The sequence below is a fragment of the Miscanthus floridulus genome, chromosome 17, assembly GCF_019320115.1.
Source record: "Miscanthus floridulus cultivar M001 chromosome 17, ASM1932011v1, whole genome shotgun sequence".
Lineage (NCBI taxonomy): Eukaryota > Viridiplantae > Streptophyta > Magnoliopsida > Poales > Poaceae > Miscanthus > Miscanthus floridulus.
The window spans coordinates 25,931,286-26,074,340 of NC_089596.1; the positions used below are offsets into that span (position 1 = coordinate 25,931,286).

Here is a 143,055-nt window from a genome sequence, read left to right on the forward strand (position 1 = left end):
TCCTTACTTATGATATTATTAATAGCCGTATTAATTTATTATCTATCCATTCTATATAAGCACCTGTTCTACTTTCAAGCAAGAGTTGAGCAATCAGTTTCATTTCATCATCTTCCATCTTTCAGTTCTTACTACTGTGCTAGACACGAAACAAGCCGTACCGGATTGCCCGGCGATTCACGAATCAATGCCCTCAGCTGGGTACCCCGAAAACACACGCCCCACTTGTACCCTAGGCACAAGCAGGACTAAGCCATTACCCTCTTATCCTAGGTGTCCAGGTCCCCATCCAAACTTGGACTCCAAGCCCCACTCCTGAGTCCCAGACTCAGCGCGGTGCAAGGACCTCCACCATCCCCGCCTCCAATTAGTCGGTCCGGAAAGAGCCAGATCCACGACAAGAGAGCAACGAGTCTTCCCTACACCCATACCTAAGTATGTGCTCAGGATAATAAGTCTGTGACTTGCCCACGATGCCTTATGCAACGACCGGTCCTTAATCGACACAAACAGGGAAAAAGTGTAACCGAGCTATGCCCTATTGGTCACGGGACACAACCACTCATACCCACCAATACCCAAACCACATCCCTGCCCGGTCACTATTTACCTTTACAATATTTTATCATGAGTGATCATATTTATCACCTATTTGTGGGTAATGGGAGGTTACTCATGCTACCGATCTCTTAAGCATAGCAGCTACTCGACCTGTACTAGTAGGACTCATAGGTAGATATATTTATGCATGTAGTTTCCATAAAATATTTGTAACATAAATGCACCTCATATATATATTCAGTGATCATTAAAAATAGAAGTTATGCACCGGGGCTTGCCTTGGGCAGGCGACGGGTCAGCAAAGTCAGCACCAAAATACTCTGGGGCTCCCTCCTGCACGAGGATCTCATCCTCGTACTCCTCGGTGATCTCCTCGTAATCCTGTTCGTCCACCGGCACGAACTCTACCAACTCATGATCTATATGCATGAAATGATGATGCAACACTTAGTATTACGGCAACAACAACTCTTAAAATAAGAATACATCTATCAAACTACTAAGGGAGTTCTACCAACTAAAGTGCTAAGCTACCTATTGTTATCACTAACAAGTATGAAGCATGACATACCTTACCATAGCAACTAACGGTATTCTTATCCCTAATACTGATTTACTCTATATATGATAAAACAAGGATAATAGCTACACAATTTATCAACATACTCTAGGGCTACAAAATTTACAGCAAGTACATAATAATCTAATGAACCTACTATAAAAATCTCATAGCTATATCTATCACCAATTTGCCACAAAAAATCCTATAAATATTAATCTACATAATACTAAGCTCTCTAGCTTGAATTTATGAACCTACCATTGTTACAGCTAACTGTAATCTAACTACACTAACAGATAGATGGCATTTTTATGAGCCTAACAAACTTGGTTTCACTATTTTTGGACATCTACAAGATTTACTATAATTTATCAAAGTTCAGCTAGAAACTATATTGAATAAACATTTGTAATTCATCGGAAAAATTAGAAAATGAATTCACAGCGCGGCCCGCGAGTGACGGCTCGGCCCACCCCGGCGTCCCGCCCGCACGCATGCGCAGCAACCAGCATGGCCCACGCAGCAACGCGGGACGTGGCCCACGCTACGTGGCCCACGGTGGAGCCCACGTGCGGCTGGCTCTTTTGCGAAAGAGCCCCCGTTCTCTAGCCTATTCACGAAACTCACTTGAGCACTATTTTACCGAGTCACAGAGTTTGCATCTACCACCCTCCCCTTTCCCTTCTTCACCGCGGCCACGTCCCCCGGTACCCGTGTGCGCACCGACGCGGCGGTGCTGGCACCAGGCGGCTACGTCGGCCACACCCGACCTTCACAGTCCTATCTAAGGAGTCGATGCTCACCTTAACGTCAATCGCGAAGCGGTGGGAGGCGATACGATGAATGGGGACGCTGTCCCGAGCTCCCTTCACGGCGGCGGACTTCTCCCTGCGACGGCGGGCGTGTTCCCGTGAGCCAAGGTACCGACATCGTGAACAAGCTCAAGTATGGGTAACGGAGACTCACCCCGAACCTACTGGTCATGATGGCTTGACCGAAGACTGATCGAGCGGGCCTAGCCACGCGTGCCGGACTAGCCCCACGACAACGGCGATGGCACGACTACGGTGGCAGCGACGAGTAGGCAGTAGTAGGGCGAATTGGGGTGCGCATGAATTGGATGGAGGTGGACTGGGCTACGGGAATTAGGCGGGCGCTGCCATGGAGTCTTAAAGCGACCGACGACGACAGAACCATCAAATTGAGGCTCGGCAAAGGTCTCTACTCCATTCTTAGGCGCACGCAATTGCATTGATTTGGCCGACGCTGCGTGCTTGCCTCGGTGTGGCCCGGTGACAGAGGAACAGGGATAGTAGGCACATTGGCTTGGCGCTGTCGTGGCACATTCACTAGTTGGGGAAGGACGGTAGCGTGTTGGGGGTGACTCCTCGTGCGTGTATGAGCCTGGCACTCGATGTGCGACTGTAGCTCCGTGACACGTGAGGCGAGGGCGGCATGGCACTGCGCCGCAGAGACTGGCATGTCCGGGAACACAAGAGCATGGCGTGGCACCAAACGCGGCGTGAAAGCGAAGGCAAGCGGCTGGCCCACACGCGTGCAGCCGTGATAGGTCAATGGGAGCAGTGCCGTTCGGCAGCGACAAACAGCGCGCAGCGCGACCGGGGTGCACTACGACGCGACAGTGAGCCGCGGGCACCGGCAGACACGATGGATGAGGCAGAGCAGCCAGGCCCACCGGCGCGGTGCGTGTGCGTGCGTCTGCCGGGATGCAGCAGCGTGGGGCCATGCGCATGGACATGCGCACGCAGGCACGACGGGTAGTCTAGTGCGGCGCGTCGAGAGCCAGTAGGGTGACCGCGCCCAGGCGCTGGCATTGCTCAACACGTGACTTGCATGCTTTTTAAAGCTATTTAAAACTCAAACTCGATGATTCAAAAGTCAAACCAGTTATTGTACACTCAAGAGGGTACCTAGGGCTATCAAACTAAGCCAAAACATCTTCCCACTACTTAACCCGATCGTTCTACAAAAATTGTCGAACATGGCTTCGTCGACCCATTTTCAGACTTACGAGAATTGACTAAGCTTCGAACGGTTTCGCGTCGAATTCTATTTCCAAGCTACTTGATACACTAGCTAGTGAACCCTATCCTCGACCGCACGTATTTCATCGTCGCCTACGAAGTTCATGCTCCAAACTTTACTAACGTTCCGCATATGCGTTCCATAGCATTTCCGTCCAATAAAAATTCATTTAGAACCCTAAGTAATACAACGCGACGTGAAATGTAACATGTGTTTCGTGTTTCAAATGAATGTTTCAAGTTCCATACATTGCTTTACACTCTATAACTCATATCTTTACACACAATTACACATCAATATGATGCTCATGTCGTGTTTTAGCAAAAACTAAACAGTGTAACACCGAGGGTGTTACAGCTACGCCCGACGCCAGGATCCGCGAGCTCCATCTCGCCCGATCCCTAAAACTACCTCGGCTGCGCCCGACACCACGATCCACGAGCTTCGTCTCGCTCGATCCCTAAACTGCCTCGCTGACAAAACCCCCCAGGCGATTCTGCACGAATCGCCTAGGGGCTTGGGGGCTACACCCATGGGTGCGCTCGCGCGCACCCGCCGATGAAACAAGACTTCCCCTACTGGCAACACAAAAGAACCCCCAGACGATTCTGCCCGAATCGCTCAGGGGCTACACCCGCGGGTGCGCTCGCGCGCACCCGCCGTCTAGACAAAAATCCCCCAGACGATTCTATCCGAATCGCCTGAGGGCTCGGGGGCTCATGTCGGGTTCATAAACCTAGGGTCCCTCATGGATCGGCTTTCCAACAAAGGCTCGGCCCAGCAGACGACGTTGTGAACGACGCACAACTCCTGGGCCAGCCCAAACACCTAAACGACAGGCCAGAAGGGCGATCCAATCTCCGACCAGAAGGCCTCGCTAAGGAGGAACAACGGTCGCTTCTAACTCCAGCCTGCCTCCCTGACTGGAAGGCCTGGCCAAAGAGGAACATCGCTCGCTTCTGACTCTGACCCGCCTCTCCGACCGGAAGGCTACCGCCTCCAAACTCCGACCTACGTCTCTGACCGAGGATGCGCCGAACCCCTACTTACAGCTCTTCTCCGACTGGCGCAGTCGGAGCCGATTATGACCAACCGACCGAGGACGCCCGCTCAGTGAGGACCAGTAAACAGATGGAGCAAGTAAGGCAGGGCACTCAAGTCAACCGTAATACCAAGGACCGTATCCTATACACCTACAGGACGGTACCCTATAATCTTCCTGGCATGTCAGAACCCAAGCAGTGTTGTGGGCGCCGATATTTTTCTACATGTTGTTGGCGTCATCAACTCTCATACCAGACAAACACGGTAAGGCTCCCCCACATGCCTCTGGGCATCAACAATATTACGGGCGCCGGCATTTACCATACCAGGCGAACATGGTAAAACCCCCTACATGCCTCTGGGCATCAACAATATGGCAGGCATCGACGTCTGCCATACCAGAGGAAGACGACGAAACCTCCCACATGCGTCTGACAACAACAGTGTTATGGACGCCTACCATCATCTTGTACCCAACGGCGTGAGCGACAAGACTTGGTACCATACGTACTTCTCTCTCTCTCGCCAGTAAAGGCCGTCCCCTTCATCTATAAAAGGGAATGCGCTCTCTCCCAACAGATAGCCCCCTCAGTTCACTAGGATCAATTCAACACACAACAACAGAACCACCAGGTTCAAACCTCGAGCACACGCTCGAACATTTAGCACATAGCGGAGCTCTCATCACTCTCGGCCCTTCAGACCAGAGTCCAACCGGACTTCTTGCACCCCCATCTTTCTCCTTCTCGTTTATAACCCCACTGCAAACTTCGAGGACCTAGGCTCAGGAATAAAGTCACCAACCGACTCAAACTGGACGTAGGGCACGTTGCCTGAACCAGTATAAACCCTATGTCATTGAGTGCTAGACCACATCCGATCACAACGTACGGTAAAACTATAAATATTTACGTATTGGTCACTTTCTGCACCGACATTCAGCGTACAGGATATAGTTCCGAGGTTTGCATTGCAAGCTCCTGGCTGATCTCGTTTGGAGAGCAAGGGAGGAAAATAAATGCAAAGTGCATGCCTGGATACTAATACATGACAAAATCCTCATGACCGACAACCTACAAAAGAGAGGGTGGCCACATCAAGAGCATTGCGTCTTGTGTAATGGACCTTTGGAGATAGGGTTGTATCTATCTCTGCTATGCCCCTTTGCTAGAGCCATCTGGAGCCAGGTGTTATCCTGGGAAAATTTTGATGTGCAACTGCCCCAACAAGATCCCCAATGTCTCGCCGATTGGTGGGAGGATGCGGCAACCAAGGTGCCAAAGCAAGAATGCAAAACATTAAATGGAGTGTTTATTTACATTGTGTGGAACCTGTGGAAGGAAAGGAACATGAGGATTTTTAAAAATGAGCACAAAACGTCGGCACAAGTCGCCTCATTAACCAAGGAAGATATTGTTCAAAGGTGTAGGGCCATGTGTATTGCAAGGTAAAACAACAAGAGTGTGAGCGGTGCCTATTTGTGTCTGGTCCTATGACCGGTGTGTTTGGAACCATGGGTGCTCTTATACATAAACCACTTTTCCTTAGCCTTACTGTCAGGCGACCATCAAGTAGCATCACCCTTGTTTTCTACATACATTGCCCGATATACCAGGTAGAGCAGCTGTCATTCAAAAGTAGGTGATGCAAGCAACTACACTTAATGATTTGCCATGTCAGTGGAACTGGAATCGATCCTTGCAGGGCAGACATGTCCAGAAACTAAACCATAGTGGTGGGGCGTGGCATAGATATTCAGCAGGTTCTATAATTTACAGCACTAGTTAAGACTAACCGACACCGGTCTAATACTTGATAACAATACTAACTTTGATCTCGATACCATCCTTGTCAAAGTCTTTAATACCTGAATTTGGCACCACAAACTGGAAGCAATCGTCAGGTTTAGGAAGCCCATTGGAGAGGTCCATGCGGACTACACTAAACCTTGATTCCCGGTTTTGCCAATAGTCGATTAACTGATTATTGCCACTGAGACTCCTGGCGTCCTTGTACAGTGAATAGTCCTTGTACAGCAAATGGTCCTTGTACAGACAATAGTCCTTGTACATTACTGAATAACGAAGCAGGCAATGCATTTCCTTCGAGGTCAGACCCTGATGATCACCGCTGGCCGTGGCAGCATGCGGGTCTATGCAGTGCATGCGGGCATACGGTTGCTGCACCACAAGTCAGCAGGAGCAGATGCTGGCAGTGGAACCTTGATTCTCGTTGCTGGTGGAGCAATCAGCAAGGAGGAAATTGAAGCCATCATGGAGGCCGATGGTAAATTCGTCCTTACCATCGGGCTTGACTCTGGTGATGCACGGCCATCTGTGCGCCGTGCTGCAATGGTCCAGGAGTGCAGCTGTGGAGCCTACAAAGCTGCATGCCTCACCAAGTCACCAGGGCAGTGGCATGGCGCATGCGCGCACACCGAGCGGTGGCTTTATTGATCATAGTAGACCGGCCTCAGGGCACAGCCATGGGCAGCATACGGGCATGGGACGTGGATGGACTCCACCAGTCGCTCCATGACATGGCACCGGCGGTATGTGCCGTTGACGACGCCACACAAAGGGCACTTGCCCGTGGCCTGGAGCTTTTTACGGCATAGTGGACAGACAGCGTGCCCTACATCGCACTGCATGCATGTGTCATCAGCACACATCAAAAGGTAAATCATCCATGAATGAACCAACATATACAAAATATGGTCAGAGATAAAGACAGTGGCAGAAATATTATAGCATCGATGCTGTGGATGGTGTTGATTTCTTTTACATATAGATGAATATTGCAGCAGGGTCAGAAAAGTATCAAGAGCTATTGTTAGAACAAAGACAGTTAGCCCTACTCCAGGATGCGCGAAAAGGAGAATTATATGCTTCAGCAAATACAGAAACAATATTCCGCCTGTTCGTTTCATCGTAAACGATCGTGGATTATTTACTGCTGGCTGGTTTTGTATGAGAGAAAAATACTGTTCCAGCTTATAATCCACGATCGTATACGAGCAAGCGAACAGGTTGATTATTGTAAGTTGGAAGCTGGGAAGAAAGTTGTGGAGCAGTCCAGCAGTGTTCCTCCTAATCAACTTGTGTAATTGCATTCCAGAATCAGAATAGCAAGATTGCTTTGGTTCCTTATGAATCTGGAATGTCAGTCAACAGAATCAGACAGGACAGTTCCTAACCACTACCATAGGCAGATTCTTAGAGTTAGAGGTGCCCTGTTTTGGATAGGCAATCTGATTTGAGGAGGATATGTATGTATCATTTACTTCAGCAGAAACTATGGATGGTGAGTAGCACTACAGACACAGACATTATCCTGGATGGTTGTAAGGCAAGGATCAATTGCACATATGCTGTGATGTAGTGCCTTTGTTTCATGACTTCCACAGTGGGAAATTGAATGTCTCAAGATTGAACTACGGAATTATTTGTACCCGCCAAATTGTGAAAAATGATGCTAGGATAAAACATTGTTTCAGGGATGGATAAAAATATTGATCCACTAGTCCACTGAATTGCAGTTAGAAAATCATAACTAGGGTCTCACCTCAATATTGGAATTTATCACCTGATCATAAGGTTTTTAGGAATCAAACTGGTTTCATGCAAAACAGGAAGAAATTAGGATTTAAAAGGGATAGCAATAACACATGACATCCTAAGGTGTTGTGGTTTCAGAATAATGAGATCCTGGTCAAAATAAATTTTGAACAAAATCTTGTAACTTTCAGCAGAGCCTTTTTTCTGAAAAGGACTTTGAAAGCCTTTAACAATTTTGTGGGTTAACTAGGTTTCAGACCTTGTAAGTCGAGATCCTTCTGGTAATCACGTGAGTAAGGGTTTGCAACATAGATATGAGCCGCGGCGGCTAAAACTCACCATGGCGGCAGAGACTAACGTTAACAAGCTGTATAAGTGACTTGCAGGGAGATCAGGCGGGAACCTTCACCACGACGACAACATCAGGCGAAGGTTCATGGATCAGGGCGAAGGCACCCGGCGTTGATAGGATCGTCGGCTGGGATGACGAGCCGAAGGCGAAGGCCGCCGGAAATCCCGACACAGGGTTGGCGGAAAAAGATCGTAGCAGCGAAGACTCTGATGACGGCGCGGGGCTGACGTCCGCTGGAGAAAGGCCCATGAAGGAGGTCCAAGCCAGCATCGGAAGTGGGCTGCCAGCCGGGGCGGAGTGGTCAGAGACTCAGAGGCCCGGCGCACGCAATGTCAGGCGCTGCCGCCCGAGCTACATCGCCACGAAAGCTAGCCCACGGCCAACATTCACTCACCAGTGCCTCCGCGTACTGCCTCCCAAGTCCAAACCGGAGAAGAGTGGAAGCTGCGAGAGACGCGGAGAGAGCGAGGAAGGGAGGGCTACTCATGGCGGCTTTGCAGGACTCGGGTTCCAAAGATCCTGCGGCGAAGCAAGCAGGAAGGGGAGGGGGAGGCGAACCGAAGCAAAAGCGAGCAAGATCCATCAGGATCGACACCGGCGGCGGCGGAGGATCCTCTGCTCCTGCAACAGCGCCGGCGTCAGAGCCGCGCACTCACCCAGAGAGCGCCGCGGCGTCGTTGGTGGACGTGACGGTGGAGGACGCCGACGCCCTCGACTGCGTCGTGTGCTATCTCCCACTGAAGCCCCCCATCTTCCAGGTAACTGTACACGAGCACAACCTGCCCAAAAACCCCATCTCCTGATGGTTCTTCTGAACCCAAAATGTTCTCTTTATATGCCCACAAATGACTCCCTGTGTTATTTCTCCAAAAAAAAGTGTCATTTCAATTACAAGGATACAATTAAATCGAACATGAAGATGGATAGCTACATAATGGTCTATAAAAAGATGAATTATATAAAAATTTGCTTTCTCCCCCAATTTGGAATTGAATTTAGTACTGGTCTAATCCTCTTCCTTGTGTTCATAGTAGATTCACGGCAGATGAGAGCTCAAAATGCCACATTGAAACCTTAAAAATCTCATAGTAGGTCTGCATTTTTTTGCTCCAACATTAAAACATCGGATAGAAACTAAACCATACCTCAACCAGTCATGACCGAATCTGGATTGAATCTTCATTCAAAGCTTATGGTAAACAGTATATTTGTTTAGGGTTTGCTAATTTTATTGGGATCAGCTGGCCCCATAAAAGACACGTACCTACCCTACTGCCCTCCATTGTTTGATACTTTGTGCTGAAACATCAGCAGCAGTAACGAAGATTAAAAGGAGACAGTCACCTTGCTGTGTTGCTGTTGGGAAAGCAGTTCCCAGCTAAGTGGAGCAACTGGAGTCTTCGCCTGGGCGGAGGCCCCAGGCGAAGGTTAGAGAGTAAGTGGGCCCAGACTCGATTAGGGTTTCATAAAAGCATTCACCAACCTCCTTTACATGGGACTTGGTTCCCCCTTTTATAGAGAACTATTCCCTGGGGTGCTACTTTACATCTTTACCCTTTGACAGTTAAGGTATATCCCCATGAATATTCCTATACAATTATAACCTACCTGGGGCATCTCTGGCTTTCTCTGCTTCCACCGCATTTCCGGCGGCCTTCGCCTTCGGCTCGTCATCCCAGCCGACGATCCTATCAACGCCGGGTGCCTTCGCCCTGATCCATGAACCTTCGCCTGATGTTGTCATCGTGGTGAAGGTTCCCGCCTGATCTCCCTGCAAGTCACTTATACAGCTTGTTAACGTTAGTCTCTGACGCCATGGTGAGTTTTAGCCTCCGCGGCTCATATCTATGTCCCAACAGTTGCAAACCCTTACTCACGTGATTACCAGAAGGATCTCGACTTACAAGGTCTGAAACCTAGTTAACCCACAAAATTGTTAAAGGCTTTCAAAGTCCTTTTCAGAAAAAAGGCTCTGCTGAAAGTTACAAGATTTTGTTCAAAATTTATTTTGACCAGGATCTCATTATTCTGAAACCACAACACCTTAGGATGTCGTGTTATTGCTATCGCTTTTAAATCCTGATTTCTTCCTGTTTTGCATGAAACCAGTTTGATTCCTAAAAACCTTATGATCAGGTGATAAATTCCAATATTGAGGTGTAAATTCCAATATTGAGGTGAGACCCTAGTTATGATTTTCTAACTGCAATTCAGTGGACTAGTGGATCAATATTTTTATCCATCCCTGAAACAATGTTTTATCCTAGCATCATTTTTCACAATTTGGCGGGTACAAATAATTCCGTAGTTCAATCTTGAGACATTCAATTTCCCACTGTGGAAGTCATGAAACAAAGGCACTACATCACAGCATATGTGCAATTGATCCTTGCCTTACAACCATCCAGGATAATGTCTGTGTCTGTGGTGCTACTCACCATCCATAGTTTCTGCTGAAGTAAATGATCAGACATATCCTCCTCAAATCAGATTGCCTATCCAAAACAGGGCACCTCTAACTCTAAGAATCTGCCTATGGTTGTGGGTTAGGAACTGTCCTGTCTGATTCTGTTGACTGACATTCCAGATTCATAAGGAACCAAAGCAATCTTGCTATTCTGATTCTGGAATGCAATTACACAAGTTGATTAGGAGGAACACTGCTGGACTGCTCCACAACTTTCTTCCCAGCTTCCAACTTACAATACTATTGTTTCTGTATTTGCTGAAGCATATAATTCTCCTTTTCGCGCATCCAGGAGTAGGGCTAACTGTCTTTGTTCTAACAATAGCTCTTGATACTTTTCTGACCCGCTGCAATATGCATCTATACGTAAAAGAAATCAACACCATCCACAGCATCGATGCTATAATATTTCTGCCACTGTCTTTATCTCTGACCATATTTTGTATATGTTGGTTCATTCATGGATGATTTACCATTTGATGTGTGCTGATGACACATGCATGCAGTGCGATGTAGGGCACGCTGTCTGTACACTATGCCATGAAAAGCTCCAGGCCATGGGCAAGTGCCCTTTGTGTGGCGTCGTCAACGGCACATACCGCCGGTGCCATGTCATGGAGCGACTGGTGGAGTCCATCCGCGTCCCATGCCCGTATGCTGCCCATGGCTGTGCCTTGAGGCCGGTCTACTATGATCAAGAAAGCCACCGCTCTATGTGCGTGCATGCGCCGTGCCACTGCCCTGGTGAGGAATGCAGCTTTGCAGGCTCCATGGCTGCGCTCGTGGACCATTTCAGCACGGTGCACAGATGGCCGTGCAACACCAGTGTCAAGCCCGATGATAAGGGCGGATTTACCATCGACCTCCATGACGGCTTTAATTTCCTCCTCGCTGATTGCTCCACAGGCAACAAGAATCAAGGTTCCAGTGCCAGCATCCGGTGCCTGCTCCTGATGACTGTGGCGCGGCAACCGTATGTCCGCATCATCTCTGTGCACTGTATAGACCCACACGCTGCCGCAGGCAGCGGTGGTCAGGTGCGGCAGCGGTGGTCAGGGGGCGACCTCAAAGGAAATGGTATGCGATCTTTATTATGATCTGAGCAGGACATGCAGCGTTAATAATCAGTTAATCCACCATTGGCATTGGCAACTCCAGGGATCAAGGTTTAGAGTAGTCCGCACAGACCTTTCCAATGGCGTTCCTAAACCTGACGATTGCTTCCATGTCGTTGTGGTGCCAAATTCAGTTATTGAAGACTATGACAAGGGTATCAAGGTCAAAGTTCGTATTATTATCCAGTAATAGACCGTTGTCGGTTAGTCTTAACTAGTGCTGTAAATTATAGAACTTGCTGAATATCTATGCCACCGCCACCTCTGGTTTAGTTTCTGCCATTCTGGACGTGTCTGCTCTGCAACTGGTCAATCCCAGTTCAACTGACACGACAAATGATTAAGGCCTTGTTTGGATTAATCGGATTTGCACCAATCCACCTGTGTTGGGGTGGATTGGAGTGAAACTTGAACTAAATTACACCTCAATCCACCTCAACACATGTGATCCAGTAACATCCAAACAAGCCTAAGTGTGGTTGCATGTGGAGTTGTTGGTTTCTAATAACTATGCTTGCGTCCCTAGTTTTGAATGACAGCTGCTCTACCTGGTATATTGGACAACTATGTAGAAAAAGGGTGATGCCAATTGCCGGTCGCCTGAAAGTAAAGCTAAGTTCAGTCTGTTTTCAGCCACATGATCCCTAAATGGCTTTGTATTCTGGTTTCGTAGGGTGGTTACCGCTCCTCCCCAGCTTACGAACCATTTCGAGGATCTTCTATTTGTCTTGCGGAAGAAATAAAAAATTTCTGTTGTGTCTTCAGCTCCCTTTCACATACCATTTTTGTGGAAACAGCAGCTGCGAACGGGCCAAACATGCTAGCGCCCACATGGTCGACACAATCCTTTACTTTTCGTTTGTTTTTGCTTTTAGTTCTAAACTCTATTACTAATTAATCAGGATCCTTTTATGATTTTGCACATGTATATAATTCAGAATTTTATAAACTTGAGTTATCCTTCTATAAAAATGAATCCATTTTTATTATAAATTAATTTAACCTCTATATCTGAAAATGTTTTTTTCAGAGAAAAAGTTAGATTTCAAAAGGCGCATTTAGGTGCGTGCCAGTCTGATTTAACCGGAATATTTGGACCAGAATCATGCTGAAGTCTGAAGTGAAGAGAGTCTATTTTGTCTTGATTTTAATCTATGCTACCATTTGTTAGGAAGATAAACGTGTTCGTTTATAGAGAGAAAATTAATTAGACGTAACCGCTTACACACATCGAAATGAGACAAACCCTTTTGCGATATGATTGAGTTTAGGTTTTGATATTTTCTAGATTTTGAAAAAAAATATTAAAATAGATATACAAACACAGGTGAAATTTACTTAGAGATGCCTATGCTTGGGATATGTGACCATCTATCAGCTGAACGCCAAGTTAAGAAACTCCCACTACTACCCATTATCTAAAAGGAAACAGAAACTTCCACTATCATGATGGGCATGTGCTCAACTAGAATGAGTTCATGGTAACAATGTGGATTTTATTTACTCATGACAATCGCTCAAGAGGACATAAAAGTAATCGGGCTCTTCGACTGATGATTTTTATGGCTGATAAACTGGTTGATGTTGTTTTGTTATGAGAGAAAACATTGTACTATGACTGATAAGTTCAAACAAATAGGCTAGCGACTTGCCGGTTGCCACGGTGTTGCTTATGCTGCCACAGTTTCCGCCACATTGCCAGGGATTGCAAGGGGCCTAGGTCTGCTACGACGACGGTGGCGATGGGTGGCGAACCTGCCACGAAACCCTGCTCATGGCGCCAACCCACCGGCACCCCACGCTGCTCCACCGAGCTCGGATGGGGCTGAGCGGGGTGCCACGGGGTGTGCCAGCGGAATTTGACGACGAAGCTAGCGGCGCCAAAGTAAGCCGGCAAGGGGCATCATATTGAGAGTGCCTGCCGATAGACGCCGACAACATAGTACTACACAAATGATTTTAGGAGGTGGTGCCCAACCATTAACGGAGGTGGGCAGAAAATCCAACCGCTTCCTAAAATGTCGGGCTATTAACGGAGGCGGTCATTTTCATTTACCAAGACGGTCACGTTTGCCCACCTCCAAAAATTAATTTGCGGAGGCAGTCGTTTTAAAACAATCGCCTCCGAAAATAGACTATTTATGGAGGCGGACGACTTAAGAGACCCGCCTCCATAAATCTATTTTCGGAGGCGGGCAGCTTATGAGGCCCGCCTCCGTTAATAGGCAAAGCATGTAACCATATTGTTTGCCCCATATCATCCTGATATCGGACTCCAGAGTATACATACTGACGGTAGCCGGTTAGGGTTTCATTCTCACCCTCTCTCTCTCACACCGACGACGCCCTTCCCCATGCCTTCCTCTCTCCTGCACTCCCTCTCTCTCTCAACCGTCCTCCCCCACGCCTCCCTTGCTCCCACATACCTTCCTCCCTCTCTCTTCCTCAACTGCTGGCAGCGGAGCAACAACATCGGTCGGCGGGTGGAGCAGCAGCGCCCGGTGGGCAGAGCAGCAGAACCGGTTGTTGAGCGTAGGAGCAGCGGCGACGGCCAGCAAGCGCAGGAGCAATAGCAGCGGCGGTCGGGCCGACAATGCAGGGCGCCACCTCCTCTAGACGGATCCACACCCCTTCTCGACCCCCGACGGTGGCAGATCCACGCCCCTTCCCCACCACGAAGCTCCTGGCGCGCGCGGATCATGGCGGGTTTCTGACGGCAGCGCGTCCTTCGGCCCGTCAGGGCCCGGTGGATCCGGCGTCGGGGCTCATAGATCCGACGTCGGTGCTGTCGGATCCGGCGTTAGGGCTCGTGGATCCGGCGCTGGGAACTGGCGTGCTCGAAAATGGGCTCATCGGTGGGTTCCGTCTTTTTTTATTCTTTTTAATGCATTTTCACATGCAGGCACGGTACGACGCCCGCCTTTGTTAATCGATTAACCGAGGTGGGCAATTCAACCGCCTTCGTAGGTCATGATTAACAGTGACCTTTGATTGGAGGTGGTTGCTTTGCCCGCCTCCGTTAATCGTTTTTGCCCACCTCTAATAAAATTCCTGTAGTAGTGACAATGCTGCTACCTCTGCTGCTGCACATGTCTTCCCCGAGCCAGACCCGTTGGTGTTGGAGTTGTGCGCAAGCGCGAGGCCTCCCGCGTGGGTCGACTTAATGCTGGAGGAGTTCACCGCCTCGCTCGTCGTGAGCCGACTAGCAGGAGCGCCAGCGTTGGGGTGCCCGCCTACTATGGCGGCCGCCTCTCAGGAAGTTGAAGCATCTTTGGTGCGCAATCATTCGCGGTGAAGGCTGTCCAGTGGATGATGGACTTGCCTCTGTTGTCGCCTGTGTAGGGGCAGCCACACGTCATGCCACCTCAAGGGGACAACACGGCGTTGTGGATGCCGAGGCGAGCCCAGAAAGCTCTAGCGCCATCCCTCATGGCGCGGACGCGACCACCCCTCCGCGACCAACTGAAGGTGGGAGCTCTGCCGTTAAGAGGCTAAAGCGATTCACCAACAAGATCTTGCGTAAGATGCCATTGCCGCTGCTCCCTCAGCCGGCTGTGGAGGCACAAGCAAAGTTGCCGACTTGCAGCAGGAGGATCACCTTCTGGGCGCTTTCACGCGTCCCGGCTTCTAAGCGGGAGAGGTGCTGGTGATGAAGCGGATGGGCCTGCTTGACAGACAAACGACCATGGCACCTAAGAACGCCTACCACAGTATTTTCATCGACCAGCTCAACCCCTTGCATGCTGAGGCAATACGGCAGCTCTTCCCTGACTCACAAGGAGAATGGGCGAGGCGCTGCGTAAGCAAGCGTGTCTGACCGTCGATGTTGGCTAGGTAGCACGATTAGCAAGTAATAGCCTATGATGTCCTTTTGCTAGGGAGGGCAGAGCCGATTATATAACACGGTCCCCCTAGTGTATCATGTCCATGGCGTGTCGTTGTAACTTTCACTATTTTTCGATCATAATACGAAGATGTGCAAACCTTTTGTGCATTGGAGAAAAAAGTGTGTACTTTTAATTCTATGTTTTACCGTGAAAGCTAGGAATGCCGGCTTACAAGAACTAAGAAACTTTACGAGATAGACAAGTGTGTCATGCATTAATAGTGAAAGGCTAACTACTATATAGATGTGTTAAAAGAAACCTGTAAATAACTTTATAGTTAGCAGTCGACTATATTACTAGTCTTTCTTAGTCCGTCACTAGGGTATCTTTTTTGATATGAAATCTTAGAGGATACATGAGTGGCCGAAGAAAAAAAATTCACATGGGCATCTGAAATCCAAAGTTATAGGGAAGCCAAGTTCAAATTTATAGGCAAGCAAAGGACATTATATTAGCCCCGTTCGCTTCACTGAAAAAACAGAGAAAAATACTGTTCCGACTAAAAAAACAAGCTGAAAAGTACGGATTATAAGAGAAGCGAACATGGCCATTGTCCTGTATGTTTACCACCGATCCATGCCATTAGAAAGATGCATACAATACAAACTCATGAGAGAATTAATCCACTGGCCATACAACTGAACACGACGACGATTCAAGACAGAATTTAGCTTGTCAGCTTCTCATATAGTAATATCTTACACTACTAGGGAAAAACTGCTTAACGCCAACTATGAGGACGGCAATATCATGTTGTCGTCATCGTCTCTGAGGACGTAGTTGGAGACAGTGAGCTGATAGCTCTTGTGAGGATCGGGCAAACCATCGGAGAGATCTGAGCATGCCACTTTGAACTCTATTTTCTGCTCATGGCTGAACAATTGCTCATTGACAAGGTGGTATGAGAGCACGAGCTTCACTCCCTTGGCCGCGCGGATGCGAGGACAGATACGGATCACCGACACGGCACGACAGAAGGCATGGCGGACGACGTTGAACAAGTAAAGGTACCTCCTGCCATGCTCGTCGACGACGTCGTCGTAGGACACGAAGAAGTTGAACCCGTCGCTGAGATGGACGTTGCTGGAGGGCGCGCCGTAGCGCGCAGTCGTGCAGGGCCAGCCGTGCGCAGAGACAATGTGGTCCAGGAGCGCAGGTATGGAGCCCTTGAAGCCGCACGCCGCCTCGCTGGCAGGACAGTGGCACGGCGCGTGCGCGCACGCCAGGACATGCTCCTGGAGGGCGTGGTACACAGGCCTGGCCTCGCAGCCGTAGGGCTGCGGACGGAGTGCACCACGCGCTCCATGTCGTGGCAGCGTTGGTAGCCGCCGGGCATGGCGACGCCGCACATGTGGCACTTGCCGGCATCCCTGAGCTTGTCGGCGCACGGCGAGCACAGCACATGGCCCCCGGGCGCACTGCATGTACAGAGACATGGAAGCTGTAACAGTAAGCAAAGTGGGGGGGGGGGGGGGGGGGGGGGGGGGGAGGATGGACGAATCGACGGCAGCGTGTACGGTGTACCTGGAAGAAGGGTGGCTTCAGCGGGAGGAAGCAGACACCGCACTCGAGGACATCCTCGTCCGCCACCGTCAGACGAGGGGCCGGCGACGACGACGACGCCATTATCGCCGAATCGGACGACGCTACGACGACGGCAGCAAATGCAGACTAGAAAAAAGGAAATCTAAAGAAAGGGATTTAATTTCTCCCAATAATGAATCTAAGAAGCGATAATAATCCATTAAGAAAATGGAAATGCGAGCAAACAAAAGCAGCGGAAGAGAGATCCATGGGATTAGAGGCTCAGGAGCTGCAGAATCCTACCGCCCTGGGCCCTGTTCGTTTATGCTAAAATTTAACTTATGCTCTGGAATGTTAGAAGAGAAAAACACTGTTTTATAGCTTTAGCTCAAGCGAACGGAGCCCCACACGACGAGGCAGACGAAGCCCGGAGCGACGGAGCAACTACTCCAGATAGCCTTCGTCGTCCCACGTCCCACCGCCGTGCGCCCGCGGCCTCGTTAATCCCCACGGTCGTTTCAACTGCATCCAAAATGGACACACACTCAACTCGCGCTCCCTGAGATGCAGGTTTTGAATAAACAAGAACCCGCCGGCCGGCTGTGGCTGTGGCTGTGCAGAACTGCAGATCACATAAGAGTAGTACGACGCGTGACAAGCCACTGCACAACCCAAAACAGAGAAGGAATCGGCTCTTGACTTTTGAGTCGAACTTTACGTTGGCGGGTTCATATCATTGCTGGTTCGTTTATTGGTTCATTTATGTGAGAGAGAAGTATTGTTGGCTGGTTCGTGTGAATAGTAGCTATGTGAGGGGGTGGCCAGCCAGCCCCAGCCCAGCGATCAGGCTGTAGAACATGTAGGAGTCCTGTACGTTGAAAAGGCTTTCGCTCCGTCCTTGTCCCTGACATATAGCGTGTAGTACGAGTGAAATGGCAACAAAAATTGCACCAGGACCTCTGTACAAGCAGCAGCAGCTTTGACGTCCACTGCTACGAGGCCCATCAACGTCCCTCTCTCGAGGGGCGAGCCGCAAGCACAGGCAGAGGCAGCTGCTGAGCTGCCATTGATTCGTGAAGGCTGCACTTGTTTGGAGTACATGGGCCTGTATGGTTTCCGGTATCTGCCCGGCCTGGCCGGCTGGCCTGGCCATGGCCGGCTAGAGTCCGGTTCAAATGGTAGTGCGCGTGTTTGATTCTGCAGAGCCGAGCTCAGTTGAGCCGAGTTCAGAGAGTATGATGACCCTGGATTTAGAATCTGGTAACATTACCCCCAACCATCGTCATTGGTATTTCATTGAACACATGCAGGTTTGCCCAGCGGCGCGCGCATCTCCACCAGCAGTTCGCGCTCCTCAGCATACATCTCGTCTAGCCGCACGATCACCACCATGCCGCCGCCGCCGGCAACTGCCACGGCCTGCTGCCCAGGCCCGCAGTGGATGGACTACAACGACTCCGCGGAGGCGATGGGCCTCAAGTACATCCAGTACGAGATCACACTACAAGATCGATGTCGCCGCCACGGCCTGCTGCCCAAGCTAGCCACGCCGCGCGAAGCGGCCGAGCGCTGAGCGGTGTGCGCGGCCTCCGTGGCCGCCACGGTGGCGAGGGCGACAGCCATGGAGAAGACTCGTATCCTTCTCACATGCGAGCCCCTTCCGTCGCGGCCATGGGTGAGAAGAGCTGGAGAGGAGGAAGTCGGAGGCGCGGCGACACCAACGGAGGAGGAAGGCAGCGGTCAGTGGTGGGTGAGAAACAACGAGCCACGGGAGGAGGTGACTAGAGGCATCGCGCGAGCGCTGAAGCCGGCCGGGCCGACGAGAAACGGACCTTCGTGGCGTTTCGTGGGAGACAGGAAAGAGTGTGTTTTGCATCGGGGGAGCCGGGCTCGGTGTAGGGCCACCCAGCACTCTATATCAAACAGGCCCCATATGAATGGTAGAATCTCTAGATTGTTACGCATGTTTGGATTTTTTTTAGATAATAGGCATGTTTCTTGATAAAAAATAATATATGATGTTTCTTGGATTACGTGCCTGTGCGTTAGAATCCCCTAAAATCCTATAGTGTTTGGAAGGGATTATGAGATTTTAATGTTTTTTTTATCCGGATTCTAAAAATCCCTGGGTATACAAACGGCACCTAAGGGCTCGTTTGGATCACGGGAATAACGTAGGAAAAATGGAGGATTCTGATTCCTATAGTTTTCATCACTGTAACACCGTTTGGAACAAAGGAATCAACTCTAATCATTCCATAGGAAAGGCAAAATAACATGTACTTTTGGAGGAAATAGAAAATGAGCTCCGAGCTTAGGGAAATCTTTCCTTTGTGGCTCTGTCGCTTACGAACTCACTCCTGAGAATAAACAAATACATGACATGGAAACTTTTATGCCATTAGTATTCCTGTGTTCCAAACGCTCGTTTCTACAAAATTCCTGTGTTTTCCAATCCTCTGTTTTACACCTCTATTCCTTTCCCATTCCTGTGTTTTCTCTCGTTCCTGTGTTTTGCATCCCTCCGTTCCAAACAGGCCCTAAAAGGTGGATTATAGAAGTTAGATTGCGTGACCGTTTGGATTCATAGCTCGAAAAAGCTAACTTGAGGTAGGCTGCTTTATTATAGGGAAAATTACCACGATGCCAATAGTCTCTAGCCTATTGGTAGGGATGAAAACGGTACGGATATTTTCCGACCGTATTCGAAACTGAATCCGTTTAGAGGGACTGAGATCTGTCCGAATCCAAGTCCGGATATCCAACATCCGATACCGTATCTGTATCTGAATACTCAAATCGCATATTTATGATGTCGATATCCAATCGTATCCTATCCGACATAGTTGACACTATCCGTATTCAAATCCGAATCCGGACAGAAATATAAAAATAAATATAATATCGGTGATATCCGTTCGTATCCAGTCCGTTTTCATCCCTACCTATTGGTGGAGATAGTGAGTGGCAGAGTTGTCTTTTAATTTTCAGAAGTTGGGTTCCCTCGGCTTCCTAAATTATTATACAACCTGGGGTTTTCTAGATTCTATAAGCTAAGGGGAGAGAGGGAGTACCAAATAATTGACGTAAGATTAATTTTTGTCTTTACTCTTAAACTCAACTGCTTATATTTTAATTGTTTGTATATTGGCAGAGCATACCTCCCGTCTACGATATCGTAGACGGACTATCACCTGTCGGTTGCTTTGAAACCGGCAAGTTTATCACTGCCGGACCATGCACGGAAACACGGCTGCTCTTACTTTGCTAAAGCTACAAATCAATGATATTTATATTTTTATTAATTAGAACAAAAAAAATTAATATTTAAATATTAGAATATTCTGAATTATATTTTTGAAACTAGCTTTTTGGTCACAAGAAGTATGGCGTGACAACGATATACGCATTGTGTTTTTGGAGCAATTGACGAGGACGCCACGGTGGCAGGTCCGTTCAGTTCCATCTGACTGTTTAAATACAGCGGCTAAAGTTTAGTGATGTCATATGTGGTATCACATCGAGTATTTAAATAGTAATAATAAAATAAATTACACAAATTTTTAATAATCCGTGAAACAAATTTATTAAGTCTAATTAATCCGGTAATAGCATATGTTACTGTAGCATCACATTATCAAATCATAGACTAATTAGGTTTAAAAAATTTATCTCGCAAATTGGTCTCGATATGTGCGTTTAGTTTCATAATTAGTCTATATTTAATGCTTCATACATGTGTCCAAATATCCGATATGACAGAGGCTAAAGTTTAGAATGGAGAAATAAACACGAGATAATTCGGTGACGACATGTCGTCTTAGACATGATGGCCCTGTTCGTTTGAGCTATATTCGGAACTACTTTTCAACCATAAAATAATATTTTTTTCTCATAATATTTTAGCATAAACATTAGCATAAACTAAATTTCAGCATCAGCGAATAGAGTGGATACGTCCACGACGTGCAGGTCGGTGACAACCACAGCCTTGGGCCCATGTCATTAAGCAGAGCCGGAGCTTGACCAAGAAATCAGAAGGGCCCGTACATATAACTATGCTGTAAACAACTATCAACAGTAATGGGGAAAAGAAAAAAACAGAAAAAGAAAACAGGCAACAAAAAAAAGAGTAAACACAATCGGCAGTGCTAGCGCCGTGACGTCCGTACCTGTTCCCACGCCTGCACTCTGCGAACCGTGTGACCCGATGCAGCATATACGCCCCACCTGAACCCACGCGGCGTCTGCGCCCTCGCCTGACCCCATGCGGTGTTTGCGCCCCACCCGACCTCTCGTGCCCCCTCTATATCCAGATGCAACACTTACCACGTACATATGAAGATAGATGAAACACTAAATATGAGTCTAAAACACTTGCAAAAACACATGAGAACACTTTAAAACCATTGCAAACATACGCAACATCCACATAAAACACTTGCAATATATGCGTGAAACATATGCAACATCCAGATAAACACACTTGAAATATACGTCTCAAAAACAGATGAAATAGTGGGAATAGACGTTTGCAACATGCGTGTTCAAACATTGCAACATATGCAAACATGATGATCTACAGGCTGCGGCAGAACCCGCGAGCATGGAACGCCAAGCTTGACGCCACGCTAGGCGAGCTTAGGTTCCCACGGTGCACAACCAAGCACGCGCTCTACACGCGGCTATGGGGGAAGGAGGAGTTCGTCGTCGACGTGTATGTGGACGACTTGATTGTCACCGACGTGCGTGCGGAGGACATCGACAGCTTCAAGCGTGAGATGGCGGCTCGTTTTCGAATGAGCGATCTCGGCGCACTCTCCTACTACCTCGGCATCGAGGTGAGATAGGGGAAGGAGGCACTCACGCTCGGTCAGAGTGCGTACGCCTCGAAGCTGTTGAAGCGGAGTGACATGGCTGAGTGCAAGCCATGCGTGACTCCGATGGAGGAGCGGCTAAAGCTGACGAAGGCCAGTACCACGGCGAAGATAGATGAACACTTTACCGGAGCATCGACGGCGGTCTGCGTTACCTAGTCCACACGAGGCCGTACATTGCGTTCGCCATGGGCTGCGTCAGTCGCTTCATGGAGGATCTCCGAGAGGATCACTGGGCCGTGGTGAAGCGGCTGTTGCGCTACGTTAAAGGGATGGTGGATCAGGAGATTGTCTTCCCCAAGACAGGTGGAAGCGGGCTGCAGCTCACTGTGTTCAGCGATGCAGACATGGCGGGGGACATCGACGGACGACGGAGGACCTCTGGCGTGCTCGTCATCCTCGGCTCGGCTCCAATCTCATGGTTGTAGCTGAAACAGAAGGTGGTGGCGCTGTCCACGTGCGAGGCAGAGTACGTGGCGGTGGCCACAGCAGCGTGCCAAGCTGTGTGGCTACGCCGGCTACTGGGCGAGCTGACCGGTGTGGAAGCTCACCCACCAGCACTGATGGTGGACAACCAGCCTGCCATCGTCCTAGCGAAGAATCTGGTTCTCCACGATCGGAGCTAGCACAACGATGTCAAGTTTCACTTCCTCAGGGACTGTGTCGATGGAGGACAGATCGTCATCGAGTTCGTGAAAACTGGTCGACAACTCGCGGACGTCCTCACCAAGCTGCTTGGCCGTCTTCGGTTCATGGAGCTGAAGAAGATGATCGGCGTGGTGGAAGTTCTAGGGTTAGCAGCAGGATTAGAGGAAGAATTATAAAGTAATCTGCTGCTCGCCCTCTGTACGCGCGGCAGGGACAGGCACCGAAAGGACTCCCCTGCTGCTGCATTATAGCCGCGGCTGGGGCAGACGCCGAAAGGCTCCCTAGTTGCTGCACTGTAGCCACAGCAGGGGTAGACTCCAAAGTCAGCCTTGCTGTCACATCTAGTCACTGTAACAGCATAGCAGCCTTTGCATTTTGTGTAGTAGGATTAGATGGGTAAAGTTGTATATATAGCTTCCCACTGCAACTAAGTAAAGAAAGAGTTCATTTTTACCATCTCCTCTGCAGAGCTTCGCCCAATGCTGGTGCTTGTGCAGTGTGTGTGCGTTCTGTTCTCTCTCCCTTCTTCTACTTCTAGCCATAGTGAGCGAGAACGCCGGTGACCGATCGGCTCACCCATGCGGAAGATCTCGAAACCAACAATTGGTTCATACATGGATGGCCTATGTTGATGATACATATGTTGCTGATGACCATGACATATGCACGCAGTGCGTCATAGGGCACATGTGATCCGCTCACTGTGCCACGACAAGCTCAAGTTCAAGCGCAAGTGCCATGTGTGCAACACCACAGGCATCTACCGCCGGTGCCATTGCATGGAGAATCTGGTGGAGTCCATCCGAGTCCCATGCCCGCATGCTGGACATGGCTGTGCCATGAAGCTGCCCTAACATGACCAAGAAAGCCACGGCTTGGTGTGCCCGCACGCGCCGTGCCGTTGCCCTGGTGAAGCATGTGGATTCGTCGGCTCAATGGCGGCGCTCCTGGACCACTTCTCCTGGGCGCACGGCTGGCCCTGCAAGACTGCACGCCAAGGCGTGAGGTCCTTCAGCGTTTGCCTCCATGATGGCTTCAACTTCGTCGTCTCCAGCGCCGCCGATAAGCATGGAAGGAAGTACCTCTTCCTGCTGAACGTGATTCGCCACTCCTTCTGCCGCGCCGTGTCCGTGATCTGCATTCGTCCTCACTCGGCCGCCACAAAGGAGATTAGGTTCGTGCTCTCATATCTGGCTCGGAGCAATGCTAACCAGTTGGTCAGGCATGAGCAGAAAGCAGAGTACTTCGAAGTGCCATGCTCGGATCTCTCGGGTGGTCTACCTGATCTCAGCGGGGGTTACCAGTTCTTCGTGCCTAACCACGCCGGCGGAGACGACGACGAGCATGATACCAAGGTCATGGTTGATATCATCACAGATAACACTTCTGATCAGTAGTGCATGCTTGCTCTATCGGTCCATCTTAATTACTACTGTGTCCATGAGAAACGGCACTCGAGTATCTTGTTATGTACAATGAACTTCAAAATATTACCCATATGTAGTAGTCCTGAATAGGGATTGTTTTTGGCAATGACACAATGGGATACATCTTTCGCCTTGAATCAGTTTGCACCTACTTTCTTGAGCTTTTTGTACTTACCGCTTTTATATTTATGTAAGTGCTTTGTTTGTGTTGTTTGCCTTTTTTAGACTAACTTATTAGACTAGTTGGTTGGATTAGGTCTAGGTCGCAAAACTCTTCGTGGGCTTGGATAAATCTAAGTGGGCATCTTACTAGTTAGTTGTTTTAGTTTGTCTAGCTAGTGTAGTTCAAATTAGGGACCTAGGTTAAGTTTTTAGCGATCCAATTCAACACCTTGGACTCTCGAGGCGGTCACTCAAGTTCCTTACACCTCGTTGGTGCTGTTACAGAAACGATTTGTACAGACGATGGGTAACACACGTTCCCACATGTGTATAGCCATCTGAATCATCGGATACAACATGTGTCGAACCATCTGAATAGTCAAATTCAGCAGGCATAATCTGTGTTTCTATCCATCTCAATAGAGGCCTCTGCCGACCCCAACTAAACCAGGCCAGCCACTACATTGTGAACATTGAAGGACGTGTGAAAATTTTAAATTGTGAAATTCAAAATCTAAGAACTTAATACATATTTGAGACTCTAAACAACTTTAAATCAAAAACTTTTCTACTACAAAGTTGTAGATTGTACTGAGAATATTACTTTGGTGGGACCATGCCAACATCCAAGGTTATTTGAAAATTTTTAAATTTCAAAATCTATGAACTTAGAATAACATTTTGGGACTTTAAACTGTTCCAAATGAAAAACTTTTCAACTATAAACTTGTAGATCATGTCGAGAGCTATAATTTTGAAATAAAGTTTGCCTTTATCCAACTTCAAATGGAAAAGTTATCAATTATTTTTAATACAACTATATTTAGAGACGGACACTTAGAATGGTCGACTATGTTAATAACGATTTTTCAGAGTAGGACATCCTAAGACGAGTGCCTCGGTAGTTGTCGGTGTTTCGGACCGGCGGGCCCTCAACCAACTAGTAAATTTGTACTGCGTGTTCCCAATCCCGGATGGTGATGCAAAGAGACACAAGATTTATACTGGTTCGGGCAATGGGTGCCCTACGTCCAGTCTGAGAGTTCGATCTTGTATTCCTTGCACCGAAATGCTCGTAGTAGGGGGTTACAAGCAGGGCGAGAGAGGGAGCTTGTCCCAGGTCTCCGTGTGGAGCGGCGTGGATTGCTTAAGATGTTGATCTCAAGCAGCGGGGAAGCTCATGTGTTTGTCCGTGCGTTTATGCGTGAGTTCGTCGCGTGGGCGTATGCCTAATCGTCCGTGTCTGATCCTAGAAACGGCCCTGGTCCCTCCCTTTTATAGTTGAAGGGGAGACAAGGGTGATACATGCGCTAGCTACACGGCGTCGTGCGGACGGAGTCGGCATGCCCGAGCCCTGTAGCCTGTTACTGTGGCGGCGTGGGCGACGGAGTGGTCTCGTCCTTGAAGTACTGGGGCGACGCGCCGGTCACATCCGATCCTGTGCGTCGTGGGAGCTCCAGTGTTATCTCGAAGCGGGCGTGGCGGTCGGCGTGCTGATCACTGTGTGTTGACTGCGTGAGAAGCCGAGGCTCAGTTGGTGCCGAGGCCGAGCCATCGTGGGAGGCTCGGCAGACGTGAATCCCGGGGTTGCTGAGACCCTGAAGTAGATTGCCGAGGCTTGGAGGGAGTAGTTGGTCTCATACGCTGATTCCGAGGCTATGGTGACCCGGACTTGACTCCCCATGCCGCGTTGTCTCTGGGGCGGGGGTTAGGTGGCACAGTGTAGTGCAGGTGCTGATAGTGGGCACAGCACCAGAGCACAGTGGCCGGTAATCCCCGTCGCGCCCTGTCCAGGTCGGTATGGCGTTGATGCGACTTCTTGTCTCATTGGCCACTCTGCAGTGTCGAGCCGTCGCTCGGCTAGTATCGCGGGAGTAGTTGGCGCATTAATGGGACGCGACACGCTGTCGGGGAGACTGGTCGAGGCAGAAGCGACGGGTTGTTGCCGAGCCGGCCTCGAGCGATACGGAGAATCGCTGTCTCGTTCGAGGCTTTACGCGCGGGGCCTCGGGCGAGACGGAGAATTGGTTCCTCGTCGAGGCCTCCCGTGCGAGGCGGAGAGCCGGTGGGCTCGGACAATGCCGGAGGTCAACCGATGGTTCACCTTTTGGCTTTGTCTTTGATAGGGCTTAAGTGATTCTTTCGGTAAACGTTCGGGGTACCCCATTTCATGGTACCCGCAGTAGCCCCCGAGCCTCAGGGAGAGCGTGAGCGCTCTTCTTGAGGTTTTGACGAGGCTTGACTTGCTGTAGCTCCTAGCGGAATAGTGTTTCGTACTTCGAGGCCTTGGCTGGTGCGCGCGAGCGCACCCGCCGGGTGTAGCCCCCGAGGCCCTGGGGGAGTGGATTCATTCCTCCAGGGTCTTTTTCTCACGTTGACCGAGGGATGTTATCGTATTTGCCGAGCCCACAAGTGCGAGTTCGGGTCGCGGGGTCTCAACAAAATCGCAGGAAGAACCCCCGAGCCTCTGCACGGAGCGAGAGGGCAATCAGGAGTCCTCCTAACTTTTTGTGCGACCCTCGCGCTTCCTTTTCGCTCGGAAGGAGGGGTGGAATATGCCAGGCTACCCTCGGTGGGCGCGAGCGGTGACACTTCCGGTGAGCTGTTATCGGGTAAGTCCGAGTGGAGGCCCGTGCCCCGTTCGCTAGGGGTCAGCTAGCGGTCCAGAGATGCACTCCAAGAGTACCAGAGGGTTTCTCTAGTGGGTGCCGGGGCCATTCGCTAGGCCCTAGTGGCTCGGTGCCTCCCTACAGTGGGATCCCATTCGGAGACCTCCCTACCGGTCTCGGATATGACTTAGGGCGTCCTAAGCGTTTCGAGGCCCCATACGGGCTTGCCCATAGTCGTCCCTGACTCTGTTGCCCTGGGGCGACTGTCAAAACCCTTAGGGGCCCAGCCTTCGAACCCCTGGACCGTAACAGGCTCGATGCCCTTTATCGCATTTTTTCGAGTCTTGAAGTGCGGGCTTGGGTTGCTTGTCTTTGTCTTGGGTGCAGGAGGAGCCCCTGAGCCTCCGCATGGAGCGAGAGGGCGGTCAGGGGTCCCCCTGACTTTTTTGTTCGACCCTCGCACATCCTTTTCGTTTGGACGGAGGGGTTGTTTGCCGAGCCCACTCGTGTGTGAGCCTGGGTCGCTGGGTCTCGGCAAACTTGTAGGGAGAAGCCCCGAGCCTCTACACGGAGCAAGAGGGCGATCAGGAGTTCCCCTGGCTTTTTGTACGCCCCTCGCGCGTGAGGGTTTGTTTGCTGAGCCCCCCTCGGGTGCGAGCCTGGGTCGCGGGGTCTCGGCATATCTGCAGGAAGAGCCCCCTAGCCTCTGCACGGAGCGAGAGGGCCGTCAGGAGTTCCCCTGGCTTTTTGTACGACCCTCGCGTGTCCTTTTCGCTCGGAAGGAGGGGTTGTTTTACCGAGCCCCCTCGAGTGCGAGCCTAGGTCGCTGGGTCTCGGCAAGGTTACAGGAAGAGCCCCTTAGCCTCTGCACGGAGCAAGAGGGCCATCAGGGGTTCCCCTGGCTTTTTGTACGACCCTTGCGCTTCCTTTTCGCTCGGAAGGAGGGGTGAAATATGCTAGGCTACCCTCGATGGGTGTGAGCGGTGGCACTTTCGGTGAGCTTTTATCGGGTAAGTCCGAGTGGAGGCCCATGCCCCATTCGCTAGGGGTCGGCTAGCGGTCCAGAGACACACTCCAAGAGTACCAGAGGGTTTCTCTAGTGGGTGCCGGGGCCGTTCGCTGGGCCCTGGTGGCTCGGTGCCTCCCTACGGTGGGATCCCATTTGGAGACCTCCTTGCTGGTCTCGGACACGACTTAGGGCATCCCAAGCATTTCGCTTGCTTGGGCCTCGTCCCCGTGTGGGCTCACCCGCGGTCGTCCCTAACTCTGTTGCCCTGGGGCGGCTGTCGAAACCCTTAGGGGCCCAGCCTTCGAACCCCTGGACCGTAACGGGCTCGACGCCTAGTTCCTTTGTCTAAAAGGAATAGGGTGGGGGGATATCTCCCCCATCGGCTCGACAATGGCAGGCGCGCCTTTTGAGGCGATTTTCTTAGGGAGGCGGAACGATGCCTGCCGCTGTAGCGGTTGGACGTGATGTCGTGTCAGCGGATGGAACATAACTGTTCGCGCGATTAATGAGGAAAAGGTGGGCACGTGGGCGGTAAAATCGGATCTGGATTAACTGCGCCGGATCTGAGGGGAACTTCCCCGATTTCATCGCCCGTCCGTTTCACCCTCGTCCTGCATAAATACGTGACGAGCCTCGCCCCTCCCCCCTTACCTTGCCTGCATTAGCCTTTGCCGCCCTTGAGCCGTCGCTAGAGCAGAGAGAACCAGGAAGAGGAAGGGAGAAGGGCGAGGCATAGAAGGAGAGAGGGGGAGAGACTCACCGCTGTAGTCAAATTCTCCACCGTGCTCATGGCTGGCAATGTCGTTGTCATCGAGGCGGACCCTTGGGGTCCGTCTGACGTCACCGTGGAGATGCTTCAGTCGCTCGTCGACGGCGGACTTCTTCGTTCGGTTACCGACCCTAACAGGCCAGAGTGGATCGCTCCGTCGGGTGAGACGGAGCCGAGGCCCCGCAACGGTTACATCGTGAGCTTCGTGTCTTTTCACGAGCGTGGCCTCGGCCTTCCAGCGGACCGGTTCATGCAGGCGCTCCCGCACTACTACGGCGTGGAGCTCCACAACTTCAACCCCAATTCCATCGCGCAGGCGGCCATCTTCATCGCCGTCTACAAGGGGTATCTGGGGATTGCTCCCCATTGGGAGCTGTGGATCCACCTCTTCCGGACGGGGCATACCACCAAGCCGACGGGTATGTCGGGCACGAGGAAGGTGGTGAGGGCAGGGCGGCTGCACTCTCCAAGTGCGCTAGGACCGTCAGCATCTCTACATCCCGGCCCAGCTCACGTCAACCAATCGCCGATGGTACATGAGCTGGTTCTATCTTCGCAACGACGATGGTGGACTTCCCCCCTACACCGAGCGGATCGTGGGGAGCTGCCCAGAGAGGTGGAAGTATGGCGTCCGAGGGAGGATTAGCCCAAGCTACAGCCGCTCCTAGAGGGGCTGGAGAGGCTACGGGACCACGGCCTTACTGTGGCTATGGTCGTGGCCGCCTTCCACCACCGGAGGGTGCTGCCGCTGATGGCTCGGCGACGGTGCCTATTCGAGATGAGGCCAGATGAGACGATCGAGGGCATCCGGATGTCTGCCTCCGCCCTTTCCGACGAGGAAATTCTTCATGCGGGTGAGGGAGACGGTGGTGGCAAAGCTGAGGAGCAGTGGCCTGACCCCCTTCGTGATGCGCCCGTCGCGAGGGTTCCTCTCGCTGGTAAGTCACGCGCCACTGCAGCCCCCAAGGCCTCCCCATTTCTCATTGTTTCTTATTCCCTTATCTGTGTTCGTCGTTCCTGCAGGGGATGAGGGACGTGCGAGCCTCCCTACCGCCCGTTCCCAAGGACACAAGGCAGCAGGCGGACAACCGGGCGCACGCCGAGGCACAGAAGAGGCGGAAGGACACCAAGGTGGCGAAGCGCACGAAGAAGATCCTTGTGCGCGAGGAACTGGAGAAGCGTCGCCGGTAGCAAAGGAAGGACGGTCTCCCATTGGAGGCGTCCCCATCGCCGTCGCTATCGACAGATGCCTCGGACGGAGATGACAAGGGCGAGATGGGGCGGGGTCCCCTAGACCATCTCCCTAACGTCGGGGAGACAGTGCTCAGGGCATCGGCAAGCAGCCTGACACTCCCAGGGGGAGGAGGAGGAGCTGCCCCGGGGCCGGCAATCGCCCGCCTCGGGGCCGAGGCCGACACGCCCGAGGCACGGGCGTTGGGAATGCATTCCATCAGCCCAGTGGGCTCGACGGTAGCGGTGGAGCAGGTGGCGGCGGGGGTGACGCAACTGCCCCCATAGGGGACCGAGGGGGTGCCGGGGTTCGTCGAGGACCGGCCAGTGCCGGCGGGTACAAAGGCCGTGTCTCTATCGCTGCCACCGCCTGCGCAGAGGAGGGTCGCCGTGCTGAAGCGGTTGCAGCCCCGCTCGAGGTAAGCGTCTTTTTTGGCAGAGTCACAGCATTTTCTGTTCGTCCTTCGGTCTCATGCTGACCCCGTAAGTATTTTGTCTTTAGCCGAAAGCGACCTGCGGAAGTGCCTACCTTGGCGCCCCTTAAGGTGCTCAAGGTGAACCCCGGCTCCACCGCCCACTGCGTGGCGGAGGCGCAAGCCACCATACAACGTGGCGCGGCATCGGCGAGGGCCGACCCGAAGGAGCCGGCCACCCAAGGAGGGGCTGTCGAGGCGACCCCGACACAGACGGGGGAGGGAGCACCTCCGCCCCACGAGGGCGAGGCTCATCAGTCGGATGGGGCCAAGGTGCCCTCGGTTGCCGAGGCCACCAAGGTCGAGGCCCCTAGGGTCTCCGAGGCTGAGGCGACGGAGGCCGGGGCGCCCAGGACCACCGAGGCCACAGTGGCGGGGGTCGGAGCCCCCACGGCCACCGAGGCCACGATGGCGGAGGCCGGAGCCCCCAGGACCACCGAGGCCAACGTGATCGCGGCGAGGCCACCAGCCCAAGAAGTGGAGATGAAGGCGGCGGAGGCCTCGGTGGCACCCTTGGTTCAAGGCCCGCCGTCGTTGCAGGAGAGCGCTCGGGAGGCTGAGGTCCATCCGATCTCCTCCGACGATACTTCTCAGGCGCTAGAGGTGGTCGACGCCGAGGTGGCCGACGCCGTGGAACAGCCGGTTCCAACCCCGGGCGAGGGAAGCTCGGCCCTCACGCGGTTACGACCCGAGCCCCGCGGGTGGGATCACCCACGTGTCCTATGGCAGAGCCGGGATGACCCTGAGGGGGAGCCTCTGTTCGCCCTCGAGTACACAGCCGAGGGCGGGCACTGGGACACCTTCGAGCAATTCCACCAGCTGGCGGAGTGGTCACTGCGGATGGCGCTGTCCGTGGTGGCCGACGATCTGCCCGGAGTCGCCTAGGTTTGCGCTTTCTTTTCTCATGCGGTGTCGTCTTTTTCCGAGTTTTCTTGTAGTGAATGACCCCTATTCTGCTCACCCAGGAGCTCGAGACCCGGTCCCTTGGGAAGTCGGTCTTTCTCCGGCAGGAGAGGGACGTCTGGGACCAGCTTCAGCGGCAGAAGGGCCTGCTTACCGGCGCCAACGAGCTCCTGTCGGCACGGAGTGCAAAGGTGGAGGACCTCCGCCTTCATTGTGCCGATGCGAAGGTCGAGGCAGCCGCGGCCCAGGAGCAGGTCACCCCTCTGGCGGTGCAGGTTAAGGAGTTGGAGGAGGAGCTGACCCACGTGGTCGGTGATCAAGATGCCTACAGGTCCCGGGCTAAAGAAGCCATGGCCTCTGCCTAGGCTCTTTCTGGACAGCTAGGGATGGAGCAGGGTGCGCACTAGCTGACGAAAGGTGCCTTGGATGAGGCCCTCAAGGCGGCCTAGGCTTCCCGGACCGAGGCTGTGGTCTGGAGGGGAAAGGCCGAGGGTGAGTCTCGTTCCCTTTATTTAGTTTGTTTTTCTTGTGTTTGGCCCCTAACTCCTTGGTGTGATACAGAGATAGAGGGAGAGGCTTCCAGGGCGGCCGAGGCTTCCCGTGTCGAGGCCCAACGCCTGAAGGAGAAGGCTGAGGCTTCTCGGGTCGAGGCCCAGCGCTGGAAGGAGAAAGTCGAGGCCTCTCAGGTCGAGGCCCAATGCTGGGAGCAGAAGGCCGAGGGTGAGTCCCGTAGGCTTCCGCCCCTGTTCTGGCTTGTATTGCTTTGCGCTCAACCCCATTCTGTTGCGTTTGGCGCAGAGCTGGAGAAGGTCACCCGGGCAGCCGAGGCCTCGGTCATGGTGCAAGCGGTGCTCGAGACCAAGATCGGGGAGCACGACGCGCTGAAGAGTGTCGCCCGTACCGCCTGCGAGGCCCTGGAAGTCGAGGGGGTCCAGTCGGGCAGCTCCCTTGGGAGCCGCCTGATTGCGTTGAGCGGCCAAGTGCGCGAGCGGCTCAGAGGGGCGCTGCACACGGGTGTCAAGCGCACGCTGGCCGTCATCGCCTCGCACTACATCGACGTTGACCTCCAAGCCATCAGCAATGGCTATGTCCTGCCCGACGATGACGAGGAGGCCGACGAGGCGGTCGCGAAGCTGATGGAGGCAGCGGAGGGCCCCGGCACGGCGCTAGCCAAGCTGTTTGAAGAGGAGGTGGTCCCTCCCTCGTCGTCCGCTGATGCTGGAGGCCCTGAGCCTTGACCTGGGCCTTAGAGGCCATGTAAATAGAATAGGGATTAACTTTATATCATAACGCTTGTGGCCGTCGAGGCCTTTTTTTAAAGTATTCGTGCTTCTTAATTATTTTTCTTGTATTTCCGAGCCTCTGCCCTCTGTTGTCTCTGATCAGATTTCTTTTTGCAAAAAACCTCCTTGGAACCTAAGCTGCCCCTTGGGCGAAAGGTGGTGAGGGAGTGTCGTAGCTCGGAGGCGTAGGTCATCTCGTGACTCTACCGGCCTTTTGGCCCTGAGACAGACTTTCGGTCCTTGGGTTTTTCACAACCGATTTGTCAGAGCGTGCTAGAGAGTTTGGCGTAGGAATTTTTTTTGAAAAATGACTAAAAAATGGTGCGTGGGACTTAGGGGGGAGTCCCCCATCTAGCCCCCGAGGGAGGCTCGGTTCTACAGAAGCAGAGCCGTGTCTCCCTTGTGATGTTATCGTAATGCCGAGGCCCGCGATGGGCTCGGGGGGTTTCTCGAAGAATTAGAACAACTGAAGAACGCTTCTTACTTGTATTTTGAGAAAGAATGTATACAATGCTTGGAAATTTAAGGGTAAAAGCGACGTAGTTGTTCTATGTTCCAAGCATTGGTGAGGATTTCGCCCTTCTCATTGGCTAGCTTGTAGGTCCCGGGCTTCAGCACTTGGGCGACAATGTATGGTCCTTCCCACGGTAGGGTGAGCTTGTGGCGGCCCTTGTTGCTCTGCCTTAGGCTCAACACCAGGTCGCCTACCTTCAGGTCTTGGCTTCGAATGCGCCGGGCCTGATAGCGCCGTAGGGCTTGCTGGTACTTGGCCGAATGTAGTAGCGCCACATCTCAGGCTTCCTCCAGTTGGTCGAGGGCATCTTCGTGGGTGGTGCGGTTGCTTTGCTCGTTGTAGGCCTGTAGCCTCGGGGAACCATATTCCAAGTCAATGGGGAGGATAGCCTCGGCTCCATAGACCAGAAAGAAAGGTGTGAACCCCGTGGCTCAGCTTGGAGTGTTTCTCAGGCTCCAGATGACCGACGGGAGTTCGGCGAGCCATTTCTTGCCAAACTTCTTCAACCGGTTGTAAATTCTTGGCTTGAGGCCATGTAGGATCATGTCGTTGGCACATTCTACTTGGCCGTTTGTCCTTGGGTGTCCTACGGCCGACCAGGCCACACAGATGTGATGGTCATCGTAGAATGTCAGGAATTTTTGGCCGGTGAACTGTGTCCCGTTGTCAGTGATGATGGTGTTCGGAACCCTGAACCTGTGGATGATGTCCATGAAGAACAGCACCGCTTGCTCAGATTTGATTTGATTGATCGGGCGAGCCTCGATCCATTTGGAGAATTTATCAATTGCTACCAGCAGATGGGTGTAGCCCCCGGGGGCCTTCTGCAGAGGCCCGACCATGTCGAGCCCCCACATGGCAAACGGCCATGTAATGGGGATGGTTTGGAGGGCCTAGGCCGGGAGGTGCATCTGCCGCACGTAGTACTGGCATCCCTCGCTGGAGCGTACTAACTTGGTGGCGTCAGCAACCGCCATCGGCCAGTAGAACCCTTGGCGGAATGTGTTTCCGACGAGCATCCTCGGCGCTGCATGGTGCCCGCAGGCGCCCGTGTGCGAGTCCCAAAGTAGGGCCTGGCCTGCCTCGGTGGTGATGCATCGTTGGAGAACACTAGATGGACTTTGCATGTACAACTCGCCGTTGCAGAGGACGTAGGTTTTGGCTTGTCACGCAAGCCGCCAGGCTTTGGTCCTGTCACTAGGAAGCTCTCCCTGAGCGAGCCATTCAAGGAATGGGACTCGCCAGTCCGTGTCCTGGTCGGTCTGGGGAGGCTCCGTGTCGACTTCCATGACCTCGGGCTCGGCCAAAGGAGTCTCGGCGGTAGAGGGGGCGTCGAGCCCTGCGGTGGGTTCGGCCGGTGGGCCCTCTTCCGCTGTCGAGGCGTAGTCGATGGAAGGCTTGTGGAGGTCTCTAGCGAAGACGTTTGGGGGGACCGGAGCCCGTGCAGACGCCATCTTTGCTAGTTCGTCCGCGGCCTCGTTGTATTTCCGCGCGATGTGGTTGAGTTTGAGACCGTTGAACTTATCTTCTAGGCGACGTACCAGCTTTTAGTACGCCTCCATTTTGGGGTCGAGGTAGTTTGACTCCTTCATGACTTGATCGACGATGAGCTGCGAGTCGCCCCAGACGTTGAGACACCGTACCCCAAGTTCGATGGCGATTTGCAAGCCGTCAACGAGGGCTTCGTACTCGGCTGTGTTGTTGGAGGCAGCAAAGTGGAGCCAAACCATGTAGCGCATATGTACCTTGAGGGGCGAGATGAAGAGTAGACCTGCACCTACCGCGGTCTTCATCAGGGACCCGTCGAAGTACATGGTCCAGCACTCTGTCTGAATTTGAGCAGGTGGCAGTTGGGTGTCGGTCCACTTAGCCTCAAAATCGGCCAAGACCTGAGACTTAATCGCTTTCCAAGGCGCAAAAGTCAAGGCTTCCCGCATGAGTTCGACGGCCCACTTGGCTATCCTACCTGAGGCCTCCCGGTTATGGATTATCTCTCCCAAGGGGAAAGATGACACCACGGTTACTGGGTGGGACTCGAAGTAGTGATGCAGCTTACGCCGAGCCAAGACTACAGTGTAGATCAGCTTCTGGATGTGGGGGTAGCATGTTTTGGTTTTGAAGAGCACTTCACTGATGAAGTAAACAGGTCGTTGGATGGGTAGAGTGTGCCCCTCTTCCTTCCTCTCCACTACCACGCCCGCGCTGACCACTTGGGTCGTTGCGGCGACATAGAGTAAGAGGGCCTCATCCCTGGCTGGTGGTACTAGGACAGGAGGATTGGTGAGCAGTGCCTTGGGCTTGGCGAGGGCTTCTTCGGCCTCGGGGGTCCAAGAAAAGCGTTCGGCTTTTCTCAAGAGACGGTATAGAGGCAAGCCTTTTTCGCCAAGGCGTGACATGAAGCGGCTCAGGGCCGCAAGGCATCCCATGACCCTCTGCACTCTCTTGAGGTCTCGGATTGGTCCCATGCTGGTCACGGTCGAGACCTTCTCCGGGTTGGCCTCGATGCCGCGTTCCGAGACTATGAATCCCAAGAGCATGCCTCGGGGGAGCCCGAACACACACTTCTCGGGGTTGAGCTTGATGCCCTTCTCTCTAAGGCATTTGAAGGCTATCTCTAGGTCATCGACGAGATCCCCGGCCTTTCTAGACTTGACCACGATGTCGTCCACATAGGCCTCGACGGTTCGCCCGATGTACTCGCCAAAGACCTGGGTCATGCACCGCTGGTATGTGGCCCCTGCGTTTCTAAGGCCGAAAGGCATAGTCACATAGCAGTACATGCCGAATGGTGTGATAAAAGAAGTCGCGAGCTGGTCGGACTCTTTCATCTTGATTTGATGGTAACCGGAATACGTATCAAGGAAAGACAGGGTCTCGCATCCCGCAGTGGAGTCAACGATTTGATCGATTTGAGGTAATGGGAAGGGGACTTTTGGACAGGCTTTATCCAAACCGGTGTAATCTACACACATCCTCCACTTTCCATTTTTCTTCTTGACTAACACAGGGTTAGCTAACCACTCTGGATGGATACTTCCTTGATGAATCCAGCCGCCATAAGTTTCCGCACCTCTTCGCCGATGGTCCTGCGCTTTTCCTCATCGAATCGGCGCAGGCGCTGCTTCACCGGTCTGGAGCTGGCCCAGATGTCCAAGGCATGCTCGGCGACCTCCCTCGGTATGCTCGGCATGTCCGAGGGACTCCACGCGAACATGTCGGCATTCACGCGGAGAAAGTCGACGAGCACGGCTTCCTATTTGATGTCGAGAGTGGCGCTGATCCTCAGCGCCTAGTCGTCGGGGTAGGCAGGGTCGACTAGGATGAGTTTGATGGCCTCTGCGGGCTCAAAAGTCCCGGCTCGACGCTTGGGCTCGGGCAGCTGGCTGCCAAGTCGGTCGAGGTCGACGATGAGGGTCTTGGCCTCCACGAGAGCCTCGACGTACTCGATGCACTCAACGTCGTAGTCGTATGCATGCTCGTACGTGGACTCAATCGTGATGACGCCATTGGGACCCGGCATCTTGAGCTTGAGGTAGGTGTAGTTGGGGACCGCCATGAACTTGGTGTAGCACGGCCGCCCTAGGACGGCATGGTAGGTTCCCTTGAACCCAACCACCTCGAAGGTAAGGACCTCCATGCGGTAGTTGGAGGGGGTGCCGAAGCAAACGGGTAGGTCGATGCGCCCGAGGGGTCGTGTGCGTTTCCTCGGCACGATGCCGTGGAAAGGCGCGGCGTCACCCCAGAGCCACGACCGGTCGATCTCCAGGAGCTCTAGGGTGTTGGCATAGAGGATGTTGAGGCCGCTGCCTCCGTCCATCAACACCTTGGTGAGTCGGGTGCTGCCGATGATCGGGTCGACAACGAGTGGGTACTGCCTGGGATTCGGGACATGGTCGAGGTGGTCATCCCGATCAAAGGTGATCGCTTCCCGAGACCAGTCGAGGTATCGAGGAGTGGCCACCTTAACCGAGAAGACCTCTCGGCGCTCCCTCTTTCGCTGGCGCACCGTAAGGCATGCCGAGGGTCCGCCAAAGATCATGAAGGCATTGTGCACCTCGGGGAACCCTTCGTCCTTGTCGTCGTCCCGGTCGCCGGTGCCCCTCTTCTTGGCATCGTCGTCGGGGAGCCCAAGCTTGGCGTAATAACGCCGGAGCATGGTGCAATCCTCGAGGGCATGCCTCACCGGGCCCTGGTGATAAGGGCAGGGCTTCTTCAGCATGTCGTCAAAGAGCCCGGGGCCCCTGGGGCCTCGGGGATTCTTGCGCTCCGCAGCCACGACCAGATCGGCCTCGAGGATCTCCTGCTTCCCCTGGCGACCCTTTTTCTTTTTCTTGGGGAGGCGGGGAGCCGAGGTCTCGGTGGCCTCGTCCCTCCGCTTTCCCTTGGCATCGTCGTCGGGGAAGATGGCCCCAACTGTCTCTTCGCCCGAGGCAAAGTTGGTGGCGATGACGAGGAGCGTGGCAGCCGAGCGCGGCACGTTTCGGCCTAACTCTCGGACCAAGTCTCGGCAGGTGGTGCCGAAGAGGAAAGCCTAGATGATTTTCGAGTCGCCGATGCTGGGCAGCTCGGTGCACTGTTTGGAGAAGCGCCGGATGAAGTCTCGGAGAGACTCGTCCGGTTTCTGGCGATAGCTCTTAAGGTCCCAGGAGTTTCCAGGGCGCACGTATGTGCCCTGGAAATTCCCGACGAAGATCCTAACCAAGTCGCGCCAGTCGTGGATCTGTGAGGGAGGAAGGTGTTCGAGCCAGGCTCGTACCGAGTCTGACAAGAGCAAGGGGAGGTTGCGGATGATGAGCAAGTCATCGTCCGCGCCGCCTAGCTGACAGGCCAGGCGGTAATTGGCCAGCCAAAGCTCGGGGTTGGTTTCGCCGCTGTATTTCATGAGGTTGGCCGGTTGGCGAAACTGGGCTAGGAACTGAGCGCCGCGGATGGCCCTGCTAAAGACTCGGGGGCCAGGCGGTTCAGGAGAGGGGCTGCGGTCCTCCCCACTGTCGTAGCAGCCGTCTCGGTGTGGATGGTAGCCGCAGGCGGGCCCCTCATTGTCATGGCGTCGTCGCCTACTGACCACCTCATGGTCGTCCCGTGCCTCACGTCGGTTGTCAAGGCGGTCATGCAGCAAGGGGACCCTGTTGATTGTCAGCGCCCGAGCAGGCTCGGGATGAACCGAGGCCTCCTTATCCTGCCGATGCGGTGCCGAGGGGAGGTCCGAGGCGGCTCCACGCCGTCGGGAGGTGGAACTCTCGGCCTGCTGCACCGTGGCGGTCTCGAGGAGATCTCGGAGCTCGCCGCGGACCCGTCGCCCCTCCATGGTAGAGGGCTCGGGCATCGTGCGGACTAGCATCGCCGCAGCCGCAACATTCTAGCTAGCGCGATTGAAGATTAGGGGATGCTCGCCCCCTTTGTCGTCGTTGATGCGGTGGTGGACGTCGCGGGCCCGCCGCTGGGCTCCTCCGCCGTCACCGCGACCCTGCTGCTCCTGCTTGAGAGTGCCTCGGAGCTGTTGTAGAAGGAGTCGATCTTGCTCGACCTTGGCCTGAAGCTCATGGAGCTGCTCTAGGTCCAGGCGTCGAAGTTTTCTAAGGGCAAGGTTCTCATTCCGCGCTGCTAGTGGGACAATGCGTGAGGGCGTGGCATTGCCCGTTCCCTAGCGAAGCGGAGTATGGTTGCCTACCCCCTTGTCCTCATCGCCCGTGCTTGGCATCTCGAGTCTGACGTGGAAGCACTCATGAGTGGGATCATAAGTACCTTTGTCGTCAGAGTCGGAGTAGCCGAAGCAATAGTCACTCGTGGCCAGGAAGCGGCGCATGGCTTCAGGGTCGCGAAGCTCGGAGAAATCCGCTCCGGCCCACGCCTCGTCCTCCTCCGAGGAGTCTGCGTGGGAGTGAGTCGAAGTCGCGGTACCGAAGTCGAGGGCGAAGCGTTGGTGACGTCCTGAGGGCTCTGTGTGAGCAGAAGCATAGGTGGCGGCGGCATTTCTCAACCCAAAGGGGTACGGGGATGGTGCCATCGCCGAGCCTTGCTCCACCGAAGTTGACTCCTCAGGACGTGGCAGGGCAGAACTTGATGCCGAGGCGTCGTCGTGTGCCACCAGCGTCTTTCCCATGTCTAGGCTCAGGCTAGTCAGGTCCCCAACCAGGGACCTTGTGCCAACAGCTGGGCGTGGGATACCGGTGGCGAGCGGCGTGTCGCCCTGAGTTCGTGTGGTGTCGGGGTGGCCCCGCTCGCATCGTGCCTGGCAAGCGCGATGAGAGCGGTCGCCCGGGCGCCGCCTGCGCCTGGGCTGTGGGTGCGTGACGTCGTCGTCGGTCGGTGGAGCTCAAGGTGTGAGGAGTACCATGTCGTACTCATGCCCTAGAGACATAAACTCTAGGCTCCCAAACCAGATCACTGTGCCGAGACGCAGTGGTCGTACGGGGTCTGCCATCCGGAACTTGTTAGGGAGATGAAGCTGACACATAGAACCCCTACCTAGCGCGCCAACTGTCGGTGTTTCGGACCGGCGGGCCCTCAACCAACTAGTAAATTTGTACTGCGTGTTCCCAATCCCGGATGGTGATGCAAAGAGACACAAGGTTTATACTGGTTCGGGCAATGGGTGCCCTACGTCCAGTCTGAGAGTTCGATCTTGTATTCCTTGCACCAAAATGCTCATAGTAGGGGGTTACGAGCAGGGCGAGAGAGGGAGCTTGTCCTAGGTCTCCGTGTGGAGCGGCGTGGATTGCTTGAGATGTTGATCTCAAGCAGCGGGGAAGCTCGTGTGTTCGTCCGTGCGTTTATGCGTGAGTTCGTCGCGTGGGCGTATGCCTAATCGTCCGTGTCCGATCCTAGAAACGGCCCTGGTCCCTCCCTTTTATAGCTGAAGGGGAGACAAGGGTGATACATGCGCTAGCTACACGGCGTCGTGCGGACGGAGGCGGCATGTCCGAGCCCTATAGCCTGTTACTATGGCGGCATGGGCGACGGAGTGGTCTCGCCCTTGAAGTACTGGGGCGACGCGCCGGTCACATCCGATCCTGTGCGTCGTGGGAGCTCCAGTGTTATCTCGAAGCGGGCGTGGCGGTCGGCGTGCTGGTCACTGTGTGTTGACTGCGTGAGAAGCCGAGGCTCAGTTGGTGCCGAGGCCGAGCCATCGTGGGAGGCTCGGCAGACGTGAATCCCGGGGTTGCCGAGACCCTGAAGTAGATTGCCGAGGCTTGGAGGGAGTAGTTGGTCTCATACGCTGATTCCGAGGCTATGGTGACCCGGACGTGACTCCGATGGAGGAGCGGATAAAGCTGACGAAGGCCAGTACCGCGGCGAAGATAGATGAACACTCTACCGGAGCATCGACGGTGGTCTGCGTTACCTAGTCCACACGAGGCCGTACATTGCGTTCGTCGTGGGCTGCGTCAGCCGCTTCATGGAGGATCTCTGAGAGGATCACTGGGCCGTGGTGAAGAGGTTGTTGTGCTACGTCATAGGGACAGTGGATCAGGAGATCGTCTTCCCCAAGACAGGTGGAAGCGGGCTGCAGCTCACTGTGTTCAGCGATGCAGACATGGCGGGGGACATTGACGGACGACGGAGGACCTCTGGCGTGCTCGTCATCCTCGACTCGGCTCCAATCTCATGGCTATCGCTGAAACAGAAGGTGGTGGCGCTGTCCACGTGCGAGGCAGAGTACGTGGCGGTGGCCACAGCAGCGTGCCAAGTTGTGTGGCTACGCCGGCTGCTGGGCGAGCTGACCGGTGTGGAAGCTCACCCACCAGCACTGATGGTGGACAACTAGCCCGCCATCGTCCTAGCGAAGAATCTGGTTCTCCACGATCGGAGCCAGCACAACGATGTCAAGTTTCACTTCCTTAGGGACTGTGTCGATGGAGGACAGATCGTCATCGAGTTCGTGGAAACTGGTCGACAACTCGCGGACGTCCTCACCAAGCTGCTTGGCCGTCTTCAGTTCACGGAGCTGAAGAAGATGATCGGCGTGGTGGAGGTTCTAGGGTTAGCAGCAGGATTAGAGAAAGAATTATAAAGTAATCTGCTGCTCGCCCTCTGTACGCGCGGCAGGGACAGGCACCGAAAGGACTCCCCTGCTGCTGCATTGTAGCCGTGGCTGGGGCAGACGCCGAAAGGCTCCCTAGTTGCTGCACTGTAGCCACAGCAGGGGCAGACTCCAAAGTCAGCCCTGCTGTCACATCTAGTCACTGTAACAGCATGGCAGCCTTTGCATGTTTGTGTAGTAGGATTAGATGGGTAAAGTTGTATATATAGCTTCCCACTGCAACTAAGTAATGAGAGAGTTCAGTTTTACCATCTCCTCTGCAGAGCTTCGCCCAATACTAGTGCTTGTGCAATGTGTGTGCGTTCTGTTCTCTCTTCCTTCTTCTACCTCTAGTCATAGTGAGCGAGAACGCCGGTGACCGATCGGCTCACCCGTGCGGAAGATCTCGAAACCAACAATTGGTTCATACATGGATGGCCTATGTTGATGATACATATGTCGCTGATGACCATGACATATGCACGCAGTGCGTCATAGGGCACATGTGATCCGCTCACTGTGCCACGACAAGCTCAAGTTCAAGCGCAAGTGCCATGTGTGCAACACCACAGGCATCTACCGCCGGTGCCATGGCATGGAGAATCTGGTGGAGTCCATCCGAGTCCCATGCCCGCATGCTGGACATGGCTGTGCCATGAAGCTGCCCTAACATGACCAAGAAAGCCACGGCTTGGTGTGCCCGCACGCGCCGTGCCGTTGCCCTGGTGAAGCATGTGGATTCGTCGGCTCAATGGCGGCGCTCCTGGACCACTTCTCCTGGGCGCACGGCTGGCCCTGCAAGACTGCACGCCAAGGCGTGAGGTCCTTCAGCGTTTGCCTCCATGATGGCTTCAACTTCGTCGTCTCCAGCGCCGCCGATAAGCATGGAAGGAAGTACCTCTTCCTGCTGAACGTGATTCGCCACTCCTTCTGCCGCGCCGTGTCCGTGATCTGCATTCGTCCTCACTCGGCCGCCACAAAGGAGATTAGGTTCGTGCTCTCATATCTGGCTCGGAGCAATGCTAACCAGTTGGTCAGGCATGAGCAGAAAGCAGAGTACTTCGAAGTGCCATGCTCGGATCTCTCGGGTGGTCTACCTGATCTCAGCGGGGGTTACCAGTTCTTCGTGCCTAACCACGCCGGCGGAGACGACGACGAGCATGATACCAAGGTCATGGTTGATATCATCACAGATAACACTTCTGATCAGTAGTGCATGCTTGCTCTATCGGTCCATCTTAATTACTACTGTGTCCATGAGAAACGGCACTCGAGTATCTTGTTATGTACAATGAACTTCAAAATATTACCCATATGTAGTAGTCCTGAATAGGGATTGTTTTTGGCAATGACACAATGGGATACATCTTTCGCCTTGAATCAGTTTGCACCTACTTTCTTGAGCTTTTTGTACTTACCGCTTTTATATTTATGTAAGTGCTTTGTTTGTGTTGTTTGCCTTTTTTAGACTAACTTATTAGACTAGTTGGTTGGATTAGGTCTAGGTCGCAAAACTCTTCGTGGGCTTGGATAAATCTAAGTGGGCATCTTACTAGTTAGTTGTTTTAGTTTGTCTAGCTAGTGTAGTTCAAATTAGGGACCTAGGTTAAGTTTTTAGCGATCCAATTCAACACCTTGGACTCTCGAGGCGGTCACTCAAGTTCCTTACACCTCGTTGGTGCTGTTACAGAAACGATTTGTACAGACGATGGGTAACACACGTTCCCACATGTGTATAGCCATCTGAATCATCGGATACAACATGTGTCGAACCATCTGAATAGTCAAATTCAGCAGGCATAATCTGTGTTTCTATCCATCTCAATAGAGGCCTCTGCCGACCCCCACTAAACCAGGCCAGCCACTACATTGTGAACATTGAAGGACGTGTGAAAATTTTAAATTGTGAAATTCAAAATCTAAGAACTTAATACATATTTGAGACTCTAAACAACTTTAAATCAAAAACTTTTCTACTACAAAGTTGTAGATTGTACTGAGAATATTACTTTGGTGGGACCATGCCAACATCCAAGGTTATTTGAAAATTTTTAAATTTCAAAATCTATGAACTTAAAATAACATTTTGGGACTCTAAACTGTTCCAAATAAAAAGCTTTTCAACTATAAACTTGTAGATCATGTCGAGAGCTATAATTTTGAAATAAAGTTTGCCTTTATCCAACTTCAAATGGAAACGTTATCAATTATTTTTAATACAACTATATTTAGAGACGAACACTTAGAATGGTCGACTCTGATAATAACGATTTTCAGAGTCAGACATCCTTCAATGATTAACATAGGATATCTTATTTAAGATGTCCGTCTCTATAAATGATTAACAAAGGTATATATGTTTGCCTGGATGTTGCCTGACCATTTATGGACATGGTTTCCAATGCAAGTGTACAAATGAGAAAGAAAGAAAGTACAAAATGATCAGAGTGATTTGGAAGTAGTCTGGAATTCCTGAAACAAAATTATCTTCTTTTTTAAGAGCAAGATTTTGGAAATACTTGGAAGAACATAACAAATATGCTCTTAACTTGTCTAGCACTTGATAAATTTATTGATTTACCAATTATTTTTGTTAAAACTGTTTGAGATGCTCAAACTCTAGAAATGATGGCACTTGATTAGGAGAACCTACTAATCTTGGTTGTACTAGCTTGACGACGATCAGTCAGCTTGCATTGTCATCCTACTGCTTGATGATGGTGTGGCTTGGGAAATCGAAGCGGACCACTACTAGCTTTCACATTCAAGTAGTGCATATACTACTACATTCAGAGATGGAATTGAAAAGATTCCATGCATGCATTCAGCTGGGTCCCACTCGATGGCTGGTCAGCTCCCCCTAGAGGGGCGAAACGAATTGCAATGGCTGGAGATCGCATTTAAATTTATCTAAAAAATGCCCGGTACAGGGCAGCTAGATAGGCCGCTTCCCTTGCGATGTCGACTGTCCCGACTCCCGATGAGTTCCATGTTGGGTCAATGCTGCTGCTGCCTCGGGTTCCCGATCTCCATCTGGCCGGGCACGCGTGCAAATGACTGCGAGAATTGAGTTCAACTGCGGCGCTTGGTCTCTAGTCAATATAAATTCGACCGGCGAGGTTAGCAATACGCACACAACACACACAACAAGTCACAGCGGAGCAGAGGGAGTTGAGACGTGCACCGGATCAAGGATGTCTGGGCGGCGGCGCCAGAGCGCCACGCCGGCTTCGGCAGGAGGACAAGACCCAAAGCGGATGCGATCGGAGGTTCTTCCATGCAGTGGCGCCGAGAAGAAGGGCTCTTCTTCAGCTCCGGCGATGGTCCGTGATCTCACGGTGGACGAGCGCGTGCTGGTGTGCAGCGTCTGCTTCCTCCCGCTGAAACCACCCATCTTCCAGGTATATCCACGTCTGGTCCTGGTCAGGTCATGAGTGAACGTGTGACTCGCCGTTGATTTCCTCTGCTTACACAGTGTGGTATGACTTTGTGCAGTGCGGCGTGGGCCATGTGCGTCATGCTCCGAGAAGCTCAAGGATGCCCACAAGTGTCACCTGTGTGGTGTCGCCATGCCCAGAGGCTACAAACGGTGTAAAGTAACCTGCTGCTCTCCCATCGATACGAACGCACGGCAGAGACAGGCGCCGAAATGGCTCACTGCTGCTGTACTATAGCCGTAGCAGGGGTAGACGTCGAAAGGCTCCCCTGTCGCACTATAGCCATAGCAGCACAGGCGCCAAAGTCAGTCCTGCTGTCACATCTAGTTACTGTAGCAGCATGGCAGCTTGGTATGTCTGTGTACTAGGATTAGATGGGTAGAGTTGTATATATAACTTTCCACTATAACTCAGTAAAGAGACCGAGTTCAGTTTTGCCATCTTTTCTGCAGAGCTCCGCCAACGCTGGTGCTTGTACTGTGTGTGTGCACGCTCTGTTCTCTCTCCCTTCTTCTACCTCTAGTCATAGTGTGTGGTCGATAACACCAGTGAGCGGTCGGTTCACCTGTGCCGGAGATCCCGGGGCCAACAAGTTTCTTGCCATGGTAAAGAGGTCCTGGAACCGGCTGTACCTGCTCAACTTGAAGGTGGAGCAACCGGTGTGTCTGGCAGCACGGCACACCGAGGAGCCGTGGTTGTGGCATGCCCGGTTCGGCCATCTCAGTTTCGACGCGCTCGGTCGGCTGGAAAAGATGATCCGAGGGCTACCCCACATCAAGCACGCAGGTGAGCTGTGTGACAGCTGCCTGGCCGGGAAGCAGAAGAGACTGCCGTTCCCAAAGGCAACCAAGTATCACGCGGCGGACGCTCTTGAGCTCGTCCATGACGATCTCTGCGGGCCAATCACGCCAGCCACAAACGGTGGTCGGCGATACTTCCTCCTACTCGTGGATGATTGCAGTCGCTATATGTGGCTGCAACTCCTGACGAGCACGGACGAGCCGGCGGAGGCGATCAAGAAGTTCAAAGCGCGCGGAGGCGGGGAGCGGCAAGAAGTTGCGCGTGCTGCAGACTGATCGTGGCGACGAATTCACTTCGATGGAGTTCGCTGCGTATTGCGTGGATCAGGGTGTGGTGCGACACCACACCGCGCCGTACTCACCACAGCGGATTGGCATGGTGGAGCGACGGAACCAGACGGTGGTCGGTATGCCTCGATCCATGATAAAGGCCATATGCATGCCGGCACGGTTCTGGGGTGACACGGTGACCACGGCGGTGTTCATCCTCAACCGCGTGCCCACATAGGCCCTGAAGGGCGTGACGCCTTTCGAAACTTGATATGGGCGCAAGCCGAGCGTGTCCTTCCTTTAGACATTCGGCTGCATCGGCCACATCTAGAAGACGTAGCTGGTCCACACCAAGATGGAGGACAGGAGCACACCGATGGTGCTCCTGGGCTACGAGGAAGGTACCAAGGCGTACCGGCTCTACGACCCACATGGAGACAAGGTGGTTGTCTCGCGCGACGTCGTGTTTGACGAGAATTTGGCCTGGGACTAGGACAGTCCGGGCATGGGGGAAGCTGGCGGCTTCACCAGCACCTTCGTCGTCGAGCACTTGGTCATCCACAGTGGTGGAGACACTGGAGAGGAGGTGCCGACCACTCCAGCAACAGAGCCGAACACTCCTGGGGCGATGCCGAGCACTCCGGGAAGGGTGCCGAGCACTCCAGGAGTGGTGCCGAGCAGTCCTGCAGTGGTGCCGACTACTCTAGGACGGGTGCCGAACGCTCCCGTAGTGGAGCCGAGAGATTTTGCAGTGGTGCCGACCGCTCCAAGACTGGTGCTGAGCACTCCTGTAGTGGTACCAACCACTTCAGGAGTGGTGGCGAGCGGTCCAGGAGTAGTGCCGAGCACTGTAGCCAGGGTGCTGAGCATTTCAGGTGCTGTGCCAACCACTCTGGCGGAACAGGGGACTCCATTGACGCCAATCGAGTTCGCCTCATCTCCAAGCGACATCACAGAGTTCGTGGATGCTTTCCACGACGGTGAGGAGGTGCGGTTCCGCAGAATGAACGACATCATCGGCGACACAGGGTCCTCAGGCCTAGCGGGGCGGCAGCTCAATGACCTAGAGCTGCTTCTCGTCAGTGCAGAGGAACCACTCGTGTTCGCGCTGGCCGAGCACGATGCAAATTGGCAACGGGCGATGCTAGAGGAGATGAAGGCGATCAAGGAAAACGAGGCTTGGAAGCTCGTCGATCCACCTCCATGATGTCGTCCGATCGGCCTGAAGTGGGTGTACAAGTTCAAGCAAGACGTGCGCGGCGCTATTGTCAAGCACAAGGTGCGCCTCATCGCCCAAGGCTTTGTCCAGCGCGAGGGCATCAACTTCGAGGAAGTCTTTGCAGTCTTTGCGCCGGTAGCGCGCATGGAGTCTATCAGACTACTGCTGGCTTTGGCAGCAGCGAAGGACTGGCGCGTTCATTACCTACACATAAAATTGGCCTTCCTCAACGACGAGCTGGTGGAGACGGTCTTCGTCAGGCAACCTCCAGATTTCGCCGTCAAGGGAGTGGAGCACATGGTGCTCTGACTGCCCAAGGCGCTTTATGGGCTATGGCAGGCCACGTGAGCGTGAAACTCCAAGCTTGATGCCACGCTGGGCGAGCTTGGATTCACACGGTGCGCAACCGAGCACGCGCTCTACATGTGGCGACAGGAAAAGGAGGAGCTCGTCGTCGGTGTGTATATGGACGACTTGATCATCACCGACACGCGCACAGAGGACATCGACAGCTTCAAACGCGAGATGACAGCTCATTTTCGAATGAGCAATCTCGGTGTGCTCTCCTACTACCTCGGCATCGAGGTGAGACAGGGGAAGGAGGCGCTCATACTTGGTCAGAGCGCTTACGCCTTGAAGTTGTTGGAGCTGAGTGGCATGGCTGAGTGCAAGTCGTGCGTGACTTTGATGGAGGAGCGGCTGAAGCTGATGAAGGCCAGTACCGCGGCGAAGGTAGATGCAATACTTTACTAGAGCATCGTCGATGGTCTGCGCTACCTAGTTCACTTGAGGCCGTACATTGCGTTCGCCGTGGGCTACGTCAGTCGTTTAACGGAGGATCCCCGAGAGGATCACTGGGACACGGTAAAGTGACTGCTGCGCTATGTCAAGGAGATGGTGAATCAGGGGATCGTCTTTTCCAATACCAACGGAAGCGGGCTGTAGCCAATGGGAACAAGGATCCCGATCTTCCGTCAGGTGATGGTAACTATCGTTGTGGCGGAGAATGACACACTGATCCGGCTTCAGATCGAAAGATCGAACCCTGCAATCTTAGCACCACAGCTCCTCTGGTTATCAACCGAGTCACGGACTAGGTTGACCTCGCCAAGAAGGCTAATCCCTGCCTGCGCAACGAAGAACATAAGCAAGAACAAGAAAGATCGCAACCAAATTGCAGATGTATGATTAATCTCACGAGTTGGGATCTCACAAACCGATGAACGGCAAAACTGTTCTTGACAGAATAATCTAAGCAAAACCCGAACCCTAATGAAGGGGCGGCGGCTGTTTATGAAGACTCTAGGGTCATGCAAGACCCCTGGACGCGCCCCTAATGGGCCCAAACTCGATACATGGTCCAACGGACCAAAAGACGATGTCGCAGCACCCTGGCAGATTATGGACACTGACTTGTTTCAACGATTCCTGTTGATTCCGAATAGATTTTGATGTGAAACCACTTGGATTGGCTTCCTTATCAAATTAGCTTTCCATCCATATGTGGATCATCGAAAATGGAGTCCGGATGCGTCCTGGGTGACCAGTTTAAGACAGACTGGTCCTGGAGGCCGAGGCAGACTCGAATTCTTGTTGGACTAGGCCTCCGGCTTGTGTTGGACGTCCTTGCTGGTCATCATCACCTCCTCCACGTCCTCTTAGTCCCTCTTGACCCTCTCCAATGTTCCTAAGCTAGATAACATCATTAGGTAGTAGTCTATTCTCAAAAGTATAAAAAGGATCGCTTAAGAACGAGCTCACCTGTAAATTGAGTTGACACATTCGAGCCCGGGTCATTGGACCTTGCATGACGATTGGAGGATCAGCTGGTACATCCAAAGGAGTGATGTCCTCATCATCCTCCCCCTCTTGAATTGGAGTCGTTCTCGACTCAAGCTCATCTTCTTCTCCCAAATAAGGTTTCAAATCTATAATGTTAAATGTGGGACTAACCCCGAACTCGGGTGGCAACTCAAGTTTGTATGCATTATCATTTATTTTCTCAATAATCTTATAAGGACCAGCTGCTCTTGGCATTAATTTAGACTTACGTAGATTAGGAAATCTATCTTTTCTTAAATGTAACCAAACCAAATCACCCGGTTCAAATTTAATTTCTTTTCTACCTTTACTACCAGCAATTCTATACTTTTCATTTATGCTTTCAATATTTGCTTTAGTTGTTTCATGCAACTTACGAATAAAATCAGCACGCTCTCTAGCATCACTATGTATTCTCTCAGTGGTAGGTAAAGGCAAAAGATCAATAGGAGCACAGGGGTTAAAACCATACACTACCTGAAAAGGACTTACCTTGGTGGTGGAATGTTCCGCCCTGTTATATGCAAACTCCACATGCGGCAAACACTCTTCTCACATCTTCAAATTGCGCTTCAAAATGGCTCTCAACATGGTGGACAATGTTCGATTCACAACCTCAGTTTGCCCATCAGTTTGGGGATGACATGTTGTAGAAAACAGCAGCTTGGTCTGCAATTTATTCCACAATGTGCGCCAAAAATAACTCAAGAATTTTGCATCGCGATCTGAAACAATTGTAGAAGGCATACCATGCAAGCGAACAATTTCTTGAAAGAAAAGGTCAGCAATATGAACAGCATTGTCGCTCTTATGACAAGGAATAAAATGTGCCATCTTAGAAAAACAATCAACCACCACAAAAATACTATCCCTCCCCCTCTTAGTCCTTGGCAATCCCAACACAAAATCCATAGATATATCTGTCCAAGGAGTAGAAGGAACAGGAAGAGGCATATACAAACCATGTGGGTTCAACCGCGACTTAGCTTTTTGACATGTGGCACACCGAGCCACATATCGCTCTACATCTCGCCTCATCCTTGGCCCAAAGAAGTGTGTGGACAACACCTCCTCCGTCTTCTTGGCACCAGAATGTCCCATCAATCCACCTCCATGTGCCTCCTGCAACAACAAAAGACAAACGAAACCAACTGGAATGCATAGGCGGTTAGCTCTAAACAAAAACCCATCGTTGATCATAAACTTATTCCATGTGCGTCCCTCTCTACAATTAAGCAACACATCCTTAAAATCAAGATCAAGCGCATATTGTTCTTTAATGGATTGAAGACCAAAAATTCGGCAATCAAGTTGGGACAACAATGTATATCTTCTAGACAAAGCATCAGCAATCACATTATCCTTCCCTTTCTTGTGTTTGATAATATAAGGAAAAGATTCAATAAATTCAACCCATTTAGCATGCCTACGATTCAGATTATTTTGAGAGCGAAGATACTTAAGCGATTCATGATCAGAATAAATAACAAATTCTTTAGGCCACAAATAATGACGCCACGTCTCTAAAGAACGAACAAGTGCATACAATTCTTTATCATACGTGGAATAATTAAGAACAGGACCATGCAATTTTTCACTAAAGTAAGCAACAGGTTTACCATCTTGCATCAAAACACCACCAATGCCAACTCCACTAGCATCACATTCTAGCTCAAAAGTCTTACCAAAATTTGAAAGTTGCAGCAATGGTGCGTGTGTAAGATTGTCCTTCAAAATGTCAAAGGACTCCTCATGTGCCTCTCCCTAATGAAACACCACTCCTTTCTTCATCAACTCATGCAATGGGGCAGCAATGGTGCTAAAATCTTTGATGAAACGGCGGTAGAATCCTGCAAGACCAAGAAAACTCCTCACCTGTGTGACGGTTTGAGGAACCAGCCAGCTCTTTATGGCTTCAATTTTCATCTCATCCACCTCAATTCCCTGTGGAGTTACAACATAGCCAAGAAAAGAAACTCGATCCGTGCAAAAGATGCACTTCTCAAGGTTACCAAATAAACGTGCATCACGTAAGGCATTAAAAACAGCACGTAAGTGATCCATATGTTCATCAAAAGACTTGCTGTAAATCAATATATCATCAAAGTAAACTACCACAAAATGACCAATAAAAACTCTTAAAACCTCATTCATTAAGCGCATGAAAGTGCTAGGTGCATTTGTCAAACCAAAAGGCATAACTAACCACTTATACAACCTAAATTTGGTTTTAAATGCAGTTTTCTATTCATCTCTAAGTTTCATTCTAATCTAGTGGTAGCCACTTCGCAAGTCAATCTTAGTGAAAATTATAGAACCACACAACTCATCAAGCATGTCGTCTAGCCTAGGAATAGGATGACGATACCGAATAGTAATATTATTGATGGCTCTACAATCAACACATATACGCCAACTTCCATCTTTCTTAGGAACCAAAAGTATAGGAACGGCACAAGGACTAAGGCTTTCACGTACATACCCACGGTCCAAAAGGTCTTGGACTTGCCGCTAAATTTTCTTAGTCTCCTCAGGATTGGTTCGATATGCAGCTCGGTTGGGCAAGGTCGCTCCTGGAATCAAATCGATTTGATGCTCTATCCCTCTCATAGGTGGCAGCCCCAGGGGTATCTCAGCTGGAAAAATGTCCTTATACTCCTACAAAAGGTTAGTGACAGCAGGAGGTACCGAGCTAACAATATCATCAAGTGAAAACATAGCTCGTTTGCGTACCAAAGCATAGCAAATATCATCATCAGAAATTTCAGCAAAGTCATATTTTGTTGTAAGCATAACACCACCCTTCAATTTAATCCCCTCAGCCTTAGAAATAGATGTAGACTTATCCTTTTTAGGTGGGAAAATAGAATTAGCAACTTGCTGATTTTCAGATTGAACATCGTTCAAACTAGCAACACGTTCTCTATCAGCTTGTACAATTTGAGCAGGGGTCAAAGGTACCAAAGTAATTTTCTTTCCTTTATGCACAAAAGTGTATTTATTACTTCTACCATGGTGTGTAGCATCATTATCATGTTCCCAAGGACGACCCAATAAGAGTGAACAAGCTTACATAGGTACCACATCACAATCAACAGAATCAGCATAAGAACCAATGGAAAATGAAACTCTACAAGTTTGTGTTACCTTTGCTTTACCAGAATCATTTAGTCACTGAATATGATATGGACGTGGGTGTGGGCGTGTGGTCAAGCTAAGCTTCTTGACCAAATCAGAACTCACCAAATTATTGCAGCTACCTCTATCAATAATGACACGTGCTCGACGGTCGCTGATGATGAAGAAAATCTAGAACAAGTTATGGCATTGTAGCTTCTCAGGTTGCTGGACTTGTGAGCTGAGCACCCGCTGTACAATGATGCTCCTATAGGACGCCGTGGCCTCGTCACCAAGGACTTCGCCATCGTCCTCATCTGCATCTTGGTCTTCTTCATCCTCAATGTCAGAGGTGCTGATGTAACCATCTTCTGTAGCAATATATGCCCGCTGACTTGGGCAGTCCTTCTGCACATGGCCAATGCCATGGCAGCGGTGGCACTGAATACCCGAAGTGCGTCCCGTCGATGCAACGGATGAGGCACTCTTGGTAGGCACCTACAAAGAATTTTTACCTGAATTTGAAGGTCGTGCGGGAGGTGCCTTAGGTGTAGCAGAAACTCCAGAGGCTGTTGGTCGCTTGCTCGCTGGTGGAGGCGTCCGAAAAGTGGTTGGTTTGGTCAGCCCCGAAGATGGTGCCGAGCATGGCGTGTAGGTGCTGGTGCTGACCTTGCTCTTGCCCTGCTGTTCACGCCTCTGCAATTCCTTTTCTGCAAGCATAGCAAACTGAAACAACTGGTTGACAGTGTTAAATTCTTTATAATCAACAATGTCCTGAATGTCACGCCTCAAACCCGAATAAAAATGACAAATGGCATCTTCGTTTCCCTCCACAACACTACAGCGCATCAATAACTTTTGGAGCTCACCATAGTAATCATGTACAGATTTATCTCCTTGTTCTAAACGCATCAATTTCTTACGCAAATCTCTATGATAAGAAGGAGGAACAAAACGATCACGCATAGCTACCTTAAGTTCTTCCCATATACCAGGTAAAGCATCCTGTGCAGCTAGCCCATTCCACCAAATAATGGCAAAATCCTTAAACTCACTAGTAGCTTATCTAACTCTATGCTGCTCAGGTACAAGGTGGGCACTAAACTTTTGTTCTACCGTCATCTCCCAATCAAGATATCCCTCAGCATCATAATGACTCAAAAAAGATGGTATTATGAACTTAATTTTAGCATAAGGATCATCGGGCACACGGTGATTATTACCTTGACGGTAGTGGTGGACACCACCCATACCTGTCGTGTTGCGGCGAAGACGTTGTCGTAATCTCTCTTGTCGGACAGCTTCTCGACCTATGTTTCTAGTGGAATCATGCACCGTGTCTTGACCATCGGTGTTGCTGCCGGAAACGTCATTGTTGCCCGCCACAAAGGTTTCCAACTCAGTAACCTTGTCGGTTAGCGTGGAAATTCGCTTGTCCAATCTCTCCATGCTATTGCCAATGTTGAGTTCAATGAGTGCGTCAGTGACGGCCTTCCTGACGGCCTCATTCATCCTTTTCTGGGCATCCACTACAACAGCTTGTAGATGCTATTGGCTGACACACTCGTTGAAACCCTTAGGATTGTTATCTTCAGTCTGATCACCTCCTGCCATTGTAAACACAAAAACAGGAACAAACGGTGAAAGTTATCCCTACCAAATGACTACATGGTTGTAGTGGTGTCATTTTTCACAGCAAGTGGAAGCGTCTTACCAAGCTCTTACCAAGTTCTTACCAACGCAAGCAGTGGGCGGTACAACCGGCGGCTGGTTCGTGATACCTGTGAGATAGTGGTACCGAGATTGCAAGGCCCTTTGTCTGTACTGATCTGAAGAATTTGTGGAGCTTGGAAGGCAAACAAAGAGTAATATGTATATCTGTCACATAAGTCAGTAACAGAAAGTAATGCTGAATTATAGTCCAAAGTACTTGTTCTCGTTGCTGGTCTAAAGTGTTGCAAGTACCAGGTTGTGACAAAAGTATGGTGGATAGCAAGTTGATAGGTATGAGAAAAACAAGTATGGTGGATGGAAACAGCAACACAAACAAGGAACCAGACAGCACACGCAAACACAGCTCACTTTGGACTTCTCTATGTGCTCCTCTAGATATTGTTCCTCTTTTGCTCCTCTTTTTTTTTTATTTTTTGGGTTGTCGTTGTTTTTTTGGGAAATTTTAACTTTTTTATTTTATTTTTTTGATATTTTTCCTTTACTTAGGAGCATAAAAGAAGTAACCACAGAAAATATGAGCTCAAACAAGTGTAAGACGTGACCTATGGAATTTTTAGAAAACTGAATGAAAATCGACAAAAATCTTGTGACCACGAAACGAGGATCTTGTGACCACTTTTTGACCAATCTAAAAATTCCAAAGCCCGCCAAAGTCGGGGATGGACGGATCCAAAAAAAATTTCTGATCGATTTGCATATATGGAACGTCGAAAACGGAGTTCGTATGCGAAAACTGGACCAGTTTTAAGAATTGGCTCCGAATTAGAGGACAAAACGGGAACAATGTGTGCAAAATTGGTCACAACAGCCAAGATTTGATGGAAACGATGGGGGAAAACACACGAACTAGACTCTAACACGACCTAACCAACAACAAGACCTCGACTAGGACACAACCTCAACACGACGGACTCTGAAACTGAAATATGCAAAGGCTATGGCGCGAAAGGTTCTAGAATAGGAAAAACGAGTATGGCACTGGACTATAGAACGAATACGAAACACTCAAACTAGGGAATAAAAGTGAACTTGACGGTATACCTTAGCTCTGATTACCACTTAATGGGAACGAGGATCCCGATCTTCCGTCAGGTGATGGTAACTATCGTTGTGGCGGAGAATGACACACCGATCCGGCTTCAGATCGAAAGATCGAACCCTGCAATCTTAGCACCACAGCTCCTCTGGTTATCAACCGAGTCACGGACCAGGTTGACCTCGCCAAGAAGGCTAATCCCTGCCTGCGCAACGAAGAACACAAGCAAGAACAAGAAAGATCACAACCAAATTACAGATGTATGATTAATCTCATGAGTTGGGGTCTCACAAACCGATGAACGGCGAAACTGTTCTTGACAGAATAATCTAAGTAAAATCCGAACCCTAATGGAGGGGCGGCGGCTGTTTATGAAGACTCTAGGGTCGTGCAAGACCCCTGGACGCGCCCCTAATGGGCCCAAACTCGATACATGGTCCAACAGACCAAAAGACGGTGTCGCAGCACCCTCGCAGATTCTAGATGCTGACTTGTTTCGACGATTCCCGTTGATTCCGAACAGATTTTGACGTGAAATCACTTGGATTGGCTTCCTTATCAAATTAGCTTTCCATCTATATGTGGATCATCGAAAACGGAGTCCGGATACGTCCTGGGCGACCAGTTTAAGGCAGACTGGTCCTGAAGGCCGAGGCAGACTCGAATTCTTGTTGGACTGGGCCTCCGGCTTGTGTTGGACGTCCTTGCTGGTCATCATCACCTCCTCCACGTCCTCTTAGTCCCTCTTGACCCTCTCCAATGTTCCTAAGCAAGATAACATCATTAGGTAGTAGTCTATTCTCAAAAGTATGAAAAGGATCGTTTAAGAACGAGCTCACCTGTAAATTGAGTTGACGCATTCGAGCTTGGGTCATTGGACCTTGCATGACGGTTGAAGGATCAGCTGGTACATCCAAAGGAGTGATGTCCTCATCAGCAGCTTACTGTGTTCAGCGATGCAGACATGGTGGGAGACATCGACGGACGGCAGAGCACCTCTGACGTGCTCGTCTTCCTCGGCTCAGCTCCAATCCCATGGCTGTCGCTGAAACAGAAGGTGGTGGCGTTGTCCACGTGTGAGGCTGAGTACGTGGCGGCGGCCACAGCTGCGTGTCAAGCTGTGTGGCTGCGCCGGCTACTGGGCGAGCTGACCGGTGTGGAAGCTCACCCACCCGCACTGATGATAGACAGCCAGCCCGCCATCGTCCTCGCGAAGAATCCGGTTCTCCACGACTGGAGCAAGCACATCGACGTGAAGTTCCACTTCCTCAGAGACTGTGTCGATGGAGGACAGATCGTCATCGAGTTCGTCGAAATTGGTCGGCAACTCGCGGACGTGCTCACCAAGCCATTCAGCTGTCTTCGGTTCACGGAGCTGAAGAAGATGATCGACATGATGGAGGTTCTAGGGTTAGTAGCAGGATTTGAGAAAGAATTATAAAGTAATCTGCTGCTCTTCCATCGATGTGAACGCGCGGCAGGGGCAGACGCCGAAAGGACTCCCTGATGCTGCATTGTAGCCGCAACAGGGGCAGGCGCCGAAAGGCTCCCCTGGCACACTGTAGGGATATACGCTAAAGTCAGTTCTACTGTCACACTAATCACTGTAGCAGCATGTCAGTCTGGTATGTCTGTTTACTAGGATTAGATGGATAAAGTTGTATATATAGCTTACCACTACAACTCAGTAAAGAGAGCGGGTTCAGTTTTACTATCTCCTCTGCAGAGCTCCGGCCAACGCTGGTGCTTGTGCTATATGTGTGCGCGTTCTGTTCTTCCTTCCTTCATCTACCTCTAGTCATAATATGTGATCGGCAACGCTGGTGAGCGGTCGACTCACCCGTGCCAGAGATCCTGGGGCCAACAAATGGTGCCACGTCATGGAGGATGTGATGGACTCTATCCGTTGTCCGTGTCCGCACGAGCCCTACGGCTGCGATACCAGGCCTGTGTGTATCACGCCCGCGAGGAGCACATCCTGCAGTGTCCACATGCGCCGTCGTGCCACTGCCCCGGCGGTTTCGTCGGCTCTGTAACAACGCTCGTTGAGCACCTTGCGGCGGCTCACAGCTGGCCGTGCACTGCCGAGCCCAGTGATGATGGCTCCTTTGGCGTCGACCTCCGCGATGGATTCAACTTCCTCACCGCCGTCAGCGGCGCCGCCAAGTACCTGCTCCTGCTGGACATGGCGAGTACACCGTTCGTCCACATCATTTCGGCGGGCTGGATACGCTCTGTCCCCGCCATGGCCAGCAACTCCTCGGCACCGGCGACAGTGGACACGACATGTGACCTCGAGCTCCGCTTTAGGGATATGAGATCTCAGTTCCAACTGCAGTGCACGTCTCCCTCGAATCGCTTGCCAGATCCCAACGCCTCCTTCCACCGGTTCTTCTTTCCAAAGTATCCTGGTGGATCTGACAAGGCTACTCTTCATGTCACGGCTGTGATTTCCATAGATTCATCAAAAACAAGCATATGAATCATCCATGTAAGGCTAGGCTCTGTTTAGATATGCTAATTTTAGCATGCTAGAAGTTTAATTAGATGTGCTGCTGGTCATTTTACTGATAGCTTTTGTGTTGAAGTGGTGAACTAGTAGCTTTTTGTAATGAAGTGGTGTGAACTAATCGGTCCATCCTAAATTATACTGAGTCCTTCTCCATTCTAGATTATAAGTCGTTTTGTTTTTTAAAGATTCATAGCATTTTCTATGAACCTATATACACGTTATGTTTATATATATAATAAAAACTACATATTAAAAAAAAAGCTAGACCAACTTATATTTAGGACGGATGGAGTACTAGCCTAAGCCGAAAAACTTCCATTTAGCTGCACCCATTCGATGGCTAGTGAGCCACGGAACAGAAAATGCACTTTTTTTATGATGGCATTTTTTTTATTAAGGAAAATTTTATTAAATTTTCAAGTGCATTATATCGAGTTTATACAAAGTCTTAAAAATAATTCTTTCGGTCTCTGCTTGACAAAAGCACACAACCAATTAAAATAGAGAACCACACACACACTCTAATGACTATCAATCCGCATACTAGAATGTCACCCATGTGCTTAGGAGAAGATAGTTAACCTTGGCCACCTGTGGCAAGTACCGCAAAGTCCCCAAATCCTGTATATCCAGCTTCTAGTGGATAACTCACGTACAGAGCCAATGAATGACCAAGAAGATAACATGCAAAGGAGATGAATAATTTTTCTTTTCGAAAACTATATCATTCCTACATAACCAAATCGACCAACAGGTGGAGGCAGCTCCTAGTAGAACTAAAGGCTTCAAATCTTCTAATCCCTTCAATTCAATTGCCGAACATATTTAACACGATACAAGGTTTAGCTAGACCTGAGGCCACATGAGTTATTGACCAAACTGCCACTATAAGAGATTGGGCCTTCTATGACAATTTTGATATGACAAAGAACTTTTTAGTCATAGAAACGATGCGTTTATGACAATTTTTCAATGGATGACAAGCGTTTGTGACAAAGTTGTGCTTTGGTCATAAACAACCATCACCATGTGCACTTCCCAATCTTTGTGACAATAGCTCATGACGAAAGTGATCGAATGTAATCGTCATTAATTAAAAGACCTAATCCTACAATTCAAATATTTTGCAATTCAAATATTTTTGAACTATTCAAATGAACTCGGATGGATAAATGACCAAAATAAAAGTTGTAGACCGTGATGAGACCTACAACTTTGTAGTTGACAACCTTTCCATTTGAGATCATTTCGATACCTAAAATTTGATATAATGTTAAAATTTAGGGACCTACAAATATAGATCTGAGCACTATATCATTTTTTTACATACCGTAACAATGTCAAATGAAAAAGTCATAACCTACAAAGTTGTAGATCTCTTTTTTCTACACAATTTATATATAAACTTTATCTTCATTCGAGTTTATATACAAAAGTTATGGTTTTTTAAAGATCAGCTAGTAGATAAGAAAAAAATAGTGAAAGGCTAATTTACATATTTCATCAATCTATGGTATAGTTTGTGCATCACAAATTAATTTATTGATTTGTTTAAACATTGTTGTCCATGTTGGCATGTTCCACAACCACGTGATCACAGGTGGGTCCATATACTTTTCTATTTTCGTTGTTTCCCTAACATATTTCAGCCCATGTTATCTTTATTTCATGCCCCGTGTTGTTAAATGTGGCGCTTTATTTTATTTACGCCTAATCACTGCAGCAAGAAAATAAAACATGCAGCCGTGGGTGTGAACCTATGACCTGATACAGTAGTGGAGGGATAAAAATTAATAGAGATATAGATTGATATATATATATATATATTTAATTTGAAACGAAATAAAATAAAATAAAAAAGAAAACAAATTAAAAACACACACATGCCATCCAACCCACGCACGCACATAGGACCCCGGACTCCCTCTCGCGCACACAGGCTCGCTCTGTATGGGCCAGAAATTTGGGCAAAATAATTGAGGGTAATGAGGTTTCGAACCTATGAGCACACGTACTAGGAGAAGCAGCCATGACCATTGAAATTTACACTATGTTCGCTTGTTGGTTTCAGCCAGTCCAAACCAGTCAGCCAACAGTATTTTTTTCTCACAACAAACTAGCACCAGCCAGCCCAAACCAATCCAGAAAGCAACCAGCTAACAGGCCGTTAGCAGCTAAGTCGGCAGCACCAGCATCCTCGCTCGGCCCAGCGCAACTCCGAAGTCGGCAGCGCAGCAAGCGCTCCCGGCCTAGCCCAGCACGTGCTCCCTCCCAGCCCATCAGTAGCAGGAATTATTAACAAAAAAATTTATGCATTGAAGGGGGCTCGAACCTAGGAGGCTGCACACGAGGAGACAAAGATATATGAACCGCAAAGGCATTTGTGTTATAGTTGCTGCAGTTTCCTTTTTATATTGAAATTTACCTGCTGAAAGGTCGGCTAGCACTCGCCTCTCCAAATCCGTAGTGCATATTAGCATTCATATTTGTTAATATCTAGAGCTAAGTAAGCTTGGTTATTTATTTTTTCAATATTATTTTAGTATACTTCCAGACTAAGTAACATTGTTCATTCATATTTGTATACTTCGGTATCCATCCAGTTGTATTAGTTAACCATTCATATATTTGTATACTTTTATAAAATCAAGAACGGCATTGACGGACCCCAGTCGCGCCTCGGAACAGTGGATAGCCGTCCAAATTTCAATCAACGGTCAAGTCAACGCCGTCGGTCAACTGCAGAAGAGTTAGTCAAACAAGCTTGAATGAAGAAACGACCAAAACAAAAGTTGTAGACCTCGATCAGGTCTAAAATTTTGTAGTTGATGACTTTTTCATTTGAATTTATTTATGGTCCTAAAATCATGTCTAAAGTTCTAATATATTGAAATTCAAATGTAATAATATCTAAACTTGGTTAAGAAAATCTACAAACTTGCATGACAACATAATTTTGGTGTATAATCATTGCATAAAAAATTCAAATCATTGTAACAAAGCGGTACTGCACATCGTTCACAAATGTATACATCTCTCACATAGTTATATGACTTAGTGAGAGATGTTTGTATTTGTGAAGGATGTATAATCCCACCTTATTGAAATTGCTTGAATTTTTTATGGAATGCTCATAGACCCAAACTATGTTGTTGTGTTAATTTGTAGAATTATCTGACCAAATTCAGTTATTATTACAATTATTCATTGAATTGCCATAGAATAAATGTAATAATATCTAAACTTGGTTACAAAAATCTAAAAACTTGCATGACAACACAATTTTGGTGTATAATCATTGCATAAAAATTTCAACTGATTTCAAAAGGCGATACTCAACATCCTTTAGAAATGGATACATCTCAAAGCGGTATTGCACATCCTTCACAAAATGAATACATTTCAAACATAGTTATATGACTATGTGATAGATGTTTCCATTTCATGAACAATGTATATTCTGATTCTGTCAAAATGGCTTGAAATTGTTTTTGCAAGCATGCATACCCAAAGTATGGTCCCACACAAGATCTTAGATTTCTGATCAATTTTGGTCATTACTATATTTATTTTATGCTAAATCAGAGATTAAACATGGCCCAACAAAGAGCCTAATTGCGCTAAATAGGGAGATTACAAGTACTAAAAATAAATGCCTAAAAATTACAAACTTAAATTTGGAGACGACTTAAAAAAATATTGGGCTTAAAATGAACTTAAGTAAACAGAAAATTATAAGCACTTCAAAATTAAACAAAACTTAATTTGTGTCTTAATTCAGCCCAAGGAAAAGAAACTGTGTGGCCCTAAAGGCCCTTTCGGCCTGCTTAGCAACCCGCGTGGGTTTTTCAGACTCTCAACCTGGGCTTGGGCCTCATTTTCGCTTTTGGGCCACTGACACCCGCAGGCCTGTTAAGGCTGTGGATGATCAGAGCCCTTGATCTGAATCCAACGACCGAATTTGGTGCCACTCGAAAGAAAACCAGCTCCACGGACGGCCTCCCCAAACCCTAACTCCCTTCCCTTCCCTTCCAGACGCGCGGCCGCCGCAAGGAGAGAGAGAGCAGGCGGGCGACGACGACTCGGCGGCGGCGGTGGCGGACACGGACGTCGAGCTGCTTAATCGGGCCTGGCGCAACGAGAAGGCTGCGCCGGAGATCCTCCGCTTCGACTCGCCCCTCGAGTCGCGCGCCCACGAGCAGATCCAGCTCCATGTACGCTTGTCCTTATCCATCTTCTCGATCGCGTTTCGCCGCTCCACCTCCTCCTGCCTCGATCTCTTCGTCGCGAGCGCTCGGGTTACTTGCGGCTCTGGATCTGACCGGTGTTCCCTCTCCACGTGTCGTTTACAGGAGGAGACGCTCGACGACTTCGCCGACAGTGGCGACTGGCGTCGACGATCTGGTGGTGTGGCATATCTCCAGGTCCGACGACCTCCTCAGCCGCCTGTCGCTGCAGGAGCGCCGCTTCGCCAAGAGGTACCTTCTGACTGCGCTCGTGCGTCTGCGGCAGTTGCCACATTCGTTTATGTTGGCAGTGTTGCCTTATGAAAATAACCGTGGTTCTGATGGGGATGGATTTCTCGTGTCTGCTCTGTCAGAAGTTGCGTGGAGATCATGGAGAAGCATCTGGAGGAGTAGTTGTTGTCCAAGCTCCTGTGCGGTTATGGTTCGGTTACCAGGCAGTCGTTGTCCAGCACTGAGGATGACATGGGTATATTCCCTCCACTTCATCTCCCAAATTAGCCCAAATTACCGTGTTCCTTGTTCCTTCCTACTGTTACTGCTATACCGTTCTTGTCGAGTTCTTGTTGTACGCAGCTTCAGTCAAGGGTGTGTATGGTCGGTAGAAATTTTTGCCGTTTCAATTTCAAGTGGGCAGCCTGGCATGTATCCTTGGGGACTCTGATCGTCAGTTGTGCTCAAAAGTCTGAGTTACTACATAATAAAATTTAGTTGTCAAATTAATCAGGTTGTCAAATTATAAAGAACATATTTGTGGCCATATGTGCAAGTGTAATTTTATCTGTGCAAGTTGTCATTTTGTCTGTGTAAGTTACTAGCGAATTATCTGCAGAGTTGTATCAATTAAAATCGTACATATGGTTGTCAATTATCTGCAGAACTAATAAATAAATGCATTGTGCCTCAACTAGCTAATTATTACCAGTAGTGAAGTACTGACTGATAGCAAGGACACACATTGCTGTTAAATTATTGTTTCAACTGCTGTTAACTTTCTTTTTCAAATGTTTAAACTGTTGTTTACATGTCCAGAAGTCTAAATTTAAGGATGACCCACCCACTACGATTGACTTCTTCAAGGCCACACATATTGCATCAGCAAGACATGTTATAGTGAGGATGCACAAAAAGCTATTGTGAGTACATCTTCCTATCTTTTGTACTGTGATGGACAAAAATTGGAATGCGAGAATCCTGACTTCTTTTTTTTTCCATGCTAGGCTGAAATGGAGGCCATCGCTGCTCAAGCACCACAAGAAGGGCAAGTGAACCTGTGGGTGATCTGTTGGTGATCTGTTGTGTATTTTGATGATGTAATTCCTGAATTCATTTGTATGGCCGGTGAATGGTTATAACTGTTGTAATGAACAATCAATTCTGGATTAAATGATATGTATGGATGTCTAATTATTATTGTTATTAAATTGTATGTGGTTTAATATATGGGCTTGGGTCGTAATATCATATGCAAACTGGGCTGGAATACTACTGGGCCAGTACGGCAAAAAAACTAAAAAGGCTGACAACAATTGGGCCAAAAAATGGCCGGCCAGCACATGGGCCAGTTGGGCTCAGTTGAATTAGAATTGTAAAAACCAGCCCATGGGTCAACTGGACCAAATTCATTTTTATGACAATTATTTTCGTCATACTACCTGTGCCACGTCACACGCCACATCAGATCCCTGGACACTTGTTATCATCTCGTCTAATATATAATGACAAATATAGTGACAAATACCGTGGTCATAACCTGGTGACAATACGTGCAATTGTCACTAAGATAATGACAATTGGGTCTGTTAGTCACAGAAGGGGGATTATGACCCACCTTCTATGACCACAGCTATATCGTCATTGTTGTGTCATAGAAGGGGTACAATGACAAGAAAAAGAATGTAATTGTCACAATCAGTTAGTCATAGAAGGCCTAAGCTCTTGTAGTGTGCTTGGGCAAAACGACAATCAAAGAAGTGTCTAATGGTCTCTTCTTTGTGCAAAAGCAACATGTTTTGTTACCTTACCAGTTAGATTTCGCTAAGTTATGTTTTGTAAGCACTACTCCTCTACGTAGATACCACAAAAACATGTTGACCTTCAAAGGGGCTTTTATTTTCCATAAGTGTTTATTTAACTTGGGCACCTCTAAATGGAATTGGGCCTAATAATGCCATTTCAACGAGAATTGACCATTTGGAGTTAGGTTCCAGTAAAATACATCACGCTCATGTCCTAAAGTGATGTTAGCAATATGTGGTAACATATTGTTCCATGATACTAACTTGGGACAGATTAAATCCCTGTGCCAAGAAATATTAGGTGGAGATGTGCCTAGGACTTCTACTATGGTAACATGTTTAGGTCTAGTTATGTTGTAGAGGCAAGGATACTGATCCCGTAAAGTTGTGTTACACAACCATTGGTCCTTCCAAAATGGAACCTATGATCCATCTTTCACAATGAACACACAAAGCGAAGGAAATCATGCTTAACCTTCGTAAGACCAGCTGACTAGAAATGTGAGTCTCCTAATTTGCAATATGATCAACCTGTGCTAAAGGCTTAGAGCCCACGTACTTATTTCGAACCAATTGCTGCCATGCGCCATCTGCTGAGATTGAACAACCATTTGCTAAGCAATGCCGCATTTTTTATATCTAGATTGTGTATACCCGGACCGCCTTGGTCTTTTGGTTGCAATCAGTGGCGGATGCACGATGCGGGATAAGGGGGGCTAAAACAATAGAGATGTTGATTTGCATGAAGATTTAATGGTGAAATCAAGCATTTGCTACAGTGATTAGTGGTGAAATCAAGCCATTAGGGGGGGCTGGAGCCCCCCCAGCCCCCCCTTTGGATCCGCCCCTGGTTGCAATAAGACACTCCATTTAGCGAGGCAATATTTCTTTCTTTGTTGATCACCTTGCCAATGAAATCTGGACAAAAAATAATCTATTTTTCAGCACGCGTCGTGGTATGGGATAGAACCATATCATATACATTGGAAGGCTACTCAGCACTGAGTTTATCAGTGTCAGTCGACCTCCTATAGAGAGATGTTTACCTTTCCAACTATTAAGTCACTTCTCAAAGCGCTCCTCCATTCGCTTCCCGTTAGTATTTCTTAATTTTTTATAATGAACGGGGATGCCGAGATACTGGATTGAGAATTCCCCACACTGACAACCAAAAACCTCCTTGTATATTGATATAAGGCATATTGGTCATCGCCAAAGCAGTAAAACTCACTTTTATGGAAATTAATTTTAAGGTCTGATGCTTGCTCAAATGCAAAAAGCAATAGCTTTTGTAACACCACTGGTGTTACGGACTTAGTTAGCACTGAGGTTAAGGCCTAATAAACCCTAGCGTATGTGTTTTCCAGGATTTTAAAATAAATTCTGACATGAAATGGTAAGGTGAACCTGGTGTGACTTACTTTTGTGAATAAAAGAATCAAATAGGTGTTGCTAATCAATTTTTCTTTGGTACTTAAAAGCTTTTAAATGATTTTGGGAACAAAAGTTGTTTAGGGTTTGTTTTGGAAAAGTATGAAGAAAGTGCTTAAAATGCCTAATAGCAATTCTAGCAAATAAATAGTGAGTGGCTTGTCCTATTTGATTAAGCATGAAAATCAATTTTTATAAACAAACATAAAATATAACTTGTATTTAGTACTTAAATAAAATTTGAAGTACAAGTTTAGTAGATGAAAATGCAACTTTTGTTTTGGTGAATAGATGTTGTTCAATAGTATTTTTGATAGCTCGAAAATTGAATGTGGAATTCAATTTCAGCTTCTAGAACTAAAATGACATGTCTGAAAACCTAATGACGATACCGTTTCAGCATTTAAATTTTGATTAAATTTCTTAAACACTAGATACATGTGTTTTGTACTGTTGGTTGCACCATAACGAGTACCTTGACATGGTGTAGTTCATGGACTAGTTTGATTTTGTGTTGGCGTTGCAAAAATTACCCGAACTTCGTTGAAACGAGCTGTAGACCATGTTGTTAGCGCTCTGTTAGCGAACCGGCATTCAGCGTGACGACCTCATGTTGGCATCCTTTTATCTCCCTCTCTGGTTGCTTTCTGGTCCTGACAATTTCTTTGCTAGGTCTCTGTTAGTATCGAATTAGGGTTAGCGGAATTGATTGAACCCCAGTCGTGTTGATCAGCAGCCTTGGCTTCGCTTCAAAATTCATGTGCAACACGTTTCTAGGTGCTCGGCCTGGAGTGCATGGTGGCCACGTTCCGGTGCTCGCTATGGCCATTCTCGGCCAAGCCACGCACGCGCGTGGGCACGCGCTGGTGGGCCAGGAATGTCCTCGGCTTCACCGTGGCCTGGCCGCCTCTGGCCGTAGCGCCCGCTGTTGGCCGTGGGCTGCCTGCACAGCCAGCTGCTGGCCCTGCGCCCCTCGACCGTTGCCGCCCTACCACGCGGCTGCCCCATCCATCGCCGCAATGTTGCTGCCGCTGTCCTCCCTACCTCACGCTGCAACGTTGCTGCTATCCTGCTCGCCACCACGCGTGTGGCCTTGCCCCCACTGCCAATTCCGTCGCCTCAACATTTATGACATTGTGGCCACACATGCTGTGCCCCGCCGTGGACACGCACATTTTGTCCGTAGCTGCTGCACTCGTGCCACATTGATGGCTCCGCCCGCGTTCCGCCAAGGCAAGGACGAGCCGAGCTCTGACCTACCCCCTCCCTTCTCTGCCATCCCGACCGACGGACCTCGCTCACCAATTTGGCTTGGAGAGGTCACCTCGACTCAATTTGTTGCGTCTCATGCTCCGCCATTAAGTCGCCTATTCGCCCGTCCCCACCCCGCCTTGAATCGTGCCTGGCCAAGCTCGAATTTGGGTGTTTCCTCTTCGTCGAGCCGATGAGGCCGTGATCGGCCGGTGCCGATGGCAGCCCTCCAGCCAACAATATAGAGCCAATCGGCTGCACTACTAACTTAGCCTAAAACTCCTCTTTCATCTTTGCCCCTTAGCCTTACCGCTACCGCCACCCCGGTGCCGTTGATGCGGCTGTGTCCGCCGCGGTACGCCGCTGCACCGTTCGGTCGCAAGCGGCCAGCCCTGCTCAGATAGTCTTCAACCGAACCATCACCTCGGCCAGGTCTGCGGTAAGCCCTGATACATCTCCGCTACCTCTACTGCTCTGTTAGCATCGTAGCTCTCCGGAACGGCTGCGCAGCCATCGCGGACGACTGTGCACCATGGTCGACCGCTCATGTGCGTCCTGCTGCATCTCACCGCCGCTTAGTATAGGTGCTAAGGCCGTAGGTGGAGGTCAGCCCGTCAACTGGGCCTGTGCGAGCCTCTAGTGGCCGGCGTAACCGCCCCGTGCCACCGCCCGCCGCGCCGCCGTGGACAGAGTCATCGGGGCGTGCACGAGGAAATTCGAGTTATGCCAGGGGATTAAATGAATTCGTTAGAGAGACATAGGAATAGTGTTGCGGGATTAGGTGTAATTCAGGATAAGCTCGATGTCTCTTTTGCAAAAGCACCATCGCGCGCGGGCTTCCCCCGCCGCGGGTTGTCTCACACGTGGGCCATGTCCGTGCGGGCCAAACGTAAATGGGCCACACGGCTAAAATCATTTTTCTTTTTCTTAGGAATTAGTTAATGCTTTTCTAATTTAATTTCTGAGCTAAACTTGTAGACTTAATATAAAATCGTATCGGTGTCCAAAAATTATGAACTAATTTTATTAGGTTCCTAAAATTATGATCTACCTATTAATATATCTTGTTCACATAGTTTTATAGTATTTTCAGGAGTTATCTAATTGAATTGAGATGCTTAATATTGTTAAGATATAAACTTGTAGGAATTTTTGTAATAAATTGGTAATAGTGTTGGCTCTAAAAATTTTACAGTAAATTCTTAATATTATTAGGTGCTCACTGGAATTTTTGTAGCTCCATAATAAGTGGCTTGCTAAGATAGTTAAGGAGCCCTAGTTCGAATATATATATATATATATATATATATATATATATATATATATATATATATATATATATATATATATAAATGAAATAAAGAAACACCTTGAAAGTCTAAAGCTAAAATGCTTGTTGGGAAATAACGCCTTATTCGACAACATGGATACGTGGACTAGTACGTTAGTCATTAGAGCTAACTCGTTAGCGTGAGAGGCGTAAACGTATTTTAAGAGTTGCAGTTGCCATTGATTAATTACATCTCTGCGTTGCATCCACGTATATCATAATAGGAATAATGATGGATCATGGAGTCGACCGGAGAAGCAGAAAAGATGGTGTCTTGATGATCGTGCCACCACGATGGAGTGCTAACTTTTGGTTATATCTTATCCAGGCAAGCCCCGGTGCATAACCCCTATTATTCTGTACTTTATTTTATGCTTGTGCATTAAGTTTTAAGGAATTGAATGAAACCCACTTGCATACATATATCCTTATCCTATGAGTCTTAATAGTATGGTAGGATCGTGTAGCTGCTATGCTATAGGACCCTGGTAGAAGTCGAGTGATTACCTGTCACTCGCGAGAGATAAAAAATATATTATTGTTGTTATTATAATATTACTATCACATGTAATATATATGGATGATAATTAGAGACTAGGTAGGATTGTGCATTGGATTTGGACTTGGTTAGGCATATGAGCGAGACTCCGGTTGTATTTGTCCCGCTTGAGTCAATTGAGAACCGTCCATTGATGTGGATGGTAGTCAGGTCACAGACTTATTATCCTGAGCACATACTTGCTTATGGGAGTGTGAAGACTTGTTACTCTCTTGTCATGTGTTCTGGCTCTTTCTGGACCGGCTTTTAGGGGTGGGTACTAGGTGGAGGTCTAAGCACCATATTGAGACCGGATCTCAAGTGTTGGGGGCTTGGAGTCCAAGTTTGGACGGGACCTGGACCCCGAGACATGAGTGGAACAGATTGGTCTTGTTTGTGCCTAGAGCACAAGTGAGGCATGTGTTTCGGGGTACCCAACTAGTATATATTGATTCATGAATCGCCGTTTCTTTTGAGATGGTACCGACTTGGCTATGGTCTAGCACCGTAGTAAGAACTAGAATATGAAAGATGGTAAAATGGTTCTGATTGCTTACCACATGCTTGAAAGTAGCTTAGGTGCTTACTTAGAATAATTAGCTACTTAACTAAAAATAACTGCTAAAAACTTTGAACATAAGGATGCACCATTAGTAATGCTTTCTGCAAATGAAATAAATCAGCAAGCCAAATAAGCCTTGCATATCCTTAGAGTTTTTATTTTTCTCCTGTTGGGTAAGTCTTGCTGAGTACAATCGAGTACTCAGGGTTTTATTCCCCCTGTTGCAGGTGACAGGTGAATACTAGTGCTGAATCTTGTGTGTGAAAACCTTCTGGTGGGCTCAGAGAGGATTCCTTTCACGCTGCGATCGTAGTGTTTATTTATAACACTCACTAAAGGTTTTTTATAAGAAAAGGTGAAAAATATGCTAACATATCTTGTATAGAAATGTCCACTACATTAATGCTTCACCATGTCATTAGATAAATCTTTGTTTCTGCTGTAACTCTAATCATATGCTTAATTCCCGCTGTTGCATTCAACTTGTTTAAGTATTCTAATGTTGTAATAAAGTGATGTAAGAAATGGCTAAGAATGTTGTAAGCTTTATCCTCTCGTTTATGATCCTGATAAAAGATGTGGATTTTTCGAGTTCTCCTATTGAATGTGCTCGACGGAACAATCTGAATTAGTGCGCTCCCCTGGATACTTGGTGTCTAATGATAGACAGGTATTAGCTCACGCGAATCTGCCACAGCTTTGTTGCGAGCTTTCGCCAGATCATGTTTCACAAAAAGGATAGTGCCCATCTGCATATTATAGGATACAGAGGTGGATCTAGCAATCTGGCAAGGTCTGGCAGCCGCTGGACCTCACCAGTGGCCAGACCTATGCTCCTGTGGAGATAGTCGATTCGCCACATCCATTCATGCATGTGGCCAACTGCCACTAGGGACGCGTGGTATACGCGCGCATTGTATTTTCATGGCTTCATGCAATCATGCTGAGCGGGCCGCAACAGGAACGGTGCGCCTTGCAAGTAGCCAAGTATAATATGATTTTATTTTACCATGAGCATGAGCATGCGAAGGGATCCGAGCCGCTGTGCACTTCTATATCTCAACCAATCGATGGCAGCTATCGCGCTAATTGGTCTTTTTATTTGTTCTTGGCCTCTACTAATCTATTCGAATGCATGAAACAACGAGGCAATGTTGTCATGTACTTTCTCTGTTTCAAATTATAAGATATTGACACCTACTAATCCATTCGAATGTGAGCCAACGAGCCAATGTTGTCATCTACTCCCTCTGTTTCAAATTATAAAATATTTTAGATTTTTAATACATTGCTTTTTATTTAGATATAGTGTGTATCTAAATCATACTAAATACTACTCCCTCCCACCATTCCAAATTATAAGTTTATGAAGAGTCAAGACATCTCAAATTTAATCAAATTTATATATATTAAAATGATAATATTCATGATATCAATTATTATTAAATTCTTCATTGTTTATATTTTTATAGTATACCTATTTGATGTCATAAATCTTTGTAATTTAATTGGTAATTTTCCGAATGACCTATTTCATGTCATAAAACCCAGACGACTTTTCCAAACATGGAGATACAACCTACACCAAAGTAGTAGAGCTCGAAGAGATATAAAAAATTCTAGTTGAAAACTTTTTTATTTGAAATTATTTATAATCTAAAAGTTATGTTTTATGTTACCAGAGTTTTAAAATTTATTTTTTCTTAATCTTTTTCCAAATAACCTCGGATGTAGATGTACTAAACCAAAGCTGTAGTACTCGACGAGATATAAAACTTTTTAGTTCAGAATTTTTTTATTTAAAATTGTTTAGAATCTCATATATCCATTACAAGATGTATTAAAGTGAATACAAAAAGAAGAAAAAACATGCACTAAGTTACAAATGAAATTGTGGTGTAGTAGTAAGTGACAATTCACGCAAGAAAGCTCGAGTCACAATTAAGTTCCTCGATGTGTTTTGACCCTCTAAGGATATTCTGTTTTATGGTAATGGAAGAGTGTCCAGAAAATGTACTTTCCCTGTGCCGACCTTGTACACAACATATGATAGACAACTACTACAAAATACACTCTTGTATATAATCCAAGTTTGTATCGACGTGGTCACGTGGACCTACGGGACTTCCATATGGTCTTTCGATGATTTACCGTTATCGCCACCGTCCCGTGCGTCCTCAGGTGTGGTTTTTTTCCTCCCGTGGCCGTGTTTTTTTTTCCACACATGGACCCTTTTTTTGGTTTTGTTTTGCGTTGACTGAGTTTCCGTTCCTTATTTGCATTGACTTTTTACTTTTTTGTCGTGAACTTTTCACATTCTTTTTTTTGCATCTCTTTTGCGTGGACTTTTCATGTTCTTTTTTGCATCTTTTTTTTGCATTTTTCTTGGCAGTGCTCATGCTATATCGCTGTCAAGAACAATGAATTTTTGTTATCAGTATAAAATTGAGATATGCTTTTAATTGTTAATCCCCGTCAAGAATGACTTTTTATAGTTAAATATAAAATTGTTAACAATAAAATTGTCAAATCAAAGTATGTGCAACATTTTTTATGCTCGTCTAGGATCAAAGCATAAAAGTAAGTTGGTGACAAACATTATTTGTTAACCAAAGTGACTTGGAAATTTGTAAATTTAATACAATTCTAGTGGCTACTTGACTGCTCTTTGTAACATGCCATGTATGAAGAATATACAGCTGCAAGAACCATTATCGGTATCTAGAAGCACCGTGAGGAGGACATGCTGCAGCAGTAGCACTGTATAGGGAGCAGAAGCAGAGCAGGGCACGAAACAGGAAGAACCACCCTACTGAAAGCACAGGTTAGACAACCCCGAATGTATCCTGCTTGATCAAAACCATTATAAGCAATAATACAATTAGTTAAGTACAAAAATAGCAAACAAAATATAAACTATTCATTGTAGAGCAATCTCCCCCTCATATCTGCTTAAGATTGTGAAAACTACAAATATTTATATTTTTTTCTTTTAGATGAATATGGTAAAAAAAGTGTGCTATCCATGGAGAATGTCTTGTCTTTTACAGAGAGAAGAATATATATATAAAATATCTCTTTCAATTGAGTATATCTTAAATGTGTCATACATGCTATCTCAAATAATCTTCCCTCGGACCTGCAACATGTGTCCCAGCAGCATGCTTGTTTGTACACGTCATGCATATCAATCGGCAAAAGATGGTAAATATCTGAATTGTATAACTGTATATGAGAAGAAGTAACATATTTTTATTAGCGAAGTATGGTGATTGTAGCGTGAGCATAAAAAACTATCAGTACCTTCTGATTCAGATTCCAAAAGACACCCACTTCACAATTCATGACAAGGCTACTTACAATCACTGCTACCTTTGTGCTACAATTAACAGCAACCAACTAAAGATCTCTACTGGACAAACTACAATGCTTATAAGCAGCACCAAACGGACCAAGCAATTATCTTTGTCAAATAAATATGAGCAAACAGATTTGGTACACATATAAGCAAACTAAAACTCTTGTTTCTTAGAAAGATCAATTTCTGCAAGGAATGAGTACCAAATCAAATCGTTGTAAACATTTGACTATGGTGCAGAAATCAATGACTCTATCGTGTATAATGAAAATATAGTCCTAGTCCTAGCTAATGCCTATTGAGTAATGAAAGGAACAACATATCTGGTACATGGGGCAAAATACAACATCAACAACTTGAGATATGCATATTTAAATAGAGTGGGAATATTTGTGATCTAGAGGTAGCGTGAGCATAAAAAACTATCAGAACAATAACGTGTAAGATTTTACCATGGGATGCAAGGAGCTGAAGAAAATGAGTTTATGAAGTTGTTCGATGAAGGTTTTAAAATGCGGTAAAGAGATATGCACATTTTCCATGCAACACATACCTTGCAGAATGACTAAATTAATAGGAATAGTTTCAGTGAAACAAAATCACAAACCAATTTGAGAAAACTGTACCAGCAAAAGGTCAAGTGATGTGATGCAGAAATCAATTTTAGTTATGCGAGTTAAAACCAACAAATACAAGATCCAAGCCGAGTAAAGAACTAGAACACCCAGGCAAATTCGGTAGTACTGGGCACGTACTACTCCATATTCTCCAAGGAGAAAAAGTTGGACCAAACACCACCATAGGCCACCATGCCAAATAGGCAATCATGCTTCCCCAACAATAACAAAAACATCACTGCTTTGCCTAACAAGCGGTCCCATTGCTGAGCATTGAACAATTTCAAAATAGCTGAAATCAAAATTAGCTAATGCATTTGATGCTTTCATCTCAAAGAGCTATAGGCTATATTGAATTACCTATGTGCTGAACACAATAAAATTAATTTCTCTTGTCAAATCAACAAAAAAAATTAATGAGTATGAATTGCTTTTTCCTGACTTCTAATCCATTGTTGAATACATAGTAAATGAAGGGTACAACATCCACTAACCATTCAAATATGATACGATTATAGGACCTTCAAGCTGACATAAATGGGAAATAAGTATGCAAAAATAATTCAGTAAGCACAGGATACATTTTACATACTATAGAAAAAGGTGAAAGATAAACATAGTCACCGAATTAAAGTATTATACTTATACTCATATAAATGGATCAACTGGAAGTCTGGAACCATCGTTAGTGACATGCAAAAACTTGAAAAACACATGTTTAAAAAGATACTTTACATTTGTTGAAGTGCAGTGGAACTGACCTCTGCAGTGCACTTAGTCTTCCCTTGTTAGAGTTCTCTGCTTGCTGATTTCTTGCCATGCTGAATAAAGTATTAGCTATCATGCTAAATCATAGTACAATTTTACAAGCACAAAAATCATGTTTAAAGTTAGTGCCAAAGCATAAAAATCAGGTTTAAAAAGTGATTTGCTAGTGTCAAGGTACCAGGCAAGGTTACTCTAATGGCCTTGCTTTGTTTTCTACTCCATAAGCTCTGTTTTTCTCAGGCATATGTGCCTTAGATGAGTTACTACCGCAAGCACACTGCCCATGTATTAGTGATGGGCGAAATCTCATCAGTTTATATTAATGGCTTGCCAAATCTGGACTGAACTATTTATTCATGTGACCTACAAACATACATACTAATATTTATTCATGTCGCCATGGAGTGAAAGCTGGAACTGCAGCCCGCTGACGGATGAAATTTACTAATGCAAAACTGGACCTATGCTCTCTAATACTCACATTGACCTAGGTAACTGTGATAACCAGAGACACATAATCTGTATGCACTATTGTGTTTCTAAATAATAATTTTTATTATTATTTAGTTGGCTAGGATTTCTATGACCACCTGTTTTCTGGAACAATCCTAAATTTCTAATATCTGTTTCTAGAAATGAATATTTATGGTGATAGCTAATTGGTTAACCATCAATTGTTTATTGGACTGTCTGCAGCTAATATGTTTTGCCTAACATATCAAGTTGGTGACAGTTGGACACTTGAGAACCAAAATAGAAGAGATAGCCTGGCGGTACTACAACAGCTTGATCGAGCTCATGCATTCCTACTCCAAATGTAGTTGAATGCAGAAACATGATCAATTTGTAAATATGTATTTTGTGTAATAAAGAGGGGCACGATTCCTGAACCTTGGTGCTTGCACATCCATTATCCGCAGGCCATGAGGATGTAGAAATTTGTGTCAAAAATCAACTTCATGCATGGTTCGGATCTGGCAAAGAAGACCAGCGCAGCCGAGCAACATGCAGATCTGGCCTGCAGCACCAGGAGGATGGGAGAAATTCACAGGCGATCCTGGCGCTGATGTTTCACAGGCGATCTGCACAAAAACAAGCCAATCGTATTGTTGCATAATCCTGTTAGGTTCTAACGGAAACAAAAAAGAAAGAAAGAGTTGTAAGCTTGCCTCCGCGATAAAGGATGCAACGCACTTCATATAGATGAATTTGGGAGGGGATCATCCAACTAATCTCCTGGATTTAGGCAAAAAAAACCCAAAACAAATCATACGATAACAGAAACGGTCGCGGTCCGTGGCGACCTCAAGCTGATTGGGTGAGGTGAAGACGGTGGTGCTGGGTGTGCCCACAGCAGCGGCGAGGCAAGGAACGGATGGGCGGCGGTGCGAGGAGGATGGCCGCCTCGGGTGCGGCAGCGGCAGATATAACCAGGTGTCGCTGGAGTTTCGTCGGCGGAGGCACACGGGCGGTGGGGAAGGATGGCAGCGGGGAAGGATGGCCTCCACGGACCACGGGAGCGACGGAGCCGGATGCAACCGATTCTCCCATGACCGGCACGGAGGGGTGGTCGTGGGGGCTGAGGTCATGTGGTGGCGACGGATACGGATGAAACCAGTCGATTCTTTTTTATCGGGAATAACGGTGACCCGTGGTGGAGCGGAGGGGGTGGTGCGTGCTGGCTGCTGCTGGGTCAGCTACGGATCGGGGCCGTGGAATGGGTGCGCGCGGACGGGCTCGGGTACTGAATATTATTTGGTACCAGGGTATATATATATATTAGCTAATATAAAAAATTAAGGATGAAGGAAGTATTGTGTTTGCATATCTGCAGCATATGAAACGAAGACTACGCGAGCGATTGAGGTAGAATAAATATTCGATGACTAAGTCATCATGGGAGAAGAAGGCGGCCGACTCTGACGATGACTCCGACGATCTCGTGGCGGCGGACGGGACGTCGACGATGACGGTGGAAGACGCCGCCGCCTTCGACTGCGGCGTCTGCTACCTCCCGTTCAAGCCCCCCATCTTCCAGGTATATATGACGTCCTAAACAACATAATAATTCACAGATTTGTGGGAGGATATATATAACATGCATCTTGATTGATTGGCTACTACTGCGTGCAGTGCATCGAGGGGCACGCTGTGTGCTCAACATGCTGCGAAAAGCTCATGTCCACCGGCAACACAAGGTGCCACGTGTGCCGCGTCGACTTAGCTGGACGTGGCTACATCAGGAGCCATAGCCTGGAGCGCATGGTGGAGTATGTTCGGGTGCCCTGCCCCGTACGCTGCCCATGGCTGCGCCGCCAGGCCAGTCTACTACGACCGGAGCACCCACCGCCGGACGTGCCCGTACCGCTGCCCTGTTGGGCCGCTGCGGCAGTTCTACCCCTGGCGCAGTTGACGATGTGGACGCAAGACACTCACACCGGTACAAACAAAAATTTTTCAAGACGCCTCCTATTTCTTACATGAACGGTTTACTTATTAGCAAACCGGTTGTAACAAGCTTCAAGAATATGTAGCTTAATTATAAACTAGCTCCAGGAGTCTAAATCTAAATATTTTTCTAAAAAAGGGCCAACAAAATTCCGTACGGCCGGACGGGACGGATCCGTCTCCCCCAGCGCCTCGCGCGCCCCACCCGCGCCTCATGGCTCGTGCCCCCACCCTCACCTCATGCCTCGCGACGCATGCTGCTCTCACCTCGCGTCGCCCGTGCCTCGCGCACGCTGCGCTCCGGCGCACCTCGCGCCTCTCGCCCGGACTCTTGCTGCGCTATGGCTATAGCTATATTATTAACTTGTGCTAACTAGGAGGCACTAACTATTATATAGCTTTGTATTTATGAACAACTTGAATGATGTTCTAAGATTATTGAATATAATATTTATTACTTTGGTGTGGATGAATGGTTACATAACTACTGCGTAATATTGTTTTTAATGGTTAATTACTAGCTGTGAACAGTGGTTAATTCAAATTGACAGGAAAGACGTTCTTTCACGGAGGTGTGCCATCAGGAATTGCTCAACCGTGACGGTAGATAGGCTGGTGGGAAAAGCCTTTTTTTGGCATGATGGTTCAGCAACCGACGGGGAAGTTCAAGCTTTCCCTGACGGGTTTAGTGCTTGGCAGTGAAAGTTTAAAATTTTGCTGGCGGTTTAGCGACTGTTGGGAAAAGTTCAAACTATCCTCGATGAGTTAGTAGCCGTCAGGAATAGACGCTGATGGGAAGCTTGCCAACCGATGGTTCATCGACTGTCAGAAAATATTCCGTGACAGTTGTCCATCAGGAAAGGTTGACTTTCACTGTCAAGTTTTCTCATGACGGTTGAGGCGCTGTCGTGAGGCCGCCCCTGCGCCTGCGCCCACAGAGGATGCACCGCCACCGCCGCCGGGAGCGCCCCTGCGCGCGGTCGACGTTGGAGCTCGGGGGAGGAGAGAGAGAGGGGGGTGCCATCGCAAGGGGGGGGGGGAGGGTGAGCTGTCGGGAGGGAGCGAGAGGGGCGTCATTGGAGTGAAGGGGGCTCGACGCGCCGTCGGGAGGGAGTGACTCGATCGGGAGGGAGGGAGAGAAGTGAAGTGAGAAACCATAAGTCTGCTTTATATAGGAGCCCGGTTGGAGTTACATATGGGCTTTGCAAGCTGGGCCAGTATTTTTGGAGGCGGGCCTTATAGTGTGTCCGCCTCCAAAAATGGATTTACGAAGATAACCGCCTCCGGAAATAGACTATTTTTATAGGCGGTTGTTTTAAAACGCTCACCTCTGTAAATTGATTTTCGGAGGTCGGTATTTTTCAACCGCCTCGGTAAATAAAATCGATCGCCTCCGTTAATCGTCGGTATTTTACGAGGCGGTTGAATTTTTTGACCGCCTCCGTTAATAAAAGAGCATTGTCTCACAAAATCATTTGTGTAGTTGTGTGTTGGGGGGGGGGGGGGGGGGGTTTCTGGACATGAGGCAGTGGTGAGCACGGGGATCGGTGGTGCTGGTGCCAAGTTTTGTTGGGGACGAAAAGGAGCGGCGCCATCGGTAAAAAAGATTTACTTCGGGTGACCGGGTTTTGGACAATTTATTCATTTAATTCTTAACTTCGATGCGGTGTTAGTGGACGTAGCTGCAAAGCTAGCTAAAAAAATCTCGGACTACCAAGTACCAAGACCCAGTCGTGCTTCTGGTTTCGAACCTTTTAGGCCCCGTCGTTTGACCGGAATGAGGCCAGGAAGAATTCCAGACAGCATTTACAGAAGCATTCACTGGCGGATTAATTCCTGGCGTCCTAATGCCCCGACCGAACCGAGCCCTAAGGGCTCGTTCGTTTGGAGCAGTTTAATACCAGGATTCATTCCGGTTGATAAAATCTTATACAAATAAACTATCGATTCCGGTCGGGAACTGTTCCTGACAGTGATTCCGGCGGAAACGAACGGACCCTAAGTGAGTTTAAGCCTGAGCTGGCATAGTTCGTCACAGGAATCGGTCTTGGGTGCGCCTCCCAAAGCCCTGCCCTCGGCGGGTAGTTGGGCCGCATGATTCAAGTCATGGGCCTTTTTTTTCTATCTTGATTGATGGGCTGCACTCAGTTTCATCCTTATCGCAAGCCCGTCGCCTCATTGAACCCTAACCCATCATCCATGGCCGCCGCAGGTCATATATCATATGCACAAAACCTCATTTGAGCGTGCGAGCTCATTCGCCTCGAACCACCTCCTCCCAGTCCCACCTTGCCGCCGCAGCCATGCCGATCACAGCGCCAACTCCCGACATGCTCCGCGAGCGCCAGAACGTCCGCACGCTGAACGAGAACGGTAATCGCCGCCACCCCTTCCGCCGCGGCAGCGTGCAGGGTTTCTGAGATCTAGTGATGGCCCGATCGAGTAGCCATCTGGTCGCGCGCTGGTTTAATTACTGTTTTGGCTTGTTTGATCACAGCGTTGGCGGCCTGCACGGCAGTGGGCGACATCGTCAGAGCCACGCTCGGCCCCAATGGTCTCGACAAGCTACGTGGTGGTGGTGGACCTCCTCCCACTCTGATTCCTTTAGTGGAAGGAGAGATGGCGATGAATCCACAAACGGAGGCAGCTAACGACTTGAATGCTGGTGATGACCCCATGGTGAAGAAGAACGTGGACGATAACGCTGAGCTCATCGATGAGAACGGGGCTCTGGCCGTGACGGTCCGTTCGTTTTGCTGAAAAAATAAATCGAAACACGGTTCTGGCTGATTTGTTGGGAGAGAAAAACACTGTCCTAGTTAAAAAAACAAACTGAAAAAGACAGATTAAGAAAAGCGAACAGGGCCGACGTTGGAGGACGGCGGCGACGCCCTCGACTGCGGCGTCTGCTACCTCCCGCTCAGGCCGCCCATCTTCCAGGTACAAAATATTTGTCAATTCTTTCATGATGAGTAGCAATAGATTAAGCTTGCTGAATCTCGACACTCCAGATCCATTGCATAACAAGTTCGTAACCGCATTTAGTGTCAGACGATGATTATCAGACAGATTATAGTTTTGAAAAAGAACATCATTTTTGGGATTTACTGTTTGCTTAGTTTCCAGGGGGGGAAATAGGAGCTGATCGGGTTCTGAAGAATTCGAGGCAAAATCTCATCATCTGAACACAAAATATAAAAGTGAAGCAGCAATGCAACTGAACTCCTGAATAACATTGTAGTATGATTTTTCTTTCTTTTTTTTAATAAGAGGCATGGTATTATTAGGATCTAATTATTTATACATCCAAGGGATGGAGCTAGAATATATAAATTCGATTTTCTATGCCAACCATTTTTTATCTGTCAACCTTGTTAGAGCACTAGTGTTTCATCGAGCGCTTGTGATTGTTAGTTGCCACACATCAGTTCTCAATTAGTCCATCGCACCTCAATACAAGAATTAACCTTTCTAAATGCAGTAGTGTTAAATTTTTTTAAATGTCAATGGTTAACCGTAGGTGGTTTATTACTACCTCTCCTTCACTGCTGATGACCACTCCTTGTGTCTACCATTTGTTCATGTATGTTTTACACTCATTCACATGCTCTGCTGATGACCACCTATACTTATATGCATGCTTGAAGTGCATCGATGGGCATGTGATGTGTTCTCTCCGTGCCGCGGCAAGCTCGAGGCCACCTGCAATGCCGAGTGCCATGTGTGCCGTATCGAAATCGACTCGGACGACAGCAGGTGCCATGCCATGGAGCGAGTGGTGGACTCCATCCACGTCCCGTGCCTGAACGCCACCCATGGCTACGCCGCTAGGCTAACCTACTATGACCGGAGCAGCCATCGCAGGGCGTGCCCGCACGCGCGGTACAGCTGCGCATGGCCGCCGCGGACATCGGGATGGGGTTGGATGGACAAGGCCGCCAAGGCAGAGCTCGTCATGTCAAAGGCCGGCGTGTCCATGGACAAGGCCGCCAAGGCTCTCAAGGAGAGTCACTACCGCATACAGGATTAGTAGGGGGCGGCTGGTGAGGCTTTACAGAGGCGGCTCGGCCCACCGCTCCTATCATACCGTCTCTATAAATTATGTATTTGTAGGGGTGGTTTTCAGACCGCTCTTACAAATCGATTTGTAGAGGCGACTGGTGTTAACAGCTGCTCCTATAAATCGATTTGTCGGAGCGGCTGGTAACACCAGCCGCCTCTATAAAATATATTTGTAGAGGCGGCTGTAGTACCAGCCGCGCCTCTATAAAATATATTTGTAGAGGCGGCTGTAGTATCAGCCGCCCCCTATAATACCTGTTTGTAGGGGCGGTTCAGTCTAGAACCGCCCCTACAATACATTTTTCCACAAAAAAAAATTCAAATTTACAATTCAAATTCAACCAGAATATATATATATATATATATATATATATATATATATATATATATATATATATATATATATATATATATATATATATATATATAGCGTGCTAGTACGTTGCTACGGGATAACAAACAATTTATACTAAAAATACATGGATCGCACGATAAGATAATAATACTGTTAAATTAAATACCAACATTAAAGTGACATTTAATTCAAAAAGCAAAGTTTATCAATTTAACACAGTCACGGAGTGCGCGGCGTCGTAGGCTCACAAACTCTAGAGCTTCCAGAGATTGGGTCGAATCCAACCTAGAGCCTCGGAACCCTGCATCTTTTCCTGGACGGGCTTCACTTCGGATGCGCCGGTAGCAATATCAACGATCTCCAGTCGATGGACCAAGTCGTATGGATCCCCATACAATGGCTCAGACATGTAGATTTTATTCTCCTTGTACTTGGATACACTTGTTCCACTGGAGCTTTCATTGAAATGTTTAGACACGAACAGTGTCTGATCACCGATGTCCCTCACCTTAGACCACTCCGGCGTACGGTCGTGGATGTTGCACTTGTAGATCACGCTGCTGTAGGTGAAGCTCTGTGTCTCGTGGAATGTGCTTACCATGGCACCCACAATGTGCAGCTCACCGTTTGATTCCAGGTAGCTGCAGTGGCAGAGCCCCGTAGGTGGCGACAGCGATGGCAGCAGCGTCGCGGTTGGAGTAGCGTCGGCGGCGTTGCTGCTGCAGACGGAGATTTCTCCAGTGCAGTCGATCGCCAAGAACTTGTCTTGGCAGTGGACGATGGACCCCATGGAGAACTCCAGTTTTGTGTCGAGCAGCGTCCATGCGCTGTCGACTCCAACCCGGCAGAACGCGGCCTCCGTGGAGCACCCAAGCATGGACATGGCCATGCACTCGCGGCCGGTGGCGTCAGGCGGCGCCGAGAGCACGATCTCACGGAAGAACAAGTCCCTCATGTCTTCTAGCTCGATGGCTCTGCCTGCGGCATCCGTGTCCCCATAGTCGTTGGTGGGATGGAGGACCCACCGGCCGTGGACCCTAGACACGTGTTCCGATGAGGACGCCGCCTCAACGTGTTTGCCTGCTAGCGGGAGCTCAACGCGGGGGGCACGGGCACCGGCGAATGGATTCAGCAGCGTCATGGACGCCGCCTCGTCCATGAGCACCAGCCACCCACACGAGGAGCCGCACGCCACCTTGCCGCGCACGTCGGACAGCGTCTTGGACAAGACCTTCTTCTCCGGGACGCAGTAGAAGCCGACGCGGTCCGAGTTGGGGTCGAACGAGAGCAGCAGGAGTGGCCCGAAGGTCGCGAATGGGACGGCGGCGCGCCATGGAGAGCAAGCGGATCGAAAGGATGCCGCGTCATGGCCTGACGCGAGACGCTGCCCGATGGACTCGAGGAGATCCTCTGGCAGGCCGGATCTCCAGTCAGAGAGAGGTAGGGACCTTCTCTTAAGATTGGGAGGCTGAGCCATGGAAGACAGATGACATCAACTATGGTTCACACAAGAAACAGCAAGCGAGGGCGATGGAACACGTGAGCGTGAAACCAAATAAAAGGAGGAAAAAGATGTCCCTTTTGCAAATACAAAGAGGAGAAGTAATTAAATGTAGACATATTTAACAAGGTTCTCGGAAATGCAAAGAGGTTCCTTTTATCTTAATTCTCTTTTCTTCTGTGTTAATTCTCTTTCCTTTTGCTCGTTGCCATGTATGCTGGTGCATGCAAACATGCAATGTGTATATGGATAGCACAATAATTTTTTACTTCGAATTTTGTCGTGATTCCTCTATCACATGACAACCAATATTCAATCAAGGAGAATGACACGATCAATCAGTAATTAAGATGTCGTGGGATCGCAGGCGTGGGCAGACGGACGAATCAAAACTAATGTCACACCAAAAAATATCCACACTTTGTTCTTTTTAGTTGTTGGATATATATATATATATATATAATTAATTCAAATCTGACTAGAACATATATAATTCAAATTTGACCACAAGCACAGGAGCATTATATAAACTACCATTATAAGTCCAATTCACAAGAATATATACAATTCATCATTAAATAGACATAATTCATAAGTCTAATTCGTTCCACAAGTCCAAACCGTCCCACAAGGTAAGACCAATGTCAAATTCTATATATATTATTATCAACGGCCTAGAGCTAGCCTTTCAGTCTCACGAAGGTGTTGGTACTGAGGATTTCTACCTAAGTCAGAATCTCGGTCATGGTAGGTGCCTTTGACGTGTACAATCTGGTCCAATATGAAGTTGCAAAGGTCGCCGATGAGCTCTAAGAGTTGGTCATCCTTGTATGGGTCTTTTTTCATTTCTTTCTCTTCTTTCCACTACAAGAGAACAAGTTTCGGTTTAGTATTTCATATCATGTGCGAAGTTTTTATACTACAGGTGAAAAGGTTCAAACTTACCCTTAAAGAGTGTCTCCTATAGGCACCGGTGTTACTCATCATAGAATATACATAGTATCCATAATGTACACTCCTAGGCTTATGCTTGGGGCACTATGTGTTATGCATATGAAAATGTTAAGTAATGCTTTTGATAGCCATATAATGGAGTACTAAAATAAGTTACACTTACCGCACATAGTGTTTTTATAGCCAGCCTTTCCTTCCTTACTGAATCTTGCCTTCCGTGATATTCATTGACATAGAACCTGAATACCCTGTTCGAATTATTTTAGCAAATGCAACTTGTTAGTATCCAAAAGTGAACGTTACAAGTATGTATACAAACATATAAGCTAATGAAGATTGTTGATATGTATATGTCTTGAAAATCGATATGAAGTCTTTGTATATCACCGGGTCTCTATCTATTGAATCAAAGACCCATGCCATGCTCCTCCAAACATCGACGCCTATACAAATCCAGTGGTTGCTGCATGAATTTAATCATAGAACTAGATAAGCTCTTTTGCATCGAATAAAATATATCAAACAAAGCTTTAAGTATAGAGTTGAACTTACTCGAAGTTGTATGGTAGCTATATAGTAGAGTGTTATTAGAGATTTTTAAAAGCTACGGCAATGTATGCCAAAACCTTAAGGGACTCTTGCCTTAGTTTCTTCGCACGGATGTCCTCTTTCTCTCGAAGGGTCTTTCCAGCAGCTAGCTCTTTAGCATCCAGTTTCCACTGTCTAGGATAATTAAAATTTGTTTGTGCTATAGCTTGAGGGTCTATATACCCGGATTTCACACTTGGCATTTGTTTTATAATGTGCACTTACATTCTACAAATCACGGTGTGGGTTAGTTACAACAAAATCCAAAGATTACATTCATATCATATTGGGAGGGCAAGGACTTTTACAGGCACCACGTGTGAATTAGATTAATTTCCATTGCTCCGAGGTGAAAGCATGTCTGCATGTCGTTGAAGTCAAAGATAATTTTCCCGGCTGGGCTTCCAAATGTGCCGGTGGGGAAGCATGCTTGTACGAGGTCTATGCTCGTTAGGAGAACACACAAATACCAATCATGGAACCTTCTCATTCCAAGTGGTAGGTGTTGGATGTTCTGATTTGGTAGGAAGGGTTTGCCTCTTTCATATGTTTTCAGGCAATCCTTTGACCATTTGATGGCATCAATATTTGGATACTTCTTTTCTGTTTGGTGGACTTTGCTAGTGATGGCCTCCTTAGAAGCCCGTGTTGGAACTTTTTTAACTTGGTTCTCATGCTTGAACTGGTCATGGGCATACCACTTGTGCACCGACGAGACGTCTTTCATCGAAACATAAATTGGCCTTATGGTGATTGGATGCTTCTTTTGAAGTTCCCATTCAGGCACGTCCTCATCTTCTTGTGCATCACCTTCTTCAGGAGGCACTCGTTGTTCATGTATCGGCTGCGCTTGTTGAGAAGACTGTGACATCTCATCATGCACTTGCTCGGTACGAGCTAGAGAAGGTTGTGGCTTATCAGGCACATGCTCGCTAGGAGGTGGGGAAGAATGTGGCATCTTAGGAATGTGGTGGTCACGCGACAGTGAAAATATGTCTTCGTCCTCAACAACTCGCTCCAAATTTGAGAGAGGGGGAGGCGGCGAAGAAGCAGTCAATATAATGTCCCGTTTATGCCAGAGGATGAACCGTCCCATTACGTCTCTGAGTAACACCAACCTCTCAGGAGTTGCGTAGTCTATCCTCCACTATATGAACTTGGGCTTCATGGTATGCACCTCGACCCTAGTGTAGTCCGGCGGTATCTTATTATTGTGGTGTAAGCCACCGGGAGGATGTGCCACACCCGTTGCCACCTCTATCACAATGTTTTGCTAGCCGCTGAGAAACACCAAGGTGCAACTAGTTGGTTCCCGTATGCGATCGATGGGGGTTATGTGTAGTGGAACCTTGGCTGCAAGGAACTTTTAGAGGGCTGCCAACTAATGCCAGTTCTCTCAGCGGCGCCATTAATGTTCGTGGCTCTATATACAGTCCTTGCTCCTCCAGCGCCTTCGCAACTAGAGCCTTCACTTAGAGCTCAAGATTAGCCTCCCAGTCTCTGCCATGTTTCTTATACATGTGCCTATCCTCTTCGAATCCGTGCTTCTAGGTTGTCTTTTTCCCTAGCCCCCTGGTGCGGCCTATGTGCTCGTTGTTTCCCCAAACCAAGGCTAAGCTCGTCCCTCTCTCTGGAAGGATTGAATGAGCCTCTCCTTGTCTTCAGCATATTTCAGTATCCTTGATACTACCTCTTGGGTCTCCGGCTTATCAAACTTAAGATTACCGCCGGATGATTCTGTACTCCTCGCATATATCCAATTCCTTTAGCGTACCTTCAAATTCTTCACATCGATATTCCTAGAAGGTGCGGCCTCTTCATCCATCTTCCTAAACTACTCTTCCTTGGCATAGTAGCCACTGGGGCCTAGATGATGGTGGTGTTTGTTCCTCTTCGCCAGCTCGGTGTTACGAGCAATGAACTCCAATGCCTCCGGTGAAGTCTTTTGAGCTACGAGCTCCTCCCATTAACTAGGAGTTATGTTGCCGAACTCGTTGAAGGGAGTTAACCCCTTTTGGATATATTTCTTATTGAGCTCCGACCTCCAACGTTAGAATGACTCTCCCATGATCTTAAAAGCATTTTTTACCAGTTCTTGCTTACCCTCCAAAAATCTAAAATTGAGCTTCAACTGCTTGTCCCATAGTTCATCCTTTTTCTTCTCTGGTACCTCTTTCTAGTTAGAGATTGCTGGGTTCAATTTATCTTTTACTTGGGCCCCGATCGCATTATAGAATCGTCCTCTGAATTCCTTTGGCTCAAGGATCTCCCTTGCTGCCCGACCTCCGTTATCACATAACATGCCTTATCTGGATATTGGTTTGCTTTTCTATCCCCTCGTTTTCTCTTTGCCTTGGTAGTCGTGTTCGTGGTTGTGTCTTGAGGTTGTGGAGCAGAGGCCTCAATGTCCTTCTCTATGGCTGTTGCCTCTGCTCTCCTTTCCTCTACTCCGTCTGGTCTGGCAAGATGTTGTGGACGTCAACATCATCTTTTCCGAGTTTCAGGAGGGACCTATATATACGACAAGTCAAAGTGTTAGCAGAGGTAACACAGTTAAAGCTTTAGCAACATTTATAAGCTAAGGCTTTATCCCTACCTCCTCGTTCGGGTCAAAATCCTTGTCCAAATCTTCCTCCGTTGGCCTCCTTCTGGCTTCACGTGGGAAAGGATCCTCGGGACTTATATATCCCTCTTTTGAGTTCTCATCATCATCATCCTCTTCTTCTTCGCCTTCAACAGCCTCTCCTGTTCTTCCTTTTGCTCTCTCTTCCTCCTCGTCACACTGTCCCTAAGTAAGCATCACTTCTAGATCCTTTTCTAACTCATTATCGAACTGCTCCTGAGTAAGTTGTTCCTCTAGTGCTTGCTCCTCATAGGTTGGTTGCTCATCATGCTTGGAGCATCGGGCTGCAATGTCTGGTGTCTGTGACATTATTTCACGCTTTGTTCTAATAGATACAAGAAAGTATGCTTTAGGTACGCGAGAAGGTATAAGAAATCAAAAAGGTCTATAAACTAAAGTAGTCCTATAAAACAATAATATATCAAAAAATCAGTAGTAGCAGTAGTAGAGGCCTTAGAAACATGTCAATCATCATTTGATCATAAACTTGGAGCATCAAGGCATCATAACAGAGAAGAGAGGAGAAGGTAATGTAGGGGCGGCCGGTAATGATGCCAAGTTCCTCACAAGTTCTTGATCATCAGCTCATATTCCATATAATGTATGGACTTGGATAATTTTATCATCAACAAAACAAAGGAGAGGAGAGGAGAGGGGAGATTTGGCAAAAAAAACAACAACAACAGCTGCTTAGCAAACATAGAGCAGCAGCTGATGGCAAAAATAGCCAAAAACTAGCAGTATTGGTTTCATTGCAATGGCTAGCTTAGCAGGATTGCAATGGGGTGAAGCAGTTCAGGCACAAGACCATGGTCTGGTGTCGCCTGCTCGCGGCACTCGCCATCAGTGATGCCTACTCGCGGCCCATGCTGCAAGAAGCTCTGATTAGTGTGTATTCTAAAAGGAGATACCAAATCATCATGACTAGATATGCCATTTCAATCCTAAATTATTTGGGTCATAAATTGCTGATGTTGAGATCGTTGATGGTATAGCTAATTAGCTATCAGTTGAATTAGCTATATAACAGCTCTACTAAATAACCACTTTACTTTCTCCAGAACTAATACTCTTATATTTTGTATGGCAGATGCAGATCATTTCTGAAAGCATTTGAGGAACAAAATGTAACCTCATTTTTGGAGCATCAATCCTAAATTAATTCACCACTCAATGCAGATTTCTGTTGGAAGCTAGAACATCGGCAGACCCAGGAAGTGTAATTCCAGTGGAAGCTGGAAAGTGTAACAAAAAAACATTGGTAGTGTAGTGAGTTGCTTACGCCACCTTCAATTCAATCATGATGAAGATCTACATTATCAGTACGTGTTTGTAGCACACAATGAATGGTTTAAATTTAAAAATTACTAGGTAGGTATTGAGTTTGGGCAGCACCCACAAAAATTGCTGACAGATCCAATATAAGTATCATCTGTTATAACACATAAAACATGTGGTGTCTACCTGGATTTCCTCATATATATGTATGGTAATTTGCAAAAAATTGTTTGTTAACAAACGGGTACAACTAAAACTGACACATGATAGTTAGATACTTCATTTTCCAAATTTCAGTTATTTCAGCATTGAGAAAAGAGCAGTGATGACACTCTGTTATCAACTTTAAGCATGAATTACCCGTTCTGCCCAGTTCTTTAGCCTCTTAATCTCTGAGCCATTGGTCTTAAAACTGTCTTAAACATTGCTAAATGTTACAGTAATACAACATAAGTAAATTTCAATCTTCCCCATGACATATTTCAGCTGTAACCTGCTCCCTGGAAAACACTACCTTTGCATTAGGTAGTGGCAAACCTAAATATTTCAAACTAAAATCGCGTAGTATCAAAATTGCAAAAATCTATGCCCAGCAGAAGCAAGCAGCAGAGCCCAACAGAAACAGAATTAGCTTGATGTATTTTTTTTTAATTTTCAGGTACTACGGCACTTGCCATAGCAGTTGTCTCCACTGACAATGGTGGTTTCCAGCTAGCACAACTATAAAAGTACCAAGAATACATGTGACAATATACAGTTCTCTTTTTTAATGAAACAGTGGTGCTCTACTATGTACTAATAGCTAAAGACAGTAAAATAATCTAGTATATGAACCAAAACGGCCACAACCAAATGAGCTAATAATTTCTCAGTGAGCTGTTGATTCCTTGCTGTGGAGGAATTTGGATTTGTGCAGAGAAACTTGAACTAAATTGTTTCTATTTTTTTATTTCCAAATGTTTTCTTAGAAAGCCTAAAACTATTATCCTTGCTATTGAAATTAAAATTAAAATAAATCACTCAGGTTCATGTTCCAGTGAAGAAAGCAACAATATATCCTCAGTTCAAACAGGAGCTGTGCACCATCCATAGAGCACCATCCAAAGTAAGATCAAATGTAAACCGGAGAGGAAGAACATGGAATCACCTAAAACTAGTAATCGAAGAGAGGTACCAATGTAAAGCAGGCAAACAGGTAATAGAGGAAGGCTTCATACATTTGTTAGATCTTCAGGTTAAACAAATTGTAGTAAGCCTCACAAGTAGTGGGGTGGGGAGCAGTGGTACAGATTTCTTCAAAATTTCTTCATATGAACTCTTGCCCAGTAGAATGATTGTAATTATTCTCTTGAAACTTTTATACTTCCTTTCATTTTAACATTGTAAATTTGTTATGCTCAGATGATAGTAAATTGGCAATAGCACTTGAGGTCCAGTCAATCCAATTGAAATTCAGATGATAGTAGATTAGCACGAATCAGTGTTGGTTGCGACGGGACAAAAGCTCTAGTGGTTTTGTGTCGCCAGATTGGAATTCAGATGTGATGCTGCCAACAAACTGTGTGTGATGTCTGGCTTGAGGACGAAGGACCTGACTGAACTACTGAGGTCCTCTCTCGGGTCTCGCAGTTTGACTGTACTAGATGGGAATCAATAGCTTTGTGTGTTCTTTTGGCTGCAATATAGCTGTTAATTTGACTTGTTAGTTAACAATTTAATTTGGGCTAGTTTAAATATGTTGTACCTGCTCATCACACATATAGCTTTGTGTTTTCTTTTGGCTACAATATAGCTGGTGCTAGAGCATGTTTTAGTTTAAAGAAATTATCACTTTTTCTAGATTACAACTCCATAAATAAAATGTGACAATCTATCAGCGCTTCCTACATCTGCTGCTGACTAGACTGCTCCTTAATAATTATTGCTTTTACTTATCCGTAAACTATTAGTATTTACGGTTCACATATTTGTCTATCCGCTTCACTTTTTTAGACACTCTTATACCTCTACAGAGCGCTGCAGAAAAACATGAAGATCTGAATTTGTACCCAATAGGTGCAGTTTCATATCGTATCAGTGCTCCAGTTGCTCTTGCAAGGTCACCAGAGGCACAGAAAAACTACTATGACACCCTTACACCTAAAGTAAAACTTACATGCTAACTCGCAATTTTGATTTTTGAGCACCACCATGCATGTAGGCTCACAATTATATTACAAATATTTTTCTGAGTCTTTATGCTTGTGAGTCTGTGTGTATATTATTTCTCTACTTGATCTATAACACAGCTATGTTGCAGCCACAATTTCTACAATGCTGCTTCACAATTCCTTTTATTCTACACTAGTGAATAATTATAATTTGAGGTCTGGACTCTGCATTTGATGGCCTAGTCACATACTTAATGGTCTATTCTTGCATTGCTCCTCCCGCTCTGCCGTAGTGGCTGCTTTGTTTTTTCACATACTTAATGGTCTTATTTTCCATTTGCAAGTTCAAAGTTTCGAGGTCTAAAAGTGTCATCAGCTTAAAAATTCAGGTGAGCGAGGGCATTTTCAAAGGACTGGTGAGTGAGAGGCTAAGGGCATTGTGTTTATTAATTGTTGTAGAATCTCGTAACTTTTTTTTCTTTTATCTTGGCTTTGGGAGTTTGGCCTGTTTAGGACTACCTGACAGGTTAGTGTCTTTCTAAGTCACTGTGTTACTTTATTCTTCTTTGTATGTGTGTACAGTTTGCTAGAAATATGAGGGAGACTGCTAGTATTTCCCTTATATGCAAAGCATGGTCACTTGTAGGCCTAAAACAAAAGGCCTAGCAGAGTTTCTGTTTCTGTAAGCTTAAAATGACCCAGCAAACTGTTTCTGCTTTTTTATTGACTGGGTTAAACACAGAATTGGTCCTATTCACTAAAACAAAAGTTGTAGAAAATTTCATGTAGATATCCAGGCAGTATTCATTTGCTGCGTTTGGTTAAGCATCATGAGAATTTTGGTAAGAGCAGCGAGCAGCCTGGGAATTTAGTCAAATTTTCAGATTATGTGAGTTGTTTATTTAGAGCTCATGGGAGAGTTCTATTCTAGTGTTCTTCAAATAGAGTTGTGATCGATGTGGACTAGTTAATAAGGTAGCTTCTGGTCATGGCATTTTTTTAACAAATCTTTCATTTTGCTTGAAGCATAATTGGACTTGTTAGCTGATTATTTGTTCAAATGCTTAATGGTTCAGAGGACTTATAAGCTCCGATTTGATTTTTCAATTTCCTTTCCCAACTTATATCTATGTGGTTATACAATTGATCTATCAATCATTTATACTTTTGTCTGTTTTGATGCAACATGTATGTCTAAAATGCCTATTGGCTGCACAGTTTGGGATATGACAAATGTTGAGATTATGCTGAAGCTACAGCGCCAGAGCTGCAAGCACTACTCACATCACCCGGTCAAGGTACTATCTCATTTTTCCTATGCTAAACATGCTGTTGAATCAAGTATGTCTCAATCTTTCCTGGTTCCCGTGCCCCAGAGGTGCAAGCATTTTGAGATTGGTGCAGACCTTACTGTTTCATTTTTTTAGTACTGAAAATTAGCAACAAACTTGTCTCGGTTTTGCATAATCAATTAATTACATCACTGCAGGAATTGAGGCAAAGGGGGCGAAGGGTTGGGGCATACCAAGGGGTATGGCAGCAGTCAAAGCTCAAGGTCAGAGAGGGAGCATCGGGGGAGGTCGAGGTCAGAGCACGTGGGCCGGCGACGTCGTCGGAGATAGAGGTCGGTGATGGAGCGCCGGTGGTGGAGCCAGAGCGCACGGCTAGGTCGGGGAGCACAAACCGTAGCCCCCGTGAGGTCGTCAGAGCGTGCGCGCGGGCCGGCGAGGTTGGAGCTCTAGGTCGGAGAGGGATCCACGGCGGTGGCGGGGATGGTAGCCAGAGCGCACGGCTAGGCCAGGGGAGCACAAACCCTAGACACCGGCAAGGTCGTCAGAGCGCGTGCACGGGCCGGCGAGGTCAAAGGTCAAGGTCTGAGACCGAGCGGCGGCTGGCCGGCCGACTGTGCGAGCTCTCGCAAACCCTAGCCGTCGTGGCGCCCAGGGGAAAGGTGGCGTTTGGGGCACGGAGGAGGCCTGGGGGATGGAGGCGGTTATGGGAGGAAAGCAGCGGTAGGCCACGAAGATGGTGGCGGCGGCGGGGGTGGCGAGGGCATCCTGACGGCATCTACAAGGAAGAAGACGCCAAAGACTTGGTGAGATTTTGGCTAGGCACGGGCTCTAGAATATATACCAGAGTCATTTGTAGGGGCGGCTCTAAAGACTAGTCGCCCCTATAAATGCATTTGTAGGGGCGTTTTCTGATTCAGCCGCCCTTGCAAATATTTTCGTATATTTTTAAATATTACTTCTGCATATTTTCGCATATTTTTTATAAATGTGTAAATCTATATATAAATGTAATAAAAATAATTTGCTATATTTTCCCGTACACATAAAAAATTACTTGCTTATATATATAGATATAATGATACATTTTATTTTGTAAAATAAAAAATATATTTAAAAATTTTAAAATTTGAATTTGTGAACTTCGAATTGAATTCTAAGACAAAAATGATCTAAAATGAAAATGTTGTAAACATCAAAGTTGTAGAACTCATCAAGATGTACAATTTATATTTTGGTCATCTTTTCATTTAACAAAATTTGAAAAGTTCAAAATTTGAATTTCAATAAATGGCAACTTCAAACAAGATTTTTAAACCTTAAATGATTTCAAATAAGAAAGTCATGAACATAGAAATTGTTGAACATGTCACTATATACAACTTTTATTTTGGTCATCTTTTCATTTAACAAAATTTGAATAGTTTAAATTTTGAATTTCAATAAATGACAACTTCAAACAAGATTTTAAAACCTTAAATGATTTCAACTATAAAAGTCGTGACCATAAAAGTTGTTGAACTCATTACTATCTACAACTTTTATTTTGATCACCTCTTCATTTGACAAAGTGTTAGTAAATATTGTTTACAAATTCACATATCACTCATAGTTTCATGAACTATATGAGAGACATGTTGATTTATGAACAATGTTTACTATCACTTTATTAGAAGAAGAAATAACCAAAATAAAAGTTGTAGATCTTGATGAGTTATACATCTTTGGTATTCATCACTTTTTCAGCTGAAATCATTTGGTATTTCAAAATCTTGTTAGAACTTGTCATTTTTTTAAATTTGAAAATTTTAATTGCTCAAACTTTGTCAAACGAAAAGAATGACCAAATCAACACAATAACTTGATAGGGAATGATTTTAGAAAATTTTAGAAAAAAATCATGACATTTGGAGTTAGTATGAGGGAGAAAGACTAGTTACAAATTTTACCCAGAGATTAAAAAGAAAAATCACAACTGTTCATGATGATCAATGATGAACAAGTGTGATTTCTCTTTTTAATCTGTGGCTGAAACCTGTAACTAGTTTTTCTCCCTCATACTAACTCCAAATGTGATGATTTTTTCCTACCACCGCTCCCTCGCTCTCTCTCTCTATGTTCTCGTGTCCCTGTCGCCGTCGAATCGAACCAGCGCCGCAGCTGCGAGGGGTCACCTCTCATCAATCCCTCTTGTTTGCGCCTCCACCCACATGTCCCCTCTCCAGCTGCCCCCACCCCGCTTTGATTGCGGCTCAGCCGAGCCTCAATTTTGGAGCTTCGCCCTGCCACCGCGCCGTTAAGACCCGTCACCGCTCGTGCCATGGCCAGTCTCCACCACTTCACCCCGCGCAAATTCCTCTGCACCACTAGCTTACCTTGGCTCCCTTCCCACCGTGAGCATGCTAGTGGGAGCGCTACTACCTCCCCGCCACCGCTGATATGGTCGTGTCCACGGCGGCTCATCACCGTGCTCATTGTGCGCACGTGGCCAACCTTGCTTAGGTAGTCGACGGCCGAACCACCACTTTGGTCGGGTTCGCGGTGTGCCCTTGGTGCTTATCCCCTATCTCTACCGTCCTGTTAGCGCTATAGCTCGCCAGGATGACCGCGGCGCGGTCATGGGCGACCGCGCGTGGTGGCAGCTCGCTCCAGTGTGCCATGTTTCTCCATATCGTCGCTTAGGGTAGGCGTTAGGGTCGTAGATGGGGTTCGGCTCGTTAGTTGGGTCGATGCGAGCCTCGAGTGGCCGGCGTGCCGCCTAGTGCCACCGTTTGCTGCGCCGGCCTACGCGGTTCGTCTCGAGGACCTCTCCGGTGCGAAGGTGAAAAGATACGAGGGCTCCGTTGCAAAGTCGTTGTCTATAGAAATAGTACGTGTAGTGTTCGCGCTATTATCTGATAACACGAGGGTGTTTTTACAAGAGTGCCAGCACGCGCAGGCTCCCCATCGTGGGCCGCCTCCACGCGTGGGCCGCACCCCGCGTGCGCCGCGTTGGGCTGAAATCGGTTTATCTTTTTCGTGGAAAATAGAAATACATTTTCATTTTAATTCTGAGCTAAACTTTGATAATTAATATAAAATAATGTAGATATCCAAAAATTATGAAACTAATTGTGTTAGGTTTCCAAAAACATTGTCTACCTATTAGTATAGTTAGTTCATACATATCTATGTGGTTGCTAAGGAGCATTAAAATAGTTGAGATGCTTAGTATTATTTTGATTAATAATTGTAGGAATTTTTGTGGTAGATTGGTGATAGCAAAAACCCTGAAATTTTTATAGTAACTTCATTGTATTATTATGTGCTCACTGTAATTTTTGTAGCCCTAGAATAGACTACTTAATATGGTAGCTAAATACCCATTAAGGCTAAAGTAATAATGGCATGATATTGGTTTATAAAAGTTAAGCACTTGTAGGGTGAGCTTGAAATCTATTTGGTAGAGATAATGATTAGCTTAGTATCTTAGTCATTAGAGCTAGCTTAGTAGCTTAGCATGTGTATTCTTATTTTAAGAGTTGCTGTTGCCAAAATACTAAGTGTTGCATCATCATTGCATGCATGTAGAGAACGAGTTGGTGGAGTTCGTGACCACCGGAGAGTAGGAATATGAGGAGGTGATCGAGGAGTACGAGGAGGAGGTTCTCGTATAGGAGGAAGCCCCACAGCCACCGATGACTAACATAACTGACAATCCGCCTGTCCAAGGCAAGCCTCGGTGCATAACCCTTATTTTGAATAATCACTGGATATATATATGTGATGTGCATTTACGTTACAGGATTTATATTGAAACTACATGCATAGATAAACCTACCTATGAGTCCTACTAGCATAGGTCGAGTAGCTGCTATGCTTAGGCTATTGGTAGCGTGAGTAACCTGTCGTTACTCACAATAGGTGATTATTATTATTACTCTCATGATAAAATGGTGAAAAGAAATGGAGATCGGGTAGGGATATGGTATGGGTATTAGTGGATGTAATAGGTTGTATCCCACGACCAATAGGGCATAGCTAGGTTGTACTGTTTTCCCTGTCCGTGTCGGTTAAGGGCCGTCCGTTGCTGTGGATGGTAGTCAGGTCACTATGGTAGAACCATCTAATCTAATGCCTCTTAGGAGTGCTCGTCTTCCATTAGACACTAAGCACCCAAAGGAGAACACTAAATTACTCGATTCTATCGGGCACACCCCAGGAGAGAACCAAAAAAACCACATTTTCGCCATTAGGATCACAAATGAGAGAATAAAGCTTACATCATTCTTAACCATTTCTTACATCGCTTTTAGTACAACATCAGAGTATAATATTTATTACTATAACAGCGGAATGTAATTATATTATCAGCGTTATGAATAATTTAATGTAACAGCAAAATATAAACATGTGATCAGAATTACAGCGGAAATAAATATCTATTCATAAAATGATGAAGCATTGATATATAAACTATGACAACAGATTATAATACTTTCGTTTATAAAAGCTTTTGGTGAGAGTTATAAATAACAACTACAATCACAGCGTAAAGGAAATCCTCGCTGAGCCCACCAGGAGGAATCCACACACAAAGGTCAGCTTTAGCCTCCACCTATCACCTACAACAGTGGGAATAAAACCCTGAGTACTCAATTATACTCAGCAAGACTTACCCGACAGGAGAAAAGAAAAGACTCCAAGGATATGCAAGGCTATCTGGCTTGTGGTTTTATTGCATTAGTAGGAAGCATTACTAAGCGTGCGTCCTTATATTCGATTTTTATTAATAGCCGTATTGGTTCATTAACTAACCATTCTATGTAAGCACCTGTGCTACTTTCAAGCAGGTGGTAAGCAATCAGATTTCCTTTTTCTATCTTGCATCTTTCAGTTCTTACTACGATGCTAAACACGAGACAAGTCGTACCGGATGGCCCGGTGATTCACGAATCAATGCCTCCAGCTGGGTACCCCGAAAACACACGCCCCGCTTGTACTCAAGGCACAAACAGGACCAACCCACCACTCTCCTATCCTGGGTGTCTAGGTCCCCGTCCAAACTGGGACTCTATGCCCCTACCCCTGAGTCCTGGACTCAGTGCAGTGCAAGGACCTCCTCCACCAAAATAAAACCCTGACAGTCGGTCCAGAAAGAGCCAGATCCACAACAAGAGAGCAACAAGTCTTCCAAGCACCCATACCCAAGTATGTGCTCGGGATAATAAGTCTGTGACTTGCCCATGATGCCTTATGCAACGATCGGTCCTTAATCGACGCAGATAGGGAAAGCAGTGTAACTAAGCTATGCCCCGCGTCCATGGTGACACAACCTCTTACACCCACCAATATCCAAACCCTATCCCTGCCCGATCACCATTTTTCATTTCCACCATTTTATATATTCCAAGCGATAATCATATAGTAATATATTTCCTATCTCTCGCGAGTGACAAGCAATCACTCGACTTCTACCAGAGTCCTGTAGCATAGCATTCTATACGATCCTGTCATACTAGTAAGACTCATATCATAAAGATATATATGCAAGTGGGTTTCATTCAACTCCTTTAAACTTAATGCATAAATATAATTTAAACTGCAGAAAAGTAGGGGTTATGCACCGGGGCTTGCCTGGGTAAGATATAACCAAAAGTTAGCATTCCATTTTCGTGACATGATCACCATAGCATCATCTTTCAGCTACTCCAGTTGATCCCATGATCCCTCATCGTTCCTTCGTTGGCGTCCTCGGCAAACTCTTGCTGGCGGTCCAGGATCTCGGGTATGGCCTCGAACTCACGGTACTGGCCTTCAACGTCCTCGTTCTCTGGCTCGTTCACTCCGTCAGTTAAAAGCACGCAACGATCAAACTAGGCAAACAAACATAAATAAATATTCACATAAATTCAAATGAGCTCGAAAAATCGTGAAATTTATATGAGAGATAGAGTTTGATTTTAGATGAATTTAAGAAGAATCGATGGAATCGGATTTGGCATTTGGTTGTGTGAGGTGGCCGCAATTTAATCACGTGGAAAAAAGACTAATGCATGATTAGGGAGTATTGTTTGGTCTTCACGTGGGTGTTTGGCATGGTTCTTTTGCATGTGCTGTTGCTCAGGGCCCACGCGTCATATACACATGCATGGGATGGGAGAGAGAGAAAGCTACGAGCGTTCTTCTTGCTTCATGCGTGAACGCCATGGCTGAGCTCATGGAGCTTGTGGGTAACTCGGGTTGGAAGGAGAAGGTCACGGGGAAAGAGAGGAGAGCGAGGGGATGCTCATGAGCTGCTCACCTCGCCCGGTGAGTAAAGGTCAACTCCGACCCGCATGTAGCTTGTAAACAGAGCAAGGAAGTTGAGAGAGTGAGAAGAGAGTTGAAGCTATGGAGAGCAGAGACTCGGCTACTCGGCGTATCCTTTTTAAAGGCAGGAGACGTGAAGGCGCGATAGCGACGCGTCGTAAGGTTAGTGGCTAACTAGCTTGCTTAAAGGTAATAAAACGGTGCCTCACGACGTGATGCTCGGATGAATAGTGTTTTCCATGGTGAACAGTGTTTTCCCACGGTGCTACAATGATTCTTCGCCCCTGCAATGATTCCGCAGTGCTACAGTGTTACTGTGGGTGCTACAGTGATTCTGTGGTGCTACAATGCTTTTGGCGGTGTTACAGTGGTTCTACGGTGCTGTAGTGCCGACGTGCAAGGACGCAGTGGACTGTGTTTGGATTTCAGGCGATGGACTTGAGTGGTCTTTGGTCTTTCGACGTGTCAACTAGGCTAGTTGATTCATGATGGACTTGGACTCGAGTGTGCCTTTGTCGTGTCAATAGGACTGATCAGCAATAAAGAGTGTATGTGTGCTAATTAAATTAAGAAGGGAGAAGGAGAAGATCATTCGCAGACTAGCTCAAGACGAACAAGCAAGGAGACGCGTGCGGGCTCGGTTACTTCTTAAACACGTTGGCAGGACGCCTAGGCCCAATGTGGCTGGCAGGGCGTGCCAGTTGGCACGGACAAGACCGCGGCTGTAGAGACAAGCAAGGCAGGCAATCAGAGAAACAGAGACAAGCAGTGAGGGAGGAAAAACAAGGAGCGGCTCGGCAAATGTAGACAAAAGTAATCAAGTCAGAGAGAGAAGCAAAGCAAAAGCTAGAGAGCATGGATGCGGATGGATGAGGAGACTTTGCAATGCATCGAATTGCAGGGCCATGATGAGAACGAGACAGTGATCAAAAGTAATGCCAGGCGAGTACGTTGCACGTCGGAAAAAAATAAACGAAGCTGATGCGCTCTCTTTCTCGTCAGTTCGTGCTTAACAAAATAAGCCCGTGAGTTTATATATATGTATCGTTCTATTTATTAATGGATTTTATTTTATTTATAAAAGTTGATTTTCATGCTTAATCTAACCGAACAAACTGTTTGCTAGAATCGTCGTCGGACATTCCTAAATATTTCTACGCACTGAGTAATTTAACTTAGGCGTTTATTCAAGTCCACAAAACTGGGTCACCGGATTCGCTTATCGCCTCAAGTACATTTTAAACTAAAAACATGAGAAACTCGTTTTGAAAATTTTACTTAGGCCTAAATCGCGGTGCTGAATGAGATCGTAACATCAGGGGTGTTATAGTCATAGACTTATTATCCTGAGCACATACTTGCTTATAGGAGCGGGAAGGCTCGTTGCTCTCTTATCATGGGTTCTGGCTCTTTTCGGATAGACTGATTGGAGACGGGGATGGTGAAGGTCTAAGCACCACACTCAGTCTGGGACTCAGGAGTGGGGGCTTCGAGTCCAAGTTTGGATAGGGACCTAGACCCCTTGATGGGAGAGTGGTGAGTTGGTCTTGCTTGTGCCTGAGGTACAAGCGAAGCGTGTGTTTTGGGGTACCTAGTTGGGATACATTGGTTCACGAATCGCCATATGATACGATACGACTTGGCTATGGTCTAGCACTATAGTAAGAACTAGAAGATGAAAGGGGATGAATGGATCTAATTGCTCAACTCTTGCTTGAAAGTAGAATAGGTGCGCTTACATAGAATGATTAGCTGATGAACTAATCATGACTGCTAATAAAACACATACATAAGGATTCACTATTAGTAATGCTTTTCGCAAAAAGAAAACCCAGCAAACCATAAAGCTTATCATATCCTTTGGAGTCAGGAAATTATTCTCACAAGTCGGGTAAGTCTTGCTAGTACATTGTGTACTCAGGGTTTATTTACCCCTATTGCAGGTGCAGCTTGAGGAGTGGTTGTTGTGTGGAGGATTCTTTTGGTGGGCACAGACGGATTCTTGTATCTTATCGTTAGATGTTTATTTCAATTCCGCTGTTTAAATTTCGCACTCTGAACTTGGTATTGTAATAATGTATTTCTAAGAACTCTTGTTGTATGAAATGGACTAAGTATTGTAAACTCGTTCTCATTACTGGATTCTGGATGAAAAACGTGGATTGTTCGAGTTCTCCCTTGGGGTGTGCTCGACGGAACTGCCTGGTGTAGCTTACTTTCGGGGTGCTTAGTGTCTGGTGGAAGATGAGTACCTCCGAAAGCATGTTATTTCAGACGGTTCTGCCACAAGTGTCATGGACTCTATGTAATTTGTAAACTAAAGGGTGTAGGGAGGAAGATTTCCTCCTCCCACCTCCCCTATAAATAGAGCCTAAGAGGCAAGAGCTAGGGTGGTTCCCTCACGTACACCAAAACCGCATCTCTTGTTCCCTCTCTCTTGTTTGGGCATGTCCCAACAGTTGGCACCGGTACAACTTCACCTTGCTACCTTTAGCTTAGGGACTCACTATCGACATCAACGACGACTATATATAGCTTCAACATGCTACCTATGGCCCAAGGGCTGCCATCAGCATCAGCTTCAACTCTAGCTTCACCCCGCTACCTTCTGCTCTTATTATTGCTGCTACCATTGTCAAGTCCTGATCTGTGATCAAATGGAGAGGCTCTAACCCATTCATTTCTTCTAGAAACGCTTGGAACAACCAAACATAGCTATCTGTAGTTTCATTTATCAAGAAAGCACATCCCACTTGAATTGATTGCACATGACTATTAATTGTTATGAATGGAGCAAAAGACGTCCCTCTAAATGTAATCATTATTGTCTTGTATGTTGCTCGTGTGCACCATCTACCTAGAAAATATTCTCAACCTTGTCATCACCATCTAGCTTTACTTTGAAGAAGAAATCGATGTCTTCATTTTTCAGTTATGGAAGTAAGACAGTTGCATACATATCACTCTTCTCTACATGTGCCCTAATTCTTGACCTTAAATTGCTCACATGCTTCTAATGATAGGGAACAAAATGTGCAGATCAATACAGCTTAGACATCATATGCACCATCCTGCTAGTCTTCAAGTTGTTGTGTTGATGCAAAAGTGTTAGGAACTACACTTCATCTTTTAGTATCCGGCATGTGACCTTAGAAACTTAGAAAGTGACAGTTCGTCCCATAAGTTATGGTTGTGGTCAGCAACAAACTGCTTAACAAACCACTTGTTCCCACTGCACTTGATCAACGTACATCCTTGCTCTCTAGTAAGTGTACTTCATCTTCTCTCTTTTTCTCTTGATGTCTATGTACTTTGCCTTTTTCCCTTTTGGTTCATCCACATCAGAACCATTGCTTTCAGAGGCACCATGCTCAAAGTCATGAACTTCAATGATTTCTTCATCAACACCCTTGCTCTGTTTACCTTTTACTTTCTTATTGCACACAAATAAGACCTTATCAAGTAATTTTGTAATGAATGACCTCCTAGATGTTCCTGATCTTATAGAAAAGTCCTTTCTTCTACCACAATCATTATAGCAAAGCTAGCCACTTCCACTAAACATATTTCCAACATATGGCTCAACAGATGAAGAGATTACTGCTAAGAATTGTAAGTCTACATCAACAACTTCAACCTGTGTAACATCAATAGTTTTAGCAACTTCAACTTTTTTAACACCAATAGCTGCCACAAAGTACAACTTCATTTACATTAGGGGCTGCCTCTATGTGTGTTTCTTCTAGGGAACCTCGCAAACTCTGAAATTGTAGGCAAATATGAGAGTCTCCTATCATAAACTGCCTCATAGTTACTAGACAAATCAGCAAACACCTATGTGCACAACATAGGATTTTGTGTCTCAGCGCCATCTTCTAATTAAGATATCATATGCCTCTGCTGGAAACTCGTTCAGATCCATCCCTTTTTTCTACACTTTTTAAATAACCAATTACATGTTATCTATCAGTCATTTTATTCCAAATTATTAGGCAATTTCTAACAAAACTACTATTACTTTCATAGGTAAATGATAGCATATTCAGATTCTCAGGGCACTTTAATCGTCAAATATTAATTCATGGCCTTTGTTACAGGTTTGATGACATTGTCTAGGCACTAGCTTAGCCAAGGCAAGAACCACATATAGCAACAATCTGTAGACACTTACAGATACAAGGCAAGAACTAGATACAGGAACAATATGTAACTTTGTTGCAACTGAATGCAGCAGCAATCAGGTGACAATAGTAAGATAACGGAACTACGTTCAAGAACGTTTAGTGATTTCGTTTTTCACATAACAACATGATGAAAAGATGAACTGGGAGGAGATAAGAAGTGAAAAAAGTTCTAAAGTCACATAATCTGCCTATCTAATTTAAAATTACCTAATGGTGCTGATTCGTTTGCTTAATACTTGCGTGCATCTTATTCAAGTCCAGAACTAGTATATACTTGGATGCCTCCTGTGTGACTTTGTGTGAGATTGGTAGATCCGATCTAGTATGTATTGTTTTGCGTTCGGAAGAAGCAAATTGCCTGCTTCGAGTGGGCCTAAAGCTGGCAAGCAGCGGGAGCTCAATCGGCGCCGTTTCCCCCCAAAAGCACCTAGCTACGCTTTCCATAAAACAACAACCTACTTTCCAAATATGGAATATGCATTCAGATCGCACATATCCTGCACGCTCGTGCCGTAGTAAAGTTCAAAATAAAAAGAGACCAAAACCAAGAAACTCTTTGTGGTTTAATATTAAAAATAATACAAGATAAAATTACAGATATAGATTTCTATTCTTATCCTTTTCTATTTGAATTAGGATTCCTACCCAAGTTACTTAGAGTCAGAGTGATCTATTAGGATTATAATTCTTAGCTATTTAGGTTACATCAAGAAGCCTTGCATATGTTATATATAAATAGAAGAGTTGTAGAGAGATGTTATATTTAAAGCAAAAGAGTTGTTGAGAGATGAACAAAGATAGTTTCCACATTCACAGAGTTAGTTAAGAAGAGGTGTATAAAAAAATATGATGAAATTTTGGCTCTTTAATATTAGGTATAGATATAGATATAGATATAGACGATAATCATTAATTAAAAATAGAATGTTAATTAGAACTTGTGTAATTGGCACACATGCGCCAATCAACATATTATCAATTATTGAAATTAGTGTTCTATCAAAAAAAATATTGAAATTAGTCTTGCTATCATAGTTACTAAATAATAATATGATATACTAATATTTTTAATTTATTTACTAATGATAAAGATTAGAAAATATGGGCAAGGTTGTTTAGAATTTTTTTTACAAACGAGTTCGTTCTGCATCTATAAAGAATATTACCTTGTGCCAAATATTTCTGTCTACATTATCGTGAACTAAACACCACTTGTTTATTGACAATCATCTCCTATCTAGAGGCATCCACCAATCCAAACATTAAGATAAGTCTTTGTCGACGAAATATGGTCGGCAGTCTACTTAGGGGTATGCCCAAGGTAGTAGATTGTCGGCAGACAGATGCGCAAGCCACAAACAAAACGGTGACGCAAGACAGACACGAGGTTTTATCCAGGTTCGGCCGCCGTAAAGGCGTAATACCTACGTCATGCGTCTGATTGTATTGCTGTATGTCAATGAGAGATGTTTTTTAAAGGGGTCCCCTGCCCGCCTTATATAGTCCGGAGGACAGGGTTATAGATCTGGAAACTAATCCTAGCCAGTTACAATTACTATAGGTGGCCGGATAAGGATTCCAATTCTAACCGACCAGGATCTTGCTTGATCTCCAAATCTGCCTTGACTCCTTGCGCGGGACTCCGAACAGGTTGGCCGGGCCGCGCGTCGTCTTTTAGTGGACCGAACCCCCTGATCCGGGCTGGCCCAAGCCTAGCCGTAAGGGTATAGAGGTTTAATACCCCCCACAGCTAGTCCCTGAACACCATGTATTATGCTGCGACACGCCGTTTGATCTCCTTCGACTAATGCGATCCGTCTTCATACCATCTCCAATTGACTGAAACATTGACCAATCAAATGCGTCAGCATTCTGATCAGAACAGAGAGCAGTAGACCACGATTATAGCCGAAGATTCCGGTTGTCCGAAGAATGCATGGTGTTCTTAAAGAAAAAAAAATATTTCTTTCCTTATCAAGTGTGCCCACTTGTATTTCTGATAAGAAATGTAAGTGACCCTTGGACAGTAGTAATCCTGACAATCAGTCAAAGCGTAGGGGTCGATTAAATAAACACATTCACCGCAAGGTGAAGTGTGCCCACTTAGTCCCCAAGCCTAGTAGTAGGTGACGCAGGCACGTGGTGCCAGGGTCTAAAAAGAATTTCCACTGAAGTTAAGAATCCAATCGTCGTACAATCAACACGAGATGCACCGGCAGGTGCATCGTACCGATGTAGTCCCCGAGCTTGCTGGAAGGCGAAGTATAAGCCTTGTAGCAAGGTCCAAATAAATGCCTCTCAACTATATGTGAGTACACGTCACATGTAGCCGAGGAGAGCAGTCGCCGAGCATTGTTCAGAACAGTCCCCGAGCATGGTAGTGGTCAGAGCAGTCCCCGAGCACGATAGTGGTCTGGACAGTCTCCGAGCACGGTAGTGGTCTGGACAGTCCCCGAGCACGGTAGTGGTCTGGGCAGTCCCCGAGCACGGTAGTGGTCTAGGCAGTCCCCGAGCACGATAGTGGTCTGGGCAGTCCCCGAGCACGACAGTGGTCCGGACCATCCCTGAGCATGAGAAATGCAGCGAAGAAACGAATGCCACTTGTACTATTATTTGGTGTATTTATTTATCTTCTTACCCTGTCAAGTCCAATCTGACACGTCGGGTCAAAAAAGTAGACGGGTATAGCATGTCATACTGCCCTCTTGTCCTTTCAAGCAAACAGTCACTTGGCACCTATATGGAGGTGCGTCAGTATGGGCCCTCTCACACTAGCAACGAAGAGGCGTATACACTGATAACGAAGAGGCGCATATATTGGCATAGATCTCGAGGTTGTGAAAACAACCGTCTACGGCGCGTGCGCATGTCTCCCAAGAATCTCGGGCAGATGAAACGGTGGAACTCTTGGTTATTTATAATATAGAATTGGTAAGTTACTTTTTATCGAGCCCCATTACCATTCGCCGCTGCAGCCTTCTTCTTCCTCTTGCCAACCCTAATACCTCCATAATCATCACCAATCACCCCTCCACCGTATCCACCTTCATCAGCAAGGGCGGATTCATGGCGAAGAGTGACGCCCAGAAGAAAGCCGAAGTCATGGCGAAGGAGTGGTGGAAGTCAAGAAGCAACGAGCAGACCATCGAAGACCTCGTCATCATGGGAGTACTCCATAACAAGGAACTCACAGGATGGCGCGCACCGGAAGGCGAGGGGTACCTCGATCCACAACCAGGTGAGATTGTGGTTTTCGAAGATTTCTTCAAGCGGGGTTTTGGGGTTCCAGTGCACCCTTTCCTTCAGGGGCTCTGTTTGTACTACGAGATTGGGATTTGCAATCTGCATCCCAACTCAATTCTTCTTGTCTCCACCTTCATTCATCTTTGCAAAGCATATGGTGGCTTCCAGCCCCATTTTGACTTCTTTTGCCATCTTTTCTGTCTGCGAAAGAAAGGAAGCGGCGGCTCGAAGATAGCCAAAGGTGTGTACCTCAATCTGCGTGATGGGATGAAGGCCCGGTACTTGCACTGCCCTTGGAACACATCGCTGGACGACTGGTACAAGAAGTGGTTCTACATCCACGAAGAGCCGAACACGATCACACTGTGCGACGTGGGGTTCATTCCGGAGAAGAAGAACAGCTGGTCAAAAAAGCCCGAGCACCTGGAACAGATCCAAGAACTACTTGGGATGATCCCGTGGAGGAAACTAGACGGTCCGAGCGTGGTCAGAAACTTTATCAGCCGAAGGATCCAGCCCTGCTAGAGGAGGGTACATCCTGGCTACCAGTACCAGGGTAGCGTAGACCCAACGAGGACCAGGCAAGAGGCGCTTGACAAGATCGAAGTCAAAGCCAGAATTGGAGAGCTATTTAACTTAGCTGATCCAAATTATGTCAGATTGAGCGACATCGAGCATGCCTTCAAGCTCGCCCGACCTCCCCCAAAGGTAAATCATTCTGCCTTGTACCCGTAGTTTTATGTTATAACAGAAACTTACTGTGTTATCTCCTTTGTGTTTCCCAGATTAATGGTCGTGATAGAGCAACGATGTACGTGTCTCCACCCCCTGGTGTAGATTGGCCGCAAGTTGCTGGCCCAACCGCCCAGACCAGCGCCGGGATCGAAGACGTCGACTGGGCCGTGCTCGGAGTTGGGGAGGAGGCAGTGACCAGAGCTGCTGGTAAACGGCCAGTGGCCAGCAAGCGTTGTCAGGCGATCTTTACATTGTCAGATGATGAAACAGAGGATGCAGACATCTTTCGACTCGTCCCTCGAAAGAGGAGGAGGCAACTAGAGTCGATGGAGCAAGGTGGCTCCTCTGTGCCAAATAAACCCACATCGCTGACCACTGTAGTGCGGAGGACAAGCGGCAAAGGGATCAAGCATCAAGCCCCGGTGCCGGTGCTGGTCGTAGAGGGAGACCAGGTGGCACCCCCAGAGCACATGGAGCAAGCGCGGCCGAAGAGACGTGCCTTCGCCACATCATTCCATGCTTCCAAGCTGTAAGTATTTGTAACCTTGATGTAAGCTTACAATTTATATTGAATATTGTTGTCTTCTGAACTTATCTTGAATATATTAGGTCGGCGTCAACCGAAAATCCTAACCAGCTAGCTGAGAGCGGCGTGGCTCCGCCAGCAATGTCAAAGAAAACTACCCAGTAGCCGGCCATGGAGGAACCTATAGCAGAAAGTCTGCCGGAGCCTCAGCAGATAAGCGGCCAGACAACAGTCCCCGAGCAGGTGGTCGAGGGGAGAGCCGAGCCAAGTACGGGTGCTCCGAGCACTAACCCTACTGAGGGGGACACTTCAGCGCCAAGGGTAACAGACCAAACCGAGGAACAGCAGCCGGAGGTGGCACAGAGCACGTTTGCCGATGCTATGGCTCGTGGGAAGTCTATAGTGATTACAGAAGCTGCAACCTCCGGACCAGCACCACTACCCGAAGAAGAGGCCGAAGAGGACAAAGTAGAGGAGGTCCTGGGCCGCCCCCAGGACAAACGACAACATGTATATGTGTTGCGCTGGCGGAACGACCAATGGGTTGTTCATGAGGAAATCCCAGAGGTCGAAGAGACCATGAAAGTTGAACGAGCGGCAAAACGTCTGGTGATGGAAGTCCAGGTATGTTTTGCTTGACCACCTGATCCTGCTACCCAGTCAAACTTTTACATGCAGGACTTAATGAAGACCGCAAGATACCGAAAGAAGTGCTTTGACCAGATTGAGGGGATCACAGCAAGCAATAAAGAACTGGCGGCCGAGGTGGAACGCTTGCGCCACCAACTTGAAGCCGCCAACCATGAGAGGACGAAGCAAGAGGCGTAGAACCAGAACCTGGTCGTCCAGCTTAGTAACAAAGAGCAGGAAAAAATAAGTAAGTTGTCACTTTATCACAACAAGTGCATGACACGTGTTGTTGCATTGTTGGTAGTAACAACTGTAGTGTAGGCTTAGAAGCCGAAGTAGTCCGTCTCCAAGAGGAGAATAGCCATGTGGTCGTAGAGTGTGGTCGCCTGAAGGAGGACAACAAGAAACTGGCGCACGACCAGTCGCAACTCCGGGACCACACAACCAAGATGAAGGAGGAACTGAAAAGTAAGTGTTCCAGACCACCTTGCCTTCTTTTGTTGCCCGCCTTATCTTGTCGTGGCATGACGTTTTTAATGTCTTGTGCGGTTTGCAGTTTTAAAAATCAATGCCAAGAAGCATCTGGAAGCCATGATGAAAGATCATGACGGCTGGAAGGCGCGATGCCTAGAGATCACCAAGGACCGAGACACATGGGAAAACCGGTGCCAGGAAGTGGCAACCGGCATTTTGCCGGTCCTCAACCTTATCGACCCAGCGCTGACAGAGGAAGAGCCAAGGACGCCGTAGTCCGGACTGGTCGATAGATGCCGAAAGGCATGGGGATGGTTCCAAGAGTTCGTGAAGGAGGCGGGTGAGTACATAGGCGCACATGTGCTAAGCATGGTACGTGCTCACTACCCCTTGATCGATCTCAAACGCCTAGAGGCTGGATACCCGAAGGAGGTAGATTCGGACAAGGCTGAGGAGCTTCGGATGACCCAGCTAGACTTGTCTTCAAAGATAATTGGCGATATTAACCTGTGTGGAGGCGGGACAACACCTGTATAGGGTATGCCAGCAACAAGTCAGCTGGAAACACCATCAGTTGTGAGCCAACCGGCGAAGCCTGTGGTCTCGACCAGCCAGGCATCGGCGGGGCCATCCTCTTCAGCTCGACCAGTACAAGAGTCCTCGAGACTCGAGCAGGATGTCGGAACCAGCGAGTAGCAGGTGCCGCGTGCCTCGACCAGCCAACAGGATAGGCTAGAGCTGTAGAAGAAGGATGTAGTTGTGTTATTGTAAACTTGTACCTTTTCAGGCAAGCTTGTAATAATGTAACTGTATATCAGCATAAGCTTGTTTGTTTTTTTGGAAAACGTATTTAAGCTTGGAACTTGTGTTGGTGTAACTAAGTGAGAACATGTTAGCATTCTATTTAGTTGTACCAGTTTAGTCGACGCGTCATTCTGAAAGGTTTGTACGTCCCTGGTTTGCCATGTGGTCGGAGTGTGAGGTGCGTAGCCTGTGCACACGTAGACGTAGACAAGTCAAACCAGAGGAGACCTACCGATCAACCGTAGCATAGAGAGCGGATCCCATGCACGCGTTGGGAAGAACCGAAGACAGGGCCTACTCCAAAAACCCGGGAAGGAATGGTGGTCGGTTTTGACTGGTTGAGTTAGAATAACAGTAGACTTCGAAGTGACATATTAGAGTGGTCGGAGAAATCATAGTAGCTTTATTGAATTAAATCGAAAGTACAAGAGGAGTACATATCTTAGCAGTTAAGCATAGAAACGCCTAAGCTTGTCGATGTGCCATGAATTGGGTATGTCCGTACCATCCAGGTGAGCTAACCTGTAAGACGTAGGTCGTGTAACTTCCTTGATCATGAAGGGCCCTTCCTATGGAGTTGCGAGTTTGTGGACACCAACCTGATTCGTCTTTCACTTCAGAACTAGGTCCCCGACCACAAAGAACCGCTCCTTAACATTCTTGTTGTAGTACCTGCGCAAAACAGCAAGGTATTTGGCTGTACGTACGCAAGAATCGATTCGCTTCTCTTCTGCACTATTTACTTCTAGCTCCCTCGCTTCATTGGCCTTATCCTCATCGAAGTTCTCTACCCGTGCTGATCTAAAGGCTATATCTGCTGGGAGCACTGCCTCAGCACCATAAACCATAAAGTATGGTGATATGCCGGTATTGCGACTGGGCTGGGTTCTGAGGCCCCAGACCACGGCAGGTAACTCTTTGAGCCATCTTCCAGGAGCTTTGTCATTTTCTCTGTACATCCTCTTCTTAAGTGCATCCAAGATCATACCGTTAGCCCGCTTGACCTGTCCATTAGCTCTAGGGTGTGCCACCGAGACGTATTTTACCACTATGCTCCTTTCATCGCAGAAGTCCCAAAAAGCGTTCCCGGTGAACTAAGTACCCAGATCAGTGATGATGCTGTTGGGTATGTCGAAGTGGTGGATGACCTGGTCGATGAATGTGATGGCTTTTTCTGAAGATGCCTGTACCAGAGGCATGTACTCTATCCACTTAGAAAATTTGTCGATCAGCACAAAGACACATGTAAATTTCCTAGGAGCTGGCTTAAAGGGCCCAATCATATCTAGTCCCCAGCATGCGAAAGGCCAAGAGGCTGGTATTGTCTGAATCTTGTGTGCTGGTACGTGGACTCTTTTGGTAAAGAACTGACAACCTTCATAATGGCAGACTAGCTTCTCTGCATCGGCTACAGCTGACGGCCAATAAAACCCTGCTCGGAAGGCCTTGCCAACCAGTGTTCTTGAGGCCGCGTGGTTGCCGCAGGAACCAGAGTGGATTTGGTCTAGGAGATGTTTGCTATCCTCCTGGGTTATACACTTCATCAAGATTTCCTCCTTTGCGTTCTTGCGCCACAATTTGCCATCGACGAGCAGATACTGCTTACTGCGCCGCATCAGGTGTTCGTTTTCTGTCCGATCGATGTAACCGCTACCATCTGTCAGGTACTTGATGAAAGGTACTCTCCAATCAGGCTTCTTAGTGATCGGAAGTGGTTCGATGGTGCTTGACGCCGGAACCGTAGCCACCAAAAGCTGGTCTAGAGGCTTGTCGACTATGGGATCTTCCTCTTCGATGGAAGGCGCGAGCAAGTCTTGAACAAATACGCCATGTGGGACTTTAGCTCAGGATGATTCTAACTTTGACAGCGCATCTGCTGCTTGATTTTTGTCCCGAACCACATGTGTGTACTCGATGCCATAGAACTTGCCTTCCAACTTTCTGATCGATTTGCAGTATGCATCCATCTTTTCGCTGATCATGTCCCAGTCCTTGTTGAGCTGGTTGATGACCAGAGCTGAGTCTCCATAGACATAGAGACGTTTGACACCGAGCTCGACCGCAATGCGCAAACCATGTAGGCATGCTTCGTACTCGGCGGCGTTATTAGATGCTGGGAAATGAATTCTGAGGACGTACCGAAGCTGCTCCTTGGATGGTGACACGAAAAGGACTCCTGCTCCTACGCCGTTGATGTTGAGAGAGCCGTCAAAGTACATCTTCCAATACTCATCGGGCCCCTGAGAGGCAGGTGTGCTTAAGTCTGTCCACTCGATGATGAAATCGACAAGTGCCTGAGACTTGATTGTATTTTGGCTTGTAAATTCCAACGAGAAAGGGCATAGCCCCATTGCCCATTTGACGATGCGCCCATTCGCATCCTTGTTGCTAATGATGTCTCGTAGAGGGTACTCAGTCATGACCACCACACAGTATCCGTCGAAGTAATGTTTCAACTTTCGGGATGTTATCAGTATGGCATAGATCAATTTCTAAATCTGTGGGTACCTGGTCTTAGATTCATTGAGTACCTCACTAATGAAATAGATTGGTCGCTGTACCTTGTAGACATGGCCAGGCTCATCGTGCTCGACCACCATGGCAGTGGAGACCACTCGATTAGTCACCGCAATGTAAAGGAGGAGTGTTTCGTCTTCTCTGGGAACAGTGAGGACCGGAGGTGACGTAAGGTATTGTTTCAGCTGTGTGAAGGCAGCGTCTGCTTCCTCCGACCACTCAAACTTTTCGGATGCTTTGAGCAGTTTAAAGAATGGTAATCCTTTTTCGCCTAATCTTGATATGAAACGGCTGAGAGCGGCCATGCATCCGGTAAGCTTCTGAACATCCTTCACCTTTTTGGGCGGCTTTATGTCCAAGACAACTTTGACTTTCTCTAGGTTAGGGCGTATGCCGTCGTGACTGATGACATTGCCAAGTAGTATGCTAGAAGGAACACCAAAGATGCACTTCTTTGGGTTTAATTTCCATTGGAATGTGTTAAGGGCTACAAAAGTGCGTTCCAGGTTGTCAATAAGGGCATGTGCTTCCTTGGTTTTTATAACTACATCATCAACATAAGCCTTGACGAGGTCGTCTTTTATCTCGTCTTTGAGGCAGGCCTGCATAGCGCGTTGGTAGGTAGCCCCGGCGTTCTTGAGCCCGAACGACATGGTCGTGTAGCAGTACGCGCCGAAAGGCATGATAAAAGATATCTTGATCTGGTCATCCTTTTTGAGAGCGATCTGGTGATAACCAGAGTAGCAATCGAGAAAGGAAAGCAGCTCGCAACCGGCCGTTGAATCTACGACCTTATCTATGCGAGGTAAGCCGAAGGGGTCTTTAGGGCAGTATTTGTTGAGATCAGTGTAATCAACGCACATTCTTCATTCATTATTCTTTTTGCGTACAAGGACTGGGTTGGCTAACCACTTCGGATGTGTAACTTCTACCCTAATCACCTCCTTTTTGTCATGAGCGAACCGTCGTAGCTTCTGCTTGATAGGTTTGGCCTTGCCGTCAACATTTAAGGAGTGCTCGATCAAGTTCCAAGGTACACCGGGCATGTCAGCAGGTTTCCATGTGAACACGCTCATGTTGCCCCTCAAGAACCTGACGAGCGCGTCTTCCTATTTAGGATCCAGGTTGGCCCTGATATGGGCTGTTTTGCTGGGATCACCATCGACCAGCTAGATCGTTTTATGCTCTTTGGACTTGACATTCTTGTGCAAGGCCTTGAGGTCTGGGATCTCCAGGTGGTCGGCTGGGGTCTTCTTGGTGTTGAGCGTGGTCTCGGCCATGCGAATAGAGAGGTCGTGAGCCTCTGCTATTTTGAAGCTGTCATCCTCACAGGTGCAAGCTGCGTACACATTGCCCTTGAGAGTTAGAACCCCCTTCTCAGTAGGCATCTTGAGCACCAAATACCTGTAGTGAGGTATGGCCATGAACTTGGTGAGCGCTGGTCGACCAAGGATAGCATGGTAGGTGCCTTCGAAGTCGGCAACCATGAAGTTGACGTAGTCGGTGCGGAAGTGGTCTGAGGTACCAAATTGCACAGGTAGCGTGATCTGCCCGAGAGGAGTAGAGATCTGTCCAGGGAGAACACCCTAGAACTGTGCCTCATATGGCTTGAGATCAGCTGGGGTTATCTTCAGAGCCGGCAAACTATTCTTGAACAGTATGTCAATGGAGCTACCGCCATCAATCAGCACTCTGTCGAACTGGACCCTGTTGATATAAGGATCAAGGACCAGAGGAAAACATCCTGGCTCCAGTATTGCAGCCCATTGGTCCGTTCTGCTGAAGGAGATCTCACGGTGAGACCAAGGAGGGAGCCACAGATCAGCGATGAGGTTGTCGGTGTTGGCCACATTCAAGCAGGCGCGGGCGAGCAGCTTGCGTTCTCGTTTGGTCTCGATGGACACTTTGCCTCCAATGATGGTGTGGACGCGATCAGTGGGCTTGACGTACTTGTGACGGGGATCTGTGTCTTCATCATCGTTGTCCTCGTTGTGCTGTTCCCCTGCGTCGTTAGGCTTGTCGGACATATCCGGAGTCTATTGACGCGTGTAGATAGACTTGAGAACGTGACAATTCTCCATGGTATGGTTTGACTTGGGGTGGAGCTGGCAGGGTCCTTTCAATGCTTTGGCGTAGTTTTCTTTGTAGTTGCGACGTCCGCCACCTTTCTTAACGGTGTTGACCTCGCCGTCGTCTTCTCGAGCACGCTTGCCCCTGTAATCGTCACGGCGATTGCGCCGCTGATTACGCTGGTCACGGTAGTCGTAGGGGTCGTTGCGCTGGTTGCGATGATCAAAATTGTCATTCCGACCATAGTTGTCGTGGTAGTCGTCGCGGTGTGGGGGGTGGTCGGAGCGTGGAACCCTTGCTGCTTCTTTGATGATTATCTTTTTAGCGTCGTCGGCGTCCGCATATTTCTTGGCAGTGGCGAGGAGCGCTGTGACTGATTCGGGTCTCTTGCGGAGGAGCTTGTCCCGTAGGGCGTCATGGAAGCGGAGACCAGTGATGAAAGCCTTGATTGCCTCATTGTCAGAGATTGACGGGACCTTGATGCGCATCTCCGAGAAACATTGGACGTACTCGCGTAGTGGCTCATCTTTCCGGTCTCGAATCCGCTACAGATCATATTTGTTGCTGGGTTGCTCGCAAGTGGCAATGAAGTTATCGATGAAAGCTTGCTTGAGTTCTTGCCAGGAATCGAAGTAGTTTGCCGGCAAGCTAACCAGCCATTGGTGACTTGCATGACCAACAGCGACTGGGAAGTAGTTAGACATAACGTGCTCGTCAGCCATGGCTGATCTGCACACGGTTTTGTAGAGCATGACCCATAATTCGGGGTTCTCCTTACCATCGTACTTCTAAAGTTTTTTGAGCTTGAAGTTCTTCGGCCATATGACTTGGCAAAGATGCGGAGTAAACTGCTTCAAACCTGGAGGGCCATGGGCAGTATCATATTCCATACGGCGATAGCTTTCGTGGGATGCACGATCGTTAGCTCTTTGGTTGATGCGATCGCGCAGATTGCGTTCTCTGAGGTAATGGCGGAGATTGTTATTGCCATCACGGCGATCTCGATTGCCCCCCCCCGATTCTGTGACGGTGGTTATCGCGGCGATTATCGTGGTTGTCTCAGCGGTTGTCATCCCGAAAGTCATGATGGTTGTCATCCCGACGGCGGTTGTCATCCCGACCACCATCATGGCCACCGTTTCCGCCTTAACGGTTGTCTGATGGGTCGTTGTTGCGCAAGCCACGTTGGTTGGGTGGCTGTGAGCGACTTGAGTATTGGCGACTGTGGCTTGATTCGACTGATACGGATAGAGCCCGGGCTTGATTTACAATTTCTGTGGTCTGGGCCATGGCAGCCATAAGGTAAGCTTGTATATCATCATGAACTGCCTAAGTTTCTGGGGTGTTGGGTAGTCGTTGCATTGTCGCCATAGCAACGACGATGTTGGCGCTTGGAGTCTTGAAGACCTACTTGTCCCCCACCCTGTCAAAGGCGTTGTTAAGGTCGCGTGGCTGGACCCTTATGCGTCGAGCCTCCTCTTCCGCCTCGACTTCGATTTGTCGGCGATTAAACCGATCAATATTGCGTGCTTCGCGTGCCAGCCTTTCTTGTTCTGTCTCACCGACTGCCGGTGGTTCGTCATTACTGACAACGTTGATCAAGCCTCCCCGCCTTGGTGGGAAGGACGGGAATCGCGGGTATCCCGGGGCGTGGTCTGGGATATCCAGATCGTATTCGACGCCTTCATCATCGTGATTCTGGAGCTCAGTGCGAACAGAGGCATTAGATGTGGTGCCGGACGAAGAGCTTGAGCCACCCTCTTGAACTGTGTGGACCGATCCTTCTTGACAATCCTCAATCCGGACCATGTTGACGAAGTTGAGTAGCTTTGGCCGAGGTCAAAGCATAAAACGCATATCCGAGCAGCGTTGTATATTGTAAGCGTAGTTGGAGGCAGCGTTTCACAGGCCGTAGGGCTGGGCCTGGTAGTTCTCTGTCGAGGCTTCGTACTCAGAGAGCCAGAGACCCATCGCGGAGGCTAGCCGGCGATGAGCGAAGCGCCCTTCAGGAGTAGATATGACCACGAGATCTGTACCAAGTCGTGCAGAACGACTGGCCCGAGCTGGTCGGGTAGATCTGTTGTGGGAAGCGGTTACCTGCTCATTAGGTTGACTTTGAATTGAACTTACGAGAGCTAGGGTTTCAGCGAGTTTGGTGCTGACCCGATCGATGGAGTCGAGCAGGTCGGTGTTGTCGATCTGCTTCCCTTTGTAGCGGGGAAGCGGACGACGGGTTGTCAGCGTGGCTAAAAGCGATGCGGACGTGGTTGGAGCCAGGTCCACCGTGGTCGGAGCCAGGTCCACCGTGGTCGGAGCTAGATCCCCCGTGGTCGGAGCCGTAGTCGATGCAGGTGAAGCAGTGGTCGACGCGGATTGAGTCCGCGCCTCCTCCGTGATCATGGCGATGAAGTCGTCGGAGCCAGTGGTCCAGGTGATCTGGCCGATGGTGAACGTGAGGCCGTTCGGCATAGCCACGGAGCCGGAGATGACGACCATCTTGTTTGCTTGGAGAGCAGTACGCACATCCCCTACCTGGCGCGCCACTGTCGACGAAATATGGTCGGCAGTCTACCTAGGGGTATGCCCAAGGTAGTAGATTGTCGGCAAACAGATGCGCAAGCCACAAACAAGACGGTGACGCAAGACAGTCACGAGGTTTTATCCAGGTTCGGCCGCCGTAAAGGCGTAATACCTACGTTCTGCGTCTGATTGTATTGCTGTATGTCAATAAGAGATGTTTTTTAGAGGGGGTCCCCTGCCCACCTTATATAGTCCGGGGGACAGGGTTACAGATCTGGAAACTAATCCTAGCCAGTTACAATTGCCATAGGTGGCCGGATAAGGATTCCTATTTTAACCGACCAGGATCTTGCTTGATCTCTAAATCTGCCTTGACTCCTTGTGCGGGACTCCGAACAGGTTGGCCGGGCCGCGTGTCGTCTTTTAGTGGACCGGACCCCCTGACCCGGGCCGGCCTAAGCCTAGCCGTAAGGATATAGGGGTTAATACCCCACAGTCTTTGGTTGGCAAAATATTCGATGGAAACTACCCACTAAATGAAAACATGAAAACCAATTCAAAAAACATATTTTAGTCATTTAAAAAAATTAAACTTGGCACATTCATAGTGCATATAAATATGTACTCACATGAAAAAAGTTAAGATGCGAACTAAAACTAGAAAAATCATAGAAATGACAAATATGGAATATCATCTTTTAGTGCGCATAAACCTAAAATTTATTATCTTCGTATAAATTTCTCCAATACGAGTTTGAAATTTAACTTTTGTACGTGAGTGCATATTATATGCTATGAATAAACTAAGTTTAATTTTTTTAACAGCTAAAATATGTTTTTTATTGATTTTCATATTTCCACCAAACTTGTGGTTTCCATCAAATGTTTTGCATACTCTTCGGCAGGTCCGCAGGTGCAATGGTGTATGGCGAACTGGCGATGGCAACATGAGACCTTCCCTCAGTAGGACAGAGATGGGTACGGCGCCGCATCGGTTGGCTCGTCGTCGACACGAGTCAAAGGGCAGACGGTATTAAAGTTGCACGCTGCAGACTTGAATGCAAAGCAAGGGCGCGTGTGGTGAGCTTGTTGGGTGGTGGAGCCCCCCGTTCTGTCTCGTTGGTGCCTTTCTCCTCCTCTCTCCTCTAGTCCTCTGTGCGCACTGCAGCTTCAGCCCAGTGAAGTGAAGTGCTGCTCTACCAGCATTTTTTTTTGGCCTTGTTTAGGTCCAGTTTAGGGTGCGTTTAGATCAAAAAAAATTTTGGATTTTGGCTCACTGTAGCATTTCGTTTGTATTTGGTAATTAGTGTCTAATTATGGACTAATTAGGCTCAAAAGTTTCGTCTCGCGATTTCTCGACCAACTGTGTAATTAGTTTTTTTTTTCGTCTACATTTAGTACTCCATGCATGTGCCGCAAGATTCGATGTAACAGTTACTATGCAAAATTTTTTGGCAACTAAACGGGGCCTTAGTTTGCCAAAAATTTTGCAAAATTTTTCACATTCTCCGTCACATCGAATCTTTGGACGCATACATGAAGAATTAAATATAAATAAAAAATAAAACTAATTACACAGTTTAGACGAAATCCACGAGACGAATCTTTTAAGCCTAATTAGACTATGATTGGACACTATTTGCCAAATAACAACGAAAATGCTACAGTGCCCATTTTGCCAAAAAATTTAGAACTAAACTGGGCCTTAGATTGAAACTTTTTCAACCTGATAAATAGTACCACTTTCGTCTTATTTGGCAAATATTGTCCAATCGTGGATCAACTAGGCTCAAAAGATTCATCTCGTGATTTCCAACTAAACTGTGTAATTAATTTTTTTTTACCTACGTTTAATATTCTATGCAAGCGATTAAAAATTGATGTGATGAAGAGAGAGTGAAAAAACTTTAATGGGATCTAAACAAGGCCGAAAGACTCTACCAGCCGCTTGCTCACCTTTCCCTTTCTCAGCCGCTTGCTAACCTTTCCCTTTCTCGGGTAGCTCGCCATTTTTTTTAATCAGCACGGCGAGCTGAGCAGAGCAGCGCTGCAGCAGCCAGCGAGTGAGTGTGAGCTCCCACTTCCATTGCCTGCTTGCTTCTGCTCCCCTGCATCCAGTCCAGCGGGCGCCACCGGCACAGCGAACTCGCCGGCGAACATGAAGGGCGTCGACGATGCGTTCCTCGGCGTCGGCGACAAGCCGTGCGTCCCCTCCTCTCATCCTCCCCCACCTCTCTTGTCCTTTCGGTTTTGTTCTTTTACTGTCCTGTTCGGTTGTATTATTCTTGTTCTCTGCTAGGACAAGAATCTAGATTCGGGCCTGCATTTGAATATGCCTCACGCATCCTACTGCTACTTTTATTTATTCCCTTTTTTCCTTTATATAAGGGATGCTGTCTTTTGCTTAGGAACCAATTATTTACCTGCAGCAAAGTTACTATATATACTACTCCAAGCATGATTTCACCCTTTTTGTTATGAATGAAAAATATGGATCCTTATGATTCTGGAAGTGAATCTGGGATGCTAGGGGGGGAATGGCTACCATGATGCTGAAACTGACAGCTGAATGTAACATTTAATCTGGCCAATTTACTTTCTCTATTTCACCCCTGCTCTGTAAAAAAAATGTTGTTCCCATTCCAGAGGGCTGTCCATTTGGTGCATTGTTGGGAGCAGTCTGGTCCCAGTTGCGAAACCCCAGCACGGCAAGTTCTACACCGGCAGCACCTACACCATACTGAATGTATGTACTCCTATCTCTGCGCCAATCGGTCTCTCCAGGTGTGAAATTGTGTAGCTCGTTGCCAATTTACGCCGCTTGAGTTCACATGTTCTGTATTTTCTCAGACAGCCGAGCTGAAATCCGGGTTTCGCCGACACGATGTGCATTACTGGGTTGGGGAGGAGTCCAAAGAGGTGTGTGCTCCTGAATCTTGAATTCTTGATGCATCAACAATGGTCCCCCAAATCAAGACTTTTGCTTTGCTGTGCCTTTTTTTGGTTATGACTTTGTTTGTGTCCTCTGCACTGGGTTGTGGTTCTGGTCACCTAGGAAAATTGTCTCATGGCCTCAGACAAGGCTGTTGAGTTGGACGCGGCACTGGGCTCCAGCACGGTCCAGTACAGGGAGACACAGGGCGAAGAATCTGACAAGTTCTTGTCATACTTCAAACCGTGTGTCATCCCAGTACAAGGCTGCTTCTTTTCGCACCTGAAAGGATCTGGTGATAGATCCAACGCCACCACGATGTTTAGGTGCGAAGGAGAGCACGTTGCTCGCGTCACGCAAGTAAGAGGTCTACTATCTCAAGATTTTCATTCGTTTGCTGAAATGCTGATGCAAGACAAACCTGCTGTGTTTCTAATCCTGTCTCAGGTGCCGTTTTCACGGTCCTCTCTGGATCACAAATCGGTCTTTATTGTGGACACGCCGTCAAAGATTTTCCTTTTCAGTGGCTGTAATTCTAGTATGCAAACAAGGGCTAAAGCATTGGATGTTGTTAAGCATCTGAAGGAGAACCGACACTCGGGCAGATGTGAGATCGCGGCAATAGGTACAGCTATAGACAATTGATCTTGCAAAATAGTGGCTGGAAAGATGCTAGCTCTAATTTTGTTTACATTGTCACTGATTGTAGAGGATGGAAAGCTTGTTGGTGATTCTGATGCTGGAGAGTTCTGGAACCTGTTTGGAGGCTATGCGCCTATTCCTCGTGATTTACCTGATACAGTCAAGGAAGAGCCACCAACTGCACCATCCAAAAAACTTTTTTGGTAATTACTCCCTGCTTAATTTAGACTTAACTAGCCTGAAGTTGCACGTCGCGAGATGTTTGGTATGCTTTCCTGCCTGCAGGATCAATAAGAGAAACCTTGTTCCATTGGAGGCACATTTGTTAGATAGAGAAATGCTGAACTCAGACAGAAGTTACATGCTGGACTGCAAGACTGAAATATTCATATGGATGGGGATGACAACACTGGTTTCGGAGAGGAAGTCATCTGTTACTGTCCTAGAAGTAAGCAGATGAAACCTCATTATATTCCTTTCTTCTTCTATTACTACAGGCGTTCAATGTTTGAAACCAATATCTTTTCATTTCTCTAGGATTATGTGCACTCCCAGGGCAGGTCATTCAACGTTGTCACATTTATTATGACAGAAGGCCATGAAACTGTTGATTTTAAGCTGCACTTTCAGCATTGGCCCAGGAATGTTGAGCTAAAGTTATATGAGGCTGGCCGAGAGAAAGTGGCAGGTGTGAGGACCATGGTGATTTTGTCCATCAATTGTTTTCATCTAGAACATTGTAAAGTCGTGATAGGGTCTGATGCCAAATCATGGTACAGCTATTTTCAAATATCAGGGCTATGATGTCACAGAAATTCCAGAGGATAAACCTCAGCAGCTCATCAGTTGTAATGGCAGTCTGAAGGTAATGTTCCCTACGTAGGTGTTGATATGTATGTACCATTTTAAAAAACATTAAAATTGATTGCAGGTGTGGTTGGTAGACCGTGGTTGTACAAACCTCCTTAGCACTGAGGACCAGGAGCAATTGTACACTGGAGACTGTTATATCATACGGTACAGCTATGTGGAAGATGGAAAAGATTGCCATCTGTTCTTTGCCTGGTCCGGTAAGAATAGTGTAAAGGTACGTTCTTCGTGCATGGAACCTTTTAATATATCAAAGAAAAGGCTGTTGAAAACATGGCCACAACTATTAGGATCCAGATCTATTGCTTGGCTCTGTTTGCACATACATGTGTGGCAATTGTTCAGTGTTTTGTATGTTACTTAACCTGTGCATTTACCTGCAGGACGATAGCATGGTGGCAACATTGTTAATGTCTAGCATGGCTGGTTCAGTCAAAGGGCATCCAGTTGTGGTCAGCTAATTCAGCCTTTCACCCCTAAAAAGTTCCACATATGTTCACTTGCTGTTTTATTACTTTATTTGCAACATGTATCTCAGGCACAAGTTTTTGAGGGCAGAGAACCAGAATTGTTTTTCTCAGTGTTCAGGTCACTAATCATATTCAAGGTACGCAATGCGTGTTCATAAGTGTTTTGTTCTGCAGTCAATGCACTTGAATATTAATTAGAAAAATAGGAGCGAAGCAAATGCATAACATGGAAATTAATACTTCGAGTCATTGCAAAACTTGGATATTAATACTTGAATTTGTTGTCTTATTTTCTTTCCAGGGGGGCAGGAGTGCTGCATATAAGAATTCTGTTCTACAGAAAAATCCTAGAAATGGATATCATCAGAAGGAAGGAGTCGCCCTGTTCCGTGTTCAAGGTCTTAAACATGATTGTGTGCAGGCCATTCAAGTTGATCTGGTGAGTTTGCTAAAAATAAGGACCATACACACACAATCAGCTTCATAACCTGAATCATACATACATTACTTTGATGCTGCTCTAAAATCTTTTCCTGTGCATGGATTACTTAACTAAATGCAGGTTGCAAGTTCACTTAATTCCTCACACTGTTATATTTTGCAAGACAACGGTTTGTTCCTTACCTGGTTAGGAGGCCTCTCTTCACCAAACGATCATAATATACTTGACATGATGATGAGCAAGTTGTGTGTAAGGAGAATATGGCATGCAAATCCTTCTTTTCTTCTCAGTGATGATGTTGAATCTTTACAGACCATGTACATTCTCTTTTGAACTATTGTAGCACCATTTTTGCAGCCGATGAAACAGTCCTTGGTTGTCAGAGAAGGCTCTGAACCGGATCACTTCTGGAAAGTTTTGGGAGGACGATCAGAGTACTCAAAAGAGAAGCCTGTGAAGGGTTGGCCTGCAGATCCACTTATGTATGCTTGTAGATTTGAACAAGGTATGCAGACATTTTACACTGAACTTTAGATAATATCGTTGCATAGAATGTGTCTCTAAGCCCAAAGGATGATCTCTTTGCAGGTTTGCTCAAGGTGAGTGCTACCTTACTCCTTCCAATGATCGGCTAACTAGTATCTTGCAGGATCTGAAGCATGCCAAATAAACCCTGTTTTTTTAATCAAAAAATAAACCATGTTGTGGTTCATATCTTTAAGGTCAAGGAGGTATTCAGCTTCTGTCAGGACGACCTGGCAACTGAAGAAACATTGATTCTGGATTGCAATGACGAAATCTACGTTTGGGTTGGGCTACACTCGGATATTACATCCAAGGAGCAAGCTCTCAATATTGGCAAGGTCACTAGTGATTCAGAACTATGATTTGTTATTATTGATTCAGGAACAATGCCCTTTGAAACCTGAGTTCTCTGTTTGTTTCTACATTCCTGCAGATGTTCCTTCAGGATAGCACTACTAACGGTGGAAGATCGATCGAAAAAACAGTGTATGCAATCACAGAAGGGGATGAGCCTGTATTTTTCAGAAACTTTTTCAGCTGGGACAATTCAAAGCAATCATCTGTAAGTTCAGAGCACACACAAATGGTGGACAATTCAAGATCTCATAAACTGCATCTCTGCAGTTCATCGATCAATGCATAAACAAACTCACCGGATGACAAGTCTGGTTTCTGTTGTACATGTAGATGGTTGGCAACTCATTTGAGAGGAAGCTGGCCGTCCTGAAAGGGGTCTCTCCAAAACTAGAGGTATTTGGCTACTTCTGAATGCTGCTAATTCATTCAGCCCCATATAGAGCAAAGAAACTGAACCGCTCCTCAATAAAATTCCTAAGTCTAGCCAGATAGCCAGCCTATCCTTAATGCTCTGTTTGACTAGATTCCTCTGTAAAATTCCTACGTTATTGTCATGATATTGAGAGTTGAGAATTGAGACTCTCTGTGATGCAGACACCGGACAGAAGTATGCGCAGGCTGCCGTCGAGGAGGCCTGGGGTATCGTCGGAGCCGACCACACCGGAGCACCAGCACCAGCAGCAGCTGACGGTGAGGAGGGCTTTCGGCTCCGCGTCTGCTGGGAGGTTTGTCAGGGAGCGCTCTCCAGCTGCCGCACCGCCAACGTCATCGCCATCTCCCAAAAGCCGTTCCTCGCCCTCGACGTCGTCGACGCCCACCGCAGTGGCACGGCGGCTCTTCCCTGCCTCGGTGCACGCGTCGGAGGCCGTGCACGTGGTCTCCACGGGGACAGCTCGACGACGGTGATAGCTGGCCGGAAGACGTTAGCCGTTGTGTAATCGTGCACGATTGAACCATCTAGAGTTGTACTAGACGATGGAGTTGTACCACCGGCGTAAGTACGTGTTTGTATACAGAATTTGCCTGTCACACTGAAAGTTTCTATTTTGGAGTGTGAATAGTCGCCACTAATAAGAAAACTAATAGGTTTCTCAGGTCGGTGCGCGGACGTCCGGCCCTCGCGTACTACGCCTGCTTCACGTGGGACTGCGTTGCTCCGTTTCCAGTACATGCGTGCGGCGTGCGCCCACACGGGCCGATTTGTGCCCGCTCCGTTTCCTGCGCCCGCTGCTCGCGTCCTCTCCCCGCTCCCACATGCATGCACCGAGGCCTATACTGTAGATCGGTCTCACTACATCACGTACGACAGTATTGATCTCCTTTTACAATATCTAGATAAAAAATTTCTAATATACATCTAAAATAGATGAAAACATTTATGACATACACTCATCATTGCAATATGTCCAACATCTCGATCTACTTTTGAAACATCCAGATGCAACAATTACAACGTGCAAAAAGAAGACAGATGAAACAATTGAAAAATACGTCTGAAACACTTGCAAAAAAAAACACTTGAAAATACTTGAAAAGCCATTACAAACATTCGTAACATCCGATAAACACACTTACAACATAAGTGTACCGCATATGCAACATCCAGATAAACACACTTACAACATACGTCCGAAAAAACAAATAAACAATAGGGATAGACGCTTGCAACATACGTGTACAACCATTGCAACATATGCAACATCCCGATCTACTTTTGCAACATCCGTATAAAACACTTGTAAGATACCTCTAAAATATCTGAAACATTTGAATTTTACATTTACAACATGCATCGTATCCCGATGAGGCCTCCTTCGCTGTCTGCATCAGAGCGCTGGCGTGCCGTAGCCTTAGCAGGAGGCGAGGCCAGAGGGCTTCTGCGCCAGGGCCCGATGCTTCTCCTTGTGTTGGCAGCGGCCGTTGGCGTCGTCGGGCAACGTAGGCAAGGGAGCAGGAGCAGCGGGGTGGGTGGGCAGAACAGAAGCAACAGGGCGGGCACGTAGAGCAGGAGCAGCAGGGCGGACGCGTGGAGCGAGAGCAGTGCCGGGAGCAGCGTCAGGAGTGGCTGGGCGGGCGCGCGGAACAGGAGCAGGAGTCGGGGCGCCCTTGGTCCGGGGTGTAAAACATCGAATGGGGAAAATATCGATGTTTTTTTTATAAACAGTGCATGCCACGACGAAGGGAGCATGCCTGTGAAGCGGTCCGCAGAAAGGATCCTGTTCTCACATTGTGTAAAAACAAATGGTTCCTCACATTTATAAAACTTTTCCAACATTTAGTTAATAGCTGACCATTTAATTATATATATTTTTTTGCCAAAATTATCGGCGTGTTCAGCTGGTCACATTCCAACTTATTTCAGCTTGTTTCAGCTTATTCTCTCTTACAGAACACTATTGAATTAGCCGAAATTAGTCGAAATCAGCCACAACTGGATCAACCGAAATTCGGTAGGTTTCGTTCGTCGTATTCATGCTCAATTAACAGTATTAGTGTTTTATAGTGCAAAATTCTATTTTCGAAATTCGGTAGGTTTCGTTCGAATTATTTTTTATATATAAAAAAGTATGGGACTCAAATATATTCTGGCTGAGCCCAACTCATTTTATTTCTCTTGTGCTCTCTCCCAAACCGGCCGAGACTCCTATTCTCCACTTGGCCTAGCCCATCTGACAAACTGGGCGCCGTTTGTCATCTCCTCTCCTGTCACTCGGGTGTTGTCTGCCTTTTTCTGTTTTTTTTTATCTTTTTCCTCAGTGTTTGGTAAGCTTGAGGTTGCTAATATGTACTGTCATTAATTCCCTTTTAATGAAAAATGCATGCTTTGGAAGGTCGCTAAAATATGATTGCTATACTACCGAAAGAAGCTAAGAGCATCTCCAATAGTTCTCAAAATCCACTCCCAATCTAGATATTTTTGGGCAAGATTGAAAAAAAACTATTCTCCAACGACTCTCTATCTCAACTCCCAATCTTTCTGCACTTGCAAAAATCAACCAAATTGCATGGATATATACAGGATGGGCCATGCTAGCGTCTGGATGTCTAGATAGACAGGCGCATCCGGACGGCCGCGCATACTGTTGCGCCTGTCCGCGTGCTACTGCGCCCCGTGCCTCCTGCTACTGCTATGCCTACCTAGAAGAGCATGTACGTGGGCCCGCCCAGCTACATGCGAGAGAGAGGGAGCACAGCGCGCGTACCCCAATGAGAGAGAGAACACAACGCGCGTACCACGATACGAGAGACCAATGCGAGAGAGAGGGAGAGAGCACAGTGCGAAGAGCCGGACCCATGTGTTGACCTTAGCTGCATGCTCTACCATGGGGGACCAAGCCTGGTGGTGCAGGGGCACCTGGTTCTGTGTCCATTGGGTACTCGTCCGCTCTGACGCTCTGCATGCACGCATGCACTTTGACCAGGGGTGCTCAGCCGTTTGGGCAATCATCGTCCATTCGTGCACGTCCGACTGATAGAGCTGGCTCGCATGACAGAGATAGGCAGCACTGGATGGGTGCGTGCAGCGCGTGCGTGCCCGCGAGTCAGAGCGCGTGGGGAGCAGCACTTGCTGGAACATACTAAAACCAGGTGAAATAATTGAAACATATATTTGCAACATGTGTGTATAACCACTGCAACATATGCTACATCTAGATAAAATAATTGCAATATATTTCTGAAATAGGTGAAAGATTTAGAACATACACTTGCAACATACGTGTATAGCCATTATAACATATGCAACATCCAGATGAAAACATGCAACATCTAGATGAAACAGCTGAAACATTTGAAAAACACACTTGCAACATACGTTTGAAACAGTTAAAACATTTGAAACATATACTTGCAACACGCGTGTATAGCCATTGTAACATATGCAACATCAGATCTGCTACTTTTGCAACATCCAGATGAAACATATGCAACATACTTCTGAAACGAAACATGTGGTTGCAGCATGTGCTCATCTAATTGCTGCCACCCAATGAAGGCTCACTGGGGAGTGCAGCGCGAGGCATGAGCGGCTCGCGGCACGAGGCATGAGGCACGGATGGCGTGCGGCGTGAGGTACGGTGGGGTGCGCAGCATGAGGCGGGTCTGGCGTGAGGCGTGAGGCACAGGGGCACGCGGCGCAAGGCGGTTCCATCCCGGTGGAAGCATCCAGATTTTTTTTAATAATATGAAGAAGCCATTGTAACACCCCGGTGTTATGCCAGCATTTAGGCACTGCAAATCATGCATATTGTGCATCATCAAGCATTCTAATCATACATGCCTAATCATGTAAATAATAACCGAAACCCTGCTTCGAAACGTATGAAACATGCTCGTGAAACATGAATGTTGCATACACTTGTTTAGAGTTGTTTTTGCCCTAATTATGCTTGCTAGGTTAGTAAAACATGTTTGACTATCATTGTAAATCATCTAGAATTATTTAGCACAATTTTTGGAGCAAAGTTTGTATTTAAATTATTGCCAAATTTTGCTTTAAAAATAATTCTCCAAAAATTAGGGTTTTGAGTTAAAATTGACTTTAATTTTATAATTCAAAATCTAGCAAGAATTGGACTTTGGTCATAAAAGCAAAATTGTAGAGGATTAAATTCTAAGCAACTTTTATTTTTGGGCCATCTTCAAAAGAAGTCATTTTCTTGCTCAAAAGGGTATTTGAAAACTGCTATTTGAAATTTCCTTGAAAATAGAAAACTGAAAAATGTTTCTATCCTTTCACGGGCCGCCGCCTCGCTTCTCGGCCCACGGCCGAAGCCGGCCCGGCCTACCTCCGCGACCGCCGCTCGCCCGCCCCGCCTCGGCCCAGCCCAGCTCACGCGTCTGGCCTGCTCGGCGCTGCGCCGCGCCATTCCCACGCGTCGCGTCCCGACCGCGTCAGGGCATGCTCGCCGCGTGGCCGCCATGCGCCGGCGACGCCCGCCGCGCGGCAGCCACGGCCTGCCTCGCCCTCCAGCGCTCGCCTTCTTCTGCCCGACAGCGCTGCGCTCTCCACTCCACTCACTCACTCAGTAGCAGCGACCGCGGCAGCAGCAGCGACCGCGCGCGCCACGAGCTCCGCCACCAGCTCCCTCGCCGAATTTGGCTCGCCCGGCCACCATGGCTCGCCGTTGAACCCTCCATCTCGCCCGCAGCAACGCCACCTCACGCACCACGCTGCCGACCAGCTCGCCACGCGAATCGACCGGAGGTGAGGCCCAATCGCGTGTTTTTCCTCCGCGCTGCCGCTCGCCGGAGCTCAGCCGCAGCGCATGCCGCCGTGGCTAGCCCTGCTCCGCCTCCCTCTCTTCCTCTTTTCGCGCGCACCATGCCCGCCTCGCAATGGCGAAGCTCGGTTGCGAGTCAACGTCGCCGCTCCGGCCACCCTTGCGCCGGAACGAGCCCGCGCTGCCGCCAAGCAGCGCCGCCGCGTGCCATGGCCGCCGGCCACCTTGCTCCGGTGGTCCTCTGGCCTTGCAAGTTGTACCAGCGGGTGCGCATCGCTTTGTGGAGTCCGACGGTGCCGACCACGCCGCCGGCGACCTCACCACCGGTGAGATCCGGCTGGTCAAAGCCGTCCCCTGCCTCCAGGTGACTGGCCAGTGGGGCCGGTTGACCCGCTGGGTCCTGCGTGGCAGCCCCTCTGGGTGTACAGCACCGGGTGCACCCAGCGATTGTGTCGGCTGATTTTTAAAAGGGATTAAGAAATGAATTTTCAGTTTTCTGTTAAATGCTTTGGAAAATGTTTGTGTACTCATTTTGGCTCCAAATTTGTTGAAACAAAATTTTCTAGGTTCCTTGTCACCAGATCTACATGATAAAAATATTGCATGTCATTTTTGAGATACTTTTCTATAGAGCTTTAATTAATTCTTGATATTGCTGATATCTTGTAAAATGTGTAGTAAATCCTATATGTATCAGAAAAATATGATTCTAAGTTTGTTACTCTTCTTGTGTAATGTACTTCCTAGGAAAAATATGTGCCATGCATGTCCTGTAGAAAAATTATGAGGTGTAGTTCAAGTGCCTTTAATGGCTGATTTTTGTTATTTTTGCTAGAGAGCAAAATTTGTATAAAACATGCATGTGATAATTTTTGTACAGTGATTATTTGTTGTATAGAACATAGGAAAAATATTTCCTCTGTTGTTTGACACTTTTCATAATACAAAGTATTTTCATGTTCATAATCATGCCATAGCTTGTTATTTTTGTGTAGGCTAATCCACTCATTCAAATACCATAAAAATCTGATGGTAGACTACTTAGGGTAGTACTGTGCTATGGTAATTTTCTAAGATTTTTCTAAGCTATAAAAATAGATGTTGCTATTCAAACCTATTATTAATTAGGGTTTAATCAAGTGTTGCTTTGTGTATGCTTAAGAAAGTAGTGAAGCTTTGGTGTATCTTTGAAGCATTTAATGAGATGTGTTGACTTAGCTTATTAGTAGTAGAAGAGAATGCAGTAGATGACATGTGCTTGTAGTATATGTTCTTGGATGATGTTGACTACCTTGCATTCAAGCATATCCATTGTATTCATTTCATCCGATGCACTTTTGCATAAGCACTTACGCACATGCATCATACAGGATCGCAAATCGAGAACCTAGTCGTCATACCCGAGGAGCCCGAGGTGCAGCCGTAGGAAGTGACCGAAGCCGACGAGGAGGACGTTGAGGAACTTCCAGAGTGCCCCGATCACCGCCCGAGCTCCTTCGAGAGAGGCAAGCCCCAGAGCATTTTCTCCCCGGTTTGCAATTATTAATTAAATGCTTTACTTTAATTGATGCATTATGTTCAGGAGTTGTTTGCAACTGTTGATGCATTATACCTTGTCTACCTTTGTTATACTATATCCTTGTTACCCTGGTATCCGCAGTTGAGTCAATGCTTAGCTGGCTTAGACCGGTAGAAGTCGGGTGATTTCCTGTCACCTACGAGCTATAGGTGGTTACCTGGATCTGCTTGGATAACTATGTAGTCATGGTATAACTAAGTGTTAAATGAAGTTGAGACCGGACGGAGACTTATAGAGTTTTGGACCGTAGTGCTTTCCATCTGTGTCGATTAAGGACCGACCGTTGTTGGGCCTCGAGTCATGTTGAACTCATGCCTTACATTTAGCTAGCCAAATAAAGTACCTTTCGACCGCGAAGCTGGGAGATTATTCAGGCCGAGTAGATTGCCCGCAGCGCACTGTGCTGGAGCAGGTGTGGTAGGACACGGGGGCGAGATGATAAGACCAAAGTGCAGTCGGTCGGCCCCCGGGTACATGTGGTTCCTGGCAAACTCGAGATACCTGGATAGTTGACTCGGTGACCAATACCTCACTTTAGCGGGTGAGTGAGGTTTGTGTAAGGAATAAATCACCAGCTGGTTAGGAATCGATTCGAATCGCCATCGCTCCTGGATAGTGAGCACTTGACTTGAGTGACTTCATCGTAGTAATGTTGATGGAACACTTGGATAGTTATAATGAATATGACAATATGGAAGTTGTTAATGATCATTGGTTATCATTATTGGCTTAATCACATGTTTGCTCTAGTATAGGTGCAAATGTAGTCGACAGGTTAATAATAATTAACTTGACAATAATGCTTTTGGAAAGGTTCTTGAAATGCTAAAAATGCTTCCTTTTTTTGCAAATGAGTCAGCTACCCTACTATAAAGCCTTCATAATCCTTGGTGTCACTTATTTTCAGTTATATCAGGTAAGTCTAGCTGAGTACCTTCTCGTACTCAGGGTTTTATTCCCACTTGTTGCAGATGGGCAGATGTATTACGGCTACTGTATCAACTGCCTTTATCCTGCGATGAATGATGCTTAGGACCATGGGCATGGTCATTCCTTACGTCTCGTCTGATGCTTTTGTTAGAGATGATCATTAGCTGGCACTGTATTTGAACTCCGTGTGAGTGTGTGTGGTTTTGAACAAATGGCTTCCGCTACTTCTATTTGAACTCGTTTTGTAATAACTATGTTTAAACTCTGATGTATCTGAGATGCGAACTTTTATGTAATATGTGATGGTGACCGCTAAACTTATTACGATCTTGGCTAGGATGTGAGTTGGTTTAAAATCCTTCGAGATTTCACAGACTACCGGGTTATACAGGCTTAAGTTTGTTAAATCGTCTGCTCTGGCGGATGATTTTCTTACTTAATTTCGTATAATTGGTCGGTTCTGTTACAGCTGGCATCAGAGCATGGTTTAGCGTGTTACTGTTCACAAGTGTATTTAAAACAAAAAGGCATTTGAAAAACGTGATTTCCAAACTAAAAAGTGTGCCAGTGGTCATATCCTTTATGCCCAGTTAAGGACTCTAGGTGGCTTAATTAAGTACTGACTTGGGGTTCTTGCATCATATTTCTCTTTCGTCACTCATACGGCGTGCTATTGTATGAGTGCCACTTGTTTGAGTGGTAGTGTATGGATCAATTGCCTCTACGCCTCGGTAAGTGTGAGTTGTGAGAGCATGATCGGATACACCGCCGATCTAGGGTGAATGCTTATATGATGCTAGAGTAATTACATGTTCTACGCATGTTTTACAAAGGTATCTCATGTGTGGGTCTTCCGTCTGTTGAGGCGATGCCGTCAATAGGACGATGGTTCGGGTAGTTACTACCATTGTACATGTATCTGGGGATTCGTGTAGAGCGTGTAGATAAAATTTACTACTTTTATGCATTCATTGGGAATTGGGCTGAAATGAATCTTTTGCAGGTACATAACAACGCTATCGTGTAGAATGTATTAGCTACGTATTTGAGAGATCGTTTGTATGCCACCGAATTCGTCGCTAGAAATTATTTATTTCATAAGTTTGTGAGAATGTACGGCACGTACATACATCATATTACTTGTGCATTTCATTCATATCATGCATTCCTCCCCTTATAAATTGATTATCTCATTTTGATAAAAGTTGTATCACCAAAAATATGTTTCCACGGGGTAATAAAAGAACTTTTGCTACAGATGGCCCGCACGAAGCAGACCGCCCGTAAGTCCACCAGAGGAAGAGCACCTCGACGTCTGTTGGCCCTGAGGGAGCACTGCACCACGGACACCTTCTTGAGCGAGTTTGGCATGCCGACCTTGCTTTGGAGAGTGCTCCATGATGTGGGGTACCCAGACTGTCAAGAGCCGGTGTACTCTTGGAATGAGAGCTAGTTAGCAGAGGATGGACTTGCAGTGGTAGAGATCAAGGTTCCTACTCTCGGTGATGCTCCAGATTGGGATGGTTGGCACTTGGAGTTTGAGGGTCGCACTCCTGCTGAGGGTGTAGAGGGAGCAGCTTTCCGTGTCATCAGGGATATCATGAGCAGATTTCCCAGTAAGCTTGCAGCAGCTCTAGCTGGCACCTTTCCTAGGGATGATCCTCGTGATGCCATTTGGGTTCAGCCTCAGGGAAGTGCCTTGGTCAGAGGTCCAGCTGAGGGACAGGCTAGCGACAACCATTCTATGAGTGCTATGTTCGCCGCCATCAGAGCGTATGAGGGTCTTGAGAGTACCTACTGGACTTTGACTGGCTTACGTGATCATGATAAGCTCAAGGGGAGAAAGCAGAAGAAGAGACAGGCACGTGCTATAGCTAGTTTGTAGGAGCAGTTAGCTGATATGAACTTACAGCGAAACCAGGCGGTTGAGAGAGGTGATAGAGCTATGCAGCGGGTGCATACGTTGACTCAAGCCAACAACAATGCAGACCGCATGATTGGATAGTTGGTTCAAGAGAGGAATGAAGCCTGGGACGAGAGGGACCTTCTGCTGTAGAGGGTCGATGAGCTAGAGGAGTACAACGTCAACCTGCATGAGGAGTTTCACGCGCTCTACAATGGGGTTGGCCCATATGCTTCTCCAGACGCCGCTGGCATGGACATCGACGACGACAATGAGGACGAGCCTGTAGTTTCACCTAGGGGCGATGGTGACATCTCCGATCCCGACAACGGCCCCGAGGAGTAGGCTAGTTGCCTTGCGCTAGTATCTAGGTCCTATCGCGATGACCTTTCTTTTGTTGGCATGTAACCTAATGTATCTTGCATCGGAATCATAAGACTTGGCATGTGATTGGAACTTGACTAGGAATGCGATATTTGAACGCATAAAAGTCCAGTATATGTATGCTGGCAATTTGGTTGTATGGACGCGATGTTTGCTTTCGAAGTAATTTGATTAGTGATGTTGTTTTAATTGGGATGCGATTGTTGTGCCTCTGTTTTATTGTATGAATTTATTCTCTCCAGTAAATTCAGTACGGCATAATTTTTCCTTCACTCATAATTATTACAGCTTCACTCAATCATTACTTGTTGCTGAAATATGCAGATGACAAACACTCGCCGTACCACGTATGAGGCCGCTAAGACCGGTGCTAACGGTGCGGGGACCGGTGGTGGTGGTGGAAACCACGACAACAACAATGAGCCTCCCCATGAGCCGCATTTGCCACCTCCTCCCCCGTTTACCCCAAAGATGTTCCTCACACAGTTGCTCGGGAGTCAGCGCAACACGGAACAATCCTAGAAGAACATGGAGGATTTCTGCATACCATCACCAACAACGTTCAGCGCGGTAATAATCAGGGTGGTGGCATTGGGGTGAACCAATATAGCAGCTTCAAAGATTTTATGGACACCAGGCCGCCAATATTCAAGGAAGCAACAGAGCCACTCGATGCTGAGGAATGGATCAACACTAAGGAAGATAAATTCCGTGTGTTGAGGATGACTGAGGTATTGAAAACGGAGTATGCTGCACATCAGTTGCAAGGACCAGCGGGAATGTGGTGGAAGCACCATCGCACCACCTTCCCTCCAAATGCTCAGATTTCATGGAGAGAGTTCGCTGAGGCCTTCCGTGGAGTTTATATTCCACCTGGGTTGACCGAGATGAAGTTGGAAGAGTTCTTGGCGTTGAATCAGGGCACCAAGACTGTGACGCAATATTTGCATGCCTTCAACAACTTGTGTCGTTATGCTCCCGACATGGTTGACACTGATGCTAAGAGAATTGCTAGTTTCAAGAGGGGACTCAATCCAAAGATGATGAAGCATGTGGGTACCAACAACCACGCTAGATTCAATGACTTCATCAGCAATTGTCTGAAGCAGGAAAAGAACAACAATGCCAGCACCGCAGCCAAGACTCGCAAGAGAGCCCTAGAAGGTGGTCCGTCCCAAGCAAGAGCACCTGCGGGAGGTCATCCTCCCTATCGTCCATCTGCACCTGGCGCTAGGTTCAGGCCACCTCAGCAGAGAAGTCAGAATTTCTATGGACCCCAGAAGCCTTACAAGATGGCAGTACAGTCTAACAAGGCAGCCGCAACTGCGGTACAAGGTAGTTCTAAGGGAGCTGTGGGATCTGCTAGGACAGTGAGGGGACCCTGCTATAATTGTGACCAACCCGGCCACTTCTCAAGGTTCTGTCCTTATCCGCCCAAGAAGAAGCAGACCTATAATGCTCGGGTGCATAGTACGACTGTGGATGAAATTCCTGAGGAAGAGCCCATAACCGCTGGTAAGTTTCCTGTCAACCAAAACCCTGCAGTTGTTCTCTTTGATTCTGGATCATCGCATTCTTTTATGAGTCAAGCATTTGCACAGAAACATGAAGAACTATGCACAGAATTGGGTTATGGTTACCGTATAAGTTCAGCAGGGGCTGATGTTTTGACCAACCGGATGGTTCGAGGGGCAACCCTTGAATTAGGTAGCAGGAAGTTTCGAGTGAACTTGATAGTTATGCCTGGACTAGTTTTGGATGTCATTATAGGGATGAATTGGATGAAGGATTGGGGAGCAGTTATAGATACCGGAAGTTGGGTACTTACCCTTAAGGATCCCCTAGGTGAGGGTACTTTCCAAGTACCATTGCCTCGGAGAACAGACCTTATAAGTGTGACATGCGCTACGGAAGTCATTCCTATTCATCAGATTCTGGTAGTGTGTGAATTTCCAGATGTATTCCCGGATGAGCTACCTGGTCTTCCGCCGGATAGGTATATTGAGTTTGGAATTGAGTTAATCTCCGGAACAGCTCCGATTTCAAGGAGACCCTATCGGATGCCTCTAGATGAATTAGCTGAGCTGAAGAAGCAACTAGAAGATTTATCGAAAAAGGGGTTTATCCGGCCAAGCAAGTCTGAATGGGGATGTCCCACCTTGTTTGTGAAGAAGAAGAAAGAGGGCACGTTGAGAATGTGCGTGGATTACAGGCCACTTAATGCTGTGACCATCAAGAATAAGTATCCCTTGCCTCATATTGATGTTCTGTTTGACCAGTTAGCCAAGGCTAAGGTGTTCTCAAAGATAGATTTGAGATCCGGTTATCATCAGATCAAGATTAGACCACAAGATATACCGAAAACTGTATTTTCCACCAGATATGGGTTGTATGAGTATCTTGTCATGTCCTTTGGCTTGACCAATGCTCCTGCATACTTTATGTTTTTGGTGAATACAGTTTTCATGCCAGAATTGGATAAGTTCGTGGTTGTGTTCATTGATGACATTTTGGTGTACTCCGAGAACGAGAAGGATCATGAAGAGCATTTGAGAATTGTCTTAACCAGACTTAGAGATCATAAGTTGTATGCTAAGTTTAGCAAATGTGAATTCTGGTTGAAGAAAGTTCCTTTCCTTGGTCACATTCTGTCATAAAATGGAGTTTTAGTTGATCCAAGTAAGGTGCAAGAGGTTATGGATTGGAAGGCACCAACCATAGTTCCTGAGATTAGAAGTTTCTTAGGATTAGCCGATTACTATCGTCGTTTTATACCGGACTTCTCGAAGATTGCCAAGCCTATGACAAGTCTGCTATAGAAGGATCACAAGTTTGCGTGGACAGAGGAGTGTGAAGTAGTTTTCCACACTTTGTGGAAACTGTTGACCACTGCTCCTATTCTAGCACAACCGGACATTGAGAAACCATTTGATGTGTTTTGCGACGCATCGAAAACTAGATTGGGCTGTGTTCTTATGCAAGAAAGGAGAGTCATTGCTTATGCCTCACATCAATTGAGAAAGCACGAGGGCAACTATCCGACACATGATCTTGAACTTGCTGCAGTTGTGCATGCCCTAAAAATTTGGAGACATTATCTACTTTGTAATGTGTGCAATATTTTCACAGATCATAAGAGTCTCAAGTACATCTTTACCCAACCAGAGCTGAACATGAGACAGCGAAGATGGTTGGAATTGATCAAAGATTACAACTTGAATGTGCAATATCATCCTGGAAAAGCCAATGTAGTGGCAGATGCTTTGAGCAGAAAGTCACATTACTTGAATGTGCAGCCATTACTTGAAGATGGGTTCGATCTGATGCATCCTGCTGTGTTACATAGTATTTAGATTAGTTGCTCTTTGGAGAGTAAGATAATAGAAGGCCAGAAAACCAACAAGGGAATATTCCACATCAAAGAGAAAATAAAAGAAAAGACGTCTCAGCATTTTAAAGTGGATGAACAGGCCGTGTTGTCGTTTGACGACCGTCTTGTGGTTCCCAAGGATCGAGAGCTTAGGAATAAACTCATGGATGAAGCTCACCTTTCTAAGCTATCTATCCATCCAGGAAGTAGTAAGATGTATCAAGAATTAAGACCTCGTTATTGGTGGACCAAAATAAAGAAAGAAGTTACAGCATATGTTGCTAGATGTGACACGTGTTGTAGAGTGAAAGCTATTCATATGAAACCTGCCGGTTTGTTGCAACCTTTGTCCATACCTAGTTGGAAGTGGGATGATATAAGTATGGATTTAATCTTGGGTTTGCCCACTACTCAGAAGGGACATGATTCGATTTGGGTGATTGTGGATCGTCTTACTAAGACCGCTCATTTCCTACATGTCAAGACAACTTATCGACCACCTCAATATGCCGAGAAGTATATCGCAGAAATTGTGAGGTTGCATGGTATACCAAAGACTATAGTATCTGATAGAGGGCCACAGTTCACGGCTCACTTTTGGGAACATTTATACAAAGGCTTAGGAAATAGTTTGATTCGTAGTATCGCTTATCATCCTCAGACAGATGGTCAGACTGAATGAGTGAATGCTATTTTGGAGGATATGTTAAGAGCCTGTGTGTTGTCTTCTAAGGGATCATGGGAGTCATGGTTACCATTAGCTGAGTTTGCTTACAATAATAGTTATCAAGAAAGCATCAAGATGGCTCCATTCGAAGCTTTGTATGGCAGAAAATGTAGAACACCACTAAATTGGGTCAAGCCTGGAGATAGAAGGTATTATGGCATTGACTTTGTAGAAGAAGCCGAGAAGAAAGTTCATATTATTCAACAAAATATGAAGGCGGCCCAATCACATCAGAAAAGTTATGCAGATAGAAGAAGGAGACCTCTTGTGTTTGAAGTTAGTGACTATGTTTATCTGAAGGTCACGCTAATGAAGAAGAAATGGTTTGGAGTCCGAAGAAAACTTGCCGCTAGATTCCTAAGACCATACAAGATCTTGGAAAAAAGAGGTCCAGTAGCTTACAAGTTAGAGTTACCTGAGACAATGAGTACCGTCTTCCTAGTTTTCCATGTATCACATCTTAAGAAGTGTTTGCGTGTTTTAGAGGAAAGAATAGAACCTCGAGGTATCCAACTCAAATCAGATTTGGTGTATCGTGAGCAACCGGTCCGTGTGTTAGACACTAAAGAACGTGCTACTTGGAATAGTGTGGTGAAAACATACAAGATACAGTGGAATCATCATGATGAGGGAGATGCAACTTGGGAAACGGGAGAATATCTACAAAAAAGCTTATGAAGATTTTTATAACAAATGATTCGTAACCCAAATCTCGGGACGAGATTTTTATAAGGGGGGAGGGCTGTAACACCCCGGTGTTATGCCAGCATTTAGGCACTGCAAATCATGCATATTGTGCATCATCAAGCATCCTAATCATACATGCCTAATCATGTAAATAATAACCGAAACCCTGCTTCGAAACATATGAAACATGCTCGTGAAACATGAATGTTGCATACACTTGTTTAGAGTTGTTTTTGCCCTAATTATGCTTGCTAGGTTAGTAAAACATGTTTGACTATCATTGTAAATCATCTAGAATTATTTAGCACAATTTTTGGAGCAAAGTTTGTATTTAAATTATTGCCAAATTTTGCTTTAAAAATAATTCTCCAAAAATTAGGGTTTTGAGTTAAAATTGACTTTAATTTTATAATTCAAAATCTAGCAAGAATTGGACTTTGGTCATAAAAGCAAAATTGTAGAGGATTAAATTCTAAGCAACTTTTATTTTTGGGCCATCTTCAAAAGAAGTCATTTTCTTGCTCAAAAGGGTATTTGAAAACTGCTATTTGAAATTTCCTTGAAAATAGAAAACTGAAAAATGTTTCTATCCTTTCACGGGCCGCCGCCTCGCTTCTCGGCCCACGGCCGAAGCCGGCTCGGCCTACCTCTGCGACCGCCGCTCGCCCGCCCCGCCTCGGCCCAGCCCAGCTCACGCGTCTGGCCTGCTCGGCGCTGCGCCGCGCCATTCCCACGCGCCGCGTCCCGACCGCATCAGGGCATGCTCGCCGCGTGGCCGCCATGCGCCGGCGACGCCCGCCGCGCGGCAGCCACGGCCTGCCTCGCCCTCCAGCGCTCGCCTTCTTCTGCCCGACAGCGCTGCGCTCTCCACTCCACTCACTCACTCAGCAGCAGCGACCGCGGCAGCAGCAGCGACCGCGCGCGCCACGAGCTCCGCCACCAGCTCCCTCGCCGGATTTGGCTCGCCCGGCCACCATGGCTCGCCGTTGAACCCTCCATCTCGCCCGCAGCAACGCCACCTCACGCACCACGCTGCCGACCAGCTCGCCACGCGAATCGACCCGAGGTGAGGCCCAATCGCGCGTTTTTCCTCCGCGCTGCCGCTCGCCGGAGCTCAGCCGCAGCGCACGCCGCCGTGGCTAGCCCTGCTCCGCCTCCCTCTCTTCCTCTTTTTGCGCGCACCATGCCCGCCTCGCAATGGCGAAGCTCGGTTGCGAGTCAACGTCGCCGCTCCGGCCACCCTTGCGCCGGAACGAGCCCGCGCTGCCGCCAAGCAGCGCCGCCGCGTGCCATGGCCGCCGGCCACCTTGCTCCGGTGGTCCTCTGGCCTTGCAAGTTGTACCAGCGGGTGCGCATCGCTTTGTGGAGTCCGACGGTGCCGACCACGCCGCCGGCGACCTCACCACCGGTGAGATCCGGCTGGTCAAAGCCGTCCCCTGCCTCCAGGTGACTGGCCAGTGGGGCCGGTTGACCCGCTGGGTCCTGCGTGGCAGCCCCTCTGGGTGTACAGCACCGGGTGCACCCAGCGATTGTGTCGGCTGATTTTTAAAAGGGATTAAGAAATGAATTTTCAGTTTTCTGTTAAATGCTTTGGAAAATGTTTGTGTACTCATTTTGGCTCCAAATTTGTTGAAACAAATTTTTCTAGGTTCCTTGTCACCAGATCTACATGATAAAAATATTGCATGTCATTTTTGAGATACTTTTCTGTAGAGCTTTAATGAATTCTTGATATTGCTGATATCTTGTAAAATGTGTAGTAAATCCTATATGTATCAGAAAAATATGATTCTAAGTTTGTTACTCTTCTTGTGTAATGTACTTCCTAGGAAAAATATGTGCCATGCATGTCCTGTAGAAAAATTATGAGGTGTAGTTCAAGTGCCTTTAATGGCTGATTTTTGTTATTTTTGCTAGAGAGCAAAATTTGTATAAAACATGCATGTGATAATTTTTGTACAGTGATTATTTGTTGTATAGAACATAGGAAAAATATTTCCTCTGTTGTTTGACACTTTTCATAATACAAAGTATTTTCATGTTCATAATCATGCCATAGCTTGTTATTTTTGTGTAGGCTAATCCACTCATTCAAATACCATAAAAATCTGATGGTAGACTACTTAGGGTAGTACTGTGCTATGGTAATTTTCTAAGATTTTTCTAAGCTAATAAAAATAGATGTTGCTATTCAAACCTATTATTAATTAGGGTTTAATCAAGTGTTGCTTTGTGTATGCTTAAGAAAGTAGTGAAGCTTTGGTGTATCTTTGAAGCATTTAATGAGATGTGTTGACTTAGCTTATTAGTAGTAGAAGAGAATGCAGTAGATGACATGTGCTTGTAGTATATGTTCTTGGATGATGTTGACTACCTTGCATTCAAGCATATCCATTGTATTCATTTCATCCGATGCACTTTTGCATAAGCACTTACGCACATGCATCATACAGGATCGCAAATCGAGAACCTAGTCGTCATACCCGAGGAGCCGAGGAGCCTCGAGGTGCAGCCGCAGGAAGTGACCGAAGCCGACGAGGAGGACGTTGAGGAACTTCCAGAGTGCCCCGATCACCGCCCGAGCTCCTTCGAGAGAGGCAAGCCCCAGAGCATTTTCTCCCCGGTTTGCAATTATTAATTAAATGCTTTACTTTAATTGATGCATTATGTTCAGGAGTTGTTTGCAACTGTTGATGCATTATACCTTGTCTACCTTTGTTATACTATATCCTTGTTACCCTGGTATCCGCAGTTGAGTCAATGCTTAGCTGGCTTAGACCGATAGAAGTCGGGTGATTTCCTGTCACCTACGAGCTATAGGTGGTTACCTGGATCTGCTTGGATAACTATGTAGTCATGGTATAACTAAGTGTTAAATGAAGTTGAGACCGGACGGAGACTTATAGAGTTTTGGACCGTAGTGCTTTCCATCTGTGTCGATTAAGGACCGACCGTTGTTGGGCCTCGAGTCATGTTGAACTCATGCCTTACATTTAGTTAGCCAAATAAAGTACCTTTCGACCGCGAAGCTGGGAGATTATTCGGGCCGAGTAGATTGCCCGCAGCGCACTGTGCTGGAGCAGGTGTGGTAGGACACGGGGGCGAGATGATAAGACCAAAGTGCAGTCGGTCGGCCCCCGGGTACATGTGGTTCCTGGCAAACTCGAGATACCTGGATAGTTGACTCGGTGACCAATACCTCACTTTAGCGGGTGAGTGAGGTTTGTGTAAGGAATAAATCACCAGCTGGTTAGGAATCGATTCGAATCGCCATCGCTCCTGGATAGTGAGCACTTGACTTGAGTGACTTCATCGTAGTAATGTTGATGGAACACTTGGATAGTTATAATGAATATGACAATATGGAAATTGTTAATGATCATTGGTTATCATTATTGGCTTAATCACATGTTTGCTCTAGTATAGGTGCAAATGTAGTCGACAGGTTAATAATAATTAACTTGACAATAATGCTTTTGGAAAGGTTCTTGAAATGCTAAAAATGCTTCCTTTTTTTGCAAATGAGTCAGCTACCCTACTATAAAGCCTTCATAATCCTTGGTGTCACTTATTTTCGGTTATGTCAGGTAAGTCTAGCTGAGTACCTTCTCGTACTCAGGGTTTTATTCCCACTTGTTGCAGATGGGTAGATGTATTACGGCTACTGTATCAACTGTCTTTATCCTGCGATGAATGATGCTTAGGACCATGGGCATGGTCATTCCTTACGTCTCGTCTGATGCTTTTGTAGGAGATGATCATTAGCTGGCACTGTATTTGAACTCCGTGTGAGTGTGTGTGGTTTTGAACAAATGGCTTCCGCTACTTCTATTTGAACTCGTTTTGTAATAACTATGTTTAAACTATGATGTATCTGAGATGCGAACTTTTATGTAATATGTGATGGTGACCGCTAAACTTATTACGATCTTGGCTGGGATGTGAGTTGGTTTGAAATCCTTCGAGATTTCACGGACTACCTGGTTATACGGGCTTAAGTTTGTTAAATCGTCTGCTCTGGCGGATGATTTTCTTACTTAATTTCGTATAATTGGTCGGTTCTGTTACAGCCATGAGAGGAGTTGGGCAAGTCATATCTATTCTGAAGGCGTGCTAGCATTACCGATACGGGATCCATCGGCCAATTTTAAGGCGAAAGGATGTAGAAAAGAATAGGAAGTAGAAAGAGGATCTTCATGCAAATATACACGAGAAAGAAAGTATAGAAGTTGTTAGGATAATTTAAAAATAGTTTAAGACCGTTATTTTAAAAACTCTTCTGAACTTTTTTTAGCCTGTCGAAAAACTCATCGATCTACCAATTATTTGTTTGGGAACTATGTGCTGACCCGTCTTCGCCTCAGTGCCTGTGGAATTATGGAAGGACCGTACCTTCCCCGTTTGGACACGGAAATTTTACAAACTCCAGCTCCGGAGCCCCGATTGACTACTACAAGATCATCCATGATGCACTATATAAATATGAACAAATGGCGGACGACGGCACGTCGAAGAAATTCACAGCTGACATTGGGGATCTCGTGACTTTCAACTCCCAAGCACTAGCAGGGGACCGAGGGCTGGTGGTGGAACGGCCCGGCACGCCCGAGGGCAAGCTCGCCGTGCTGTGCGTCAGCGGCGCCGTGGTGCACGCGGAGCGCGACGACCTCACCGTCGTGGACAGGGCCTTCTTCCACCCCGGCCAGATGGTCGCGTCCGCCTCGGACCCCGGTGGCCAGGCCGGGGTCGTCACGGGCGTGGACGCGGTGGTCGACCTGGTCGACTCCGACTCGGCCGGCTCCGACACGGTGGTGGTGCTCGCCAGGGGCGTGCCGCAGTCCCTGCTGCGGGGCGTCACGGAGCTCGTCGAGGGCGACTTCGTCACGTCGGGCCCGTGGCTCGGCCGGGTCCTCGACGTGTCCGTCGACGTCGACGTGCGGTTCGACGACGGCGCCGTCTGCAGGGTCCCCTCCGTGACGAAGCGCCACAGCAGCGGCTTGCGCCCGGACGCGTACTGCGACAGCCTCTACCCGGGGCAGCCCGTCCGCGCCGATGACGCCTCTGTCTTCCAGGCCGCGCGGTGGCTCAGCGGCCAGTGGCAGAGCACCCACGCCGAGGGCGGCGGCACCGTCGCCAGGGTGGAGCTGGCGGACGTGCTCGGTCGCGTCGGCGCGCCTGGGTGGCACCAAGCGGCAGGAAGTCGTCCGGGCGTCCGCGCCGCCGCCGCAGCAGCGCGCTCGCGACCTCGCCTTCTTCTGCTCCGACGACCATTGTTTCTGGGGCATGGGCGACCGCTGCTTCCTTCGCGACGCCGACGCTACTACGCCGCCCATGTCCGTCGTCACGGACACCCGCACCACCGTCGACGTGCTGTGGCAGGACGGCACGCGGCGGCACGGCGTGCCCTCGGCGTCGCTCGTCCACTTCAACAGCCACACCGAGGAGTTCTTCCCGGGGCAGCGCGTCGTCAGCCTGGACGCCGTCGATGAGCTCGCACCCGCAGACGATGGACCGGCGGCTGCGGCGACGGCGGTGCCTCGCGTCCGCATTGTGAGAGGCGTCCACTGGAAGGACCAGTGGCGGATCCAGGATAAAAATCCACCTATGGCGAACTTTGTACTACTAGGTTGTGTGAAAGGCAGAATCGTGCTAAAATATGCCTTCAAGCCTACGACTTACATTTAAAAAATATTGTAAATTGAAGTTTAAAACATCGACTAATTGCCGGACTACAAAAGCAAGGAGAATCAATTTCATAATTTGGGATCAATTTCACTTTCCCGTTCTTTTTCCCTATCTGTGCTGCAGCAAAATCACTGTCCATCCTACTTGATCACGGTGCTGCACTGGTGACTAGTTTATCGTGGTGGAGGCGTGCTGCACTGGACGGTGAAACTTGGAAGCACGAAACCGCGAACACGAAGGAAGCTGGACAGGGCCCTGCGCGCGTGGGCTTCCATCACGCTGACGCAGCCCAAATAAGCCCTGCCAACAGGCAACAGCGGTACCTCTTCCGCCTTTCACACTCGACCGCCCGACGCTCGTCGTCTTCCTCGGAGAGTTGGAGTTCTGTACTCGCGAAAAAAATAGAGAAGCAACTACAGATGTCGGCCATGGCTGCCAGGTCCGGGCGCCGGGGGGAGGTGGAGGTGGAGGGGGGCTCGCCGGCGGGGAGGTCTGGCGGGCGCCAGACCATGCCATATTGGTGGATCCGCCCCTGGGAAGGACCAGACCGTGCGCGTGTCGTGGCCCAGCAGCCCGGTGCCGGGAGGCGACGAGGAGCCCACGCCCAAGGTGGTGGACGAGACGACCGTGGTGAGCGCGTACGATCTGACCAGGGATTACGACCACGGCGTCTTCTATGGAGATGTTGTCGTACGCATTGTTGGCGACGACACGGAAGCACAAGCAGAAGCAGCAGCGGATGCCGCCGGCGCCGACTTTCATGGGTCGGCCACGTTATTGATGTATCTGATTCACATGTCCTGGTCAAGTGGGGAGACGGCAACACGTCAAAGGTTAGCTAAAAATTCATCTCATGCATGTGGTATATATTATTAATCCTTTGTTAATATTTAAGGTATTGTTTGATATACATGGCGAGTAAGTTGGGCTAAAAATTTAGGCCACCTATTAGCTCTCCAGTTTGGACGAACTAGAGCTAATTTACGCTAAATTTCAACTAGCTAGCAATTAACCCTTGCATAAAAAAGGCGAGTCATGCTTCTTATCAAATTATTAGTTCACTTTGGTTTTTTTCAATTTGTCTTATATATAAGTCAAATTTCTTACTTTGATTTTAAGTCAAATATCTAGAACATTAAATTCATTTCATTACATTTTTCATAAAATATATTTTGATACATGATTTATTTAAACTCGTAAATGTGTTTTTTTTAAATTAGTTTAACTTAAGATAAAGTCAAAGTGCATTATTAATAATGAAGTGAGTACATTTCAATAGCTTGAAAGCGAACAAATAAGGTTTTATCGGAGAAGGTTTTTTTTTTGCCACGAGGGACCTTAGGCCTTGTTTGAATGTATATGTATCGATTTTTTTAATTTTAACCATTTTTTTAATATAATTTTAAATCTAACACTGTCGGGTTTTTTTAAAAACTAACACTTTTGGCCGCGTTTATTGCCCTGGCACGGTCAAATGCCTGTGCCGCGCCATGCATGGTGGCACGGCACAGGGCTGACGTGGCGTGGGTCGGCCTGGGGGGCCGATGACATGGCGGGTCTTGCCGCGCCACCGACCCCAGCGCGGCAGTGCCGCGCCCTGATCCGTGGCGCGGCTGGACCAGATATATACCGCGTGCGAGCCCGCCCGCCCGCACACACCCCTGCCCTGCCCGCCCGCCCGAACGCCGCCGCCGCCGCCAGCGCCCTGCCTCGGTCGCACGCGCACGCGCCCGCGCTCGCCCAGCCACGCCGCGCACGTGCCCGCCCGGCCTCGCCTCGCCCCGCCCGCGCCCGCACGGCCCAGCCTCGGCCGCTCGCCCACGCCGCACCCGGCCACTCCCGCCGCGTAGTGCCTTAGCCGGCCGCACCACGAACGCCGGCGCGTCAAGGCCGCCCGCTCCTAAGGTACCTCCCTCTCGATTTCATATTTTTTTTATTATTATCTAGTATAGTTAGTATTTTTTGTATCCCTACGGTACCCCC

The 143,055-nt window shown here is 47.5% G+C and overlaps 8 protein-coding genes, 2 long non-coding RNA genes and 3 pseudogenes across 11 annotated transcripts; 9 read left to right on the top strand and 4 right to left on the bottom strand.

Moving 5' to 3' along the window:
* Positions 1–6,018: 6,018 nt before the first annotated feature.
* On the bottom strand, positions 6,019–6,863 carry LOC136518207 (uncharacterized; annotated as a pseudogene).
* Positions 6,864–8,124: 1,261 nt separating this feature from the next.
* LOC136517438 (uncharacterized) lies at positions 8,125–12,435 on the top strand (annotated as a pseudogene).
* Positions 12,436–16,322: 3,887 nt separating this feature from the next.
* Positions 16,323–17,217, bottom strand: LOC136515440 (E3 ubiquitin-protein ligase SINA-like 11). Its single transcript, XM_066509021.1, has 2 exons — positions 17,116–17,217; positions 16,323–17,009 (listed from the first exon to the last, which is right to left on the bottom strand). The coding sequence occupies exons 1-2, from the start codon at positions 17,215–17,217 to the stop codon at positions 16,323–16,325; spliced, it is 789 nt and encodes a 262-aa protein (XP_066365118.1).
* A 4,469-nt stretch (positions 17,218–21,686) lies between these two features.
* On the top strand, positions 21,687–22,420 carry LOC136515441 (secreted RxLR effector protein 161-like). Its single transcript, XM_066509022.1, has 2 exons — positions 21,687–21,891; positions 22,152–22,420. The coding sequence occupies exons 1-2, from the start codon at positions 21,687–21,689 to the stop codon at positions 22,418–22,420; spliced, it is 474 nt and encodes a 157-aa protein (XP_066365119.1).
* Positions 22,421–23,575: 1,155 nt separating this feature from the next.
* On the top strand, positions 23,576–24,037 carry LOC136515442 (uncharacterized). The gene has a single exon (XM_066509023.1). It carries the CDS (start codon positions 23,576–23,578, stop codon positions 24,035–24,037), a length of 462 nt encoding a protein of 153 aa, XP_066365120.1.
* Positions 24,038–30,727: 6,690 nt separating this feature from the next.
* On the top strand, positions 30,728–41,033 carry LOC136515443 (uncharacterized). Its single transcript, XM_066509024.1, has 6 exons — positions 30,728–30,961; positions 31,330–31,534; positions 31,784–31,942; positions 32,021–32,119; positions 40,480–40,678; positions 40,865–41,033. The coding sequence occupies exons 1-6, from the start codon at positions 30,728–30,730 to the stop codon at positions 41,031–41,033; spliced, it is 1,065 nt and encodes a 354-aa protein (XP_066365121.1).
* A 760-nt stretch (positions 41,034–41,793) lies between these two features.
* Positions 41,794–42,255, top strand: LOC136515444 (uncharacterized). The gene has a single exon (XM_066509026.1). It carries the CDS (start codon positions 41,794–41,796, stop codon positions 42,253–42,255), a length of 462 nt encoding a protein of 153 aa, XP_066365123.1.
* Positions 42,256–56,343: 14,088 nt separating this feature from the next.
* On the top strand, positions 56,344–56,958 carry LOC136515445 (uncharacterized). The gene has a single exon (XM_066509027.1). It carries the CDS (start codon positions 56,344–56,346, stop codon positions 56,956–56,958), a length of 615 nt encoding a protein of 204 aa, XP_066365124.1.
* A 4,442-nt stretch (positions 56,959–61,400) lies between these two features.
* LOC136518903 (uncharacterized) lies at positions 61,401–62,552 on the top strand. The gene is made up of 4 exons (XR_010774651.1): positions 61,401–61,466; positions 61,589–61,701; positions 62,265–62,368; positions 62,453–62,552. It is a non-coding gene; the product is annotated as an uncharacterized lncRNA (long non-coding RNA).
* An 8,553-nt stretch (positions 62,553–71,105) lies between these two features.
* Positions 71,106–74,717, bottom strand: LOC136518301 (uncharacterized). Its single transcript, XR_010774459.1, has 3 exons — positions 74,275–74,717; positions 71,473–74,187; positions 71,106–71,208 (listed from the first exon to the last, which is right to left on the bottom strand). It is a non-coding gene; the product is annotated as an uncharacterized lncRNA (long non-coding RNA).
* A 5,505-nt stretch (positions 74,718–80,222) lies between these two features.
* On the bottom strand, positions 80,223–81,447 carry LOC136518440 (putative F-box protein At5g55150). The gene has a single exon (XM_066512098.1). The coding sequence runs from the start codon at positions 81,445–81,447 to the stop codon at positions 80,224–80,226; it is 1,224 nt and encodes a 407-aa protein (XP_066368195.1). The 3' UTR covers position 80,223.
* A 34,914-nt stretch (positions 81,448–116,361) lies between these two features.
* Positions 116,362–121,673, top strand: LOC136517410 (villin-1-like). 2 transcript variants are annotated; one of them, XM_066510967.1, is made up of 20 exons: positions 116,363–116,549; positions 116,994–117,093; positions 117,198–117,266; positions 117,403–117,639; positions 117,727–117,904; positions 117,989–118,124; positions 118,207–118,369; positions 118,459–118,609; positions 118,701–118,786; positions 118,853–119,008; positions 119,175–119,243; positions 119,330–119,398; positions 119,563–119,700; positions 119,824–119,952; positions 120,061–120,208; positions 120,292–120,302; positions 120,426–120,566; positions 120,662–120,790; positions 120,916–120,978; positions 121,180–121,673. In XM_066510967.1, exons 1-20 carry the CDS (start codon positions 116,506–116,508, stop codon positions 121,489–121,491), a joined length of 2,529 nt encoding a protein of 842 aa, XP_066367064.1. In that variant the 5' UTR covers positions 116,363–116,505; the 3' UTR covers positions 121,492–121,673. The 2 variants fall into 2 exon arrangements, with proteins under 2 accessions (XP_066367063.1, XP_066367064.1); XM_066510966.1 differs by having other exon boundaries at positions 116,362–116,549; positions 117,403–117,904.
* An 18,204-nt stretch (positions 121,674–139,877) lies between these two features.
* Positions 139,878–143,055, top strand: part of LOC136515446 (probable ubiquitin-conjugating enzyme E2 24) — an 18,282-nt pseudogene continuing 15,104 nt past the window's right edge.

Coding starts and splice junctions, on each gene's coding strand:
- LOC136515440 (XM_066509021.1), bottom strand. CDS start 17,217: ATGGCGTCGTCGTCGTCGCCGGCCCCTCGTCTGACGGTGGCGGACGAG. Junction 17,010..17,115: donor TGAAGCCACCCTTCTTCCAG/GTACACCGTACA, acceptor CTGTACATGCAG/TGCGCCCGGGGGCCATGTGC.
- LOC136518440 (XM_066512098.1), bottom strand. CDS start 81,447: ATGGCTCAGCCTCCCAATCTTAAGAGAAGGTCCCTACCTCTCTCTGAC.
- LOC136515441 (XM_066509022.1), top strand. CDS start 21,687: ATGATGATCTACAGGCTGCGGCAGAACCCGCGAGCATGGAACGCCAAG. Junction 21,892..22,151: donor GGACATCGACAGCTTCAAGC/GTGAGATGGCGG, acceptor TGCGTTACCTAG/TCCACACGAGGCCGTACATT.
- LOC136517410 (XM_066510966.1), top strand. CDS start 116,506: ATGAAGGGCGTCGACGATGCGTTCCTCGGCGTCGGCGACAAGCC. Junction 119,244..119,329: donor TCAAAGGGCATCCAGTTGTG/GTCAGCTAATTC, acceptor CATGTATCTCAG/GCACAAGTTTTTGAGGGCAG. Junction 119,953..120,060: donor TGATGATGAGCAAGTTGTGT/GTAAGGAGAATA, acceptor CCATTTTTGCAG/CCGATGAAACAGTCCTTGGT.
- LOC136515444 (XM_066509026.1), top strand. CDS start 41,794: ATGGCGGCGCTCCTGGACCACTTCTCCTGGGCGCACGGCTGGCCCTGC.
- LOC136515442 (XM_066509023.1), top strand. CDS start 23,576: ATGGCGGCGCTCCTGGACCACTTCTCCTGGGCGCACGGCTGGCCCTGC.
- LOC136515445 (XM_066509027.1), top strand. CDS start 56,344: ATGGTGCCACGTCATGGAGGATGTGATGGACTCTATCCGTTGTCCGTG.
- LOC136515443 (XM_066509024.1), top strand. CDS start 30,728: ATGGCGGAGGCCGGAGCCCCCAGGACCACCGAGGCCAACGTGATCGCG. Junction 32,120..40,479: donor CGCGCTGAAGAGTGTCGCCC/GTACCGCCTGCG, acceptor GCTACGTCATAG/GGACAGTGGATCAGGAGATC. Junction 40,679..40,864: donor CTGTCCACGTGCGAGGCAGA/GTACGTGGCGGT, acceptor TCACTTCCTTAG/GGACTGTGTCGATGGAGGAC.